Below are 143,523 nucleotides of genomic sequence, written 5' to 3'. Positions count from 1 at the left end.
TTTAATATGCATTCAATTTTTCTATTTATTTTAATTTTTACTATTTGTTTTGATGTATTAAATGCCAAAGTAATTAGCAATCATAATGTAAGTGATACTTGCAATTTGGATAATAAATTAATTGAAGAAATAGCATCGTATAAAAATGTGACTGAATTTATTATGAATGAGATTATATCTAAAGGTTTAGGACAAGAAATGTACAAAGAGTAAGTGTTTTTTCTTATTATTTTGTTCGTTCGCTTAATAATTCAGTTAATTTTAATTTTATAGTATAAAAGTAACTATTAAAATTGTGAACCACTTGAATATGACTTATATTTCAACTAGCTTTTACCCGCGGCTTCGCTCTCAAGATTTTCCAAGGAGTACAATTTATTTTTTCTGGATGAAAGGTATATATGTCCTTCTCCGTACTTCAAACTATATGTTTACTAAATTTCAAATAGTTTGGTGAAGTAAATAAAGCGTGAAGAGGTAACAAAGTAATGTACTTTCACATTTAATTAGTTAGGATAACAGGAAGTCTTAATTATTATCAACTTGGTGTTAGCATTTGTAACCGGTGTGACTAGAACAAAATTTAAGTGATAAAATAATATTTTTTATTCCTAACTTTTTTCAGGTACACGGATTTTATTGACAAGTTTGGAGCGCGGGTGTCAGGATCTGAGAACTTGGAGAAGTCTATAGACTACATGATCAACCTCACCATCTCACACGGCCTGACAGATGTAACCACTGAAGAAGTAGACGTAAGCGTTCTAGTAAAGCTCTAGACTTTATGTTCACATTGTCACATCTTACATACGAAGTATTATTTTAAATCGACTTCAAAGGAGAAAGTGCTTAATTCTTTGCTATATTCCTACTTTACTTGATTATTGAGTATTGCGTTGTAATATTAAGTCAAAAATTAACTAGGCTGTGCGTGCGTCCCTTATTCGCCTCGTATGACATCCACGAGAGGACATGGAGTGGTCCTTTTTTAGGACGGAACCACACGCCACGCATTAATATGCGTGACCTTGTTATTCATAAAAAGTTAAAACATACTTTTAGTTTACTAAAATATGTTTGGTCTCTTTCTGTTAATTTCAAATATTATAAAGTGTAAGTGACACTTTATAATATTTGAAATTGACAGTACAAACATATTTTAATTTAGAGTATGTTTAAACTTTTTTAAATTTTTTATAGGTATCTAGTATGCTTAATATACAAAATATTGACATAAACTCCATATAAATACAATATATATTAAACTATAATAAATAATAATAATTTTCAGGTTCCACACTATGTTCGTGGCCATGAATCTCTTCAAATGATAAGTCCCCGTAAAAAGAATATGGCACTGATTGGCCTTGGCGCCAGTGTCGCAACTCCACCTGAAGGTATAACAGCAGACGTCATTGTTATCAAGAGCTTTCAAGATCTAGACCAAACTCAAGAAGCGAAAATAAAAGGAAAAATTGTACTCTTCGATGCTCATTACGTAACTTATGGAAAGACTGTAATTTATAGAACACAAGGAGCATCACGAGCAGCAAAGAAAGGAGCCGTTGCGTCATTGGTTAGAAGTGTGACGCCATTTTCAATATACTCTACGCATACTGGAGCTCAATTTTATGATGATAACGTCACCAAAATCCCCACTGCTGCCATAACCTTAGAAGATGCTGATTTAATGCGTAGAATGCAAGAGCGAGGGGAAAAAATTACTGTTACCTTGAAAATGTCAAGCACTTTTGATATGAAGAAATCGAGAAATACTATAATTGACATAAAAGGAAAAGAAAATCCCAATAAAGTAGTGATAGTGTCCGGTCATATCGATAGCTGGGATGTGGGACAGGGTGCAATGGACGATGGTGGTGGGATGATAATAAGCTGGTTTGCACCAGTATTTTTAAATATATATAATTTAAAGCCAAGACGTACTCTCCGAGCAATTTTATGGACTGCTGAAGAACCTGGCTTAATAGGAGCAGCTGCATATTTACGACGTCATTTATCTCAATTGTCAGATATTAATTTTGTAATGGAATCAGACGAGGGAACTTTCAAGCCACGGGGTCTCGATGTAGCTGGATCCAAAACCACTCGCTGCATCATAGCAGAAATATTGAAATTATTTACTCCGGTAGATGAAATGACAAATAGCGGAGGTCCCGGGTCGGACATCACTATGATTATAAATAAGGGTGTTCCTGGTGCGTCGTTATTGAATAAGAATGAGCGATATTTTTGGTATCATCACAGTGAAGGGGACACACTGAATGTGCAAAATAAAAATGAGGTTATAAATTGTGCTGCGTTTTGGACAGCAGTGTCTTACGTTATTGCCGATATTTCGAAAGATCTACCGCGTTCATAGTTTTTTTTAGTTTTTATAAACGTATATCTAGTCTTTTATGTAACGAACAAGTTCCGAACGGCCTAAATGAATAATTTTAAAAATAATGTACATATTATAAAATAAAAATACAGTCGTTGAAGCTTTTAAAGAAAATATAAGTTAACCCATTGAGTTGTTTTATTGCATTGAGCATGCCTACAATTTTTCATATTTTAATTGAGAGTCTAGTGATTTTAGGCTTTATTATATATTTCTTTTTGTTAATAAGTTACATATATGTTTTGCTCCTCAACAAAACTTTTTTAAATCACGTAGAAATACGAGTAAATATCTCGTATTTTATACCCAATAATAAATTCATGTTGAAACTCTGTAGGTTTCACGTAAACGGTAACATATCTTTGTCGTGTGATAGATTTAAACATGCAGCCTGCGGCTCTAAGCTCTTTGTGTTTCTTTAGAAATAAATTGAAGTTCTACGTCCCCTCGAGTACGGCCGAATGGTGAATAGAAGTGAGAAATTGCTGCATGTAACTCTAACAATTTATAACACGAGTCAATTCAACTGAATTGCGTCATGTAAATTCAAGAATATAACTTGTACTAGCTTTTGCCCGCGGCTACGCACGCGTGATTTTCTTTTTTTAAAATTAAGTAAAATTACAGTTATTATTTTATCGCGTATTCTAAGACTGTTAAAATTTATTTATACTATGATTAAAATTCGTATTTTATGTCGTCTTTAGTTCAATTCCCCGTTTCCTGCTACGATTTCCGCTACGTGTCTCGTTCCGTAACTTGTCCTGTCCCGTTTCTTGCAAATTGTCCCATATCGTTTCCCTCAACATCACATTTCCCGCTACGTGTCCCACTTTCCGTAACGCGTATCGAACATTTCATAGACCTTTCTTCAAAAATAATAAAGTTTCGCTTAAAGTTCCACCCCTACACCATTCCCCTAGAGATGTCATTTTCAAAATCTAGTTATTGCATTATTATATTTTACTAAGTATATTTTATATAGATTAGTAAGTAGTAGTTTACAAATTTCAATCAAAAATTTCATGTGTCTCACTTAAAAAATTACGAAGTTTCATACAAACTGGCAACCCCTATTTCACCCCCTTAGGGATGGAATTTCGAAATATCCTTTCTTAGCGGACGCCTCCTAGTCACAAACTATCTTCCTGCCAAATTTCATCTTCATGAGCTCAGTAGTTTTCGAGATTTCGTGATACGTGAGCGAGTAATACATATAATTACTACTATTCGCCCTATTCGCCTCTACTTTGCACGATATTTGAGCAAGCCTTACAAACAAGTACCATAGATGAAATAGTAATGTATGAACGTTTTAGTGATGTGAGACTTTCGTATTTGACTATAGATGTAAGTACTTAACTACAAACATTTGACTTGCTATTTACATTCAGCCAACATCTGTCATTAGCACAGACATTCTCTTCCTAAGATGCCTTATGTACAAAGGAATTCGAACAGTTTTACAGGAACAATAATATATTTGAATCGTGGAACTATACAAAATTTGTTATACTTTTCCCAATAATTCGTTTATTGAAAAGTTGATCCATAATCCTTTCCATATTTATTATTTCGCCGAGATCCCTATAAATGTAATAAGGTTGTTCTACTATGTCAAAATATATTTCTCTTTTCAGGGTATAACTCAGTTTTCAAAGGGGATTGTGGTTATTTGATAAAATAGTAGTATACATTTGTGATTTAATACTGGATGAAAGGTGATTAACACAACCCATCATAACTAAGACGGCAAAGTAATTCGTATTGAAGATAAGTACTTTAAAAGGTAACTAAATATAAACCTTGTCCTAATTATAATAGTGTTCGGTACACGCGTAGAATATAACCTGGAATAACCCCTGATGTTGCGGGCGTCCTTACTCTGTGGACTTCATCACCACTTCCCATCACAGTAGTATAAAAAAAACTCCTTATTCGATTTCCTTGATATCAGTTTGACAAAGGAATTGAAGTCAGCAGAAGTGATTTTATTCGTCTCTGTTTGCAGATACGATCTGAATTGTAAATGCAGTGACTTGGCCGCTTGCTCGACAAACAAGCTTTGTCCGGGTACCGGCGCGCGCCTTGGCCGCCGGCTGCACCTCATGCATAATCATTTTAGCTCAACGTCCATCCTTCCAAATATAAAGGTTGTAGAAAGAAAACAACTAAAGAAAAAACGCACACGAAGTTTTCCGTACCATCCTACTAATATTATAAATGCGGAAGTTTGTGACGATGTAAGTATATATGTATACCGATATGTGTGCCGAAAAATTACGTTTACCTTTTTTAGTATCTGTGTCAAAATATTATGCAAGGTATTCTGCGACGGAGTAGTGTGGATGATTTATTAGATAACCTTTTCATAAACTCTAAAAAGTCTTATTATTTAGTTCCGATTTTATAATAATGGGCAACTTATATACACTCTTACAGACATAGGTAGCCCTGAGCTTGTACCGTACCGAAGTCTACTCTTGATTTGCAAAACCGTGTCTCTATCGCAAATGTTGCTACAAAGTCAAATAATAATTTATTTTTAATAATTTCTTAGTTTAGTTTACGTTAATTATACTTTAGTCTGTACTCTCAATAATTTATGATCCGGACATACAAATTTATTGTGGATTTATCGTGAAACGGAAATGCAATGAATCTCATTTTCTTTCCAATTAACCTGTTACTTACGATAAATTAAATTTAAGTCGGTATATCTCAAGCAATACACGTACCTAGTTGTAGTAAAAATGTTACATGTAAAAAGATAATATTCAAATTAATTTAACAAATCTATATCTGTCGATATCAGATATTTACTTGTATTATCAACTATTAACTAGAGACTAGCTAGAACAACGAAAAGCCTGCAACAAATAAAGGGATCTCAAAGAAAGGATTATGTAAAATAAATCCCCAAAAGGGTAAGACTTTCAGGCCGACGATATAATGAAAAAGAATAGTCTCTCATTCGTCTTTAAGTAATTTCGAATGAAAGCGAGGTAGTTTGCTAGCCTATAATTTGATATAATACTTGCAAATTCATCACAAAGTATTTGTACATAGTAATTTTGTATAAATCATCAAGTAAAACTCTGTAACTGCCTCCAAATTCTTTCCCAGCTCACCGGTCACCAGTTCACCATTAATTGGCCATGAGCCATCCCACACTTCGCTCACCCAAGCGCGGTCTCCACTTGAAACACTCCAGAACTCCTATGATGTCAAAGGGGCGGCAAATTAACATTCCACCCCGAGTGGCAATGACCCATGCTACGCCCCTGTTTGTACCGAAATATATTTCGCATATTAATGTCTAAAATAAATGCGATCGTCGTCCCCGCGGCTCCGAGCAATTCCAATGAAGTAAAGAAGCAGTACATAACGGTTGCTATATCGATTTGAAAGGTTTCGAATAAGGGTCGTGATTCTGTTATTGCCCAGTGGAACGCAGGCCATTTCTCTCTGCCAATCACTCTTCCACAACGAGTGAAAATATCGCCAAGTGTAGCCGATCCATTTTTCATTTAGCACGAAACACAGTTTACGTAGTGAATATAAACTCGTAACCAAATGCTTTGGAAAAATGCCGCGACTGATTTTCGTTTGTTAAAAAGTATATTAAATATACTTTATTAAATTACGTCAAGAATTTGTAGATCCAAATGATTCGCAGTAACATTTGCATAGTCTTTATAGACTTTATAACAAAGTGACAATGCAGAAGTTTACATTTTATTGCATTATTGTCACTTGGTTATACTACAAGGTTTACGAGCTCATGTTCAAAAAAAATATTAGAATAGATAAATAATTAATAATTTATTTTATTTGTCACACAAAATTTTCGTCCGGCTAGTACGGTTATTATATTCCCTGTTAATCCATTCTAGTCATACTCGTATGTTTCCAACGTATATTGGTGCTCTGCGGCTAACTTAGTTATAAAATACTAGCGAAGTTTATCCTGAACTCGGGAGAAGGGTATTGGTTGCCAATTTCGAAATTGCTTTTTAAACTTGTAAGCATCTGTTTCTAACGTACGCTTTTAAAATGTCAGACCTCAATGTAAACGTCAATTGATGCATATAATTAGCGAAGCAGGTTACTTCACATTACTAATTTTAAAAACAAACCCTTATTAACCCGTCGAACCCACCATATAATTCAATTGACAACAATACTTGTTTATGTATATTCATTATATTCAATTAAAAAATAATGTTTTAAGGAAAGAGTTGTTATGTTTTAATATTACAAAATCCACCACACCTTACAAGTTTTTAGTTCAATTAACAAATGTTAATAAAACAGGTGTATTCTCGTACATCTGGTAAAATGCAAAATGAAAGTACAAATCTTTTAGTTTTTAATTTAATTAAGTTAAAAGCCTATTTAGTAGACTGCGTGGTCTCAGAGTCGAGGTCCATAAATCCGGCCCTGGTCCCTCGTGGCCGGAAGATTAAACATCTTGTGGGATCTGGATCCCAGTCCAATACCGGAGAAAAATCATCCTACTTTAATTTAAGAAACATAACTACATTGCTTTTATCTCCTCAGATTTACTAAGAATTTTCGAAGAAGCTTTTACCTGGGGTTCTCTGCTTTATGAGAATTTGAGAAAAATAAACTATTTCCATTGCTAATATTAATAATGAACAAAACTCATATCCACTTTCATTCGTTTTCACTCTCATTTGTTTGTTTGTAACAACTTTATTGCCCGAAAATGTACAAGGGCGGCGGACTTATCTCATGTACCGCCCCTCATTTATTCAGGTAATTATAGTCCATCAGTTACAGTTTAAATTATTAACCACGTTTTATAGTTTACTGTGTTCAATAACTTGTTTGGTGGTACCACGATTATGGTATAAGTAGGTATCACCTCTTTGGCTCAAGTTTATTATAGTTGTGAAACCTTCAAGCATATCTATAAAACATTAATTTTAATTACAAAAACCAATGAGAAACGAAATATGCAAAATTTGTGGGAGCGGCACTCAAATAGTAATTAAAACATTTATTCCTTGAGTTGAATTAACAAGGTACATTGAAACGGGGATGAAAAAATGCCTTTTTGTGTAGTGTTAATAACGGTAAAAGCCTGTAGTGTAGGCTATAATGGTAAAGGTTGCTCCCCATTTCGCAGAGTGGCGCTCCAGCGACGGTCCATTGGAATTTGCGCGATCTATGCTCTCTGAAATAGTGCTGAGTTTTTCGCTGGCTTAAAAAATATATACTGGAGCTCATATTAGCTTAATGATGGTCGTGCAACGATATCGATAGACAGCTATTTATCGTATGATTTACATTCGATAATGGCTACACTCGATTTTTATTTCTTTTTTTTTTCTATCAGCACGCGATCACAATCATTACAGGTTTTCTTTCTTTTAAATTTTTTTTTGTACACTTTTTGACCTTGTATTCTATGTACTTTGTTATACTATAAAGAAAAAAAAAAACAAAAATGTATTACGATTTTGTGATTATGACGTTCTTATAAATGAGAAACATAATTAAATACTTCATATATAAATAAAACTCGTTCACTCTCTCATCTCTGCATGTTCTCGGGTTCGTTCGGGATTGCGACGATGCGAATCAGCGTGAAAAAATAACCTTAACCATAACATTTTGAAGAGTCAACTCTAATTTTATAACCGTTTATACAATTATAGCATGAAGTAGAAATTGGAAATAAATAGCAACTACCTACATATTTTCCTCTAAAATTATATCTACTGTAACAATAAAATGCCGAAGTGTCTAAAATAAAACAAAATCAGCTAGTTTCGTAACGTTACTGACAATCTAACCCGGGCATGTTATCAAGCAAAAAATAGTGACTCTGGGTAATTTCGGGACAAACTTCCAATATCAGTAATGGGCGCTAGCGTGCGTTCGGCACTTACCCTTGACATCGCCTGTCAATGTCAACCAGCAGGAGAGGGGAGTCAATTCCATTTGATTTGCCTCGCTAAGGTCTAATCCTTTGTTGCGTATGAGCCAACACTCTACGGCTATCTCTGTTTTCCTCTCATTCTCGCATCGCCGGTAGCATTCTTTGTTGAGCCCAGAGTCCAAGAAAACGAGCAAACAAGGGATTCACGAAAGAGAATAGGTACCAGTAATAAATTCCAATAGGAAGTTCATATTAAAAAAAAAATGGTTGCCTCCTATTTCCAGTTGTGAAAAGTAACTGCAATTAAAATTACATCAGTCATGATACAATCATACAAATCGGATATCACATAAGTACTAAGTAGGCGAGATATATGCGACGTGAAGCGTAGCGAAGTAATACAGCCAAGCATGTGATGTGATGATGAAATGCACTCGTGTGTCATAGTGTGCTAAACACATGAATGCGACACCGCTGATACCTGCCGACAAATAGATAAATGTCGAAAAACATTTTACAAGCAGTAACGGAATTGCTACCTATCCAATATTTGATTTGCCTTATTACCGTAATGGTCGATCGAATGGCCACCGCCGAAGCTTCAAATGGCGAGGTTGCGTTCTCTCTTATTTATGGGATGTTATTAGGTGCGAAATCTAATTAATTGGAGACATCTTAAGTGAATGGCTCAATTAGCTTCGTGGCTTTCAATTTCCACTATATACTTCCTAAGTGTAGGCTCATTCTAAAACATGTATGTGGAACGATTGAATTAAATACGGGATGATAAATCTGAATGTTAATGATAACATCCAACAATAGTTATGATAAAGATAGTATTAGAATAGGATAATATACAATGGTATGTAATATTTACTAATATATTGCTTGAGTCTATTCGAGATTAATAAAGAAACCGTTCTTTTCTTTAACTATAAATTGACATAAATATGAATTTATTTCACATATGACATAAATATGAAATAAATAATCTATATTAGTAAATATTACATACCATTGTATATTATCCTATTCTAATACTATCTTTATCATAACTATTGTTACAATAGCGAAAGTGAGTTGGTTACCTCTACATGCTTTATTTCTCAACCTACTAAATCTTCATTGATTATGGAGAAGGACATAGGGTACGCCGTCGATCCTAGAAAATGTACTGTTCACCTAGGAAATTCACAAGAATTGAGACGCGATTAATCAATATTTGTTTTTCCACAAATCCAAAGAATAAACGGTAATTAAAATCGGAAATATCTGTTATAAATGCGAACATAAAATTCCCTTTCCCGAATTCCGCTCCAAGCTATTTATAGGTGTTCTGTCTCACTACAGCATCCAATTTTATACGTGAATAAATTTCCCGAAGCCAACTAAAATCGAATTACACTAAGTAACACCGAATTTATAGACATTTTGACAGGGTAATAACGCTCATGCCATAAATAAATATGGCTTTATATTCTGAGAGCCACTTAATGTGGTGACGTCAAACTGCGCAGCACATCGAATATGGCCCGCTGAGATGGTTTGACACTAACCAAGATTAACTTTTAGTCCTTACTATAAAGCTCTATATGATGCCGTAAACATTATCACAAAATGCCGGGATTTATCCTACAAAATTAGCATGTATCATGTATCAGAATTACCAGAATTTTAATTTTAGTTACTGCAATGAATAGAACTAAAAATGTACTTACCTAACGCTGCTAAAGCGCCGGTGACAAATATTACCATAGTATTTCCATTTCTTTATTTGTGTCCAATCAATGTGTCAATCATATTATGATAAATCATTGATTCTTTCCAGTATCGCTACCAAGAAACGGTATATCAGAACAATAAATAAAATATCAATACAAAAGGGAAATCTCTGATTGTTCTTCGTTTTATGAATAGTGTTTGTTCCTTTCTTTTCTTAATTTAACTTCATTGAACCCTTACAAGTTCATTGGTTCGCGAAGCAATGTTTGTACTATACTTTGCAGTAAATCTATACACAGTGTACTGCAAGTCACGTTATCCAACATGGACATGTGTAAATTTGTTATAGAGTACATTTTACAATTTCAATCAAGTTGATGTGGTGTTATTTGTATCCTAGTTCGTTGCTAAAATGAAATCTATGAGACGAGAATTTTATACCCCAATATGCTTTAATTAAGCTCCGAACAAATGCAATATGGCTTCCAAAACAACAGCTAAACAAATTGATTTTATCAATTTTCTGACACAAAACATTTTAGCGAGCACTCAAGAAGGTATAGGTGATTTATTTTATTACGTAGTAAAATTGTATAGCATTTTCTTTGTATATTATACTTTGAATTGTCTTGTTATATTCACATATTATGCTTAAATAAGGCAAATTTTAGTAAATTCTGATATGTTTAAATTAGTAGAAGGCAACCTAAACCTACACGCGCATCTCGACAACGTAACAACATCTCTCGAAATTGCTATCACGAAGCTTCAGAATCTTTCTATTAAACAAAACAAAATGTGGGTTTACGTAACAGGATAAAGCACATCTACTTAGATCAAACACGGAATAAAAACTGAGCATCGTATGCGAGGAGTGGAGCCAGAAAATTGAATAACGCCAGATTGAGAGCACGTCGCGCTCAGGATTGTCTTTATATACTGGTTGGTCTGACGTATCATCATATCCAGGTTTGTTTACATGGAAAATGCGAACAACTCTATATACTGGTGAATTGTCGGCACAAGATATAATCATGCTATGTACGTCTTCTGGGTACACTTTCGCGGGACAACGATCTGCAGGACATTTTATCTATGTCAGTTAGTTTTAGTTATAATAAGGTAATTATAGTGAACAATGTGTAGCTTTTATTCAATAAAGTACATAAAGAACTTACCCAAGTTATTCATTGAATTGAATGATAATTGAAAGTACTTCGTCTCGTCCATTGATTGTTTACGTACTTGAACCTAAAAATATCTATATGCAAGCCAACCAGCTCCAATTCAAACTTCACTAAGAAAAAGTAAAATTAAAATATCTTAGTTATTATCTTACTTTTACATAAATAACGTTTATCGAAAAAAATTTTTTGTAAATGTTAAATTTTGTTGCATATCTGCCAACAAAACTTCATCCAGTTAACAGTAGTAAGTTATGCAAAACGTAATCGAATATGTTTCGTATGGAGCTCGTTAGTTCGTATATTAGTTTTCGTGGTCTTTATCATCAGTATCAACGGTTTCATCCGACTTTCTTCTTGGAACCGATTTAATTACACGACTACTGATTTACTTATACTGAACTATTATTTATAAAGTTACGTATAGGTAGGTACATGAAAAACACGTTGAAAAAAAGATTTCTATCATGACTGAAATAATTTTATTAAATACATGTTTTGATTTAAGAACACTGTCAGTACACTTAAAATTAGTTTGAATGTAGGGCAAATCTTATAAACCGCTGGCATATTGTATTATAAATCAATAGAAAATCTTTAAAAACATAAGTAAGCGTCGGCTATATATTTTTATCAACAATAGGAACTTATTAATAAGAATAACAATTCCATGCGATTTTATGATCGAAAATCCTTATCAGCGCCATAAAATCCGCAGTATTTTATAGCTGATGTTATACTGAATTGCTATTTAGTTACATCATCCTTGATCGGCACTTCGAAAAAGCGAAGCTTAAACTTGGCTACTAAAGCTTGATATAAGGCGGAAGTTAATACTGGCTTTTAAGCCAATTACCGCCTCGGAGAGAATATACTGGGGCTCCGGAGAAATATTGTTTCCACGAGAATTACATTGTTGGTGTTTCATGTGTGGTGTCTCCGCCGTGTCTATACTTGACTCGCTTACATAATGTATGTGTGCGTTTACCATTAACACAGGATCGAATATGAATAAGTAGTCTTCTTTATATTCAATAATAATGAAAAGACCGGATCATGGAGGGGAGACAACAAAATTTTAGTTACGCTCTGTACTGTAAGTGAAAGTAATATTTTGATCACATCTTTAGTAAAATAGATTTGATTGAATCGCGAATCTTCAGTGTTGAATCTAGAGTATGCTCGTCCTCAGTTAACAACGGAACCGTTTACAGTCCAGTTGAGAATCGAAAAGTTATCCAATTGAGATCTTGCAGTCTGTCAGTTTCAAATTGAATAGACTGTGGTCTTGACAAGGGTGAGACCCGCAATGAATATTAGCTGCTATGATTACTAAGTTTCGGACGACTCAACCTGAACTGTAGTTGGGTTGATGAATGAGATAAGCCATTCGGTGTTATCATCGCTATAGATTTATCACAGCTTATCAGAGTCGCAACTACAGTGCAAGTCAAAAATATATTATTATATTATAAAAATATATTATATAAGTTATTTTAATTAAAATTTTCATTTTTGACATAACCGTTATTATCGTTAGAGAGATCTTATTACCTACAACACGAGACATTTTTGTCATTTTCCAACCTGACGTCAAACCAACGCTATTGTTGCCTTTTGCTTTTTACACATAGTCGCCCCGTACCGTCACGATATTTTTTGTTTTTGCATTTACAAAAAATCTACGTCACAAAATTTCGAGCGAACGCATCGATCGATCGTACGTTTTTCGTTTGTAAATTTGCTTAACCATCGGGAAAATTGATGAAGTGAACTTCGATTGCATGAGAATCGGACCTCTGGTAGATAAACTCATAACTTGCACCAACAACTACCGATTAATAAATCATCGGCTAAGCCCGGCTTTATGATTGTATTCAATAAACTCTATGTATTATTCAGACTGGGGCAGACTGAATAATAAATATGTATCTTAGTTAACGATAGATCTGATAAGACGGGATTAGATGGGAGCAAGCCCATAAAATAGTATTCTCATACATTTTTTGTCTTAAAATTATTAAAATACCTATTGTGTTTCAGTTTCTTTAAGTTAATATATCAACTCGCGTTGATAATATATCAATGATAATATATCAACTAGTTGATCATATGAGAGGAGAAATGGAGAAGGTAATGGCAAACTACTCAAATACATCTCCTGTGTTACTCACTTCATATCCACCATGTTTGTTTGCCATATATTTTTTTTGTATTGTCGGAATTATTTGATTCTGTCTGACAACTAAAATGAGCTGGCAGAATAAGGCTAGCCCGTGCGAAAATACTTGAAAATATAAGTAGAAAAGCAGATCTAGGGCTCCGAGGCTTGTCAACTCAAGAAAAAAGCGGGAAAATGCTCAGATGTGAGATATTTTTTATTATTCAATGCTTTTGTGTATTGTGTGTTGTGTACCAGTTTTTACATAAACTTTAATATTTTCGTGAAATGTACTTGTGTTTTACCGCTTAATTTTTAGTGTTCTTCTTCTATTTTAACACTCTAGCAGATATTCGCCACTTCTTTATTACCTTCCACGGCAGACTTTAAAAAAAACAAAGCTTTTATAAAAACTCGTTTCCTACTATGTGAACCTTTGTTTATGCAATAAACTAGAATGGTGTATGTTGTGCTTGACTAGCTTAGTCCGAGCTTTACGGAGAAGCTCCCTAAGCTTTTCATTAAATTGTATCGTTACCCGCCGCTAAGTGGCGGCCGAGGGCCTTTATTATGTTATAACACCATGAATATTCAAGCTCAAAGTACGGTAATATGGGCGATTGCAGTCGAGATGATAGGTTGTGACGGGAATTACCCACCAAATATAGAGGAATTACCGCAATTTACAGTAAGTTTAAACAACAAACTATCACATACATGCTATAAAAACATTTTGTCCCACTTACCAGTAGATTAAAATGAGATTATTTATTAATCAAAATTTCCGAAAATCTATTTAGAATAAAAAGGATTAGGGAATCTTTAAAATGATGGCCTTTTAAAAAATTCTTAGTCCTTTATTATCCTAAAAGAAAACTTTATTCCAATAATCTTATCTACTCAGTAAATAAGTATTATAAGTAAACGATCAGTATTTACTTAGCGTATTCTTATTTTTTTACCGATTAATACGAAATGTCCTATTAACCATTACTTGTGAATTTTGCGACAAAAAATATCTCATGAAATCGAAGAACTTCTTGAACTTCTTCATAATCAAGCTGTACATGGAATTCATTAGGTGAGAGAATGATTCCTGTCATAATGATATAAATACCGCGACACTAGCATTAACTGTGGGGTTCAATTATCGCGTGCACGGGAGAAGAGATTAGAGCTACACGAATATAGCCTGTCAATGAAAACATAGCGGTAGAACTCTCACTATAAAACTGGTAATTTAATGTGTGACAATTGTACTACGTACAAATATCCTGAAACATGTCAAATACCCTAATTACCTCTTTAATTCTTTGGCTACTGTCGCAGACAATGAAGTTACCTTAAACAATGACTACACTATGTACCATATATGGCTTTTATTTTTTTATTTTCTTAAAAAACATCAATTTTCCAAGCAACAAACACTAACATTTTCTTAATAAAGTCTGGCTTGGTTGTTATTGGATAAACTTTTTCTAAGTAAAAGTGGTTAAGAAAATATTAGGCTGTGTTCAAGTCTTGTTCGCAACTTTAGGCATTTAGCAACTTGAACAATAAGTAATACTCATGAATTTTTCTAGGAGTACTTTTTCTGACTTTCTGTGCGCTTGGGTGGAAAATTTCTCTTGTTAGTTTACGTTCTGATCATGTCGGTTAACCAATCGATAATGTAGACAAACGCAGGTAGCGTTTGTCTACATTATCGATTGGTTAGATTTTCTCTCATTTGAATGTGTTTCCGGTTTCTGTCTCAGGCATTGAGCGTTGGAGCCCAGAGTCCGCATTGCCACTTTTTTGCCTTCACTTCGCACAGTCAGGACGACGGTTATCAGACCATTGACATCGATCAAATGGCTCGTTGATACAATGTAGAAAAAAACCTTGCCTATACTATCTATCTGTTAATGCAATTACAAATATGAACTCACATGCATAAATTTACAAATTGAAGTGCTTTTCTAAGCACTGGTATAAAAATCTAACATCGTTCTTGCTGGTGTAATCGCACAAATTCTTCGGTAAATCTACCATTTGTCTGGTAATGTGACCGCTTTTTACATTGCATTATTCTAGACGTGAGTAACTTCAGATATTCACAGCGCTGAGCTGAATTTTCATTTTATTATCGTACATAAATGTTATTACATATGTAGGTATAAAAAATTTTCATATCATCACAAGTTTTTTTCACTTGAATTAGTAACTTTAAAATTATTTTATGTAAAGTTTATCTTTTCACAGCAAAAACTTCTCCAGTGAGGTGATATGAAGAACACAATTGTTCATTACGTGAGCATTCATTGAGGATAAATTTCCCGAAAGTTTGCAAAACTCTCTCTGCAGGATCGTCGAACAAAGCGAATAGCGTAAAAGGTATCAATTTTACTAAGCGGTTCTCGTAGCTCGTAGCACTTTCGTAGCAGCTCTACGAATCGGGATGAAATTTAAGAAAATGACAAAAACACAACCGACAATATTTGACAGCACAATAGATGTTGATCTTGTTTTATAGTTTTACATGTTTTTTTCTATTTTATCTGCTTTAATTGCTATCTGCTTGCTTAAATTGGTATTAATAACCCTATAGAAAGTGAAGGTAGATGGCTGATTATATTATCTGATTGTAGAACATATTCAAATAGGTAATTAATTAGAACGTAGTATTTTTTTTCAACAAAACAATTTAATGTGCTCAGACAATTTTGTAATTTTGTGAGAAAATACTGAATGAAATCTAGTGAGGACAACCCTATGTGTGCCTCTCTATGGGTTTATCAGCTTTAGCCGGTGTTAAGCCGAATATGGGATGGAGCCATCAGCCGGCGCTCTCCTGAAGATTTGCTCTATACCCATTACCGGAGAGAAAATAGGATCCCATCGAATACGATTTAAGTCAAAAGAGGGTAAGTCCCTTGTCATCGAATGTGAATATCGTCCAGGGATTAAAGCCAGCTTTTCAACACTTTTATTAGCTTTAATTCGTTTTCATTTTTAATTAAACGCTGTTGTTTACTCTGTAAATTGGGGTTATTGGCATTTGTGATCAATATTTTAATCTAATTATATTTTTAATGATAGGATTTCAAATACTACCGGACGGATTTTTGTACGGTTTTCACCAATAGATATTATGATTCCTTAGGAAGTTTTAGGTTTTACCCGAGCAAAGCCGGACGGGCCGCTAGTGTATATTAAGACTCACTCTACCAGATACATACTTATATTTAAAAATATATATTTTTTTTTTTTGAGACAAAATAATGTGTCGCACCAAACTTACTCAAATATTCAACACGATTTTGTGGAACTTGTCGGGAGCTCAGCCGCGCGTCCAAATTCCATCGCAGACAGGATTTCATGGCATGATTAATGTGGGCTCCGTGTACAGCCGCGATTTGTATGTATATGTTAAGTGATTGTACTCGTAAACCCATACGCTCATCTACATAACAAAGATCCAAATTTGAATATTATTGTATTCTAGCGAAAAAGAGTGAAATAAGTGGATTTTGTGATTTTAGCTATGTATGTGTTTTTGTCAGAAGATTACATTGTTGATTTTTCACGCTATTTAGATTGTAGTTTCGTAATTTCAGATGAGACAACTGCTGATTGTAGTTTCTCAAATCAATGTTAGGTTATGTACAGGTTATGTGACTACAAAAAATTACTAAAGTATAAGTATGAAGAGACTCTTCATGCTATTGGTTTGCGAAACACAAAATATGTATACTTAGTGTGGTCGTAAATATTTGTCTGCGGTTCTGGGTAGGTACTTTGTGCCTGTTTCTGTGTTTATATCTATCGGGCCCGCGATACAAGCTTAGTGCTAATTGTGTACCTATTTTATTTCATTTTGTTCAAGAATTTAAACTTCGAATTTTGATTCGACCGACAGTCTTCCGATTTTTGACAGATATGATTTTAAAAATTCTATGATGTTCCAGCGTCCCTAATATAATGTTGGGCCGACATCAATCTCCGCCAGGACTTTGATAATAACACGATAAAAAGCAAAGAGAATTCACAATTCTGTCCTGACAACGAAAACATCATAAATCTTCATGTGGCCATATGATTCGCGATTCGTTTTAATATCAAATACTTTAGCTCTAACTTTGATATTAAACATTGGGAAATTGTAAGAAATGGGTGCCTTAAGTAAAGTAAGATAGTCCTTATCATTGAATCCTAACTTTTAGAGCTCAATTGTCTATCTTAAGTAATTTGCATGCATAATATTTTCTCGTTAATAAAAAACCATTAAATCTAAACATCACCCAAAGCAGTATAAGTGAAAACATCTGATTATCATACATGTTATTTTTTTGAACGTTTTCAATACTTAATTATTACTTATTTAGGTACTGACGTCGGTAAAGCCAAAGATTTATTATAAACTGTGGATGTTCATCAGAGTTACATAGATCGTCTCCATAGACAATCAATATAAAAATACAAAAACGATAAAGTTATATTAAAAAGGAAAAATTTTCTCACCTAACTGAGAGATACAAAATAATTGCTTAATTTCAATATTCGTACCAAGAAAATCTGTATACTGAAAAAACCAGCAGAGAGCAAGCGAACGACGCCAATCTAATTTTCCCGGTCGAGGAGCATTGTTTACGAAGTTAATTTACGAAATGATTTAAAAAAATAACCCCGAGACGACGGTGTGAAGCCCTCTCAACAGCTGCTAAGTATCAGTAACGCCATCTTGCGCGATAAATGAGCTGCCGTTGGAAGATATTGCTAGCATTTGTACTGCACTAATGGTTTAAGCCAATGTCTTCTATAATATTAAATATACTTATGGAATTAATTAAAGAGAAGTACTTACTAGGTATTTTTCTAGAGTTGAAAATATTCGCGGAAGAAAGTCGAAGTAGTCTACTTTTAACCAATTCAATATATATTCAATTTCCACTGTTCACAGAAACTTGCGTAGTCGCCATTAACATCAGTTAAATTACTTAAAATCATATCTATGTTCGCTATCGACCATTTCTAAATTAAGATCTATTATTAATTTTACCTGAATATGATCGCTTGGTAGCCCTGGTCGTTGCTGCTGGGAGAGAGACAAATTATCGCTTGGTGTGACGTGTGGTCCCGTCCTAAAATAAGACCACTCCACACCTACACAACACTGTATGCACAATAATTATTGTCCAGTTTTGTGTCTTGCACTTCTGGAATTCAAAATATCCTGCAAGATATTTTGAATTTTAATAAAACTCCATTGTGACAAAATACGTCAATATTTCCTCAAAACAAACCATTTCAGTTGATATATTAAAAGATATGTATATTTGCGAAACTTTTTTTTTCTATTTTAGCTCCCAATACGTCGACTAGACTACTAGACATTATGTATCTTTATTGGAAACCCGGTTTCTAAAAAATATAAATATATCTAGTTAGGAAACCAGTTTCCAAACGATATTTTCCAATGTGGCCGAAGGGGACTTACACACATAGGTATGTATACTAAATTTCAACTTTTGATATACAAAATTTATCATTCAAAATTCTTTATTCAATAACATAATTATGAATACAAAATACATAAATACTGACAGCAAGTTGAAATTTTCGTGAAAGGCGTAATACTATTTAGCCGTTCAAGCCGAAATAGCCCGGTTCAGCGGAGCAGCGGCATTATGCAAATGCGTTTAATAAATTAAAGAAAAGTTCCCAAGTAATTTAAACTTTGATTCCATCTCCCAGGTGCCGTGCTCAAATGGAGCTGGCATTAAAATAAATACCCTTCATAATAGGAATCTCCGGATATTTCTAGTTCAGAGGACACTTGGCGAATTTACTCACGATTCAGCTTAGATATCCGGAATCCGGGATATCCGGGACCTCTAGGGAGATTCTCTGACAAGAACTTATTTCACGTACTTATTTTTGAATGTACTGTATTGTACGTACAATGAAGCCATCGAAGTAGCTTGGTTCTGACAAAAATGTATTTAGTATCCGATAAAGCGTTTGTAGATTTGCTATCGACACGATAAGAAGGTTCATCTTAAATAATCTTTCTATTTTCGAAAAGTATCAGAATAACCCGCAGCAATATTAACAACACACTGTTAGGAGAGCCCGTATCTCGATATTTGAAGTATTTATGATCGAGATCACAATATGGCCGCCAATATTACATTTTAATACGATATTTTTTCTTCTATTTGGGGGCAATAAAGGTTGTTATTATTTGCGAGCATTCTTATAGCTTGATATTAACGTTTTCGTGAGTTATTACAGTTATTATCTAGGGATTTCATCTTCAGATGTCTGACACATAAATCAGAACTTTTATTTAAGACTTCGATTTACCGTGCATATGAAATTTAAACACTTTTGGACATTCTAGTAGATGTAAACACTTTCCACTATTCACAGAAACTTGCGTAGTCGCCATTAACATCAGTTAAATTACTTAAAATAATATTTATGTTCGCTATCGACCATTTCTAAATTAAGATCTATTATTAATTTTACCTAAATATGATTGCTTGGTAGCCCTGGTTGTTGCTGCTGGGAGAGAGACAAATTATCGCTTGGTGTGGCGTGTGGTCCCGCCCTAAAATACCACCACTATCCACCAACATGCGTTGAAGAGAAAAAGTTAACTCGTGGTAACCAGGAATAATTTCTAGACTTTTAAAAATACGAGAATTATATTTGCATAATGCATGAAACTTAATACTTATTCATGATAAATGCATACGAATGTGCAGCGAATACATGTAGATCCTGACTCGCCTGATTAAATGCAAATATGAGCCGAGATACCAAAGCTAGGATAACCATTATTCGTACACTGTTGGGAAAATATTATTCAATTTCGTAAATACACTGATTTGTTACTTTTCTGCTTACATAAAATATTTAAAGCTGTATAATAAATGAATTACATAGTACTAATAATAATTCTACGTGCGTGCAAATGATATGACAACTAGGGAAGCCGAATACCGTACGGAGAGGAGTGGGAAAGCAGAATTATTTTGTAAAAATTAAATTGCTAAAACGACAATGTAGGTGGTATGTAGTGGTAAGTAATTTAATCAATAGGCGTAAGAAACGAAAATCAACTATGTAAGTATCCTTGGATCAGGAAACGTTTGAATATATTTTTATAAATATATGTTCCCTATTTCCGAAAATTTATCAATTTGTGGTTACCTTCCTGTATTATTACGATGAGAATGCATACAAGAGTATGCTTCTGGAGTCATTTCATTTTTATATTGAACGCCATTTTACTCGTCACCTTTTTTTCTTGACCTTACACCGTGACGTTATATTAAATACCATGTCGTTATCATATAACTGTATTTGATAACCCTGTCAGATGGATATGGCATTATAAATTAATTAATAAAGCGCCTATGTACCATGACACACACAAAAATTCTTACATCTTAATATTATTTATTAAAGTGGTGGTCCAATAGTTAACATTGAGTTGGGTTTTAACTAGGTAGGGCTTACTCTAAATCCGCCCATATTTAAAACAAAAATTTAGGACGTAAACGATTTTAATTGCTTTTTGAATATTTATTCGAAAAATCAAGTAACATTGCAATGCGAATGATGATGTGACATGAATAAAATACGTTAGCAATTACACAGTTGGTAAGAAGAAATAATTTATTGTTAGGAGAAAATAATAGATGTTATTGATAATTTAATTAATCTTACACAAACTGAAAAACAGATTCGAGCCCAATACATCCAGAAAGAGAAAACTATGAAAAAAGTACAAATATTTTTCCGCGCAGAGATTCGAACTCAGGATCAGCGATCGATCCGTCGCCACCACTTTGGTGGTGGTGATATTAATAATTGATATAATGTATATCTACTTCTTCTTCACAGTCGTATTCCTCATGGGTGAGGGTCGTGATCATTACGTGGAATAAAACACAACAACTTTCTTGTCATTATTAATGGAGTAGTCAATAATTAACCAGTGTGCACGATGTTTTCCTTCACCGGAAGCAAATGGTGGTCTATGAAAACTACTATACATGAATCGGATCGGTATACAAACTCATGTAGCACGAGTAGGATTCGAACCTGGGACCCTTCGATCCACAGGCGAGCGTCTTAACCATTACACCACCACAACCTCCACAGTATCTACTTACATTTAACTAATTTTTACATGGAAACTAAGTTTTGCGTGCGTGAACCCGCACGCAAAAGCTAGTTTCGCTTAGATACGCCGCGTTTATTTTCCACAGGAGCAGTTAGGTGTTTACCGTCATGAAAGTATATGGAAATTTCAAGATGATTGGTTGAGTAGATAAAGCGTGAAAAGGTAACAAAAAAGTTACTGTCACATTTAGAAGTAAGTAATATTAATGCGATTGTTTATAATCATATTATCAGATTTTTTGTCCTCAACGTCCCTAGCTGATTCCGGGACGAGCTGACTCCGCTAACCGGTGAATATTCAACGACTTTGGCACCCGACGAATTAATTGGGAACTATTTCATTAAGCACTGGAATCGCTAAATGAAATATTACTCAAGGCTCTGTAGTGATTAGGGTGATTAATAGGGTCAACAAGATAGCACTTTAAACCTCGTGGCGTCACTTCATAAAATGTCATCAAAATGTTTAAATATTTTTTTTAATCAATGTATTTATCAATAATTAAAAACACAATATTAACCTAAATAAATTATTATTTTAAAATATTAACTCTTACCTACACCGTTTTCTTTTTAATAAATTATGGCAACTGCTTCCGATAGAAACTAACACTTTTTAATAAACAAATGAAAACGACGAGAAAGTTGTGAGTTTATCTAAACAGCTGTTGTTTATCTAAAGACCTGTTATCAGGCTATTTTAATAATTCATTGCCAGCAATTTAGATCTAAACGTAAATATTATTGGACCGTAATCCGAATTAGTGAAATTAAACCGGGCTTCTAATCCAGATTCCCCATAGCAAGATTATCTTTTCTCTCTTTCTCTCCATTTAAATTAAAGTAGACACTGAATACAAAAGAAAACGTTGTAAAATAATTTTTGGGTTGTCCGTCTTCCGAGACGCTCCAATTTCGTGGGAAAAATTTTCACGTATTTTAATGTTATCGAAATTCATCCAGTAGTTTTGTGTGTTAAAGTAATAAACATCCATTCAAAAACACGTTAATAATTTTTTAGTACGTATTGTAATATTTATTTTAATGCTGTTTCATTTTCGTTCTTCCGATTCCAAATACTATTGATGTGATTTTCGATAGATGACAAATTGTTATTGGCGCATAAAACACGGTACAGTGTAATAAATTAGTGACGGTTCATCGAACTTCATCCAACCCTTATTAATATCTATCTGTTCTCCCGAGAATCACCTCTACCCATTCCATGAAGTTATATTGAACTTATTTAAAAATCATTACACGTTTACATCCAAATCCCAAACCAATCGATCAGTATTTTATGGCCTAAAAGGGTAACCACGAACCACATATAAGTTTTCTAGTAATCATTTGTGAAACCATTATCATTATTAAATATTTTTATGTCATACACTAAAATAGAAAAATAATTTAAGAAAATTATAATATACGATCACAGACAGCCGCGTTCACGGTTGAGTTCGGGACTCTTTACTATTTTAGTATAGAAGTATAATTTGGAAACCTTGCGGCGCACACGTTGTCGGAGGTAAATCACATATTCCTTGCATATATGTATACGTATGGGTTACGTGTCCCAGTCCAATTCTATTGAAATTAGTTGTCAAGTTTACGAGCGAGTCACGAACCAATCAAAGTTTGAGCCAGCTGTCTACCTCCGATGACATCAGTTAACTTCCTAATAGCTACATTTACTGGACCCCTATATTCTATGGATTTGAATATGCCTACAAGAACGTTAAACTTAAGATTGACTACTCGACACTTTAGGGACAGCTAACTACCACCCATAGTTCAGTATGTATTAAATTAATTCGTCAACTACTTTTTGCTTTGTCTCTCAATATCGTTTATTGAAAGTATTTTTAGGAAGTGAACTCAAAACTTATAACTACAATTATAATAACCATAAAAAATAAACTAAAATAATAAACTTAGAAAACGAAAAAGTCGTCGTTAAGGCCCATAAAGAGCGTTTTGCTCCGCCACAAGCAATATTTGAACTAACTCGTCGTGAAGCACCGTCGTAGGCGCAGCGATATCATAGCAAGGCTACGACACTATCCAGCTAAACATATAGCCTACGACTACCGACTTTGTGGGATCCGAACACGGATGAGAAAATTTCCCCAGAAAATGTCATTAGAACAATTAAACAACATTAAATTAATCCTTTCATATGGCCAAAGTATAAGTGAATTACATGAAATCTCAAATGAAATTCACAGCTTTTTAGGTTAAATCCGAAGTTAAGCAGTGGCTGTCTCGAATACTGAAAATAAATTTGTTAATTCAATAACAACAAGTTATCAGTCTGCAAAAAAGGAGACGTTGTGTTGTATGTTGTAACTTGGAAGCCATCTCAGAAATATGTTGCACTAATCTGGATAATAGTAATGAAAAGTTTATTTTGTTCTTATTAATTGTTCCAAATATTAAACTAAACTAAATTATATATTGGTACACACGATAGCTAGGAACTAATGCAAAAAAAAATACGTAACATACTGTCTACCCATATAATTTATATTTCCTGCTGTTAAGTATGAATATTGTTAGATGAGTATTTGAAATAATGAAGGCCTATTATATCTACTAGACAGATTTCAATTAAATTTTATACATGGATAGATATATGATAGATTGGATTGCACACAATAAAATGTTAACCCGAAATTCGAACGGGAGCAAAGCCCTGGAACGTGATTAAATAAAACCTTCATTCAATTTAATACCTTTAATTTATTTATTAACGACTTCAATCACAACCCCGACAGAAACGAATCAACAAACATTCGCACTATTAATTCTGCTCCCAGTGGCACTGAATCTTGTCTGTACGTTACTCTCGCTCGTAAACCTTAACGTGACACATAAACTGGATAATGGAACGGGCCTTTATTAAGACAACCATCCGACATGACTTTCACTTAACGAAGCCACATGCTGAATACCTGACGTTCTGAGGTGCGGGTAAATTTGCTTCTCTGACTTATTGCTGGTTTAAATTCTTTAATAGCGTTTGTTTACATTGCACCATATACCTTCAGTCACATCAAGCTACGAAAATTCTTTGCAAATTAGTCGTTATAGCCACCGTATAAAGCAACTTGACGTGCGGTTGACTATACATTTAACGTTTTGAAAAAACAATGCAATAACCTATTATAAACAAGTCATGGCCCACTACGCACACCTTTACGGGTTTTAATGACTGCAAATACAACCGGGATCAACTGGGAAGTACGGAGGAGCGGCATGAGCCCATATTCCTTACCCATGATGACGTTAAAATGGCTGATGATGATGACGATGGAATCAGGATCATGCCAATAGTAAATTCTAAAACGTTTTGGACTAACTTTAAAAAAATTCCATAAACAAGTATAAGATGCGTCTAGACCACATATAATTAACACAGTTTGGAGCTGTAAAACTATGTCCAGTCAACTTCAGCTTTAAAGTCACTACTTTATGATTAGTGCAAGGGACCAAAATTTTCACAATAAAGCCTGTCCCAAAAGTTTGAGCTGTTATGAAATTCGAGGAAATATTTTAATGTTAACCCTGGCTAAAAGGAGTTTTATTAAGGTCAGAAGTTAGTTACGGATTCACACAGTTGCTGTTAAATTTTAATATTTTGAGCTCCACCACATTTGCGGGATTATTAGGATGGTGGGTTTCTGAATGCAGTGCGAGTGGTTAGGAATTATATCATGGTTGACTAGTAATAACATTATTAGCATATTATGAATGTGAAATCTCACGTAAGAAATCTATTTATTTATGATTTTCCATGTACTGTATATATTGTATAGATACATTGATGTAACTAACTGGACATGTTTATTCCAAGTAGCTACAGAGTTTAGAAATTCTCATATAATGTAACTTTTTTAAAGATACTATTTTCTCCTTTCTTCCATTTAGTTGCATTGTAATTACATTGATGTAACTTGTTGGACATTTTTATTCCAAGTAGTTAGCACTTTTTAGAAATTCTAATTAAATGTTTAGTTACAATAGTTTACCGTATCAAACCTTTATTTACAACAAACTCTCAAACTAAATTAGGGGTGGATGGAGATTTGATAAGTCATGAAAGTTAGCCAATATGGTTTCATGAAAAACTAACATAATGGTTTCGTGCACAGAAATTGGATGATTTTAAATATTTTGAGAATTGACTTGTCATCTTTTAAATAACTTAACTAAATAACATTGCGTCTAGGGTAGGTAACTATTTCACCAGCACATAAACTGTTGAGACTGTAAAAGAAAACAGTGCAGACGGACACGCAATACGACACAAATGAGTAAAACAGAACTTAAGTTGCTTTATATTCGCTCTGAAGGCTTCTGAACAATGTTGCGTCTGTTGTGTGCTTGTGTTTCACAATGGATGCAAATGTTTAAGATCTATTTACCATTGGTATTCTAATGCTGTTTTTTATTTAGAATTTGGATTAATTACCTACCAGTAAATCTTAGAATAAGAATATAAAATATTTCAAATGTATTTTAGTGTCAGTAGAGATCGTTAGATAACAAAGTAAAATTATTCTTTACTAATTTATTTTTACAACAACAACAATTACCCATTAATAGAAGAATCTTAAATAAGAATTAGACTTAGGTAAAAACTTGCGATTACAATTAAATTAGACTTTTCCTACGTTTTTCTACTTTACTAATCAAAGGCAAAAATGTGACATTTATTACTGTTCTGCTTTAATCATTTTTATGAAACATCGTACTAGGTAATGTAAAAATACTTCAAAAATAGTATTTTAAAAATTAATGTCAACTAAAATTGTAAATTTGAAAGTATTTATTTCTTTATTATCTATCTAGCTTTATAATTTGCAATTTCTCTTAAGTAGGTATATAGTTTATTTAGGAGAAGGATACCTTTGATTCCGGAGAGAATACCTACTTTTCCAGTAAAAAAATCGCGCTAGTGAAGACACGAGCAAAAGCTACGTACACGTAGCTTAGCTGGCTTCCCTGGGTGGCGACAAGCCTTCGCTACACGCTCCAATGAAGTGTAAAAAATTAAATAAAGTGAACGACGAAATTCATGGCCATTCATCCTGTTTGTTTTTTTTTTCTCTTTTCTTTTGAACCCAATGGACTGTGAATCTTTATAATGATATATTGTTACTGTTTAAGTAGGTACTGGTATGTTTTAACGAATAATTGTATGTTAAGTACCATTAGGAACCGAAATCCATTGTATTAAATGTCTAACTCAAGTGACTATTTGTAGTGAAACTTATAATTTGGCATTTTTATACTAGTCACCATTGGGGTATACGCAAACTTACCACAAAATTGGGTAAGTATAGTTTTCATGTCACTACAACTTTTATACTAAACTCAGTGAGCTATTTTTTTTTCAGTGTTTTCTTGTTAATTTTGTCAACTGTCAACCCTAGACTTGAGTTTCGAGTTTAAAAGTGCAGCAATTTGCATCTGGTGATAAATCACTGTCTCGCTGCAGTACCGGGGAGCACCGGTATCCGCTCTCGGTGTCCCGGCTTATCCGGAAATGAAAATATATGTTCTTTTGTGTTTTCTTTTTATATTTCTCTCTCTAGTTTGACTTGAGTATTCTGTTCTGTGGAATAACTACAAACATCGTTAATTTTTTAAGTTAAATAATTCAAAAAATATTTCTTTTCATCGAAATAAAAAAGATAACTATTTGATTAAATCAAAATAATAGTATTTCGTATTTTCTGTTGTTATATGAATAGGAAGATTATATGCATTATAATCTTCCTGTGCGCTTTAAAATAAAACACGAAAAATCTCAAATCCTCAGGGATAGGTTCAACTAATTTGCCACAACACTTTTTAGTTATCAAAACAAACTGTTTAACAGGTTTTATTTGTTCATAATACTAGAACTAACCTAAACATTATGATGCTTTTAAAACCAACAACAATGTTTCAGATATGAGTGTAAATTACGAACAGGAACTATGTAAATTGTGCAAGTAATTTTAACTTCATAATGCATTGAGGCTGCAATATGAAGTTAAAATGACTTGCACATACTAACTTTCGTTTCGGTAAATTTATGCAGCTTCCAAATAAGCTACCCATTATACATACGTGAATATTGGTTTCGGTCTTTCGGAACACAACAAATAGACCACAGATAAAAAAAGTTACTTTACTCAGATAGGGTTGGCTCGTATTCGTATACTACTGAGTTACTCAAAATCTTTTAACAGGCCATGCGTGAAAGGAAACTGCTAGTATGAAGATGAACATATTTTACTCGAGGAACGAAATCTTCATAATACCGTACAGTTTATCGCGGCAGAATCCTGTCACGAATTTTGGAAAGAGAAAACAATATTAGTATTAATTATACTTCTACTAAGTATTATTAATACTAATTTTTCTGTTGTTGGTATGTGTACGGGATCGCTTACGATCTTAATGTTTAGGTATTTAATGTATCGCGCAGAAATTACCTAAAATGTATGAAATTACCTTTATATTATAGTTATAAGACAAATTATTAATATTAATACATAAATAGTTACTTATATGTACCTGCTATGGTTCGACATAAATATCTGTGTGATCATTATGAAGCTCCTAAAACGTCTTGAGTATGTCAACCACACAACCACATACAATAACTTTCGCGCAAAATGTTTCTCAGAAAGCCTAAGTCAGACCTCGTTAAATCTCTTCATACTAAAACACTAGCATAGTTAGATAGTCTAAGGACACAGAGTAATTTTTTTGCGATTTCAATACGAAATGTTGTTCAGTATCATAGACTAAATCAGTATCATAGATTATTCACTCTGAATATCAGTATTTTCTAACAAAAAATAAATTACACGAGAAAAACATATTTCGTAGAAATGGATATTTTCCAAACCTTTAGTATTAAAAAAATATTCCTTTCATTTCTTTTTTTTATCGACTGTCATATCGGATTCTCTAGTAAAATACAAGTCTATTTAATGTAAATATCTATGAGGGTTCAGTTAGATGTTTTCTCTTCCTCCTGAATAAGTTTAATAAAAGAGCCCTTCATCCCATCCCAGGTAGCAACAAAACACAATGCTTATTGTTTCAAACAAATTCGCGCGACTACGGTCACTGGGATAACAAATTAATTTGGCAGAGCTCATGGCTTAGGATTGTGGAACAAAATTATTGTCTGTAAATTCGTGTGCTGACTCGAACCGAATTACTTTATTTCTTTTTATTTATAATATAAAACAAAATACACGACATTACGTTGTCCACAATATTTATTTTTTTTATTTAAGTAGTCACAGCGCAGGTTTTAACTCAAGTAATATTAATGGCACACGAGCCAAGCCCTGTGGTGAGGACTAGCCAGCTCGTAAACAATATAGATAAAGCTATACCTAATGACATAACGATGTCATAGAGATTTCGTAATCAAAACTAACTCGTTAGTAAAATTGTAAAGCTAAGGTCACTCCACTCCACTCTACACGTGTTAAGCTATGTCCATCAATTAACCCCCGATTCAGCGTCAGATTTAGTTTATCAGGCTTTAAATACGGTGTTTAGTGAAACTTTAATTAATCCCGCTGGACCCTAATAACTTTCAACTGGCTGGTTCCATTCTCAGCCATTTCGCTGGAGGACCAAGCCTTGTTTCGCTACAACGTCAGTTAATTTGTTTCCATTTTGTTTTGATTGGGGGTCCTTGTCTAACTCACCTCAGGAAATCATTTAATTAGGAATAATATTCAAAGCTGGAACATTGTCGAAAATTTACCAAATCATAGACATTATAACTTAGATTTTGTTTGATTTTTAGGCACCTTTGAAATACGTAACAATAATCTTCCGAAAGCTATTGGATAAGTACCTACCTACTACTGACATAAAAGGAAGAAAAGTGGGAAAGTCTGGAAACAATGAATTTGCCGCTTGAAGTACAGTTATACGTCCCTATATATAAGCCTGATTCACAAGGAACATGGTTTGCTATAAACTTTATTTAATAAAAACAACCCAACAGAGAAGCTGCCATCCAAAGGAATATGCTATCAATAGAATACACCTAGAACACTAAATATTTTTCAAAATAAAATCAAAGCGCAACACAATGTTGGTTAAAAATCTAATTTTCATAACTAATGAGAGAGCTGTTGAGGTAACATGGCGATGGCAGTTGTTATTAGAGTATTCTTTGTGAGCTCAGCTTGTTTAAAATTTTATCGAGAGTGCTGTCGGTTTTATGAGGCTTGTTAAATATATGCAGTAATGTGGACGGACACAGCTGCATCTGTTGTTCACTCTGATGCTATCTGCAAGTTTGTTCACGACTTATATGCGTTTTATTACATATTATAAAAAAAATAATTTTAAAAAGAACTTACCTATTTGAAATAGTTATCTACTGTCCCTGATGGAAACAGAAACATGGGTGATGATGAAGCAGCAGTCACAACTTTTAGATTTGTACTGCGGCTACATCGTTGTTCATCAATAACAAAATATAACGAAAATAATTTCAGAATCCTAAGTAGTAGGTAGTACATTTTGTAGAAGTTTTGGGCGTGAACCGTGGCATGAACAGTTTCATGCCACAGTTCACGCCCAAAACTTCTATGGCCGCAGCCCAATTGCTCCGTCGTCTTCCTTTGTTTTACATAGGTACCTACGTCGGCGAACAACGCAGAAATTGTATTATTATAATTGGATTGCGATTGAAGGACTTCAACGGACGTCAATGTCAAAACCAACGGGGAACAACGGAGAGGCAACACACTACATTGACGCTACGAAGCAATGGAACCAGGCCCTAAGTCGTCTCGTTACTCTGTCATTATTAAAACAGTAAAAGCTTTTGAAGTCGGCACCATAAGCCACTTCAAATATGGGCCACTAACGACTAGCTCTGACTGGATTTAGCTTTCATCCTCGTGTATGAGTCGTGGTTACAAAGCATTCGTCTAAAAGCAAAATGAAAATGCAAGTCCTGAGCAAAGCTCTGTTACATTTGTCGAAACAATTTTGCATAAGACTAGGCATGAGATTATTTTCTATGTTACTTTTACGGCACATTATGAATGTGAACATTAGGTTCTTGTAAGTCATATGTACAAATTTGTATTGTAAAAAATAAGTACTTACCACAGAAACTCGTCGCGGACGTAGATTTCATGCGATTCCTACCGTTCGATATATAGATAAAAGAATAATGGTTCGATACCTACTCGTTAGTTGCTTAGGTACTTACTTACTTCTAAGTACCTACTTGCTACTAAGTACCTATATACCTAAGAGTCACTACAGTAGGTACAGTAGAATACAATACCTACTAAATTCAAGGAACTCCCTCTTCACATACTTACGCGCAAAAAAAAAAAGAAAATGGAGGACGTCTTTCTTAAATTGCTTTTTAATATACGGTCGTCTCGCTAAACGCCTAAGTGCAAATGATTTTAGTTATAAAACAACAAATAATGTCTCTAGTTGGTAACAATACACAAAGTTCACTTAAAGCAATTTGCAAATCCGCTGTAGTTGTTTACTTAGCTAATGACACGGATTTGTGCAAGCTGCGAGACTGCGAACTAATCCGCTTCCAGCGCGAGCTATCACGAACGCTGCTTAAAAAGACAAAACTACTAAGGCAATATATCTGTTTGTTCCAATGTTCCAATCGTGTTGCGACGCAAGACGAAACGGCTGTAAATTCATTAAACTGCTTCGTTTACGTGATCCTTGTCTTAAATATTTAGGTACCTTATTTAGGTTTGGGTAGTAAAAGTAATAGTAGTGAAAGGTAAGGGATGGAATAAAGAGTGTGTATACTTAAATGTATATAGTGTGTGTGTACTAAACCTACCTACTAATGTACTTATCCCTAATTTTTTGTAGGTAAAATTTAAATTGATCGAAAAAATGTGTAATTTCCAGAAAGATTTTCGTACCCCTAGTTACTATACCTACTATTACTTTATAATAAGTACAATCTCTTAGGTCTGCTGGAAGATATTTCTTTAAAAATAAGCTGCGTCCATGTACTAATACGTCATACAAATATTATTATCATTTTATTATTGTTCCATAAAAAAAAATAGTGTAGGTAGATAAAGTATGTACCTAAATAAGTATTATGGTAAAGAACATCATCGCAGCCATAATACCGGCATATGATCAGTCGTAAGGTGCGTGTTTAATTTATGCGGATAATCATCACTGAATCCACTAAGAAACAGGCTGATGAGATAAATTCCCGCGCCAGTCTAATACAAAGGGACTCCCTCCTGCCGAAAGCACTTCATTAAACGTTACGACATATTGTGGTTGGCACCTTTGCAGTCCATGATTACACAGGTTATAAATATGTTTTACTAAGGTTTTACCATACTAAAATATTCTCGGCTTGTTGTTAGCTTCCATATACTTACCTACATATAGTTAAGTACCCACCTTAACTACATTTGCTTAATTATTTTATTAAAATTAAAGTTTAACCTTGAGCTAAGTATATATACTTGGTACTTACCTACTTATCTGTGAGTTTAATTAGGGAAAACGAAGCAACCATTATAAAAGCGTAGTGAGGATATCATATCAGATTAATATCAGATTAACCACATATATATATGAACATTACATTGTAATGTTCATCTCTTATTCTTCTCTCTTTACTGCAATAAATAATCAGCAGTGTATACCGAATTATGCAAAGTTTGGCAGGATATCTGTGCCTGTATTCATTCATCTGTCAGTGTCGAGTTGTCAACTAAGCAATGTCAGTTTATGTCAGTGTCAATCAATTTGTTTATCGTTTCCTACCTAACCTCATTCTTTTGTTGTTACCGAAGAGTGTTGTTACCTATTAATTTATGTGCGAGAGTACATATCTAGTTCATTATTTTATTTTAATATACTTATATGCATTCAACTAATTTGCTTTTTAGACTACATATATAAGTTGTCATCTGAACACTTTATACCTAAAACCTATAAAATAACCTGTTATAGCAAAAAAATAGCTATAATGAAAATATCAGAAGTAAGTGCAGAGAATTTGAACGACTTGTACATTAATTTACCCAATTTAATATTTATTCTACTCAGTAGTACATTACTCTGTACGCAGAAATTAATCGCGATCATTTTCGGTGACTCTGTAATTTCAAACGTGCTATAGATATTGCCTTAGTCTTTACTTGTCGTAATTTAAAGTTTAGCACGTGTACTAACTTGGAATTCCTATAATTTATTCATAACCGCTTACATCTACAGTATATACATACATAGGTGTTTGCAATATTTTATGTTCATAAAACCTTGTCAGGTATTGCTAAAACAAAGTTGTCCAGATAATTATCAACTAAATACAAATTTATTTTCAACAATAATATTTTTAAATTAATCTTCAATTGTCAAAATGTAATAAATAAATGTAATTGAGTTAGGTCTTTTAATGCCATACTAACATTAACTGGTACTTGAACTGCTATATGTAGCTAGTTATGAAAAAATATTTTACTTTTCAGCTACCAGGTGATGAGGACTCTGGTTTAACATGCCGCACATATGTTTTTCAGAATGAAAGTCACACTTTAGGCAATGCTTTGAAATGTATTATTTCTAGATAGTAAGTACAATTTTATTTCTTATGTAATTCATATTTTATAAATTATGGTTTTTAATTTGTATGGTTATATGGTTTTATTTTTAATTTTTTTCATTTTTGGTTTTGTGCTAGGTGGCTCATAAATGAACGGACCAAGATCAAGAAAGTATTCATGTCAATGGCAATAGAGAAATAAGTTTTGCATTAGCCACCTGCATGTATTTTACTTCTTAAATATACGCCTGAAAAAAAATTATTTTCTATGCTCATAATTTTTTTGAATTTATTGTACAAAAATAATATTCATTTTTAATCGAATACAAAAATATATTCAATTTTGACGACCTCGGTGGCGCAATGGTAAGGTTCTTGCCATTGAACCGAGAGGTCCCAGGTTTGATTTTTTTTTTCGTTTTTCTGGTTGGCCCGGGCCTTGGATGTTTATCTATATATGTATTTGTTATAAAAATATAGTATCGTTGAGTTATAGTATCCCATAACACAAGTCTCAAACTTACTTTGGGGCTAGCTCAATCTGTGTGATTTGTCCTAATATATTTATTTATTTAATCTGGATCTTTATTTTCAGTGAAGATGTCCAATTCTGTGGATACACAGTCCCTCACCCTGCAGAAGCCAAGATGCATTTCAGGATACAATCAAAGAACACACCAGCACTAGAGATATTAAAACGAGGGCTCAAAGATCTTGAGAAAGTATGCTCACATACTATAGATTTATTTGAAAATCAAGTAAAAGAATTCCATAAAACTTAAATGGTCTTTTTAATTGTAAGCTATTATGCATGAAGATCATAATAAACCCTATGTTCTGAAAACTTAGCAATTATTGAACACTAACCATTTTAAAATAATATTATATGGACGGAAAATATATTATTCAGTTTGCTCAACAAGTTACTAATGATTTTGATAGATGTTTTATCATCAGTACAATCGCAATTCTTCTTCAACAAAATCTGCTTCGCATGAAGTAGGTGCAGAGGCCTAATTAACAACCAAGAACATTGTATTAATATTTAATGGTACCTATACCTAGTAGTACTACTACTCTAACCTTAAAATTTAAGATTGGGACAAAATCACAAGGATTTATATAGATATGTGAAGTGACCCACATCATTTATAATTATTTGAATATAACAATGAACACACTTGAAGAAATCAAACAGCAGCTTTTCTAAACATAAAAATATACATACCTATTCAACAAACATCAAATATATCTTAGCTATTATGCTCTCTTTACTCTATAAGAGTTCGTATTTTTAATTATTTAATGTGTTCATATTTTTAAATTATTTAATAGCCACCAAAGTGGACTATGAAAGGATAAAAAAATAAAATGTATATGAAGATGTGTTAAATATGTTTTATTTCAGTTTACACTGAACCACATTTAGACTTTAAATTCAGAATAGGGAGACTTGGTCAAAGGAATGTCACGCCACAAGTCTGGGGTAAGGTATGCATAAGTTTTTGCAATAGCGGCATAAGTGGCCTTCGCAAAGTTGCCTAGTGTTCCAGTGGAACCTCGGGCTGATGTGTAGCAGTCCTGTACTCCAGCCATCTGCAGCAGCTTCTTGGGAACTGGAGCAGACACTATACCGGTACCACGAGGAGCAGGAATCAACCTCACAGTGACAGAACCACACTTGCCAGTAACCTGAAACAAATTGAAACATTATTGAATGTATATCCAGTACATACTATAAAAATTAAGAGACTAAGAAGAATCAGACGCATTAAAAGCTTCACTGGATTTACCTCAAGAGGATACCACGAATGAAATGATTATCAGTTTCATCATTCAATTAGTAGACATTTAGTATAATAACATGAAGTCCAGCTCACCTTGCAAGGTACAGTATGGGGCTTGCCAATCTTGTTACCCCAGTAACCTCTGCGGACAGGAAGGACGGACAGTTTAGCAAGGATGATGGCTCCACGAATAGCAGTAGCGACTTCCTTGCTGCACTTAACGCCCAGACCAATGTGGCCATTGTTGTCTCCAATAGCGACGAACGCCTTGAAACGCGTACGCTGACCGGCACGGGTCTGTTTCTGCACAGGCATGATCTTCAGGACTTCATCATTCAAAGATGGCCCAAGGAAGAAATCGATGATTTCAAACTCTTTGATGGGCAAGGAGAACAAGTAAATGCTCTCAAGCTTGTCGATTTTTCCTTCACGAACTAGACGGCCTAGTTTGGTAACTGGTACCCATTCTTTCTGATCTTCTTTGCCGCGACCACGACCGCGTCCACGGCCACGTCCACGACCGCGTGGGCCACCACGGCCTCTATCGCCACCACGGGATCCAAATCCACCACGAAAACCACCACGTCCACCGGCTGGAGCAGCGTCCGCCATTCTGGAAACAATGTTACAAAATGTTAACTTCAGCTACATGAGGTAAACCATATGTATAATTTAGTTATAAATCAGACGCGTTATGGCCATCACCGTGTAAACACTATGGTAGATACCACGAATGAAATGAATTATAAGTCTCATCATAGGAAATAGAACCACGTGGAGATACTAGGTTAAAAAACATAGGTACCTATTCGATGTAAAATACCGAATGAATTAAATATAAAACAATTTAAAAATAACAATAGTATAAAGAAAGTTACAATATCTACATATGGACTATTGATAGTTACAGTTATAAAATTGAATAAAATACTTACGTTGAACAGTGGAAACGATGAGAGTCAAACACAAAATGGACGAGTTTTTAGTTCATCCATGTAGTGTCGATGAATGGTTTGCATATTTCATTCATTCAATAAATTTATTCATGTTGGTAGTAATGTCGTAGTAGGGATGCATATCGTGAATTCGATTTATGAATTATATGTATCGATGCTTAAACTATCGCATTTTTATAAGAACAATGCAATATATCTGTTGATTATAGTATATGCATACTACTCGGTGTTTGCCGACTGGATTTAAATAAATGACGATGAACTTTTCTGAGAAAGGGATTACAGAAAAGAAAGGCCCTCCTGCTTATATGTATTTCTTTAGCATTCCTGGATCCCTTTCTATCTTTTGCCAAATCCGTAAAAGAAATCAATAACATCTGGTTTTGAAAATAAAACAGAATTTTATTAAATATTTCAAACATTATAATAGTAGTGAATATACGTTTTACAAACAATCAACTATATTCACTCTGTACATATCTTGTGTTCCATCTTGAACCACAAAAGGAAATTTTGGTATCCCATTACACGCAGCACCATATTTTCCATTCTTTGAAATAGCAATAACAGCTCCCATGAAGGCTGGGTAGTGATCAACTATTCTTTTCACCGCTGTTAGAGCAGCCTCCTGAGGCGTTGAACCACGACGCATTTCTTCGACCGCCAGAAAACTGAAACATAAACAACGCACTCTCAAGTGTAAACTGCATATTTGAAGTGTAAAGAACACCCTTTGAAGCACAAATTTTTTCTTAACACATGCACAATATTATCTAAATTACCATATTAGTTATTTGTAAGAAAGAGGATAAGGCCTACATGTAGACAGAGAAAGCTAGGCCCGACTGACGTCAAGCAGTCGCCAGCCAACCTATTCAAAATACAGTGAACCGCACGTTCCTGTATTGATCTCTAAATGCTGGTTATTATTGTGTAAAATCCTTTATCTAGTGGAGCATAATCTCCTGTGTTATTTTTTTAGCTTTGTTGCTATTGATAAAAATGTGTGTGATGGCGTTAATGAGTGTCTTAATTCGAAGGATATTGAAGGAACCCTCCTTTCAAATGTGTCTGAAATATTACTGTCAACTGTCAGAAATATTACCTGGGTAAGAATCGCAACATCACGTCGCCATCACCAGTCGCTGCAGCGCCCCCTACATTATTATCGGCATAGGCACCGGCACCAGGTATAGGAGAATCACCGATTCTTCTGAAATCAATAGAACATATACTATAATAGGTAACAGCGTATCATTTCAAATCTATATCAAAGCATTTTAAAATCTATGATAAAGAATACAAAATGGGTTATTGAGGGACAATATTTTTTTACCATTGCAATACCATATCTGATGTTTTTAATTAGTTGTAAAACATCCAGGGTTGACAAGTAAATACAGCATTCTCATTTATTTTCACCTTTTTATAGACATTCCATTATTCTTAAAAAAGGTAAAGCATACTTTAAAATATTTTTTGTCTCTATCACACTATATTTGCCATTGATAGAAAAAGACAAAACAGACTTAGCTTAAAGTATGTTTTAACTTTTTTATGAAGAGAACCTGTTTCTGGAGTGCTACCATTGAATTTTGCCTCAGTTTGAAATACCAATTTGTAGCTGCCTATTTAATGATAGTCATGGAACCTTAACTTAGAAAATTAATACTTAATACTTTATAAACAACCCTCATTATAATTATCTAATTACATTTTAAATGCTAACCCAGGCATTTTAAACTTGGCCCCATTGGTTGAAGTTCCAGCTGCAATATTGCCTGCATGGTCAATGGCCACCATGCCAATTGTGTCATGATTATGTTCGTCTATTATTCTATGATCAATTATTCTTCTAGATAGATGATTTTTATGTTTAAGAGTTTCTAACTTCTCGTATGGACCACAGTACTTTGTTGGATCTGGTTGGACTTTCTACAAAAAATAAAACATACTAATACAGCTTGTTATGATGTTGGAATAGAAAAAATGAAACCAATTATCCAGCTAAAGAAAAAAGCTGGTAATTAAAAAAGTATTGAATACCATCCAGAAGTTAGGCTGACAGTTATCTTCATTTCGCCATTTCATCCACATTTTTTTTGACTCTGGTGTAGTCAAACTTTCTTCTGTAAAACCCATTTGCAAGGCAAATTCCGTTGCCAATTCTCCAACTAGAAAAGAATGCTTGGAATGTTCTAGAACATGACGAGCCACTGATATAACATTTTTAATTCTTCGTAATGCTCCTACTGCCCCGACATTCATGGTTTTTCTGGAAAAACAATAACATAAGCAATCATTTAAACCTTCAACCTATTAGCATGGTAGTGGTAAAAACTGGCGGGCTTTGTGTAGTCATGTATTTACATGTATATCCATAAGCTTGTTATTAGTACCAAGGTACTTTTTATACAATGCAGAAAAAAATCTAAATTATGCATAATGAATAGATCTATGAATACAGTACCAGTATTAAATAAACAAAAGAGATCAATGCGGCTACACACACAATGGTTATAGTCTCAGACATCGGGCAAGAGTGGACCCACCTAGTCCATCCTCCTCAGTGTTCTAGCAATGGAATTTGTCTCAAGATTAATATAAGTAAGTTATTCATACATTCTGATTCAGAATAATGGAATGGATTTTTCCATAAACAGAAATACAATACCCATCCATAATCATTGCATCAAGTGTGGTTTCACCATTTTCATCTGGGCTACCTCCATAACCAACTGTTAGATCACATTGCAATTCTTCACACACTGAGGCACCTTTTTCTACCGCATCAAGAGATGTTCCTCCTTGGCTTAGAATATCCCATGCTACAAACAATTATTTGTAAATATTTATACTTCATTAATATTTTAGTCTTCATATTTATTTGGCTTTATTTAATTAATCTAAACTATATTTAATATTAGCATGAATAGCATGAGTATGGAACTATGGTTACTAATAGTTATCCTTTTAAAAGAAAATTTTATGTTTTTGAAATATAAGTCAAAATACACTTACCTCTTGCAGTAGCATTTGTGAATCTCCATGTCGTTATTACTATAGGAATGCCCCTGCACGGATTTAGTAAAGAATTTGAATAGACAACAAGAAATATCAATAATTTTAATTTTAACATTATTAAACGGCAGTAAACAAAATTATTAAATGTGTTACGATTTATTGCAAGGTTCAAATACTACTGATAAGCAAAGCATTTTCGTATCTTACACTTCACTTGTTATCGCTGTTCTGTATGTACTGGTTCTTTATTTTGTTTATTATTAATGCATTTATTTATATGTACTTCTACTCGCAACTTTGTAGGTCGCAATCGAAACGCAAGTGTGTGTAAAAACTAAAAAAACCTAAAAACTTCAAATTCATTAAAAATTGACAAATAGCGATGCGGCTTGCAGCGTTCGTTGCTGATTGATAGGCACTGCGAATGACTGTCGATAATTTGGCAATAGTGGAATGATTTTTATCTTAGATTTTATCCATTCGTTTCGAGTATTATCGTTTTTTATCGAAAAATAAACAATCTAGAAATCTATACACGAATAAATTTGTAAGTGGGCTAAGATAATATGTACTAATAGATGGCAAAATATATTTTTTTTAACTTATGTTGTCTATTTGTTCGCTCATTATGTAAAAATAAAAACAGATGAAATCAAAGATCAACTATCGATAGTCAAACTATCGATTTTTCAACACCGCTACATAAACAACTAGTCAAGGAGTCAGTCATCTCAGCCTGACAATGACAACAAAACATCAAAACTTGAAAGTCTTAAAACTGTCAACAGTCAATGTCAACTGAACGACGTAGACTTTAATCCCTAGCGTTAACTTTTTATTAAGCTTTCATTCATTTATTATCTTTATCCCATTTATTATCTGTGATTATTTATTTCACTTAAAAAAAACACACTATAGTCTGTCACGTTATTTTGATTTTCACAATCATAATCATGCAAAATGCATGAAAACATTTCATTCGTATTGAGTGCTAAAAGAGTACATATCTGTGATTGAATATAAACATGGATCTTTTTCAGTTTTGCCGTGAACTTCCCAAAGTTGTAAGTATCTCACAGATATATAAAAACATTACCTACTTCGAAAGTATCTCTGGAGGTACCTACTTATCTCTTTCCAAAGGTTCCAAATTTAAATCTACTTTAGAAGAAATTAGCAGATAAATCACCAGACAGTTGGAGACACTGGTTGCAGATCAAACAGATGTGTACAATAGCGATGTTGCTGAAGGGTACCTATCTTATTCCAAAATCCTGGTAATATTTATGCGAAAATTGGTGAGGATATATGTATGTGTGTGTTTGTATGTTTGTTACTCTTTCACGCGAAATCTACTGGACGGATTGTTATGAAATTTGGTACACGCGAAGAATATAATAAAAAATAACACATAGGATACTTTTTATCCAGAAATATTAATGCGAAAGTCTGTCTGTCTGTTTCACTTTCACAGCTAAACTGCTAGACCTATATGTAAATGCGAAAGTCTGTCTGTTTCGCTTTCACAGCTAAACTGCTAGACCGATTTTGATAAAATTTGGTATGCATATAGTTATAGAACCCCATGCAAACATAAGCTAATGTTTCCAAAATTAACCCCTATATGACAATACACGCGGGTGAAGGCTATTATTTACTCAACCAATTTTCTTGAAATTTTGCATACATGTCGTTTGAAGTACTGAAAAGGCCATAGGCCATACTTTTCATCCCAGCTAAATAACTGTTCTCCACGCGGGCGGAGACACTGGCAAAAGCTAGTTGAAAATAAAAATGATGTATAATTATTTATGTACGTAAACATGTACCTACATAAAAATCATACATACATTTTTAAGGAGGTATGACTGATCTAATGTACATGCTTTGATTTTATAAACTTTACAGGAACTTCATGCCCATTTAAATGGTTCTTTGAGCAAATCTACTATGCTTCTGCTGAAAAGGCTTAATGCCGATTCTGGCATTAAAGATGAGACTAACACATTTATGGATGAATTTGTTATGGGAGCAGGTGACACAAGAAGTTTATCAGAGTAATTGATTTTTCTTTTATTTAAAAAATAGAAGAGTAAAACAATAGCAATCTCTTATTTAAATATACTTATAATAGTTAGGTACTAGCATGTAGTACTATCATTTAAAGTTTATTTTCAGTTGCTTTCAAATATTCAGTATTGCACATGCACTAACCACTACACCTCAAGCTTTGCAAATGGCTACCAGTCTGACTCTCCGAGAATTCCAGGATGACGGATGTTGTTATATAGAATTAAGAAGCACGCCTCGGGATACTCCACATATGAATAAAAATCAGTATGTTGATGCAATCGTCAAAGGAATAAAGTATGATATTTAATATAAAAATTTGATGCTCTTTTCATATGGAATTCATACTTATGCTTACTATTTATGTGTTGTTTTTATGATGTTAATTTCAGAAATCCTGAAAACTTGATTATCTCGAGATTAATTATTTCGATCAATAGAACTATGGTAACAGCTGAGTGTGATGCCATTACAGATCTAGCAATTGAATATCATAAGAAATATCCTGACATAGTAGTTGGCATTGAACTTAGTGGAAATCCAATTGTTGGGGAATTCCAAAATTTCTTGCCTGCCTTAACTAGGGCAAGAGATGCTGGTTTGAAGGTACTTATAGATAAATTGATTTCATTAAATCATTAAGATACCTATAGAACATGAGGAAGTTCTTAATTCGTCTTGTTCCAAAAAATTGACTACTTATAATATTGGGACTAAACTCGATTGCCATGTATTAACCTTAACAATCCTGGATCTTTTAGTCTGGTTTAAAGCAGTTCTAAATCAAACTTTTGTGATAAGTCTAATCCAATTTTCCAGGTATCACTTCATTGTGGTGAGGTGCGGAATCCTAAAGAAGTGCTTGACATGATCAATTTTAAACCAGAGAGACTTGGCCATGGAGTATGTATCCATCCAAAATTCGGTGGCACACAAGAGACTTGGCAGGCTTTGTGCAATTCTTTAATACCTGTTGGTAGGTGTTCAGGCATCTTCAGCAATATACCGCTCTGGCCATTTTTACGAGTAACACCCAAGGCCGAGGTTCGTTTTCACCTGGGAGCCCGTTGCGCTGCTACTGTTTCGGCTGTATTGTGAATGTCGCGATATTTCCTCCGGTTAACACTTTCGCGGACGCACGATTGCTATAGAAGTTTTAGTGTGTAAAGGTCGACGTAGCTAGTAAGTAGGCTTCGATAACACAATTTCGTTGAACAACAAATATACGTAAATAACTTATTTAATCTTCAACTTATAAAATATTGTAATTTGTTTCAGAACTTTGTCTAACTAGTAATGTTAACACTAAAAGTGTATCAGGATATGAATCACATCATTTCAAAGAGCTTTATGAAGCTGGTATTCCTGTGATTATCAATGTAAGTATTTTTCACCCTGCTACTAATTTATACGTAAAATATATCAGTTTCTCTAGTACCTACCTATGTCTATTTTCGTAAAAACAAAGTGGCTTAATTTTTCTCTTTAGTTTAGATGATTTTAAATCTTTATTTTATATTTCAGACTGACGATAAAGGCGTTTTTGCAACATCTCTTTCTCAAGAATACATGTTGTGTGCTGAGACTTTCCACTTGGAAAAGGAGCAAATTGCTCGTCTCGCCCTTAGTGCATGTCAGTACATATTTGATACAGAATGTAGAGATACTGTCAAAACCAAAGTTTTGGAATTTATGAATAAACACTATATATGTTCATACTGATTTGTTTTACTTATTAATCATATTATCTCTCTAATATTCATCCAAACAGTTACATATTAGACAAACTTATTACGGTTCATACCCGGCTCGAAGGACCGATGTAGCAAGCGGATTGTGAATCTATCTATAAGTAGATTACAGCCGTCTTCTCGTTAAGCTTTAACAGCGACGTTTGTTATCTTGGTCACAATCACAAATAGATATTTTGTTCCTAATACATTATCTGTAGTAGAACAGTTTGGTTAACAAATTAAATTTATGTTAATAAATATATATTAATAATGACTTGTAATACACTATTTAATTGCACAATAATATGGCATTATTACTTTCAAAAATCCTAACCGCACTGCGATATTTCACCGGTTTATTTCGCGCAATGTTTGACACATTGAATCTTAGCTACCTACTAGAGTATTCGCACAGGCAGTAATAAAATTCGCGAGGAAGTATTTGTACGAGTACGGAATATAATTCGCGTGGTGAAATATCGACTACTTTCGAAAAGATATAAGAACCAAAAAAGAGCATATTTTTGCATTATTATAGCTGTCTGCGGCTTTCGGTTCGAATGATCCACATTTATAATATGATTACATTCAATGTAATGTTCTTATATCTGTGAAATTATTAATTATGCAGGATGCTGTGGCAGGACTGGTATGTTTTGCTAACAAGAAAAATAAATGCGTATTAGAAAATTCACAACAAAAAACTGTACAGAGCGTACATAATGTTTTTTGTCCCTCATTAGTGCTCGGTTTTACAACGCCCAATCTACTAATTTGTATGAATTGGGTCGGGAAGTTGTTTGTATGATTTTGTTTATAGGTAAGTACTCCGTACTACTAATTCCATGGAGCCCCCATAGAAATATATCATCATAACAGTATTTATTTCACTTCACTCCGTCCGTACCTCAAGTCCATGGAATAAGTAGGTACCTACTTCGGAGTATCTACCACTGTGACCTACCATGAATGAAGGGCCCGCCACTAAAGACTAAATACTACCATAGTGCCCGCGACATGGGCCCGCGACTCGCCAGAGTGTGGAGCGCAGAGAGCGCAGTCTGTGAATGAATGTTGTATGAGTAATATAATCTGTCAGTTGCTATATCTGCTCTGCAGTCAAGTCAACCATTCATTCATTCAATTCATACTTATGTGATGTGATTATAACCTACAATCAAAATTTTCCTAAATTGGTAGGTAATTTTAATAAAATATCACGTAAAAATGAGTGACCTTTCTGATTTCTCAAGCCCAAAAGCTTCGGATTCTGAACTGCAAGACTTCCTGATGGCAGAAAAGCAAAAGGCTCAATTTCATGCACAAGTAATAATATTTTTACATCATCTTATTTATTTTAATAATCTCTTCGATTTTCACATTTGTTTGGATTATTTATCAAGTTTATACGTAATATGATGTATGATGCTAATCCTTTGTAGCTGTATTTAAAAATATTGTGTGGATCTCGAACATAACCTGCCTTTATTTTATTTCAGATTCATGAATTCAATGACTTTTGCTGGGATAAATGTGTAGATAAACCAGGAGCTAAATTGGATTCTCGCACGGAGACTTGCATTACTAATTGCGTAGAGAGATTCATTGATGTATCCCTTCTTATAACCAACAGATTTGCTCAAATGCTTGAAAAAGGTGGCGGCATGCACTGATTTAGATTTTTGAAGTAACTATTTCTAAGATTAGAAGGGATTTTAATTTCATATGATTCACTGCCACCTATTACAAATATTAAGATACAAAACAGTTTATTATGAATGCGTTCTATGCCAGAAACGGACTGTGTGGCAGCAGTAGATTTAAGATGAGCATTTCCTTTAGTTATATATGAAACATACTTAACAAACTTTAGTTTTAGAATTATGGATGGATGTATTTGGAAGCTGGAAAACTGATGTTGTTATTTCATTAAATGTTACATACAAAAATTAATGGGTGTTATTTAAATGTTTAGCATTCATATGTTTTGAAAGCTGAATATCCCAACGAATATTATAAATGCGAAAGAAAGTATTGAGGGAAATTGTTCATAATAAAAAAAATAAGTTTTTCTTAATTCCGGTTTGTTAAATTAAAAAATTATCATTTACTTATATTAAATATCCCCTATTACAGTAATATCATTATTTTTGTGTTGAAAAAGTTCAAACAGCAGTAATTGCAATAGAGGATTGCTAGTATTTATTTAACAATGGAGGTTGCACCTATCCAATAAGTACAAAATGTACATTATTTCAGAACAATTATGGCTTTGTAAGGACATACTAAATATTTCCAATTTCGGTTGCATGGTTTAGTATCCTAAATCAGGGAACCAAAATTATAACATGAAAATACAACCCCCATTTTTAGCATAACTATTATGGATTATCTGCCAACTCTTCCGAGTTTTGTGTCTGTGCGTGGATCAGCTGTGACTGTTTGCACAGAAACTAAAGCTTCATTGATTTTAGTCTGCAACTCTCGTAGATCTTGAACAAATAGCAATTTCAACACATCAGCTGGTTGTTGAACAATATTGGCATCAGTTTTTGATACATCTGGATGTGGAGATGTTTTTAATATTTTTGCAATTGCTGATAATCTAAACTTCGGGTCTGGATGTGGTCCAACACCAGTTAGGGCAGAGACTCTTTCTACTCCTTCCTTAAAAGTTGGGCTTGAAACTGGAAAAGCAAATGTATTATAGCATTAAATACTGATTCAATGAGTCTTACGAGATCTTTTCAATATTCCATCAGGAAATAGATTATGAGTTGTTTGGGCTGTAAGAAACATACTAATTTAATGTTCTAAACAAATATTTAGTAGAAGAAGAACTTACAATCAAGATTGTCCAATGGATTTGATGACACAACATTTGGTGTTGCCTGTTTTGTTTCTTCAACTTTTGCATCCTTATATTTATCAACTGAAAAAACAACTAGTGAATTAGTTAAAGCTTTTATCAAAATGCTAGTCTACTTCATTAACAATAGCATAATTTTAGTCGTAAGTAAGTACAGATGAACACAACATTAGGATCATGTTGACTGATATTCTTGCTATATAAGATATACCTAATATTGGAAAATAATACATTAAAATAAAACATTCAGTAACTTGCCATTGTCTGCATATTCTAATCTCACAGCATAAGAGAGCAACCAGTTGAGCTGTTCATTTGGCTGGCCATCAACAGTAGGGCTAACCAAATCCCTTTGGTATACATGATATGCTTCATTCCATTTGTCAGAATCAATATTTCGGAGTCCCTCGCGTTCTTCGATCTTGTAATGCCTTATTTTTTGATCCTCTAACCATAGAACAACGCTTCTGTACTCCTTTTCATCTAAGTAAAATACAAAATACTTGATTTTCGTAAAAGAGTGAAGTATTAGTTAGATACCTACCAAAGAAAACTAACTAGTGCACATACACAAAGTTGCAGAATTTAATTACCTTCGCAGTTAAAACTATCGGGATTGGGATGTCCAAGGGCCGACAGTTTTAGTTTAAACATGTTATTCATATTTTGTTCCTTTATAAAGTCAAAATCAACCAAATAGCCAAGAATCAAAAATTAGAAAATCAGCAGTCGACCGGTAACCAGCCAGCCAGAGAGATTTATTTTTAGTTCAGTTTATCCATATGTACCTTATGAAAAGGCAAAGGAATCAAGCAATAACAGACGATCGAACTTGGTCCGACGGACCACGAACATGGTGCGGTGTCGTACCATGTTCGATGGTGTGGCGCATTTTGATACTATCGATAAGTATTGCTCAATGTTCTTTATCAATAGTATCGTGCCGAAACTGGCTGTCGATGGAATCGAAGTACGCAAAACTATTAGGAATCGATATCGATACTATTGCTTTTTCTCAAACTATCGATAGTCTATTGAAACGCTATCAATTCAATACCTAGTTGACATTAAGCGACAGGCGACAGGACAAGACAAGACAACAATACTTCCATTCCACTTCCCTTCTCGCACAATATATATAAATTGGTTCATAATTTACCAATATTACCTACATAGATAGATAGATACCAATTTAATTTTTTATTAGTGACATTTATTATTTAACATTTTTTTCCAATTAGTGAATTAATTCCAGTTGATTAATTAAAGGAAAATGTCTTCTTGGGTGAAGGAGAATTGTGTATCTTTCTTTCAACTTTTCTGCATCAAAGTAGTTAATACAGGACGAATACCTCAGCATATTGCATTTATAATGGATGGTAATCGTCGTTATGCAAAGAAACATAGCGTCGATAGTTCTGAGGGGCATTACAAAGGGTTTGACAAACTTTCAGAAACTTTGAAGGTTAGTAACGTTATATAGTAGGTATTAATTTTTAGAATGTTCATTTTATGTATTCTGAAACTAATTGTCTTTTGAATTGGTTCCAGTGGTGTTTAGATATTGGCGTCCCTGAAGTTACAGTGTATGCATTCAGTATAGAAAACTTTAAAAGGTCAGAAAAAGAAGTTTCTGCTCTTATGGATTTAGCCCGAGACAAGTTCAAAAGATTGTTGGAAGAAATGTATGTATTATTTTATTCGAAACCCATTAACCTACCAATTCCCACACAGCACTATCTGAGTGTGATCCTATTGTTGTTCAATTGTTTTTATTATCTCCAGGATCAAAGGGTTAAAATAAATTGCCTTTTTTAATGTATAAAAGAATATGGACATGTATTTCCTGTTATTCATAAATTTAAATAAAAATTACTCATAAAATATAATAAAAAAATATTCATAAAACAGGTAAAGAATTCTTTAGTATATTATTGTAGCTGTATTTTTTTTATGAATAACAGATTATTTATGACATAATTTTTATGCAAAATCATAAAAATATGTGAAAATATGATGCCTCTAATAATGTTTTTTTTATTGTATTAACATAATTTGTTTTTACAGCGAGCAGTTAAATGATTGGGGTATGAGGGTTCACATAGCTGGTAGACTTTCACTCTTGCCTGATGATCTGAGAAGTCTTATCTCAGAAGCAATGTTGGCCACAAAAGACAACAATAAGCTTCGATTAAATATAGCTTATGCATATACTGGTAATTTTAAATTTTTGTTTTACTTTATGAATACAATTTCTTTAATATTCCAAAAAAAATATTATTTCAGTTATTAAAATATGTAGGTGCTTACATACTATTTTGTTACAACAGTACAGCAAGACAGATTACACTTTTTTTTTGCTAATTAAAATTTATAGTGTTTCATGTTTTTGTTTATGACTAAATAGGTCGCGACGAAATCAGTCGAGCAGCATCACACATAGCGGATGGTGTTAAGAATAATGAGTTATCCTCTGAGGACATTGATGAACATCTAGTTTCCCAAACAATGGAACTCAGTGAGCCCGATCTTCTAATCAGGACTTCAGGAGAAGTGAGACTGTCTGACTTTATGATATGGCAGGTCAGGTTACATCCTACTAATATATAAATGTGAAAGTTTGGATGTTGTGAGTGAGGTTGTGATTTGTAGATTTTTCAGGAATACTGTCCCACTAATATTATAAAGGCGAAAGTTTTTGAGTTATGTTTGTTACTTCTTTACGCGCAAACGGCTGTGCTGTGTTTTAAGAAATTTGGAGTAACATAACACATGATTCCCATTGAATTCGATCAGAAATTCTGATAGTCAATGGCACACTACTGTGCATAAAATAAAAACATGTTTAAATAATTAAAACAAATGAAAAACCACAGATAACACTATGGGGTGCAGATTGACTTTTAAATCGGTCCGATTCCCAACTAGTGTCACATTCAGCATGATAAGATTTTTTCACATATAAAAATCTAAGATCTGAAACTGTCGCGGGCATAAGTTAGTAAATTGAGTTATACAAATATTGGTGACGGTATAGACATGTAAATAAATTTTGATTTATGAACAAGAATCTTAATTAGAACAAGAATACTGATGAAGTCTACTAACATAAGATTTGCCTTTCAGGTGTCCAACACAGTGCTCTATTTCACCGATGTTTTGTGGCCAGATTTTACAATATGGAATTTGTTAGCTGCTATTATACATTTCCAAAGACATGCGCCGTTGCCGAAGGTAGAAGAAAGTATTAGTGTACGAAAACTTTATTTTTTACAGCAATTAGAAAACAGGAGATTACAGGAGTTGCAAAAATATGTAAACTGTTGACATTAAGCAAATTAATTTATAAGTATGTTATTTATTATTGTTGAAAGTAGATAAGTTTTAAAAATTGTTGCCAATGTAGGAATAATTAATAAGTGTGTCATAAACATCTACATTCCAAACTTTGAAATGTATTAAGTACAAAAAAAGATTTCTTTCCTGTTTCCATAATTATTAATTTTATAGAGGGTACCTAAATTAGATTGCAATAACACAAAGTGTTTCTTACTTAATAAATTATTTATTTACTATATAATTATTGCCTATTATTTTTTAACCATATAAGGTGAAGATTGCTTTATAAAAGTAATCATAATTGTTTAGTATGTATTGTCTCTATTTACCTTTAATGGTATACTTAGAATATGTTTTGGTTGGATCATAGGGCTCCCATCTGGAGGCAGGGAAGATATGTTTATTTCGTTCGTACCAGGATCTGGGAACATACAAAATATAATTTTTTTAATGCTGGCTAGGTCAACCTCTGTAGTTTAATGGTAATCATGTTACTGCTACATCAGCTAAGGCTACAAATCATAGTTCCTCTTGTTATACCATAAGTCTAGGCCTGATCTCCAGTCCAGTCAAGAGGGAAATTATCATTATCAGATTACCCTGGTTCTTGGATGTTTATAATATTATATGTTGTTATAAAATGTATTAATGTAGAATCCTATAACTTACAACACATGTTTCAAATTTTCTTTGGGGCTAACTCATCTGTGTGATTTGTTCTTATATATGTGATTGTGCTTTTTTGACAAGGTCGACTGGTATACTCTGATTTCTATTGAGATTTCTCTCTATAAGAACTGGACAATTCATAATTTTAATCAATCAATACAAAATAAAAAACTACAGATTATACCTCAGTAACACTTTGCCAGCATGCGAATCCTGTTTTTCCTGCGTGGCGTCATTCACCAGTCTCACATCATCAGCGGCGTCGAATTGGAACAGAGGTCCACTTTTACCACGGGCCTGCAAAATGTAATATGTGCAAAAAAGTTTTAACGTAAAATGGCCATGCATTAGCCCGAATTATCAGTTCAATTTATCCCCACATATATACCTCATAAAAAACATTATATTTCTCTCATTCTCACATGTTGATTGTAACTAATGGTAACCAAATCATCATAGCACATAGATACCAGAAATTTGATACGGGTTACCTATGCATTGCCAACTTTTGAATACCTGACTTTGGTAGGCAAAAGCCTGTCTGACGTCAGTCCTCTTTGGTAATGTTATTGTGGTTTATCAGATGCCAAGATCCATGTTCCTTAGTCCTCACATAAGTTAGTTCTATAATATTAGGGTGGAATCACACATCGTATATCTTTACCATAAGTGACATAATGATAGTGAATACCTTTGTTACAATGAAGTCGTAGAATGTATAGTGATGAGGCAATATGAGATCTTCTTTGACATACATCAGCTGGTCTGCCGATACTGTCTTCAGCTCACTAAACTCTGGCCTCAATGTGTCCAAGCAGCGTTGAAGAAATTGATAAATGGAATTGCCTGATACAATAAAAGAACTAATTATCCTTTAGTTCCTACTTATATATTATAAATGCTAAAGTTTGTATGTGTGTGAGAATGTTTTTTCATTAATTACCAATGATTTACCAGTGAATCTCTAAAACTTACCTTTTTTCAGTGTAACATTTCTCCTATGTCCTGAACCGTCCCAGTAGCTGAATGTTACGGTTATAGGTTCATCCTTCAGAGTAGCCTGGGTCATCACCCATTCTAATCGGAGTTGTTCCCTGAGTTTCAGATCAGCTTCTTCTCTTTCACGATCAGGCAGAAATGATGTGTCCACATCAGGATTCTTTCGTACCTTTTTTAATGTCTGGAAATTATTATTGATTAAGATGATTCTAAAAATATTTTTATTGTAGATACAACTTAAAATTTGACACAGACAACAAAGTGATACTATTGTATTGTATAGTGTTGACATGTTGTCCTCTTATTCATTACAAATGTATCTATTTCAAAGCTACTTACTGGTTCTTCTTTATCCCTCCAAGCCTTTGCCTCTGGCTTTTCTTTTTCGTTTTCAGAATCTTCATCTTCCTCCTCTGCACCATCAAAATCAAATGATAAAGCTTGAATCTAAAACAAAAATATATTATTATTTTATAAATATATTATAATATTTCATATTTTAACTTATTAACTCACAAAGCTTTACTTTTTTACTCATATACATGTTACAAATATTAATATATTATTAATTTGTTCTAGTTATTGTAGTTCCACTGCTGGGCAAAATCCTTTAGAAGACATACTGAATATTATGAAGTACATAATATTAATTTATTGTGATGTAGACATGTTATACCTGGCGTTTCTGTTTGTTCTTCTGTGCTTGTTTGGCTTCTATTTCTTTTTGACGTTCTTTCTCTTTCTCTGCTTTCTTTTGTGCTAACTTTTTCTCTCTTTCCCTTACTATATGCTCCTGCTTAGCTTTCATTTCATCGAGGGTCACCAGCCCTATGGTTGAGCTTTTCAGTTGTTGTTCTACAGCATCATAATGTGTTGCAAACTTATTCTCTATGTTGTCTATCTTTAAATCTTCTTCTATTTTCTTCTTGCGCAGTTCTATTTCTTGCTGGGCTTTCTCTCTCTTCTTCATAAGGTGCATTGCTCTGCCTGCCTCTGAGGCAGCTCCCTTATAGTGAGCCATTTTATATTATATTTAGTAATCGAGACGAGATAAATTATTAGGAAATCGTTTTAATTTGTGTAAAAATACACCGGAAACCTAAATTTCTCGAATTTAAGATGCTTATTTTCTAAATTCGTTTCCAGAAACCAAAAGAAACAACAGTAACCAATCTGACGTCAAAACTTAAACTGACAGTGACATAACCTGACAATTACGTTACCTGTACTGTAGTGTAGTGCGAGTGCAATGGGTTCTGCAAAAAAAAATCAAGAGATGGGAGTAGGTAGGCGTTTAAGGAAAGTAGAATTTAAGAAAAGACATCACTATTGACATTGCTGCCAACAAAAAGTAAATAACTTTTTATTGAAAACCGGAAACTTACAAAATGAAAAATGAGTGAATGAAATTAGAGAGCCGCTTGTCAGAGGCCGCTTGTGTTTGTCAAAATTAAAAAAATTGCAAAAGTAACCGGCCGGTCGGTGTTTGCAGAAATATTATCAAGGGAAGAAACTAGAATAACCATGGAGGAAACGATTTTATTCCCTTCGCCAAACTGGTTTCAAGCATCGTGTTTAGCAGTGAGTCGGGATGGATGGCTTATATACGGCGGACCAAGTAAAAGTCTTTGTGCTTTGGAGCCCCTACCCGCTGATCACGACGGTTTTTTACTTGGAAAACACAATTTCAAAGCACATGTATTGAATAGAGCCCATCCTGATAAGTAAGTACATATATACTTCACAGCTTCTGAATGGTTGCTTCAGTTTATTCCACTTTGTACACCTGAGTGATATCACCAAGTACACAAAGTGGAGTTTGTGTCCGGTGTTGTCAGGTGAAAGACTTTGTCTACCTTAGAACCAATTCATTCAAGTGATCATTTGCCATTTTTAACTAATAATTCCAGTGGACCATGTGGTTTGTTGTGGTTACTCAATGGTACTAATTCAGTCAACAATATCAGTTTTCAAATGCAAAATATATTTGTCATAGGTATATGCTTATTATATTATTTACCTAGCTATATTTATTGCGGACATAGAACAGCAGCAAAAGCCAGATATAGCCTATAATTATTAATTGTAGGCCCCTATTTCTAGAAGCCTGCAATATGAACATATTTTCAAGTTCATTTTTACACAAAGTGTGTGTTCAAATTGTGTTGAAACAACAAATAATAAATGTTCCTTAGCCACATTTTCTATATAATATATCACATATTAAAGTTTATGAATGCCATGCATCATTTATCTTTATCATTTATGAAATTGATGTGATGTTACAGGATTGTTTGTGTAGCCATATCTCCTGACTGGCCTGAAAAGAGAGATGTTTTGGCAGGCAGTGCTGATGGCTTAGTAAAACAATGGACTCTAGAGCAAGTTGATAATAAGTGGAAATTGAAGGGAACACAGAGTCATGACAAACACCAACATGACAAGGAGGTAGTGATTCTTTATTACTGACATAAAATACAGGCAAAATAAAAATAAAAACAAATGTAATCTCACTAGATTACCTGTTCAAAGGAAAAAAAGTTCTTTACTGTAACATTTGAAATGCATGCAGTTTCACTTTTAAGTCACTAACATTTATAAACATTTATTTTTTGTCTCATGTAGGAGGTAGTTGGTGTGGCATATTCTCATGATTCCTATGCAGTCACAGTGGGAACTTATGGCAATCTCGTGAAATGGGACATCAAATCCAATGTAGTGAAGATGTTCAGAAACCTTAAAGGTTTCAGACCTAGTTGCCTTTCATGCTCTCCACATATCCCTTTAAATATTGCTGTTGGCACAAAACAAGGAGTAGTCTTTGTAATAGATTTAACTGGTGAGTTACTCAATGTTTTTTTTTACAAATATTTATAAATTTTCTTTACAATACAAAATAGTAAGTTATGTTTCAAGTTTGGTGACTTAAATAAAATCTGACACCAGTGTTAACAATTAACACACTCGAATCGAAAGAAAGAAGTTTGGTGTGTCAATTAACTCCAGTTTTATTAATGTTTTGAACAGGTTCTGGAAAAACACTATATAAAGTACGAGGACAAGATGAAGAGATAACTAATGTCAGTTGGTGTCCACAATATGAGGTTTTAGTGAAGAAAGCATTGGGTGAGAATGAAAACCAAGAGAACATGGTTGCACCAAAGAGAATGATGAAGATCAGACAGGTGACTGATGAAGAAAAACTACAATTTTCAGAGGGAGAAAAAGAACAAGAGCCTATAGATGCAAATGAAGGAAATAAAGAGACAGAGGTTAAAAATGAAAATGCTGAGGTATTAAATCAAAAGACTGAAGACAATGCTAATGTTCTAGAAGACTCTGGTATTGTGAAAAATCTTCCTGAGGACAGTTTCGATGAGACTGTTGTCCCTGATGATGACATGTTTGATATTTATAAAGACCATGAAGCAGATGAGTTTGGCCATAAAAAATATCAACCAGAGGACATTGTAATTAAAGTGAAAGAAGAGGCTAAACCTGATGATTATTTAGCTGAATGCTTGAAATTAAAGGAAGAAATATTGAAAAGAAAAAATCAGCAGGAGCAAACTATGGAGGCTCTTGTTAATGCTTTTGATGAAGCTCATTTAGATAAGACAAATGTGCCTTCCACTAGTGACACACAAATTTCCAATAAACAATTGAAGCCTGAGGAAGATAGTACAGTGGTTATTGTCAAAGAGGCACGAGGCAATTATAGTGTTCATGTGCACAAACATTTGCTAGCTACTGTAAGCAAATTTGGGTAAGTTATAGTCTTATTAACTAATTTCTTATCATTGTTATTGCCTGAATTAATAAAATCTACATCTATTGCCATCACTTTGAAACCACAGAAATTTGTTTTTCTGCTTGTTGGCGATTGGCACATATCCTTCAATTTCCTGTCATGCTTGCAATTCAAATTTATAGCAATTTAGAGATAATATTAATGATTGGACAACATCATGAACATACATATTATATTACAGGAGTGTAAGAATCTGGTCAAAGTCGGGCAAGCTGGTGGCGTCCTGTGCTGTCCCACAGCAACAACACAACAAGAATGTGAGGATGAAGTCCCCCTCCTGGGCGACCATCCTGTGGTTCAAGTCTGATGTGCTGCTCATTGCCGATGGGAAGAATCAGTTGCTAGAGTGCAGTCCGCTTAATATTGATAAGTATGGAGTTATTTTAGAGTCTGTATTAATTACGTCAGTGTTGGAGAGCAAGGCAAGAAAGCTTGATAACAGCATGTCTCTTCATAAACACTATTGTATGAGATTAAGGGTCTGTTAGTAGATTGTACAAAATCCGAAAAATATTTATCAGATTCATACAATCAACTAGCATCACCAATCTGCTAATATTACCTAAAATAATTCTTTTTATTTTCTGGTGAAGTTAAATCACGTTTAATCCACCATCTCCAATCTCCAAGTCTTCACACTAGTTTATAAATTTTGAAATGATTAATAATAAAAATGTATGCCGTATTGCAGTAGAAACAGATTGAGCTGGAATGTTGTCCACACATTCCACAAGCGAGGATTATTCAGCATCGCGACGGACGCGCCGCGCGTGCAGTCGGCCGACCAGTCGTTTGACGAGTTTACTGTGTGGACGACAGGACAGGACCGAAACATTGTCTGCTACTCCCTGGCTAAGAAAGAGAAGTTAGCAATGTTTGCTACCTGCGGAGGATTCATTTATAATATACAGGCTTGCCCATATGGAGCTGGAAAGTGAGTTTTACACCATCTAGTTTTAATTTCAAAACCTTTATATGACATTAGAAATAACGAACATAAAAAAAACCCACATTTGCTAAATGATGTTTTAGAAAAAAGTTTATTTCACCAATTCTTCTTCATCTGCGCTTTTGAAGTTGACAGTAAACTTAAATTTAAGTAAATTTTTGACGTCAATAAGTGATGTATATCATCCTAAGTTGAAGATAGGATTTTGAATTTGTGTATGTTTATTTACCCCAAAAGACACTTAGACCGCAAGTGACTTTTGAGGTAGTACTAGTGAATACTGATCATGCGTATATTAGCTAAAGTTAATGGATTGAAGTAAACACGCAGCCAACTTTTCAGGATAGCAGCAAGTGTGGGCGACGGCGCTGTCCGTGTGTGGGAGACGGACATATCCGCCGACGGCAAGCTGTCGCGGGGCAGGGTCGCCATGCACTGGCAGCATGTGCAGGGCAAGGTGCTGTGTGTGGCCTGGCATCCTCATGCTGAGAATCTGGTCGCGTTCTCAACTGCTGAGTCACGGGTACTATAATACGATAGTTATAATACCATTTGCTTATAGATCTACCTAAACCCTTACACATAAAATTAAGTCCAAGTATGAACAAAAATTGTATTTGGGTTATTTCTCGTAGGTGGGTCTAATCGACACAAGCGCCAAAGTTGAGAATCGTACCCGCAACTTAATATCGGGTCTTACTGGACCCGTGTACTCTCTGTGTTGGGGGGACGACAACGACTTGTACGCGTGTGGCGGGGGCGTCCTTGTCAAGTATAATACTAAGAACGTGGACGAGGGTAAGTTTTATTTATGTAATAAAGCTTAGGGATTTTTGTGTTTTGAACTCTTATTTAATGTTGTAAGGGTCTTTTTTTCGACATCTACCGCGTGTCAAATACAACTCAATGATTTCTCACTATAGTTTTATTTTCAGTTATCTTAGATTTGAAAATCTTTGGTTTTATCGATTTTGTATCGCTTCGTGCTCGCGTTTTAAAGGCTTTGGCTTTGGTGCATATTTGTTGTTTTAATTTTCAATTTCAATTTTTGTTTGTTCAAATTGTGCCAAATAAATTTGACATTCCACGAGAAAAGGTACCTTATGGAGTACACTCGATTTATAATAAAAAATGAGCAAATGACTTCACAAATGATTATTCCGATGATAATGGTCCAGCTCCGACGCCGATCGCGGTGACGTGGGAGGGCAAGCAGTGGGAGCTGAGCGCGGTGTCGGGTGGGGCGGGTGTGGGGTCGGGGTCGGGGGCGGGGGCGAGGGCGCTGCTGGCGGGCGGGTGCGCGGGCGCCGTGGCCGTGCTGGCCCGCGACCCGCCGCACGCGCCGCGCGCCGCTACGCACGTCTTCAGGTAACTTCAGCCCTCCATCGTCGTCATTCATCGTCACAGCCACGAGCCACGGAGAATTGAGTGCAATGCTCCCAGAAAAAAAACATACATTAATTTATATGTAAAAAATGTTAAGCCCTTCTGATATGATAGAGACCAACACTGTTTGATGAGTTTCTTTCGGTATTTCTTCTCAGCAGTGATCGTTCGGAAATGCTAGTAGTTTGTAGCCTTGGTAAATATCATTTAATTTAGAATATGACGTGAACAGGCACTTTTTCACGTCATATTCTAAATTAATCATTAACTCAGAATTTAGGGCTGTGAAGGCCTAATTTCTAAATAAATTATTTGATTAAGGACCAACCAGAAAATAATAATAATAAATCCAAGCCCCAAGAAGTCCTCTACTAGACTTAGGCTTCTCATAAAAACTTCTAGACTACCTTTGTAGCGTAATGGTCATCATGCCGAACTGGGTTCAATCCTCGGTCAAATCAAGATGAGGAATTAAATTTTTCAAATTGATCTTGGTCTTGGATATTATGATCCCGTCAGATCATGTGGTTAACAGATCAAATCCATTACAGTCTCTATTTGTAATTAATTTCAGCAAGATGATCCACACTATGGACTGGCACCCGCAGCAGACCTCAAGCTCGTCCGAGGACTCTCCTCTCAAGAATCTCATCGCTGTCTGCTCTCTGGACAAGCTGAACACTGTTGTCATATTAGAATATGTCGAGAAAGACGGTAAATATTCTCGAATATTGCTCCATTTTCATAACTATAAAAAATATGTGGATTGTTTAATATATAGTTTTATTCTTGAGGAAGGTTTAGATGTATAATTTATAATGTCTTTACCCGAGCGAAGCCGGAGGGGGCCGCTAGTTGATATTATAAATTATGTCCAAAAAAGAAAATAATAACTGAATTATTTTTAAGTTCTCAATCCATATTTCAGTATTGGCATCACATTGAACTACGTTTTGTTGTCTTTAGCAATACGGTAATTGAAAAAAATCGATACATTGACTAAAATAATTATTACCTATTCAGATGGCAGCGCACAGTTGACAACTTGGAAGACATTGAGCGGTCACAAGGGTGTGGTGCATCAGGTGGCGTGGAGTCCGCACAGCGACGGACTGCTGTTGTCCACCTCTCAGGACACCACTGTCCGGGTAATTATCACATAACTGAATGTTCTTTATGATTTTTTTTTTGTAAAGAAAAACTTGTTTACAAAGGAAAAACGACGCGTGAATTGTTTTTTTTTATGTAAGGCAAAGGGATTTCATTTTGTAATACATGCTATCATGTATAAGTAGGGCCACTCCATTTCTTTTATATTGTAAAAGGCTTGAGAGCTGATAGGTAACAACAGCATTCCCAAAAAGCAGCTGGGCAAAATCACGGTAGAATCTTTGTACTTTTTTATTATTTGACCCTATGAGCCAAGAGATAATAAAGACAATTGAACATCAACTGTCTTATTGGGTCGCGCAGGTACTGAGTAGTTGAGGAACTTATATCCATATGTGTTTATGTTCATGTTGAGGTTTTTATATAGCATTAGAATGAATTAATGTTTCAATATTTAGTTATTACAGTTGTTTTAGTAAATGCCGAAGAGTTTCTAAAGTCTGTCAGGAAAGAAAAGTGATTTTTGATGAACAAAAATTTTTCTGCCACAGTAATAAAACGTACAAATGTCAAATAGAACGGTCGAGATCGGTCGATGAACACCAACACTGTATCTCAATGAAATGTGAACTGTGTTGCGAGGTGTGGGACGCGGTGTCGGGCACCAACACGCACACGTTCCCCGGACACGCGGGCGGCGCAGCGCTGGCGGCGCTGTGGAGCTCGTATCCGCAGCTGCGGCGCGCCGTGCTGTCCGGCGGCGGCGACTGCTGTCTGCGCTTGTGGCGGCTCGACGGCTACCCCAACACCGGACACATCGGTGAGGATGATCATCTGTCAGCGCACACTTATCAGTAGATACGCTATGAAGTTCTTAATAATAGTGTGCATAGAATCGATTCGCGCACAGTGCGCCTTTGTGACGCAACGACAACCCCACCGCATAAATAATAAAATAAATAAATATATTAGGATAAATCACACAGATTGTGCTAGCAACCCCAAAGTAAGTTCGAGACTTGTGTTATGGAATACCAACTCAACGATTCTATATTTTATAACAAATACATATATAGATAAACATCCAAAACCCGGGCCAATCAAAAAAGATCATTTTCTATCATGACCTGACCAGGACCTCTCGGTTCAGAGGCAAGCACTTTACCACTGCGCCACCGAGGTCGTCAAATGCCATTGCATTCGAAGTGAGACGCAACGACCCAATCACATTTGATTGGGTCGTTGCGTCTCACTTCGAATCAATTCGTAAGAAGTAATATCTCTGTTTGGTCGTATAGTTGACTAATAGAAAATGCCATATAGCGTATAAGTTTCCTTTTACATAAAATACTTTGTAATTTTGTAAGAAAATAAGTAAACTTAATAATGGGCTACATGCGCGAACACTTGCCCCCACCGTCATATTTTATCAATTTATTTTATTTCTTAGCATATGCCGCCACACTATAAAGGATTTGTGTATAGCGCGGCGATATATAAATGAAATGTGATTTTACACAGTTAACTAAATAAACCAACTATGGCTACCTAAATCCGTGTAGTAATTGTGGACTAAGCCGATTGTCACAGCCGAATTTTCAAAATGTTATCATTAATGTTTTAAGCATGATAATTGTAATAATATCTTTGAATTTGTACACTATAATATGTATCTTATCAAGTAATTATGATCACCAAATTCTTTCACATTTTAGACCTTACTCAAGAGCCCGCAAAGAAGAAGAAGCACAAGAGAACAGGTCATAAAACCGAGGAAGCAGTCGAACAAGAAGAGGAGGTCAATGTCGCTACGCAAGAATCTAAATTAAAGGCGTCCAAAAGATTCCTACTCCCTGTGTTGACTAGGCAAATGGCTCCGTGCAGCATACAGGGTGTCAGGAAGATGTTGCAGAAGTATCTAGAAAAGAAAAATGGCGACAATCCCACCGCCCCGGCGGAGGATATGGAACAGAGCTACAATGTTAATTATATCAAGATTTTCGGCAGTATTAAGGAGGTCAACGAATTACTAGATGAGGAATGTAAGTGTATTTTTTTTAACTACTGAGCCAGCAAACAGGCATTCGGCCCACCTGATGGTAAGTGGTTACCGCAGCCTGGACGCCTGCTTCACCAGAGGTGTTACACGCGCGTTGCCGGCCCTAAATTAATCTTTTTACGTCCTTTTTGAAGAACTCCATGTCGTAGACTCTAGGGGAAAACACGGGACCTAATTCCACAACCTACGGAATACAAAGGCAACGGAACGGAGTAATGGGGTCGCCTGTTTTTTTTCCACATAAAACATAAAAACGTGTTTTTATTTATTTGTAATATCTTTATTATACATAGAACACACGTTACATATATGTATAACACAATAATGACTATTTTGACCCGAAATAGTAAACATTGTCGTACCGTTCCAGTGGAGCGGCACGTGGACACGGGCAACTTCGAGGCGTGGGCGATGCTGTCGCTGTTCCGCGGCCGCGTGGACGACGTCATGCGCAGCGCCGCCGCCCGCGACCTGCTGTGCCCCTTCCTGTTGTCGCTGGCGCCCTGTGTCTCGCTCAAGTAACCACTGCTTTATCTGTATAAACGTCTATCTATATATATTATTATAAAAAGGTAAGCGTTGTGAGTTTGTATGTTTGAGGCGGGTAATCTCCGAAACTATTAACAGAACCGATTTCAAAAATTCTTTCACCATTTGAAAGGTACATTATCCAAGATTGGTATTGGCTATATTTTGTCTCAAATTTCCTACGGGAGCGAAGCCTCGGGCAACATCTGTATGTTATATACGTCTACAGAGACGTCATATAGCTACATACGTCATTACATCATCATCATCGTCAGGTTCAAATCGCCTGAAGGCATCTGCCATGACTTTTATGATTCCTTACCGATATCTAGTGGCAGGTAGTCGCATACACACTATAGTGAACCGACCAGTGTGCAAGTTTCCTCACGATGTTTTCCTTCACTGGAAGCATGTGGAGGTCTGTGAAATTGGTGTATACCAATCAGACTCATTGGTGTATACCAATCATCATGTATGTTTATTTATATGAGCAGTATTCGAGCCTGAGACCTTTCAATCACAGGCAGACTGTTTAACCACTGGACCACCACAGCTTCCATTATATTCCATAAAAAATCATTAGGTACCTACTTACCAGAAAATATTTCATAAAGCCCTTTTTTTAGATATTGGAAGGACGTATGTCAGTTGTACCTGGAACAAATTGATAGATTAGTCGCCAAAGGAGAAGAACACAAGCTTGCTGGTGAGTTGATTTAATTTATTTTTGTTTTCACCTTTAGATCAATTAAAATAAGTTTGTATCTATTTTCATGAAGGTAGCATTTTTACAAAAATTAAAATAATATATTTTTCAATGCGTGACAAAAAAAGTGTCCGTGCAGTAGACCGTTGAGGAGTTTCCTCGTCGGGAGCCGTTCATTGATGTACCATCTGGTTATACTTATCATAAAAAAAATTGTACACAGTTTAGATTATAATTGAAATTGTGTATAAAATTAAAATTTTTGATCAATTAATTGGTTTAAAATTGTTATATCAATTGATCTAAAAGCTTGTAGTAACAAATTTGTGTTCGAGCGGGAACACTGCCGTTTTCGCTCCGTGACCGTGAAAGAGATGGCGGGACGATATACTTAGATGCATCGGTGGCAACAGGCTGCCTTCGACAGAGATTTGTGGAAAAAGGGAGGCCTCCCTTTGCCCAGTAGTGGGGTACATCAATAGGTTAATTGCCAGCTCCACACTTTCGTTGAACTCGGACACATGCCGACGCGAATGCGCGAACATTGCATAGTTAGTACGAGTGCTTTTATTTATCGCAATGATGAACCAGCAATATAAATAGAATCCGTTATAAAAGAAGAAGCATATGATATATCGTAACGTGGACGCAGTGGGGCGCGCGTACGGCGGCGCGCGCGTGCGCGCGGCGAGCGTGCGCCTGAGCGCGCACGACGTGCGCGGCGCCGTGCGCGTGCTCGCCGACGCCAAGCTCTACAAGGAGGCCTACGTGCTCTGCCGCACCAGGTGACACAGAACTTTGTTTTTCTATTTTCTCACTTTCACTGTTTCTGCGTTTACAAACTTTTTCATTTGTAATATAATTTGAATATTAAAACCATCGAAAAAAATATACAATGAATGAATATGTCTCTTTTTTTGAAATCTGTTAAAACTTGGAAGAAAATTAATAAAGTGAACTTCGATTGCATGAGAATCGGGGTTCAGGGGGCTTACCATCATCTTTCAACGCGATCCACTTTACGACCTAAACTGACCTGCATCGCAAATTCGTACCATTAAGATGATATAACGATCCATTATTGGTAGTGACCAAAACAATACGCCAATTCGATTTCATTCACTCATTTTGCATACAATTCCGTACCATGATGTGCATTGAGAACGTAAACTGGATCGCTTAGCTGTCAAAATTGGCGATTCAAAAAAGTTACTATTTCAGATAGGTTTGCACGATAGAAGTCCCACAGACGTGGCGCTACTAAGTATGTATGGCGCTATTAAGTAACAAAAAAGTGCGTATTGTTTGCCCAAAATGGTAAAAATTTGATATCGGAACGCAATTCTTGAAACGAGATAAAATATATCGACATCGTATAGCGTTATCTCTTTCTTACATTAGGCTACTGTCACTGGGGTTTACGATTCAGAGACAATTTTTATTTTTTTTATTGATTTCATTCACTCCTTACGATTCAAATGCGACTTTGTTAAGATTAGTTGGTGGTACCAAATAACGCGATTCATTTTAGGTTCCTAAACTGAACTGCCCTACAATTGAATCGTTTTGTAATAGTTGATGGTAGGCCCCCAGGTATCATAACTGGACAGAACACGTGACATCATTTGTCCCTGGCCATCACGTGCCTGGCCCATTCTGCCTCTTCGTATGATATTGACTGAATTAAATCATTCATACATATAATTTAATCACACTTCACTTCACTGAATACATGGACCTTACTTTACACCAGCGCCACTAAAAACCAAATCAACCCAATGTCTAGTTTAGTAAACAAACACTGGTATTGTTCCTTGTGTTAGTGGACTGTATTTGTGGTACTTAGGTTCGTCGAGGACAATTAAATAATTAAATTGCAGGCTTTAGACGATCCTTTTATTTTGGCACACACAGGAAGAGAGAGAAAATGATACATACAATGTTGCCAGTATTAAAATCAAATTTAATGTTGCTAGTCGCAACAGGTATCAATTATTGGTAAGCTAAGCTAAGTCATATCTAATATGACTTATACCACCTCCTAGTGGCAGCAGGTGTGTGTGACTACACACACGTTAGTAATTTAGTTTACGTGCATTGATTTGAATAAAGAATATGCCAAAAATAATAAAAAATAATTTATTTCCAGATACATGGACAGTATTGCCGAAGACGTACTGAAACAATGGGCCGAAGATTGCTTCAATGTGGGATCATTCAATACTGCTGCTGTGTGGTAAGATTATATTAATGTAAAACTGAACACGTATTACATATTGAAATCTATGTAATTGCGGTCACCATTATTTATCTATGTCTTTATCTAAACTACTTTCTTCATCTTTACAGCCACGTCGCTCTAGGCAATTTGTCAGAAGCGGCTAATATTTTAAGCAGATCCAAAGATGAGAACTGGTTGAGTTTGGCCACGGAGATGGCAAAAATTGTTGGTCAGAACACTTTCGCTGATCACATAGCGGAGAAACGAGAGCAAATAAAGAACAATGCGCCTTCAGATATAGTTGAAGAAATCGAAAGTTTACCCTCAAGAATAGAGCTACTGATGAAAGATAGCGCCGTAAAAGACACGAAAGAGGAAGGACAGGGTGATGTAAATGATGATAGAACCAATGATGGAAGCATCGAACATAATATTAGTAAAGAGGGACAAGGCGACATCGAATGTCGTGCTGAGAGCAATCCCATAAAAGATTATAATCTTCCGAAAGAAGAAAAAGGTGAAATCCTGGTAGGTACTTTGGCAGATGCAAAAGAAAGTGACGGTGAAAGAGTAGCGGTGCTAAATAGTAATCGGGGCGACGCTGTGAAATAAAACGAATTTAATCTGTGATTAATTAATATTTAACAGTATTTAATAAGTATCATTGTGTCAGTGTAATGAATGTGCGATCACAAAGAAAACATTTTGAATGTGTATCATTTGTTACTTTTCGCTCCACTGTTGGGCAAGTGTTTTTATTACCAGTTTTTAAATCTTAAGACTGTTTCAGTATCAGTTTTTAATAATTTGTTTTGTAGTTCCGTACGTCCTCATTGTTCTTGTTTGCCAATCAAGCCTCAAATAAAAGAAGGCAAAATATTTTCAAATTGTTGTTTCGATTTTTCTTACTTTTTATTTTCAAAAATCTGTTTCAATTAGGAAGTTCTTGTTTTCATTTTTTAATAAAGTTGATTTTTCGAACTGTGTTTCTTTATAATAGGTGGTCGGCAAACTATTGTTATGAACTAGAATTTTTAATTAAGAATAACACGCCTAATAATTCTTTGGACCTTTAATATGTATAACCACACTAATCACTTTCACCTTCAAAAACCTTGAGATATTTTTTAGACAGTAAATGTTCAAAAAAATATTTGTAATTTAGCAAAGTGTAAAATATCCGCAATTAAAGTTACGAAAAAGTTTAGTCTAAAACCATCTAACATGGTTTCAGGGGAAGAGGGAGACAAAAAAAGATGGATGGATATTAACAGGTTGACTGGAAACGGAAGATTTTTGAATACATAAGCAACATAAATTATTGGATAGCCACTGGGATTCAATTCAGTGAAAAAAAAATATCACAAAATCTAAGCCCTTTTCACTGACTTTCCAAAATGATAACGTTTTCGTAACATTATTATAGAATCGGCATATAAGTTTGGAGCCGGCTACTATATGTATATGATCATGAGATGCTGGAGGTCAATAAAACGAAAAAAAAAAAAGAAAATCATTTATTGAGTATGTACTCTATTATGATCATTTTCATAATAGGCACTTTTAGCATAAGAAATCTGATTTTGTTTTAAAATTTGTGAATTTGAACTCAAAAACAAATTAAATTAGGGGCATTATAAACTAGTGTTTATAACATGATAACTCTCGTATTGTAGTCAATACGAGAGTTATCACGTTATATTTACATAGAAATTAAATAATGTGTTGTATTACCAGTTAATAAATATAAAATAGCTTTAGGCACCACAATGTTTTAAGTACTATAAGTTAAAATTCTAATAATACTAAACAACAACCATACAAAAAAGTATAAATGGCTAAATAACTATGGCACCAACTTCTTAAAATTTCTTCCGTGTCAGTAACCACTAATTCGTCTAATCATCCTCGTAAATGCTGTAGGAATGTTTTTTATAGCATTGAGTCTCGATTTTGATATAACCATGAAGTGAACTATAGATCATTCTGAAGCCTGCACTGCAAGAATGAGAGATCGAACCACGGATAGCAATATATAAAAATATATATATATAAAAGAGATAGCAATATACGTATCAAAAAGTTATTAGTAGCAGTGGTCCAGTATTATCCAGAGCCTCATGGATATCATGGATGGATCATAACCAACACATTTTACCTTTAAAATTTTCTGGATTTATTACAATTAATTAATTTAAAGTCCAGCTTATTTCCATGCACAATAATTACATACAATTAATTTTATCATGCGTCTGATGATGTATTTCACCCCCGTTGTTCAGTGTCCTCATTCTCTCTGTTATCTTTGCCTCTCTTCTTACAAATAGTGACCAATTTTGCATTGATCTTCTTTAGTTTCTGGTTCTCCTTCATGACGTCAGTCAACTGTTGGTTCTGAAAAAGAAAATTGCATTTAAAGTTTTGTCATTGCATATTATTATAGTGGAATATGATAATGTCAAATTTTAGTTTGAAATGTTTCGTATATAAAAAGATACACAATATACAAACAAAAACTAAACATAAATAACGGCTGGTTATCCGACCAAATAAGTGGCGATTTCATACATATCGATGATACTTTATTAAAAGTCTTAAACCCAGCCATCGGGCGTACAATCGCGTTCAAAGCTTGTGTGTGTACTGGTACCTGCACGATGGCGCTGCCGGTGGCCACGAACACAGGGTGCGCGGCCGCCAGCAGCTGCTGCTCCAGCGACATCTTCTGCTGCGACAGCTTCTCTACCAGCTGCGGGGCAAACGAGAACGTTACTCATTCACTGATTTTTTTTTAAGAGAACCAAAAGCTGTATTTATAAAATGGTCACTTAAATAAATTAAATATAAATCGGAAAGGCAATTATAAGTTCCCACATTAATTCTTTTTTTTTTTGAGCTATTTAAGCACTAACTAGCAATACCTATGTTAGAGCCATAATTCGCAGATGGCGGTTGCATCATTAATTTTAATTACATTGTATAAGATTACAATGAGAAAAAAAAAATTAGATAATCGACGTCTTATGACAAGTGATGATGCTTGAGCCTTTTTGTGGCTTTAACAAAATCTGTTAGCAATCACCTATTCGATGGAGAATCAAGCGAAATATTAATTTTAATACTAGTTGATACAACGTTAACTTACGCGACTGATACAGAAATAAACAATTTTCAGGTTTAAATAGAATAAGACATTAACAATTCTGATTGCAAGGTTTCAGAAAATAGTGAAAGAGCCTATTGAATATCAGCATATATATCGTCCAGATAATAGGGTTCTAAATATGAAACAACGAACCATTTTCAGTTTCATTTCTCGTTGCGTCTGCTCCAATTGCCTGCCATCATCGCGCTCCACTTGATAACTCAATAAATCTGAAATGTAACGCGTTCATTGCAGCCAGCTGATTTACACCCAGAAATGTTGAAGATTTTAATACGGTAAGATATTAATTTATTCAGATAACATCATGACGAAACCGGCACACTAAATGACTATTTAAATTACTTTTGTGGTTATTGACCGGCTATACTTGACGACCTCGGCGGCGCAGTGGTAAGGTTCTTGCCACTGAACCGAGAGGTCCCGGGTTCGATCCCCGGTCGGGTCATGATGGAAAATGGTCTTTTTCTGATTGGCCCGGGTCTTGGATGTTTATCTATATATGTATTTGTTATAAAATATAGTATCGTTGAGTTAGTATCCCATAACCACAAGTCTCGAACTTACTTTGGGGCTAGCTCAATCTGTGTGATTTGTCCTAATATATTTATTATTATTATTTATTATACATTATTGGCAAACATTTTTCCCAAGTTTTGGGGAAATAAGCAAACATTAAGGATTTTTAAACTGCGGTAAATAAAAAGCTTTCATACAAACTACGCAATGTTCATTCATACGTGTTGGCACTGTCAAAGTTCTGAAGTCAGCATTAATTTAGAAGTTAACTACTAAGTATTTATTAATTCTCAACAGAACTCATCAATAGTACTGTGAAGACTGTGTACATTACCGTCGCTGGTGTCGGTGGCCTCGTGCTGCGTGCGGTTGTGGTCGTGCGCCGACTGCCGCTTCCTGCGCGACGCAGACGTGCTCTCCGCCTGGTATTGCTCCAGCTTGGCCTACCCAATAATAGTTACACATGAGATACTACCTACTTTTTATTATGAAGATCATTTTCCAACTTGTATTATATTGGGGACAACGTAGCAGTCACATAATGACCGAGTCATGTGAAAAATATAATGGAACTGGCGGCCCGTCTCGGCTTCGCTTTTTTACGAAATATATAATAAACATGCATTTATATATGTTTTCTTACATGGTGGATAATAGCCAGAGAAACGATTTTTTTTGCCAAAAAATAGTTTTCTCTTTGCATTATATAGATTCCTGCCATTCAGGTAAGAAGTGCTGAATGTCACAAAGGATCGAGTATTAAGGAAGCCCATCAGTGGGCTCATAATATTAAAAAAAAAAAGCAATAATAGTGACCTCGAGCGCAGCCTTGGCCTCCTTAAGGTTGCGGCACTGCGCCTCGCGCTGACGCAGATACTGTGAGCACGTGTCGCACTCCTCGTCCAGCGCCCGGAGTCTCTCGCGCAGCTCCGACAGCTCCCGCTTGCTCGTCTCCAGCTCCGCTCTCGTCGCTTCCAACTCCCTGCGATTCAAATATTCCATGTATTCAATATTATATATATATGTATGCAATATATATATAATATATATATGCAATGCAATTTATTTCGCAATTGCTAGGTAGAAATTTTGCACAAATTAAAATGTATCGTAAGTAGCTTTTAACCGCGGCTTCGCCCGCGTGTTTTCCCGATTGTCGAAAAATGTCAAAAAACCTAATTCAAAATCATGTTGATATCTGCACTCATTAGTGATTCTTAAAAAATGTTTGTAATTCTTTAAAAATCTTTTTTTTTATCTGTTTGTACTCTCTCAACTTATTCTTTATTTAAACTGTGGTTAACGGTGCTGGTTTTACGTTTAATTTACTTATTTGTCTTACATTTTATATGTCAAAATAATGTAAAATTGTTGACCCCAATAAAGAAAAAAAAAATTTAAACAAAAAAGTAAATTAACCGCATAAATTCTCGATAAAATTATCCTACGCGCCATTTCACATTATATTCTAACTGTATTCATCGAAATCCTTTAGATGATTCAAGTATTTATTCCAAACACATTCAAATTTCCGTTGATACAATATTCGTAAAATTGCAGTTTAGGTATATAGGTATATATATAAAATAACTCGCCTATTATCCTTCCCAGAATTCTTCTCCAAAAGTTTCTGCATCTTGGCGACCGTGTTCTTCAGTTCTTGCTTCTTCATTCTCAGCTCCTCTATCAGTTTCGCTAATCTCTTATTCTTCTCCACCTCTGCGTCGTACGACATGCGGTCTACCACCACCGAATGAAGGTTGGCCCAGTCTATAAAACGTGTTATTTCATTTATACAACAACTGTATTCTTCAACATTATTGATAACAAAGAGACTCTGGCCTAGCAATGGGACATGTTACACTAACTTAAAAAATACTAGTTCTTGTCCGCAGCTCCGCCTGCAGTAGCCTATGATTGACCTCGAGTTGCTGTATCTATTCCAAATTTCATTAAAATTCGCCCAGCGGTGAAGTCGTACCAGCGTGCCAGATAGGCTTTCGCAACTATAATGTTAGAATGGATTACACAAGTTTTCAATATGTATAAATAATTACCTTCATCCGTGTTGACGAAAGCATCAACAAATGTCTTCTTGGAATCCAGACTGCTTTGATTTGGATTCATACTCTTGTCTCTCAATTCAGCAATTACTTTCTGAAAAAGAAAAACTCTTATAACGCTTTCTCCTTCGATGTGGGATCTAAGAGGTGAAAAATATCCGACATAATCTTTATACTTGTTATAGACAAAATTATTGACTCATGTGACTAAAGTAAAGATATTATTGTTCCGTCCCGTTTCTTCTCGCGTATTTCTATTAGGCGTTACTCATATGAGCTAATTTGAAAATATGACAATGTGATAATTTTCTCCATCTACAAACAATGACCAACCACAACCCTAGCATCACCCAGCTAGGTCCCACAGCACTGACCTCAAGAACAGCCTTCTCCCTCTTCAAGGCGGCGCACTGCGCGTCTCTCTCGCGCAGGTACTGAGCGCACGTCTCGCATTCGTCGTCCAGTTCCTTGTACCGTTCCTTCAGCTCCTCCAGTTCTTCCTGACAGGCTGCCAGCCGCGTGCGGAGGGAAGACAATTCGCTGAAAAGGTTGTTTATTTTTATTTAGCAGTCAATTAATAATGTATTTGTCGAACATAGGTATAGTGGGAGCATACAAATACATGACACCTGTTTAGAAATTATCATATTTCAAGTTTGAACTTGACGCTTTCGTGGACGCTCGATTAGACACAAGAAGTTTCATTGTTGTGCGTCCGCGGATACTTCCGCAGTGAAAGCACGTGATTTAAGTCTCTTTGAAGAAAGTATTAGATCATGTGATACAGCCGTCGATTGGAATTGCTCAATTATAGTTTTGTCGTTACATCAAAACTCAATGAATGAGTATTATTTTAGTAAGGTTTGAACAAAATACTAGTTGTGTAATTTTTTATAGTATAGGTTCCATAAAGATGAACACCTTATTTTAAATTTCTTAGACATCATTTGAATTAAAAGTAATGAAAGTATTTGTCTGCGGTTCTGAGTGTGTTGTGCCCGTTTCTGTGTTTTTATCTAGCGGACCCGCTATACAAGCTTAGTGCTTACTGTGGGCCGTTGAGTATTGTCCGTTTGTTATTATACCTTTGCTCGAGTTCCGGCAATAAAGAAGTCCTCGGCGAGGGTGTGTGCCTGACACTGCGGTGGAGATCGTGAGTACTCTGTCGACGACGACGCGTCTCTTGCACGCTACTCGGCCGAGACTCGTCTTCTTTCTCTTTCTCGTTCTGAAATAAATTAACCATTCTAAACAACTTGGCAAAAAATGAGGATGTAAAATAATATTTTATTAAAAAATCGTTCATTATAAATAATTTACCTGATCGATGCGGGAAAGTAGGCTATCTCGTCTGAAATAGAATTGATGATGTTTAAATATTTGTACAAAACGGATCGGAGTTGCACCTTTTTGATTGAAATTTCAATGGTCACACAAGAAAAAAAAAATGTCTGTACGCCTTTATCTCTTACGGAGTTGACAGAGTTAAAAGTTACGAAACTTAATGGCACATTATCAGAAGAGTGTAATTGCAATTCAAGTGATAGGTTGGTAAATATAGCCTATGAAAATGATTTCTTTATTTGTTATTACTAACACTGGTGTCAAATTTTATTCAAATCGCCTAAGATATTTTACGACTAAGTACCGACATCTATTGGCAAGTGATCACACTAGTTAGCTAAACTGTCAATCAATGTATTATCATACCCTTTACTAAGCCTGAGCGGAGTGCTCCTGTTGGAGCTATCTTCATCGACATCCATAAACAGGTCGTCGGGCTTCGTGCGGGACTCGAACACAGCTTCAATCTTCGTGTGGTCTGCGAAATAAGCATTTTATATCCACTATGTTTCACTAAATATACCACGGAATGCTGAAAATACTATAATAGTAATTTGTAGTTATAATATATTGCGTAGCACAGTCGTTATAGATTTGACTGTTGTGGCCTACATCACTGCGTTGATCCGCTGACGGAACGCAGCGCGACGGAGCAGTAAGACCGCGTTCTTAGTGATTGTGAGTCTAGTTTTGAACATGAACATGAACATATGCACCACACCCAGCCAGCTCGAAGCTGAAACGGACGAACCGAATACAGGCCATTGGCCGTACCTATGCGACGCTGCTTCCATCCATCAAAGTCACGTTCGCTGGAATATACGTCCTTCGTCTACATGCTTCACCTTGCCAACAAAACAGCGTCGAGCTCGCTTACTTTTGCTGTCAATACGAGGTATCAGAGTATAAGGGTGTGACGTAGTCAGGTAAATGAAACGAGTGAATGCTCGAATAATACTACTATATTTGAAGGAATAACACAATTATATAGGTGGTACAAAGATTAACATAATAGAAGATTAAATAGGTACTTAGTCTAACCTCACATCACCGCACTTATTGAAAAAAAAAAATGAATTTATATAATATATTTTTTTTTTACAGTCAAATTGATAAAATATAATCTATTTTTTACGTTTTATAATAAGGTTTTGTACGGTTTTTATGTACAATGTCTATTTTACCATACTTATTTATTATCTCTACGTTTGGTGGTATGTCCTTAATAACTTTATAAGGGCCTAAATATATATTATCTAATTTATTACTAGGTGTATTATTTTTTACTAAAATTAAATCATTTTCCTTATAGCTTACAGGATTAATATTTTTGTCATACACATACTTTCTATTTATCTTACTTCTTAACAAATTATTTCTAGCCTCTTTTTGAGAAAGTTGCAAACGGTATTTCAATTCATGTGGATAGCTCTCATAATTATAAAGAGGTTCTACATCATTTGTCAGATTACTAGGGAGAGAACATTTCTTACCAAACACCAACTCGTACGGGGTGAAATCTGTTTCAGTATGAACTCCTGTATTGTAAGAGAAACACCAAAAAGGAATCCACTTACTCCACATCTCCGGGTGATTCTCTGTTTGAATACGTAGAAACGCATTCAAATGTTTGTGAGTGACTTCCAGAGCTCCTATGGACTCGTGATGGTGGGCTGTTGAGTTGAGTTGTTTAATATTTAATAATTTACATACCTCTTGAAAAATTTCTGATAAAAACTCCTTCCCTCTATCTGTAGCTATACATTTTGGCACACCATACCTGAGAATAAAATTATTAACAAACGATCTTGCTACTTCATCAGCTTTTTTGGAAATTAAGGGATAACCTTCTACATATTTTGTCAGTTCGCATTGACACGTTAGTATATAAGAATAATTATCATTATCTCTTTCCAAAGGACCAACAAGATCTAAGAATACTTTTTCAAATGCAGTATGCGCTGTACTAGTAATTTCCATTGGTTCTTTCTTTGGTATTGAATGTTTTTGACGTTGACAACTGTCGCAACGTTTTACAAATTCTCTAACATCTTTATCAATACCAGGCCAGAAATAATATTTCTTTATGTTGTTTGACATTCTTCTCATACCAGCATGGCCACTGCTAGGCAAGAGATGAAAATCATTTAAAATTATTTTTCTATCATGTTTATTCTCAATTCTTTTTACATTACTTAAAATACATATACGCGGTCCGGACCTATTCTTATCGTTTTTTATTTTATCTAATAATTTTTCTATAAAAATTTCATTATCTTTACTCTTTAATATGTATATTTCTTCTAACTTTAATAAATTACAAAAATTATCTAAATCTCTCACAAATTCGCCTCGCGTCATTTGTGATTGAGAATCTAGAAATTTCACATAAATTGTTCTTTTACTTTCAATATAGCATAATATTTTATTTTCTTTTGTGATAATTCCCTCTTTTTTAAATTGTTTTAGTCCCTTAATATCAATAAGTTTTAATTCTACTGATTCTTTCGGTCTTATATGGGTACTTACGACCTTTGGTTGATCAGGCCTCAAGTCTAAAGCATCCATATCTACCGATGAATCTAGTTTATTTAATTTTCTTGCGCCCGCTCTTGTCATAACATTAATAACACTTTCGTGCATTTCTTTTAAATCATTTAATGTGATTCTAGACAATGCATCTGCAGCTGCATTTTCAGAACCTTTAACATATTCTACTTCAAAATTATATTCCTCTAATATGATTCTAAATTTCATGAGCCTACTCGAAGGATCTCTCATATTGAACAAGTATACTAGTGGTTTATGGTCTGTCAGTATTTTAAATGGGCGTCCATATAAATATGGACGAAAATACTTCACAGCCCATACTATTGCTAGCAATTCTTTTTCTATCACTGGATAATTCTTTTCACCTTTATTTAAGCTCCTACTAGCATAAGCTATTGGTCGTCCATTTTTGTTTGATAAAATTGCTCCTATAGCATTATTTGAAGCATCAGTTTGTACTATAAATTTATTTTGTTCCGAAAAATCGGGATACTGTAACACAGGTGGGCTTATTAGTAGTTCTTTTAGTTTTTCAAAAGAGTTTTGACTTTCGGTATTCCATTCAAATGGTACGCCTTTTCTAGTTAATTTATTTAAAGGATATGCGATTTCTGCAAATTTTGGTATGAATTTTCTATAGTAATTCGTGAAAGCTACAAATCTTTTTACTTCGTCTGAATTTGTAGGAACTGGATAATTTTGTACTGCAGATATTTTTGCAGGATCCGGCATTATACCTTCATTAGAAATCATATGACCTAAATACAAAATTTCTTTTTTAAGAAAATCGCATTTTACTGGGTTCAATTTTAAATTGACCTGACGTAATCTTTCAAAAACATCTTGTAAATTTTTATTATGAATTGTTAAATTACGGCCAAAAACAATTAAGTCATCTAAATAAATTAGACATTTTTCATAATTTAGACCAGCCATTGCCAATGTAATCATTCTGGAAAATGAACTTGGGCTAGTTTTAAGTCCCATTGGCATACGTGTCATCTGATACTGTCCTGAATGGAAAGCTGTAAATTTTCTACTGTTTTCATCTAAATTAACATTATAGTATCCTTGATGCAAGTCTAAATGTGTGAAATAAATGCTACCTGACAACGAGTCCAGAATTTCAGTAATATCTGGTAGTGGGAATTTATCGTCTTCAATCTGATTATTCAATTTCCTATAATCTACGACAAGCCTCCATTTTTTGTCTCCTGTTGAATCTGATTTTTTAGGTACTAACAGTATTGGACTAGACCAATCGCTCTTGCTAGGTTCAATTATCCCTTCCTCTAACATTTTATCAATTTGGCGTTTAATTTCGTCCTTTTGAGAGTATGGCAAACGATATTGTTTTGAAAAGATTGGATTTGTATTAGGTTTGACAGAAATAGTATGTGTGTATACATCAGTAGTACTTAATTTATCACCAGGGAGGTAAAATATATCTGAATATTTAGCGCAAATGTTCTCAATAGTTTTTTGTTCCTCAATATTTAAATGTTGCAATTTCATTAATGAGAAAAGTTTTTTCACTCTATTTGAATCGGTCGTTGACTTTTCAAATTCACAAATATTATAGTTACTAACTTTATCAATTTTTGGATTTATTTCTGTGAGTTGAACATCATTTTCAGTAACATTAAGTATTCTAACAGGAATCAATCCATCTTTTGGTGAACATATGGAACTTGCTAAAAATATACCATGTTTTATTTCTTGAGATAATATGACACAATCTTCATTAATGTCCGTATGTATAAAATGTATTGACTCGCTTCTAGCTGGGATCTCAAAAATAACATTACATGTATTTATTAAAGGTAAAGTAATTTTCGAATTAATAAATAATGTCAAAGTATTTTTACTGAAGTCTAATTGAGCTTTGCATCTATTTAAAAAATCACGGCCTAAAATTCCACTTCCTTTAATTGGTAAATTTTGAAAAACAAAAAACTTATGATTGAATGTTTCATTATTAAAAGTTAATGGTAAAAATAAGTATCCTATTGCTTGTACACTTCCACCTAAACCGTTGACTGTTACATTCTCCTTATGGATTGGAATGTTACATTCTATAGCATGTTTATACGTACATGCCGATATTGATGCTCCAGAATCTACTAAAAAATATTTTTTGTTATAATTATTACATGATGATGAAAGTAAAGAAATATAACAATTACTATCACTGGCTAAAATAAATTTTTCACTATTCCTCACGAAAAAACTGATTCAAAGAAAGTTCTGACTCTTCAAATTTTTCGAAATTATTATTATCATTATCATGCATTAATTGAATATTACGATTATTACGCATCCCTTGATTTCCTCTAGTTGAATTAAAAAATTTACCTCTCTGCTGTGGACCTCCGCTACTTCCTCGCGTGTACTGACCTCGTGACCCTTGTCCTCGAGAAGCTAGATGAGCTGCTTGCTGTCCTCGAGCTCTTCCTCTATGTACAGGATAGCGGCAACGTCCTCCACGCCAGCTTCTATAATAATTTGAACCATTGTTGAAATATTTATTATGGTATGGTTTCTTGTACATACCCATGATTTCTCCAGATGTTGAAGGAATTGATACTTCTTCATCTTGGGCTGCCTGTACAGCATCTTTAAGTGAACTATAATTCCTGGCAGAAATAATCGTACTAAGTCGACGATTACGCAAGCCGTCAGCAAATTGCTTAACAGCCATTTTTTCATTAATAGGTTTTAATATTTTATAGCATTGATCATTCCCGTCAGCTTGCGTTATCGTTAAATCAACAAATAGTTCCGTTATTTCTTTACCATAGTCAGCAATTGACAAGTCATTTTGTCTAATTTTTTGTAATTTATTTTGTATTGCCGTTGCAGCTTTCTTACACAATAATACATTTCTCATATCAATAATTAACTCATTAACTGATTCATATTTTGATTTTAATTTTAACTTAGCTTCAGGAGAAAGCCTACTTTTTAATACGAAATTAATTAAATTTTGTTTACATGTATCTTCTTTCAATAAAGTATTATAATATTCAATGTTATCAATCAACTGTTTTGTATTCGACTCCTCATTTGTCATAATAGGTAAAAGATTTAACGCCGTTTTTAAATCAAAAGAATTCATGTTGAACGATGACTTCGGCTTATCACTATTACACAACACTAAAATATTTTCATGTAACTCTAAAAATCGACTACAATAATTTTTGATTAATATAATATCATCCGAACTATAATATTTTCTCTTAAGTTTTTCTTCAAAACCTATCAGCCACGTCTCATATTTCTCATAGATTGCATTAATCTCATTTAATTTGTTTACTAACACTTTTTCCGTTCTTCGACTGGCTCCTAATTTAATTAAATACACTCTAATTTTCTTTAATTCCTCATACAATGATATAATAGTTTCCATTAGTCACTTACCACCATAACGTAGAGTAAAATATTCTTGTACCTGTGCACATAAAGAACATAACACATTAAAAAATAAATAAAAATAGACTTTAAAATATAATCGCGATTACAATTAACACTATCAAGTCCAAAGTTCAGTCACAGTGCATCATCCGTCCGTCCGTATATGGAAAGTCGCTGCATTCCTTACCGGTGACCTATATCTCGTACATAAAATTATTATTAGGATATTTGATTATATATTTAAGATACTTTTTTTTTTTTTTTTAAGTAGATTATTGTATTTTATTATTTTCACTTTTTTTTTTTTTTTTTAATATTTATTTTTATATAATAAATTTTCACTTTTGAAATATATTTATGCACTTTTATTTTTATTTATTTTTTACACCATTTCTTTTGAATAGATTTTTTGGGGTGGGTTAAGGTCTTCCAACTGTCGCCGGAAAAGTGATCTTCTTATAGTCGCCCGATTTATCTCCTTAACAATCCATTTTCTATGGCATTTTCTATATAGTCGATATATGAAGAACAGCACGCCACACAGTATAATTAACAGGATAACACACAGGATAATATTTGTGGTGCTCATATGAAAGCGAATTTGTTCTGTAGTTGCTTTATTATCGCCAGCCGCAGCATTCTGGATGACCAGGGTTTCTTCTTTAGACTGTGGGGAGCCCATTATTTTTGTGAAATTTTTTATTCACGTGTACACTAGCGTTTAGTCCGAAACAAAGATAGAACTGGTACTTTTCCATTGTCCTTATTAACGATTACACGAGTAACGTCTCAAATTCGCGGCGCGGTGGAAGATTCCATAGGCAGGGTCGCCATATAAGGGTGTGACGTAGTCAGGTAAATGAAACGAGTGAATGCTCGAATAATACTACTATATTTGAAGGAATAACACAATTATATAGGTGGTACAAAGATTAACATAATAGAAGATTAAATAGGTACTTAGTCTAACCTCACAAGAGGACGTTCCCAGCGACCACTACCTTGCTGGGTGGAAGCGGTGGCGTCGCACAAGCCCAGACCCACGACCCCACACCAGGGGGCACGGTTTTATAAGGAGTGACACGCTCTGGGATGGGAGAGGACGGTCGACTAGCCGCAACCGGTCGACCACAATCAACCGACTATGCAGCCTGTAGCCAATATTGGAATTTAGGAGGACGGGTTATTCGATGGAGGAGAGCGTTGGTGTGTTTCGTTTTCCTCGCTGACTTCGTTGTGTGTGTTGGTGACGGTTTCGTCGTTTTCTATTTCGCTGTCCGTTTCGTCCATTTTGTATATTTCTCTAGCCGCTGAAATGAGTTCTTTCTTGTCTGTTGCGAGCTCTATCCACTCTGAAGGGCTTTTCTTATAGTATTCCATGTCCTGTTGTAGGGAATTTTTCCAGGTATAAATAGGTCGACCTATTTTACGATTTTTTGCTTCATGTTTGTATGCAGCGTGTAGTAGATGTGGGTCTCTGCGTCGTAGTATGTGTCCATAGTAACACATTCGAAGGCATTTGATTCTTTTTGTAATAGTTTTTCCATCCAGAATGTCGTGTATCTTGCTGTACAAACGTGCGGGGCCTGCATTGTCTAGCATATCGCGTAAAATCATTCTTTCGTATTTTCTAAGTTTTGAGCGATTCGCTTTTGTTAGTGCTGCGCATTTGAGGCCGTAGGTCATAGTTGGTTCTATCACCATTTTGTAAAGAAGTTTTATTGTTTTCCCTTGCATGCGGGAACTCTTAAATAAATTTTTGTAGAGTCTTCGAATTTTTGATCGCTTGTTTGCAGCGGGCATTTACTGTACCATTCCTGTTCAGTACAGGTGAGATGTAGGTCCCTAGATACCTAATTTCTTTAACGGGAGATAAAGTAGTTTCTCCCAGTACAAAAAAGTTCCTGTTATTTATGTTTAGTGGGTCGCGAACTAGTAATTTCGTTTTTGTATCGTTTACTGTAAGACCTACTGACTTTAATAGACTTGTGGCCTTTACAAAAATTTCGTTTAATTGTTGAATATCGTTTGATATTATGATTACGTCGTCCGCGAAGGCTAGAATAATTGGTAGTTGAATTTTGTCATCTTGATTAATTTTTATATAAGGTAGTTCTTCCGCTAGTGTTTTGAAGACGTCGTCCATAACTATTGTTCAGAGTCTTGGTGATATGGGACAGCCTTGTTTGACACCCTTACCTTTTTTTATCCATTTGGTTTGTTGTCCGAACCATTTAATGCATGTAGATTCATTCAAAGTGGCTTTTATGATTCGATTTGTCATGGATTTATTTGTTCTAGACGCGATTATATCTCTGAAGCTGAGTGATCCACGGTGTCAAATGCTGCTTCTATGTCGATCAAAAGAACAAAAGTTTTTTCACCCGCTTTCCATTCTTCATCCAATATTCGACGTAAGGTGAACATGTGGTCATCCGTGGAGCGATTACTTAGAAAGGCGGCTTGGTAGTTGTCTATTGTTTCAATTGTTTCGTCCAGTCGTTTTAGTAAAAAGTTTGCATAAATTCTGTATCCCTTACTACATATTGATATACGTCTGTAGTCATTTACCTGTTTCGGGTTAGTTTTTTTAGAGAGTGGCACTTGAATCGACTGAGTCCATGAGGATGGCAGTATGATTTTTTTTTTCATGCAGTTCGAATGTGGTTTAGAATTTCTAAATTTAGCTCTTCTGGGTTGGCTTTGTATCATTCTGTTACGACTTGGTCTATTCCCGGGGCTGTTTTATTGCGCATTTTTTTTTATTATTCCTTCGATTTCTTATAGTGTAGGTTCCGCGCCTAGTTCTTTTTTTTGCGTTTTCGCCTGTCAATTCTTCTATGATTTGTCCTTCTGTTTTTGCCAGTACTTGTTCCCATTTAGACATAGGAATAAAAGTCTGCTTTAGTCGGCGTCTTTCTGTTTGCTTATGATTTCTATAGAATTCGCATGTGAATTTCATTCTTACTGAGGGGTGTCTAGTTAATAGGTCACTGAAGAATGCACGATATTTTTCTTGTTCCTCGGCGACCTCTATTGCTTGTAGGTGATATCTGCACTTTTTCAGGATTTTTTGGTGGATTGGGTCAGAAGGCCGCTAGTTTTTCAAGCATTTTGCTTTTTGTAGTTTTGTTAGAGCTAACCTGTATATCTCTGGAATATTTCCGATAAAATTTCAGGATGTTCGTGGCTGCTGTTTTCATAGTTCCTGTTATTTCTTCCCAGGAAAGATTGGCTTTGATTTTGTTCTACTGTATTTTATTTAAAAGTTCAATTACTTCCGTTTGGTATCTTTCTTTTGTGCCTTTACTTTGAAGTAGTTCATAATCTAGCGATTTATATTTAAATGTGTTTAGCTCCTTGTTTTTGGGTGTTGTTGTTTGAGTATTAAATTGGTGGGTCTTGTTGGTATTTCTATTTAAAGGTCTTAGATTGCCCCAGATGATTTTAAGGTCCGAAAGTGGCGTATTAATATTCGTAGTAAGTATTCGCCTTTTATATAGTTAAATGATGGTGGAGTTTTAGCTTGGGTCATAATGTGGTCGATTTGTGAAATATTGCGGCCGGATCTGTATGTCGTTTTACAACTATTGCGGCCGAAAGATGTGTCCAGTCGGAGGTTTCCCATTCTTAATAGATCTGTCATGATTTCACCGTTGTTGTTTGTAGTTTTGTGATGCAGGTTTTTACCTATTTGTTTTGGATTATGCCGTGTCTTTGGGTTTTGGTAGCCGACGTGTGCATTGAAGTCGCCCAGTATTATAATGTATGAATTTAGCTAAATCATTTGTTGCCGCTGACGTTGAGTTTGAGACACGTATATTAACTATAAATAGTGTAGTTTGGTTATCTAGGTAGATTAGCGCTGCCATGTTGTTTGTGTTTGATTTTGTCCATTTTATTGTGAGACCGCAATTTTTTCTGATTAGGATGGCTAATCCTTGTTTTCGGTTTTCACATAGAGACCAGAGGTAGTGTTTAGATTTGTAAGAACCTGTTTTTAAGTGGGTTTCCTGTAGGCATGCAATGTGAATCAATTTATCTTCTAGTATCGAGTCAATGTCTGCTTTTTTGTTTAAGGTCGCTGCGCCTCTTACGTTCCATGTAGCGATATTGATGTTGTCTATTTGTTTTATAGTTGTGTAATGAGGCTTCGGTCTTATTAGTCTGTAGCCGGTTTCGTCAGTTATTTCTTCCGGGGTGCATTCGTCTGAGCTTTCTGTCTTTTGTGTGGGGTTTAGTGAAGAAGCGCCCAAATGATTCTTGAAGCAGTCGTAATGATTTCCATTAAATATTAGGCCTATGCAACCTGCTGCGTCATTATTTTTCGGGCTGAATTGTATTGTTTCTTTTAGCGGATAGCCTTGGAAGATTTTGACGTTGATGCTGTAGTATTCAGCTGCTGCTATCAATATATCAGTCCCACCCCAGGTACCTTCTTTATATTGAGCTTGTAGGTATTTGTTGATTTGAGTCTGTAGATCTGTTAGTGTGTCATTTAGGTTACTCCTAATAGCTTGGTGTATGTTATCGTTGTGTTGATTATCCTCAACGTACTTAGCTAAGTCGCGTCGGATTGCTAGATGGTCGAATGTAATACCAAACAGATCGTTGATTTGGTATGCGATTGCTCTATATAGACAGTTACCATCACCTGGGATTTTTGTTATGGTGTCTGCGTATATCTCCATATTTCTATGCTGTAAAAAGAGCTTAATTTCTAAAACAGCTGTGGAGAAAAATGTATTAGTTTTAGTTGAATATGTTATGAAGTTTGGTTTGTGGTACCTAATGCCAATATTAAATTATAACGTCGAATGTAAATCTCTGGGTTGTGCCAACTTGGTGAGTTTGTTAGGTAGGTAATAAAGGTTTATAATGCTCGGGGTTCCTTTGTCTATAGAGTCGTTTGCGTAATAGGGTATATTTTTTGCTAGCTTTCTATTTTGTAATAAATTGTAACCTTCATGCCTTTTTTTGTTGTAGGGATCAATTGCTTTGTTTTAATTTATAGTTTGCGTCAAGTCAGACGATGTTATTCATTTATGGCTTGCAGCTGTGGATTTGTTTTTGTTCTACGTGTTAGCTATTGTGTTTGTTGTGTTTCCTGGTTTCAATGGCGTCTTTCTAATTTCTTATCTTTTATTTTTATATTGGGCCTCTTTTTTTTTTTATTGTTGCAAGGGCGAGTTGCGCCTAGGAATGTTGTTTGGAATTATCGGTATGTTCTATGTTGGGTTATAGAATAAGTATGTAATATTAGGTTATTTAAGACAAATGTTGGCGGAATATCTGAGGTGCCATATGAGTTATAAGCGTGACGAGACTCTTTTATCTTCGTTTTATATTCGTTATCGAAGTATATTATGTGTTGTGATTTAAATATTTTTAATTGTCTTAAATTTTATCTGGGATGCCTTTATTTGCTACCGGAATTCTTTCATTTTGTTTATCTTATAGCTTTGAGGTTTTCTTTGAAAAAAACAGGTTATATTTTATTTTACTTAGTCTAGGAAACATGTAAAACAGTACAATACATAATATATATATATATACATAAATAAAGACTAATGTGTATTTTTGATTTGATTTTGGCACTGCCTTGTAGTATTCAAGCAGTGGGACAAGATTATTTCTTTGAAGTATAGTTGCTTTTTTGTTGGCTACTTGGAGAACTTGTTACGCTAAGGGTTTGTTTACGTTATGGGTTAAGTATATAGCTCTAGGTAAAGATATATTTATGAAGGGGGATATTTTATAACATGGAACGCTCTCACCCGTGTTTTTCAGCTTGTGTAGTGTTGGCAGGCTGCACGTTCACTTACGAAGTCTTCAGCATTGGAGCTGTTTTGTTTAGATACTTATAAATGATATGTTTAGGTAACACTAAAATCTCAAACTAATTCACTACGCTCTAAAATCGCCAAATGCACTTTTGTGTTAAATATTTATTAATTTAAGTGAACCCGAACGCGCTTGGACTAATCTTAGTGATTGTGAGTCTAGTTTTTGAAAAAAAACAAGATTTTGTATTTGAGCTCTTTATTATGTGATTAGACTGCATTAAACAACGTCAAATCACATTAGAATTTGAGTAAAATCAGCTAAATTGATGAGTTTGAATGATATCGCGATGTTTTCACTTGGAAGCAATCAGAATTGTTTAGTTTAGCCTGTCAGGTCCATTTCTCCAGCTGCGTACGGCGAAGATGACCAGATCAAATATACTCCGTGGGTGTTAAAAGGGCGTAGGCGTAAAAGGAAACCGCGAAATAGATAGCGAAAGATATTATTGGATTTCTGCGGGAGTGGAAAAATGCTGTCCTCTACAGAGATTTGTGGAAAAAGTAAGGGAAGGCTTTTTGGAACACATCAATATGCTAAAAAATCTTACCTCCGGCGTCAAACTTGTTTTCTGCAAACGCCCGCTGCGAGTCGTACAGACTCTGTCTTCGTCTCCGAGATGCTTCCATTATGTTCTCATTTGGCGTGTGGCGTTTTAGACCTTCCAGTTCATTTTCTAATTCCGAGATTCGAGTCTGGAATTAATTTTAGGGAATATTACGATACGTTAAAGTACAATACAATATTATTATAATCATATAGAAATAAAATACAATTCAAGCACTTAGGTACGCACCTCCAACAATTTTTTGCCACTCTTCAATAGATCTATTTCTTCACTTTCCTTCTGAAGTGCGGTACATTTTGCAGTTAATTCTTCTATCACAGCGTGTTTCTCTTTAATATTATTGTCACATTCTTCTTTTTGCTTCTGGAGTCTAAAATAAATAATTATTTAGTGAGAAAACAATGTAATAAATTATACAAATTATATTAAAGATAACACAGAAATGTACCTTATTATCATTTTGCTTTGAATCTCGGCCGTTTTTTCATGAGTCTTAATATTTGTCTCGAGTCGTAACAGTTCTCTGCACTTCTCTTCAAATTGTTGCTTCAGCTGCATGTTCTGGTCCAGTAAAGATTTTGTCTCTACTTTCAAACTATCTATCACAGTTATATTGTCCTTCACAGACTCTCTTAACACCAAAATGTCTGACGTCATCTTCTCTAACTCAGACTTGTTAATTTTAATAATACCTTCACATTTCGATAACTCCGCAGCAGTAGCTTCTTTTTCTTTCTTTATAATTTCGTTAACAGTTTTTAGATCAAACATATCTTTTTCTAACATAGTTATTTTATTCATTAAATCTTCAATTTTTCCATCCTCTTTGACATTATTTTGCATGTGTCTAATCAATTCAGTTGTCATATTGTCGATGGTATCTTGTTTTATCTGAATTTCCCCTTTCAAAACTTCCAGATCATTAGACATTTTTGCGACTAAACTCACATTATGTTCATTCTCCTGTTCTTTACTCTCGTAACGTTTGCTCAAATCGTCATATAAGATTTTATGTTTTTCCATAAAAATCGCTCTGTCTTCTAAATCTATCTTTAATTTTTTAGTTATATCATGCAGTTGCTCATTTTGAACTTTAAGGGATTCTAATTCTTTCTCTTTGGTTTGTAATAGTGTTGTCGATTTATTTATTTCTGATATAAGGTTTTCCGAATCACTACTCTTTAGCCTGTATTGGTTTACGAAACGATCAAAAAGTACATTTATGTTATTATTCAATGGCATTGACCAATCGATGTCTTCCACGCTTATGATGTCGCTTTCAACCAGTTTTTGACATCCTTTACGTATAGTTTCACTCAATTCGCGCTCTTTTTTGACTATGTCGAGTGTAACTGCGTTACTTATTTCGTGTACCCTCTCTTTTTGTGCTTTCAACAAATTATATTCATTTTCTTTATCAGTAAGTTGAGATTTCATTTGCATCAGACTGTTGTTTACTATATCTAATTCAGAAGTCACTATTTCCATGTGTTCTTGCAATTTCACATAGCGATTCATAATGTCACTCAAATCGTTCTCATGTTTCCTTACTATGCTATCTATAAGCTTCTCGAAAACATTAGCAGACGAGAGGCCTAAACCTGAATCAATAACTTTTAAGAGATTTTCTTTAAAAGTCACAACAGCAACAGTATTATTGCCACCATCAGTAAATTTAATGATTTCTTCTCTTACAATACTCATACTATCTTTTATCTGTGTTAAAATATTTGCAACTGCTTGAAAATTCTTGTCCTTTTCGTTAAATTGATCAGTTATTCTAGAATATTCCGTCTTTAGATTATCAACATGAAATTCTAGCTCTTTTCTGGACTCTTCATAGCACTTTAATTTATTTATTAGATTTTCAACCTCATTGTTGTGTTTTGTAACAAAATTGCTATAAAACAATTTCATAACGTCAATAATTTTTAAATCGCCACTAAGATTCTCCTTGTCTGTACCTGTTACTTCCAAGTAATAATTAATACAGTCTTTCCTGTCAATCATATACATATCATTCACATGTTCTTCAGGAATGTTAGGCATATTTAAAGACATTGCTCCATGAAAATCTCTTGAAAAAGTGTAAACATTAGATTCTCCCATGCTATCATCTAAATCTATATTTTGCCCTATAGATATGTTACCACGATCTAAATGGTTTTTAATAGTAGTGACGTCTTCAGACAACTCTTTGCAATCTTGTTTACTGGCATACAACTGATTTTGTAAAGTACAGATTTTATTAAATCTCGATGATGTATCTGATTCACTGAGGCTTCTGTTATACTTTGAATGAAGTTCACTAGTGTCATCGATAACGACAGAGCCCCCCAAATCATTTTTCTTACAATACCGGCATGGGTGATTACTAACGAGTTTAGATTCTTCGATAATCTTCTCTAATTCTGAACACTTTTTCATAAGCTCTGTCTTGGAGTTAGTTAAAATTTGCAGCTGTTTATTTAAATCGTCAGCTTCATCGATATTTTCCATCACTTGCGTAGAAAGAGTATCATTTTCCTCCTGCAATCGTTTTATTTCTTCACTTTTAAAGTTTATAGTTTGCATTAATTTTCCGATTTCTGTATTTTTTTCTTTTTCAAGAATATTTAATTTACGAACTAATGCATCAGTCGATGGAATATCTAATAGGAGATTCTGATACTTATTTTCAATCATATCTTTTTCCATTTTTAGATCAGCTAATTCTTGATCCAGAGTTATTAATTTTTCATTTAAACTCTTGTGATTATTATGAAATTCTTTTTCTTCATGCGCATATTTCTCACATCTTTGACAATTAAAATTTGTATTATTTAGTTGCACATCCAGTTTTACTTCTTTTAGTTTTGTGTATTTGTCTACTTGTTCCCTTAATTTTATATTTTCTTCTTTTAAGCTTTCAAGTTTTTGGTTCATTTTTATATTATCACCAGATAAAATCTCAATTTGAGAATCAATTGCAAATAATTCTGATCTGTCAGTAACGTCATTAGTTTGACAAGCTACTTCATTATATACGAAAGCTTGAGATATATCTAAGCATGTCTGGTCATGGCCCATTAGAGTGTTATCTGCCGAGGTCGCTAAGGTGACATTTGTATCTAACATCAAAAGATCGCCATCTAAAGTTATTTCATCGTTCTTAAAACTGGAAATCGTTGTATTGTTTTCCAATGTATCTGGTAAAGAAAATCTTTTGAAACTTATATTCCCTTTGTCCATGAACGACGATTCTTTTTTCAAGATAGTCATTAGTTCGGATAGCTGCTTTTTCACGGCAGGTATATCTCTTTGACATAACATATGAAAACGAGTATGATGATGTTGTAATGCTGTTACTTGTGACTTCAGAGACTTGTTTTCCGCGTAAGTAGTAGCTGTTAAAGTAGATAGATTTGTTCTATGATTAACTATTCTCTTTTGTAGCTCATTTGCCGGTTCTAAGAGAAGTTGAATTTCTTTACGGACTTCTTCTCGCTCATTCAGTAGCTGTAAGATTTTATCTTTAAGCTCTTCATTATATTGATTAGTTGTTGTCAAGTCTGAAAGTAACCTTTCACAATGACAAATAATTGTTTGTGTAGCTTTATCGATAGAGATTACGCTTGTCTCAGAGTTAGAAGAGGTTAATGATCTATCAGTTGGCTGTATGCACTCTTCTAGTCTCTTGCAACAAATAGTTACGAGGCTAGGTGGTTTACATTCATTTGATTCTGTTACATTACAAAGAGATTTCCTTTTTGAGTTACATTCTTCATCTTCGTAATCAGAATTGTCAATGTTACTTTGTCTAAATGATATTGTTTCTAATGACTGACATTTTGATTTGAGTCGTTCATTTTCTATTTGTAATGCTTCGATTTTTTGTTTTGTAGACATGTCAAGGAATCCAACCTTTTCTTTCAACTCTAAAACTTTTGATTTATTATCTTCAATTTCTATTAATTTATTTTTAAGTTCACTTTGAAGAGATTCAATTAATTCGTTACCCTGCTTCAAATCACGTTGTAAATTATTATAATTTGTTCGCATCTCTTCTAACTCTGCTATCAGGGTTTGATTTTTTATTTGCAACAAGGAAACATTTTCCTTTATTGTAACATTTTGTTGCGACAGCGATACAATCTCTTGCTTGGCTTCTGCCAGATATTTATTAAGGTTATCATGTTCTGAAATTGAGTCAGTTTTTATGGCAGATAAATATAACGAAAGACTATCTAAAGCGGAAGTTATTTGATTGTACTTATTATCATTATCCGTACTTAAGTGTAATAAATTAGTTTGCAAATTGCAAGTATTCGTTAATTTGTTGGTCTTTTCTAAAACCTCTTGCAATAATCGATCGGTTTTTATACGAGAATCGTTAAATTCTCTAGTCATTTGAACGAATTCAGCACTTTTTTCTTCAAGACTTATTTCAACTCCTTTTAATTTAATCTCCAAATCTTCTATTAGTGAATTTTTGCAAAGAATAACATTATCAATCTGTTGTTTTTGTTGCTGAAGATTACAAATATCTTCATTGAAACTACTTAACTTTTCTTGCAGTGAAATTATAATGTCATCTTTGGCACTGATTTGTTTACTGTGTTCATGTGATTTGTTATGTAAATCATTATACTGTTCATTAGCAATTGAGAGTTGATTACGAGATGTATCTAGTTCCTGTGAAACTTGAGTTAGTAGTTTTTGCAAGTTATCGTTTTGTTGTGCATAATCGCTACTCTGCGAATTGAGTGAGTCAATATGAGATAGTAAATCTTTGGTGTTTTGTTCATATTTGTCTTTTAGAAGTGCAAGTTCATCACGAAGTTGTTTGCTAATTTCGGTCTCCGCCTTTTTCTCATCTATTACGCCAACAATTGTAGATTCAAGTTTACTGATGTTACTGTCGAGAATATCAATGACAACAACAAAGTTGTCAATCACTTCTGGCACTTCTTGGATATTTCCAGTCAAGTCGGCCAAGATTTTTTGCAACTTTAATATCGCTTCTTTGGCTTTATTCATGGTCTCTTGTAACTCAGAATCATCTTTCTTTAGAGATTCAATGAGAACATTTTTTTCTTCGATGTCTCTTTCTAAATCGTAAATCCTTTTTTGTAATTCTTCTTTATGTGCATTCAAGTTTACTAGTGCGTGTTTTTTTTCGTTTTGATCACAGACTGTCTGAGCCAATTCATCATTAGTAGCTTGTAATCGCACTAAAAGATTTGAATTTTCATTATTCTTTTGTTCCATTATATGCTGCATTTCCTCCAATGCATGCAACTTTTCGGTAAGCTGGTGCTCAGATTCTAACAATATTTTCTTCTCAGATTTGAGGCTGTTAATCACAGCAATATTTTCCGTGATTTGATCTTGTAATTGTTGTACTTCGTCACATAAAGAATTTATTTGTTTTTCCTTTTTATTAATTTCTTGACTAAATATGGTTTCAGATTTTTCTGATTGGTTCAATTTAAGTGTGTCAATTTCTTTATTACGAGAATCTAGAACAATTTTGAATGAGTTGATTATATTTTTTATATTTTCATTATTAGCGATAACCTTCTCTTCGTTTTGAATCATATTCTCTAAAATACTATCATCAATATTAACGTCAATCATGCTTTCTTTTTGCCGTAATTTGATTTGTAATTCCTGAATTAAACTATTATAAGAATCAATGTCAGCATGTGTCGCTTCCAAGATTGATTTTTGATTATTTATAGTAGAATTTAATGTATCGATTGTTGCTTTTAATAAATGATTTTCATCTTCGGATTGACCAAGTTTTTCTTGAAACCTATTTAGCATTTCTTGGAGTTCTTTGCAGGCCAATTCTAACGATTCGATTTTTTGGTTATTTTCAAAGAGATTGGATTCTAAATCTATTATTCTGCGTGTTTTCATAGTGAGTTGCGTCTGCATTTCCGAGACCATGTCTTGTATTTGTGAATTACATTCATCGTCGTTTGTGTTCGCGATGCTGCTTTCATTGTCACTGTTCACAAGGGATATATCTCTAGACATGTCCATGAAATGGGAGAGTTCTTTATCTATTGTTCGTGAAAGTGTCTTGCCTAAAATATTATATATTAATTAATATTATACACTAATGATAATTATTCTCATTATGCATGCTTTAAATTGTACATAATTTCATCTCGACAATAATAATTGTAATAAAAAACCATACATGCGATAAGTCCCATGTTGTACATGTATCATTATTTTTACAAACAACCACATCATTGTACTCACCACCGATGTCATCAGTCCTATTATGAACCTTCTGATGTTCATCTAAAAGTGATAGAAGCTCTTGCTCTCTTCTCTGCGTCTTTTGTTTTAATGTTTCGTAACTTACTTCCCAATCGGTAAGTTTTGTGGTATAATCTTTACATAATGTTTCCATATCCTCCTATAGGAAAAAAAAAACATATTTTGATATACATTTGTTGTACTAAAAATTTATCAATTACATATTGTTGCAATAAATACAGTAATTGATAGATTGTTCATGTGTATGTGACGTCATAAATAAAAAAAAAATTAAATTGGATCAGAAATAATAGGGTGCACGGCAGTGCCCCCGCCAAGTGGAGCAAAAAAGCGGAACGACGGTACCATCCTTTTCTCGAAGCAATTCAGGCCATTTTCGATTATATTTACTGATGAAATGAACTAAAAATGAAATTGATGACATATGCCAATCTTACTTTGGCTGAAGTCACAGCTTTCATCTCCTCCTCGGACTTGATTATTTTCAATTTTAATTTGTCAATTTCTAGATCCTTTTCCTTGCTACTTTCACTTAGTGATATAACATCTTCTTCTAATTTAGATATCACAGATGTGTTATGTTCTAATTTTTTCATTAGTTCCTCCTGAAAATAATTTGATATTATAGTCGTAAAAATGTTCATGCGATCCAGTGCTAACAAAATATTTCATAGAAATATAATACAAATCTATAGATATTTACCACTGCAGGCATATATATTTTTTCTCTATTTGTCAATTCTACAATGTCTTTAAGATCCTTTTCTGCAATTTTCGCTTTTCTTCGCAAAACACATGGAGGAGTTTTTGATAAAGCTAAAACAAAAATGTGTACTCTAAAATATTTTTCTACTATGATAAGATAATCAGAATACAGAAATACAGCGATACAGGTAACGTCATGAAATCCATTTTAGATTACATTTAAATATCTGATTAACATTATCTTTTGGTCTGAGAATGAAATGGTGATGAGAAAGTCAAGTTCAGTTGCAAATCATTTACTTATATACTACTTGGAGGTGAAAAATACAATCTCAGAGACTGATGTCAGTTAAGGAAATGTTTTTCAATATAAAAGCCAGTTTTTAATGTTTCAATATTAGTAGCAAAGCAAGTAAATGATAAATGACAAAGGAAATGTTATAGGATTACCATGGCATTTGTGATATGGCGAGCAACTGACGTCCATAGAGTCATCGTCATCGCTGTCTGCAAGAAAGAGATGCACGATGAAGGTTGACCATAACCAACCCAAACCAGATTTTATACACAGACAAGTAGTCAGCAGATTTGTATGATGCAGTAATAGTGGTTTTGAAATGGATCTGGGTAGGTTAATGTGCTGTTATCCATACCAGAGGCCGCAGTGAGACTTTGCAATTCGATATCCACCGTCGAAAGTTTTGAAGTAAGGCGGTGTGTTGTTGTCGCGTCATATTACATTGGGATTGATTCCCTGCGTCTCGTTTCGAAAACTCTCGACGAACGATATTCGATTCGAGTTCGATCGTATTTACGTTTCGCAAATCAATCATGTGGTGGAGTTTTTTCTTATTTTAAGTACCTACTATACCTATAGTTACGATTATGAACTCTATTGGACCAAAGGAGTCATAAATATAAGTCACAAGTACAAGTTAGATTAGTGTACATACAAGTTAATATTTTTTGTTAAAGTCAGAATCTATCACTTGTAATATTCACCGTTACTTTTGAAGCATGAGTCGTATACCGCAACAGCAGTATTCTCAAAGGTGCTTGACACACTCAATTTAATTCGTTTGTCGCGAATTAAATTGCACGTGAGAATGACAGGACAGAAGATACAGACAGACATTTAAACATGAGGCGCCTTTTTGTAGTATCATTATTACAGAACATTTTTCCCAAATAAACAAAATAATTTAACATTTTGCCAGCTTACCGAGGTCAATGACTTCGTCTTTGAAATTCACCCTCCTTTCATTAGGTGGGGGGGTTATCAGTCGAGGTTCTTCCGGCACGCTGGATAATTTACTTTCGTCTTGGATTGGGACGAAGTCGCGTGCGCCCGGCATTAACATAGAACTGCAACGAATACACACAAGATATTGTGAATGATTTTGAAGTATAAGATGTCTTAATTTCAGTAATTTTTGTTCAGAACACACGCAACAAACAAACACACTTTGGTTTTTGGTTTTTTTGGTTTTATTGGTTAGGGATTAGAATTAATTCAATTATTTATTCGCAAAAATGTCATTGCATTAGTTGTTGGTGGAATTTGCCATGCACAAGATATTGATGCAAATTGTATATTTCTAAAGCATATATTTTCTAAAGTATAGGGATGATAGCATGCTGTCCATTTAAATTTGCATACCCGTGGACGGTGAAACAAGTAGAATTAAGTTTTTCTTTTAACACCACATTGTAAAAAATGTAAACTCATGTTTTTAATAAGTCATACTTCATAGTTCAAATAAATAATCTTTGACTTTGTCATATATTTTCTTAAATATCTAATGTGACCAAGATCCTCTATGGGTCCCTAAGTCGAAGTAATAGTAGTATAAATAGTAAACAAATGTGGGATAGATCAAAACAAACTTACTTATACTTCAAGCTGGGCGTACAAAACTTGGGCACGTCGGGCACGGGGTCCTCCTCTATGGAATGCAGCGTCGATATTGTGACTCTGCGCAGCTGAGCGTTCTTGCGGCGGCTGCCGACTATCTCGGCACTGCTCCTTTGGCCGAAACCGTTTAATATTAGCTTCTGAAGTGCTGCTATCTGGTTCTTTAGGTTCACCTGTTGAAAAGAAAAGTGCATTTTTTAAAGGGAAGTTTTTGTTTTAAGAGGAAGATTTCATAGTTTGAAAGCGCTAAGATGGATTATGACATTGTACTGGTTATATTGAAGAGAGAAATTGCCTAACCCATTTTGATCGAAACATGATCGATGGTATCTTGAGTATGGTTGTTGTTCCTCTATCACAATATAGAGAAGAGAAAAACTCAGACAAGCAAACCTCGACATTCATCTTGCTCTCGAGCATGACTTCAAGGTTGCGCTTGGTCTCGAGCTGCGACTGCAGCTGGGACAGCTGCTTCGTGAGGCCCTGGATCATGGTCGCGTCCGTGGCTACAGCGTTCACTTCTGGCTTGTTCTTTATGGCTTTGGCTCGGTTCGCAAATCTGACAAATAATTCAATATTAAGAATGACATAACAAAAAGATAAGTGTTAAGTTAAACAGACGCTTGTAAAATTTTTTGTTCTCGTCGATCATTAGGTCATACACAAACATGATTGAAAATTCGAAGCGGTGCAGAGTGGTTCGCAAGCACAATGTACCAAAAATTAAATAGAAAAACAACTTGGTTTTTTATTGTCAAGTTAAACTCACACTAAGGTCTCGAGAAAAAGTATCTGTACTATCTCCGCGCCTCGACTTCCTCTAAATACTGCAGTTTGCCTGTGTCTGTTACATTTTCATAGTAAATATATTGTATTTATTGAAATTGTCAATCATTATAATTTAAAAAATAATATTAATCAGAATCACTCACTGCAGAGTGGAGATGGTCTCTTCGACGGCAGCAGGCGTGACTGCACATATTATACTAGTCTTCGCGTTACCGCCCAGCGAGTTCTGCAGGATACGCGTCAGTTTGCTGTCACGGTAGTTGGCGAATCTGTTGACAAAATAATGATTAATCATTATATTCTCAAAAACTGTAGTCTAATAATAATTTTATCTACTCGAACTTATTGTAAAATATATCTCCAATACGTACATATTGAAGATTTAAGCATATTGATCCACAGCGCGTCTGTCTATTGCTCTATGCAAAGATCAAAAATAAGGTAACATTCAACAAAATCGTCTACACAATTATATTTTATCTAACAACAATCTTGTTCCGTGCCTGGTGTAAAACATATATGGGTAAAGTCGTATTATCTAGGACTTCGTGAGAGAAGCCCAGTGTCCATAGTGCAAGTCTCCCATTTTCTATGTCCGCTAAGTCTTCTTTAACAATATGAACAGACAGTTAAGGTTTATTTGGAACTAAGACTCACTTGTTGGGGTCTTCAGAGAGCTGCTTGATGACGAGCGCTAGAGCGGACAGAGATTTGTTGATGTGCGTGCCCTCCTTGAAGCGGAGGCCGGTAGCGTGGCCCGCGCGCTCCGACCCGGCCAGATCCACCAGGTTCAGCTGCGACACGTTCACGCACCCTGCCGCTTCTTCTTCGCCTTCGATGTGCTCGCGAGATTCTATAGTCTGAAAAGAATATTATAGATCTATATAGATCTCAACAGTTCCCCATTGCCTTCACTATATTTTTATATATAAACTTATAAGTGGCGTTACCTATTATCCCTCCCATCTTTGCATGTTCCTGGTTCCGTTCGGGGCTATGACGCCGCGAACCCCAGCAGCGCAAACAATATGTACTGTATGTAGCTATAGTATCTACTATATGTTCAGTTGCGGTTCAGTTCACTTTAGAATATTGAAGATTTGAATCGGCTGTGATACTATCAATTGTAGTTAGTACGACATCCAAGAAAACTATCTCCTGTTTCCCATGGGGGTAGGCTTAGACCAGAGATTTCCACTTGCCACAATCCTGACAAATTCCACTTGTTTCAACTATTCTCATCTTTTTCAATATACTAAAAAAATATAACTCATACTTACTATTTGGAATATTGAGTGTGATCTGCTACTTATCTCATTCATATTTGTGGAACCGGTCTGTCTATTGGCTTCACCCTGTAAAATTATGTAATATAGTACTAACTATATAATCGATTAAAACTTTTAAAAACCTTTATTTAATCTTATAAAACTTATAAAAATGGACGAACACTTCGAAAAATAGTATCTTTTTTATACATACTTCTTTTAAATATCTGAGCATTTCTTCTGGAGATGTAGTGACATGTTCTTTGGCATCCACCTTCACTTCGCCTTCCAATGTCTCAAAAACTTTCACATTTTTCTTTTCCTCATCTAGAAGATCTTTCAATGTTTCATTGTAAATTTCAATGTATGATACCCTGTGTGATAATATATATAAAAATGTAGTAAAGGAACTAAATACACATCAATAATTAAAAGACTATTTTAGATATTTTAGGAATATTGCTAAGAACCATCCCAACAAAACTAACAATCATATTAAAAAGTACCTATCTGCATCAAAATAATTCCAGTATCAATATCAAATCAAAATTCGAACACTGCATTTTGTGTTGGTATAATAAATAACAATATTTAGATAAAATTAATACAAATAATAATATTGTACGGTTTTCACCAATAGATAGTGTGAATTCTGAGGAAGGTTTAGCGAAGCTAGGACAGGCCTCTAGTTGAATATAAACTAAGGCCTGTTAATATTCAATAGAGGGAACATATTGTGGGTTGTTCAGTTATGTGAGTTTCACATTTTTTGTAACCAACAAAAAGCATATATATTGCATGATCCAACACCCACACATTGTACACTGGTTGAGCAACTCAATTTAGATTGCCATATTTGTCTACTAGTTTCAATGTCACATGAAGTGGTTATTTAAATATTTTATAAGATTACTTAAACATACATTAAAAAAAATACAAACAAGAAAGTACTGATAAGTTTTACAACTTACATACCATGCAACAAAAAGGTTTTTGCAGTGTGTTCCAATATTATCTATACATACTACACATGCATTCATAAATAATTCACTATTTATTAACACAAATGCATCCATTCCTCAATCTCTTCAGTCTTATTTGTAATAAATCTTTTCTACCGAAATACCCTTCAATTTCTATAACTAATATGTAACTTACAATATTAGTTATAGAAATTTTGTGATGACTCTGCGTCATAGTGATTTTAATAATAACTCAACTCACCTGTTTTACCAACTATTTTTGTAACAATAGCCACTTGTCTCTAGGCAAGCAATAAACAGAAAATTATTATTTTTCTTTAAAGGGCATCATCATTCTTCTCCCTAAATAATATAACAATATAAACAAAGTTTTAAAGAAAACAAAAAAAATACCTTACTAAAAAATCTCTGTCAGGAATGTTTTTGATAATCTCATACAGATTTTGCACAGCAAGAGGTATGATACCAGGGGAATCTTCTGTGCCTGACATGGTGTAAGTCTTCCCAGAGGAAGTTTGCCCGTAAGCAAATATAGTTCCATTGAAGCCAGCAGTAGCGGCTTCAACAATTGGTTTGGCTACATCTTTGAACACATCAGAAGTCTTCGTTTCCACACCATAAACTTTATCTGAAAAACCAAAACATGGTTGTAGGTATGTATTGTGACCTCCAAATTGTTATGACGCTACTAATTAGAATATTCAATAAGATCGATGTCTTAGGTGTACAGCGATCGATGGTAACCTAAAAATAAGTTTCACTTACCAAATGAATAACAAGGACCAACGTCTTTCCCATTTTCATCTACCTGGTATAGAGAATTGTTCTTTACACGCCATTGATTGACCGCTTTCCTATCTATTTCGCGAGAAATCAATGGTCTAACTTTGACAACTACTTTAATATTGTCACTCATTTTTCTTCATAACATAGTTTACTTTCAAATAACAAAATATGAAACACACGAGGCCTCTTCATTAATTCTCCATGTCAGCATTTATTTGAGGCAGTAATAAATTTAACAAAATAGAACGTAAACAAAACACAACACACAAAAATAACCGACAAGACGATTTTAAAACGGGGGAGGGAGGAAAAAGAATACTTTGGTATTGCCATTTGATAGTTTTTTTAGGGAGTGTCCTTCGCCGTCGCCGCGCGCCTCGCCGGTAATCATAAATATCGTGGATTATTGAAGTGTGTTAATCGTGCACATCACTGAAATCGTAACTACAACAGTATCTACTTACTAAATCCATGCTAAATACAGTTAAGTAAGGCTGGCTACTCACTAGGAAATGCACGTATTTTAATAGAAAAAGTAGGTGGTCCTACATTAAATACCCGCATTCGTTTTTGTAGTCCCTTAAATCGAAGCGTGTGTTGCCGGTCTAAAAGGGTTATGTCAAAAAGCTCTCATCGAATTTAGTGAAATAACACTCTGCCATTCGTACCGAAGTATATCCATGGTATTATACATGGTAGGTAGGTACCTACTTAGCAACTTACTTACTTACTAAATCCATGGTACCTATGGACTCTTATAATATTGACAGATAAAAATGTTGACATTAATGACATGACATGACAATGACAAACAACTGACAGAAGATTCTTTCGTTTCCGTTTGCACGTGTGAATTTGGTTCGGTGATAATTTTATTTATTTTATTGTACAAATTAAATTATTGCCTATTTGTGGATTGATTATATATAAATAATAGTCATGCAGCACGACGACGTAAGTGTAATATTTATATTTGAATAATAATAAAGAGTTTGTTTTCCACATACTACTTATTTGTTTTTTCATAGGTCGTTTGGGCTATTATCAACAAGAGGCATTGCTCACACAAAGTAACGTAAGTATTTGCATAGACATCTACATAATTTTCTATAGAAATAAAGTAATATTCACATAACAATAATATATGTTTTCCAGCACGAAGACACAGCAATTCTGTCGTAATGAATATAACCTCACAGGATTGTGTAGTAGGGCATCATGCCCTCTCGCAAATAGTAAATATGCGACTATAAGAGAAGAAAATGGTATTATTTACTTATATATGAGGACTGCAGAAAGGTAATTATAATTGCTATATTGAAAGCTAATTGAAATTAACCATTACTGTAGTTTTTTTTAATGTAAGAATAGTTAGAAATGAAATAGTTTGAGCATTAAAAACATATTCTTTCACCCATTCAAAAATATGTAAAATCTCTTTTGTTGTAGCAGACAAATTTACCATTTATAACTATAATCTTTATGTATTTTCAAGTCTTGCAGTATCAGAAATCTCATTTTAGTGCATGAGACTGGAACTAAATTTCTTTATTATTCGCATAGTGTATTCAAACTTTAAATGTTCTATTTCAGGGTGATGTTCCCGGCAAAACAATGGGAGAAAGTTAAGTTATCTCGGAATTTTGAGAAGGCAATATATCAAATCAATGAGAATCTTTTATATTGGCCAGCTTTTATTAAAGCAAAATGCAAGCAGAGATTTGTCAAAATAACACAATATCTTATACGTATGAGAAAACTGAAATTAAGAAGAGTGTGAGTATAATACTTATCTATTTTATAATTATAAATGATAGAATTTTGAGCAATTAAAACATAAATGAATACCTACTTGACAGAAATAATAAAATATCTTCCATCATTAGCTTTGTTTAACTTTAAACAGTTCATATATTAGGTTATCATGTAGTTTTTTTACCTATCTCAATCTGATATAACAGTACAGCCACCTTCAATAAGCCATTTTAATTCCCCAATGGTGCGGCATTGGCCTTTTTTATGGATGGAGTATGAAGTATGTCCATAGATGGGTTTACACTCAGTATTTGCCCAGCATACCCCATCTATTCCCATTTCATATATTATCTCACACTCATATATCATTTATATGTATACATTTTTACATATTACTGTATTTAAAATAGTTGGTTAAATTGTGTTATCAAATGTTACAGGAAAGAGTTGGTACCAATACAAAGGAAGATTGAAAGGAGAGAGAGAAGGAGAGAAGAGAAGGCATTAGTCGCAGCTAGGATAGACAATGCAATTGAGAAACAACTATTGGAGAGGTTGAAGAAAGGCACAGTAAGTATATTTTGTTTTAGTAAAGTCTACAATGAACTCTAAAAATTTACAATTTGAGCAGAAATTGAATCCATGGCCCTGCCTAATTCATCCATATTGGCATACTCTCAATAGTTCAGTAGTTAAGTAAGAGTACTGTCCTGGTTAGCTTAACAGGGCTTAGCAGGGGTTAACCCCTGCCTAACTTCGAGTTCTGAAATTTTCCATCTCTGTTTAAATTTAGTTTCAAGCATGTGTGACATGTATATGCCAGTATAAAACTTTTACATAAATTTATGCAAAATAATTATTAATGTTTAATAAATTACACAATCATTTCAAAAAGATATATCTGTAATACATTTTTTTATTTATTACAAGTAACACATTTAATTTAATTTTTCAGTACAATGACATATATAACTTCCCACAAATGGCTTTTGATGCTGCACTAAAAGCAGAAGAGATATCCGGAGAAAGTGAGAGTGAAAGGGAAGATGAAGAGGAGAGGGAGATGGAAATAGAGCCAGAGTTAGAACAGGAATTGGAGAAAACCATGGAGGAGACAGACGAGTTTGTGGAAGCTGATAGCGAAATGGATAGTGATGAGGTAATTTTCTTTATCATTTATTTTTTCACCCACTTAAAAAATATTTGGTTTACATTTTGTACGTATTCAATATTTTTAATGTTTTTTTGTTTTGATTCCAGGAAAGTGATTCGGGAAGGAGAGAAGACACTGAAGTTGGAAGTGATTTTGAGTCAGAAACATCAGATATTGAGGTCAGACTTAGTGTTCGATTCATTGAAACTGCTTTCATTCCTGCATATAGGGTTATTTTTTAAACACCAACAAGACTCAAATGGTACGAATATAAGGACAGGGCAGTAATAATTTGATTTGTATTGAGTTATATCAAAACTCGTAGAATACATTGTTCATAATATCAGCTTCCTATTGCTGCAAAGTAGCTGGTGTTTTAAAGATAACCCTGTATGCGTAACTCGTCTAATCTAGCTGTCGCCAACCTTATGGCTGTCTAGGACTGCAATGTTGTAAAGTAAAGCAAGTCACACTGGTCATTTGACAAAATCCTTTCTCTGTTTCCTGCAACATCTATGGTGATATAAATATATAAAATAGACAACACTCAAAAGATAATTCAAATTCATTTAATTTGTGAACATAGGTAGTACAGTAGATGGTATACAAGAGTGGTTTTCTTTATGTTCCGCCATAAGGCATACAAAAGTTATCAAATAGGTTTGTGTCATTACATTTATTATATTATAAAATAATATCATGCAGAAACTATAGATAATATATTATGTCAATTATGGAAATAAAATATTCAATTAGTAAATTAATTAATAATTGGGGTAGTGTTTTTAAATATTCGCGCTAAGAACACTTGCCTAATAATATAAAATACTCCAGGCTGGCTGCGACCACGGCGACAGCAAGATTGAAACGTTATTGAAACATTCTGTCCCTTTTAACGGAACTATATATGTAGTTAGATATTAGGGTGCTATGACGTCAGTGTCACGGGCCTTCTGTAAAGTGCCCCTAGGTCTTTCAATTTGGAGGGTGTCTGCGAAGGATAATGAATTTATTTTTGGTTATTTGGTCCTGTTTGGAGGAAGGGCATAAAAAAATATTTTGTTTGCAGGATATTGCGGAGAAGGTTAGCAGGAAGAAACCGCGCGTGGAAATAGAATACGAGACGGAACCAGTGGTTAATGTTTCTAGAAAGAAAATAAAACATTGATTTTATCACCGACGATATTGTGTTATTATTTATTTATGCGTTTATTATTTACAGAATAGATCTTTACAAAAAAAATTACTCGTGCCACAAAAATAAATTTTGAAATTATTGGTTGATAATCGAAAAGTCTTTGTAAAACAGTTGCAAAGTAATATAATTTGTACTTTTTTGAAGGAATTAGGGTGAAAAGAGAGCCACAAAAATCTGTCAATTAGTAGATTCTACTAGAAGATTCGGCTGTGATTTTACAACCGGCCCCCTACCTGACGTCAACTTTGGAAATGCTATTGTTACCTATCAGCCTGGGCTGTGTGTCCCTTAGTCGCCTCGTACGACATCGACGGGAGAATATGGAGTGGTTCTATTCTAAGGCGGAACCACAAACTGTTTTTTTATTTAACTCTGAACAAGATTAGAAGAAGCCAACATTTCCTACGCGACAAACACGCTGTTATTAGGCCATAACTCTGTTACGGTTACGGCGCCATTTGGTTCCTTCACTTACAGTATTGTTTACTATTGGATGCGTACCGTAAAAATATTACTGCCCCGCCCTGATAATACGTAACCTTTTATTTGAATAAATATTTAATAGTGACGATTTTTCATACACGTCGCTGTAGATAAGGCGCTTACGTATAAATTTAGTGTATATATATATATATAGTGTGTATACATATATATATAGTGTGTATATATATATATATATATATATATATATATATATATATATACTATAATAAATAAATTTATATATATAGATACAAATATGAATCCTGAAAACAACACTCATCCTTTGGGCAGTCGTGTAAGTTACGAATTTGTTCAAATTACGATCACCAGTTTTGCGTAATGTTATTGTAAGATGATACGTACCCAGACCATACAGACCCTATACATTTGCATTTTTATAATCAACGGTATTAATACTTGGAATAGCATTGTTCTGTATTACACAAGTGCCTACCAAGTTGTAAGTTACTTATTGTACATAGGTACATCATCTGCGCTACAAGGACTACAAAATACCCTAGACTAGAAATTCAAGTATGTGAAGCGGTAGTCGTGTATCACCTGTGAATCTGAAAGGTCCCATTCGAATTCTACTAAGTAGTAGTCAAACTCACGTGTCATAAGTAGAGTTCGAACCTGGTACTAGGTATACTTAGTATCAGGTATAGTATACTATACCTGATACTAATCTGACTCATGTATAGTAGTTTTCATAGACCACCACCTACTTCCGGTGAAGAAAAACACCGTGAGGAAAAATACACTCCATTCCTAATGTATCATGTACTTAGTGTGTGAAATGGAGACGAAGGCAATGGCAAACCACTTTATTAATATTGCCAAGAAAGTCGTTATGTGTGCTTCATTCCACTTAATGACCACGAGCCTCAGCCATGAGAAATACGACTGAAGGAGGAGAAGTGCCAAAGAAGCAGGTTTTTGTTAATGGCCATCTTAGTGGCACAGGAATGGATATAATTAATAAAAAAAGTAACATGAAATTTTGATTATGAGCTTGAATAAAAGATTAATTTATTTTCGAATGGAGTTTGTATAAAATTCAAATGAAGATATGTTAATAAGTACTTAGGTACGCATTGATTACATTCTCACTGCGTTTCTAATGTATGTGCGAGATCGTATTTTATTATTATGGCTTTGCTAAGACGTGCACGCGTACGCGTTTCGTAGTTGGTGTGCACCAACCGTCATAAGCTTGGTTCCATCTTTTGAAGTTTACATATTTCTAAAAATGACGTAACAATTCAAAACAAAGACAATTGTCAAGATTCGGCTACCTACGCAAAAACTTATTTTGAAGCTCGTCGTCTTAATTGCGGATGGAATTACAATCAGTAGGAAAGTTTTCGAACTTGAAAATTATTCGTAACGTTGTTAAGCACCGTTAGTTACCAATGTTATTCCGAGCACAGATAATGCTGAATGTCCAATTTACGTTTTCCGTTCCATTAGCTAAATATTGCCATGATACTGGCACAATATAAATTAGTGGACAATGCGATGATTAAAGCGAAAATTCGTCAACGTTCATTAAAGTGTAATTTGATCATCAACGGCGAACACTGAAAATTAGCATTTTGCAGCTCTTGTTTGATTTTGCTTTAGAATTAGGACATAGTGCTAAGGACAATTATGTACCTAAGTATTTATTATGTATATTAAATTAATTCATTCTACTTATACTTGCTTATGTTATTGTGCATTACTACTTTCCAACGTATAAATAACATATACTTATCTTCCAACGTTGAAGTGACACGTAACACATATCAACCCTCTTCATCTTCGAGATCAAATTAAAATGGAGGATCCCACGTCACTTTGGACGCGTGCACTGTTTGATAAACACGTAAAACGGAATCTTGCAATTTAATTTGGAAGTAGATATCTTTAACCGATTCAGCTGAAATTTAGTATACTCACGTTTAGTTTGGTTATCAATGCATTGCACATAAGTCAACACATCCAGCTTGTTTTTTTTATAGAGATCTATGCCGTAGATTTAGGTAACTACTAGAGGTAGGTACACAGATCTTAAAAACAAACCGTACCACGCTGAAAGCTTCACAAATCGTACCACAAAGCTATAAGTCAGTCATAATTTGAAGTTCGTAGGTTGAACTCGTTCATTGAGAGGATAGCCAATTATTGAAAAAAATGAAGTGTATTGTATTATTTGCACTGGCCTTCGCGTTTGTGGGCGCTAGTATTTTGCCCAATAACAGAAGATTTGAATACACCAGGATAGTAATAGATAACGTGGAAGATAATGGTATGTTGTATTTTACCATTAATTTTATTTTAATGAAAGGCCCGTTTTATTTTTGTAGTTATTTATTTATTGTAATGGGGAAAACCAAAAAATGTTGCTGAAATGCCGAAAGCTATTTCTAAGCCAGCCAGCATATACTTAAACCTTAAAATATATAAGATTCGGTTGTGATTTTACATTTTTAAAATAACAGCTGTATCTTCAAAATGTTAAGACCAACCTGACGTCAACCCTCCTGACGCCTGCCTGACGTCAACCCTCCTTGGGAATGAAACGACTAAAATCTGAAGCAGATGAAATTGAGCACAAAATTTCCAATAGCTTTCAACTGAATTGACAATATAAAAAAATGTAAAGTGTTTAATGTCGATAGAAATCTATAATCACTACATAAGTAGTATAAAACAAAATCGCCCCCCGCTCCTGTCTGTTTCTAAGCTTTCTTCTTTTGAACCGCACAGCAAATTTTGATTTCGTTATCAGTTTTCTTTCACTGATCGTTGTGTGTTCGTTCGACAATTTATCTCTAAAGGTCTATAGGTACAAACATTAATGACCCTGGGACACCTGGTTAGTTAAATAATAATATGACTAAAACAAAAATTAAATAAAAAAAAAATCAAGAATTACTTCTTAAGTATTAATAATCGATTTTTTTTTGTTACGAAATACACACCTGCGCTGTATTTTTTGGAAAATGGTCCTTCAACCCGCTACTCTTATAATTTTCTATGACTATGTCAAACAAATGTGTAATTAAAAACGTTCTTGTTTCAGCCAATTCTGTGGACAGCCACGTCACAAGCGTTGGGACTCTGAAGCTTTTGAACTGTGTGAATGGCTTCTGCGACATAACCTGCAAGATGCTGGGGTGGAACCACGGCCAGTGCGTCTCTGCCGATACCTGTCGATGCTATAACTAACTATACTGCGCCAATGGACGTGAAATGATTACGATAAAAAATAACAACAGTTTTTATGAATTTCAATAAAATCTTTGTAATATTGAAGTGATTTTATTTTGGAGTGCTAGTTTGGTACCTGATAAATCGTATCCTTCTTAGATATTATTATATTTTGATAGATTTTATAGGTACTTATTTTGGTAAAATATCAATCTCCAACAGAACTAAAAAGCTTAGATACCTACTTTTTATTCCGATATTTCATCTTCGGTGCGCATAAGTGCTCTGGTGGCATTTTTCGAAACTAATGGCTCTGGGTGAGTTTCAACGTCAAATTTGACGCTGACTTTAACCGGCGTGCCGCTGACGTTTCGACAAACGGCGTTAAGTTAACGGTGCAACCTGCCCTAAGTAGATGGAAAAGGTTCTACTTTTACATTTGCAGAGGTTCTAAAAGTTCTACTTAATATACCTATTTGTTTTTATAAGTAAATTATATATTTCGAGGTAGTAACTATACAGATGCAGTAAATTATTCTGCACATAAATAAAAGCGACTGTCTGGATTTTCAATGAGATTTCGCAGTATTTTTAATATTTTAAACCCTAAGATGAGTTTAAAATATTCAAAATACTATTACTGTAAATAAGTCCTAGTAGCTATTTGGAGTATATACACATAACTCGTATAATAATAATATAATAATTTTCATATACATCGTGCGTGCACAAATCATAAAACCATATTACACCTTCATTGAGATTATAGGGAATTAGACCTCTCTCGGGGGACTTGACAAATGATAATACGTAATAGAGGTAGAAAAAGTGTTGGTAATCTTTCTTACTTTGGCCAAGGCTACAGAAGTACCTGCGGGCGACATCCACCATTAATCTGCACTGTCAAGGTGAGCACCGCGTCCCCGATACTGCTCGTCTCACCACTGAAATCCGCCATTTGTTTTCTAAATTTTTTTCGCAAGACCTTTCAAATCAAATAAAGTTTTAAGTGCTAAGGAAAAAGAAAATACTACAACTACAACATTCACTACATAGTATAAAACAAAGTCGCTTCCCGCTGTCTGTCTGTCCCTATGTATGCTTAGATCAACGGATTTTGATGCAGTTTTTTAATAGATAGAGTACGGAGGACATTGGGTCCTTTCACCCCGGAAATATTTTTTCCCATGGGCCCGTGGGAAATTCACGCGGACAGAGCCGCACGCAAAAGCTATAACTACCTATAACTACAATGACAATGTGGAATATCAGTACACATAGCATTATTATACTGTGTTCGCTGAATAATAATGAATTTGCATTTTTGTCACAGCCTAAATTATATGAACTTGGATCGGCAAAAGATTTATTGACTTGACCGTAACTTTGAGATATTTATCGGTGACTAAGTTGAAATGGGTTCCATAAACTGTATCCAATGTTAAGTACTCAATGATTGCTCATTATAGTGAAGGATTTATGATCATGTTGTGCTGTGACCGATGGGGCACCTATATGGTGTTGAAAGACCGCAATAAACTGGGACCGCGGTCTTAGCCGTCTAAGCACTGTATTTGAATGGGTTTATTGAGACCACAGTTGTAGGTCAGGTCCGAATTTACCAATGTATTTTTGAAATGGGAAGAGAATCTGGAACACTTAATGTAGACCCATGATGGTACAGCTGAACTAATAGGACATATAGAAATGACGCCCTAACAAAAGTTGTTCAGTCTGATGAGCATTTTCTGTTGAGGTAATAAAATTGAAGATCTAGAACACCTGATGCAGACCCAATGACGGTCCAGCTAAACTATAGGGTATAGTTTTTTAGTCTGATGAGCTTCTTCTGTATGTATGGGTATCGTTACATTTGTCTGTACAATTAAATTTCTCTAACAATTTTGACTCCCCACCAATAATAGTTCGGCCACGCGAACGAAGTCGCGGGCATCAGCTAGTAATCTAGTAATAATTAAACTAGATGATTTTTATCTTTAAAAATGCGATCATGCAATTCTGATCAATGTCCTTGGTATTCTGAAACCGTGGCGGTCCCAGTCACCAGGCAAAGACCCGATTTGCACTTGATGGCACAGATAATGTTGGCCGAGTCCACAACTGACACGTGGTGTGACATGTTGACCTAATTTTAGCACAATATGTTGATAATTATATGGTAAATAATTATTTGTAAGAAGATTATGTAAATACACAAGAAAATATTACTAGAACTATAAGAAACATACCTATAATACATATACTGGTCTAGATATTTTATAATATGCTGAACATGAAGCTAGGGTTGTACAAATTAATGCTCGCTACAAGCTCGGCTCAGGTGGCGTTATTTACAGGAGACTCGGAGCCCTACTCATAAGGACCTCGTAAAAACGTGCGCGGTTGACTAATGAGCAACGGGAGAACGAGTAGGCGAAATTATTATTGTTTTCACACAAGTTGGGGAGAGATAGTAGAATACATGGTTTGAGTATTGCTCGTGTCAACACAATGGCGGTGCAAGATCATAATTTTATGTAGGCAAGATACACTTTGCGAGGTCCTCTGCTTGCGCTGCGGGAATTCCTCGCGAGCAAAGAGCGCAACCATATTTTTCGGTGTGTTTCGGTGGGTTTTCAAGTAATACGATCTCCGTGGCGCGAAGCTCCTCGGGCTTCGAGGCTATGGGCTGTGGCTCACATCGCATTCTCCACCGGCCGTCTCTGTGTCCACAATACACATTATGCAAGAGACACAGAGAACGGGTATTAGAGAAATTCCATTGCTCAATCGTGCTCCGTTGTTTTGACATCGACGGACAACGCAGATATTATATGGAGATTAGACGTCACTCTAGAACCACTCAGTGGTTCTTGAACTACCGTGATAAAAATGTAGGTACCTATTACCTATATATACCAGTAGGTAGTTCCTTCGAGGGATTTGTGACTAAACGTAAGCTTATACAGGTAAGCTTTCCTCTCTAATCATTGTATCTATTAAAAAACCCGCATCAAAATCAGTTTTAAAGATATAAGCATACATAGAGGTACAGACAGATGATTTCGTTTTATACAACGAACGTTGTGTGAGTGTGTAGTGAACGGTGATTTCGTTTTATACAACGAAGTTAAGTAGTGAAGTGACAAGTTTCGATCGACGAAATTACAATGTAAATTAAATCATAATGAATTCTTTTGTCACTCTAATAATTTGTAATTTTCGCTAACTGCTCAAAACCAGGCAACTACTTATATTCCATTTCCACGAAATACAGGTATCGAGACAAAGGCAACAGCTTTTAGATATCTTATAGAAGTCTGCTTAAACATCATTTACCTGTGCTGTGCAATATAGGTAGGCAGTAATTAAGGGGGATATTAATACAGAACTATTGAAAGATGCCTTCGCGTCGGCATTCCAGTATTGCCCCTATAGGGCGCTCTACTGATACGGAATATTCCGGATACCTCGCCAGTCGTTGCTCTTACGTGAGCCATTTCTTTTATTCCCTTAACCCCCGAGATAGAAATAGGTAGTGTCATAAGTATGTTTCTTACATTTTCTTTTATCTAAGCTTTTTCCGGTCCTCAGCCGTTAACCGCGCAGGGAACAACGCTTTTTTAAAACATTTCCGAAAAATACTTTATGTGTGGTCAGTGACCGGTTATCATTTTGAGAGATAGAAGCCTAAAATCTCACTTTACCTCATATAGTTCTCAACAAAGCATCAAAATTGTCAGCTAGGAATTAGCTGTTTTATTAGTTACTTGTCTAGGAAATACTACAGCTGACCTGTTCGTCACTCTGTGGCTCAATGTTAATGTTTGAATTTTATTTTTAGCCCCCGATGACAGAAGAAAGGGGCGGTATATTAACATGTCTGTATCCATATGTCTGTCCGTGGCAATATATTTATTATAAATCAACAACAATATATACCTACCTCAGGAATTACACTATCTATTGGTGAAAACATGGAAATCCACGCAGTGGTTTTTGAATTTGTCGCGCCTACAGCCTTTATTTTATAATGTTTAAGGATTTGTACTTCTATTGTTAGGAATTGTGTAAAGTTGTAACGAAAAAGTCTCTATTTAATTAACCTAAGCTCAGCAAAAATAAAGCTCTTATTTCCGAAATACCTATCGTGTCCGGAATAGCAAGATGATATATCTGTTCTCCATCAAATTGCAATTAAGGGGGTAAATAATTAATTTGAAGGGGCGCGGGGTGGAGGCCGAGCTAGACTTCGATTAGGTCTTAATGGGCGTCTAATTACTAAGCATCTGCCTCCCGAGTCGAGGTGAAAATAAATCTGCAAACAGATTGCTATAAACCAGACTGACTTAGCACTTAATTCACACTGAAGGATTATGCTATTATGGCCCACGGATAGCGCTGTTTTTGGAATCTAAATAACGTGGCACAATATAATCGGCAATTCAATCAATTTTATTGTATCCATAATAAATACAGGTGACACAAATTATAAAGCACAACTAGCCTGGTAGTACATATTATTAAAAATAAATAAATTAGAAGTTAACAATTAAAATTTTGCTTCAAATTTTTCTTCTAAAGCTTGATTTGCACCAGTTTACTTTCATGTTGACTTTAATCTACGTGCCGCCAACGTGCGACCTTAAGAGCTTTGTTAGGTGCCCCTATTTAAAAAATACTGTACGAATTTCTGTGAAATTTAGCAAACTACAATAAAAACTAGAATAAAATCTGTTTTGATTCGGTGTTTGCCATGGGACTGAAGTTCCGGAGAAGCTAGTAAGATTATAAATATTATATCGCTCTAACACCAGATAGTGGCATTTTTATCTGAGCTGTGCCGTGCTTCAAATGGCACGTTCACACATTGCCTTAAAGATCGTTCAGGTTACTATGAATAGTCTGGGGGGGGGGGCTATCATGAAAAATAAAACATATAGCACGTTGTTACGTCCACACGTTGTCTCTTTTTTTATACTATACGTACAAGATATGGGAATAAGGTGGACGTTAGTAACGAGCTCGTATTTGTATTGTGGTAGGTATTATCGCTCTTAAATCATTTGCGATGTGTAATTGCTTCCAAGTGAATATGGAGAATTTCATCAGTCATTGTACTTTAACAATTGCACAATCATTATTTAATTTAGCCCTCAATCTGCAACAGTACTCATTTAATTGCATATATCTCTGGATTTTTAATTAGAAAGCGCAATGATGTAGATTACTTCAATGCAACATATAAACGTGGACCGCTTAACCAGGAGGAGACGGGTACCCCAATAAATAAGATGAGAAAAATTGCTGGCTAGCGGTACGCCTGTTCCGAGGGAGTGCATCGGAAAATACGTATTTAAATACATACATTCGTACATCCATGATAACGTCCTTTCCACTCCCACGGACTCTGGGAGACTGCCCCTTCAAGGCTTAAGTACTAATGACCTTTTGTATTATTAATTTCCACGTAGGTGCTACTTAAATGAGCTTCCATTGATGTTAATATATATATATATATATATATATATATATATATATATATATATATATATATATATATATATATATATATATATATATCTGTGATTCCCTGTGTAGGTATTAAACTGATTTAAAATATTTTCAAAGATAGTATTTTAAACACGTTTTACATTTTATACTGATGTTTGAAGGAATACCTAAGTTTATTAGAACTTACACATTGACGAGTATGTCTAAACAAACCGGTCCAAATCTCATCGTAGTAATTACATTTGATCGAGTAGAGTTATGGACATGTTGTTGATAGGTAATTTAAAATCACATTCAACTTGTAACCATCCAAACGATTGTACGGAAATCAATTTGTCCCAAATTAAGACTGATTTAGAGTTTCATTTGGGATTAGTTTCGACGCAATTGCACGTCTGTGCAATTCACAGTACATTTTCTAAATTGCATCCAGTGCAGTTAAGTGCGGGGCCTAGTCGACAGTCGAAAAGCAGAAATTAAGCCTGCTCTTACCTACTATTAAGTCCAGTATATTAGGTGTGACATTTACATTGTGTTAACGATGGTTCAATTAGTTTGTACATAAGGTAAGTCACGATTGTCATATTGCGGGTGAAATTGGCTTTTGGACACCAGGCGGCCGCAGATGATTCCCTGTTGATGGGAAAAAAAATAAATAAAAAACACGATATCAAGGAATTCTTACCAGAATTCCTTGGTATCGTCTCACCGTGAAAACTGCAGGTTGGAGAAAAACAAATAGGCGAGTATTTACCTACCTTTTATGAATCTATTATTATACCTGAGAGAGCCGTCATTACGAATACAAACAAGTGTCAAACTGTCAAACTTCAGTTTGCGCAGAAAGATTGAAATAACTTGTTGAAATTAATTAAAATGAGTTTTCGGATTCTGGATAGCTGTTACATCTATCCTCGAGCTTGTTTATTTGCGGAGAAGTTGATGTCCTCTTAAATGTTCTTTTCCTGTGAGAAATTCAAGCAGGGTTGGCCGCAGGCAAAGTATTAAATGTTTCTATAGATAGAATGGCCAATCGTGTAGTAAATATTAGCGCAAAAGTACTCTAAAACTTATGAGTGCCTAAAATTAAGACGTGGTTTATTTTTCTTCAATCTTTACAGGTGCATAAAGCTTAAAGGTATGCTTGCATACTGTGCATAATTTATGGTACTAAAACTGCATTCCATTTGCAATTATGTAATTTGGGTAGATTAACGTGCTGTCGTGGGCCGGGTCGTGAGGTTCCCTCTATTATGGTTGAGCTACGTGATGGCTGTCCCATGCGTCAACTCGTGAACGGGTGCTGCTAGAGGGAACTGGTCATCTCGTTTCTCATATATTTTCATGTAAGTTAATTGTGTTTCACATCGATATATATATTATAATCAGCATCATCGATATATGTTATATATTATATTATATTATATATATATATATATATATATATATATATATATATATATATATATATATACCTATATATATATATATATATATATATATATATATATATATATATACCATAACCTGTTTTGATATACCATATACCTTTTGACTATGTACATTATGTACTTTTATATATTATTAGAAAAAAAAACATTGTAAGAAACAATAATGGTAAGCCGATCTGGCATGTTCACCAACACTGTTCAAATGAGTTTCTTTCGGCATTTCTTCTCAGCAGTGGTTGTTCCGAAATACCAGTATACGAATACTTAGTTTTAACAGTCTTCTACCTCGAATCTGAATTTGCAGCTTTTTCTACCATTAAAAGAATTAAAAACAATTATCTCTAACAAACCTCCTGGTACTACAATATTGCGGGGTTCGTAACTAGGAGGTGGTCAATTTGAGGCAATCTCAATTGAACAAAGTCTGGAAGCGGTCCAACCACAGTGCCGCTTACCCGATGTTTTTTCGAGGAATATTTATGTTATCTATCTTCTCTCTGGTAAACGTTTTGTTTCCTATGTTCATTTATATTTATGTGTCGTGTTGTCATTGTGACTTGACGGGCTCTGACGAGGGATAGTCTTCTTCTTTGTGTGTCGACGGCTTTTGATAACGAGAACTGCTCATATCATTTAAGAATATAGTATGGCGACGACTTGGCGATAGATTTCATGACACTGCATCAGCTAAATGTGAATATAGCCAGCTATACTTTTGCATATAAGTTATATATTAATTAAGTTAACGTTTTGACGCGTCTCGTCACAACACGTCTGGCAAATACAAAATAGCTTTTGTTGCAGTCTGTGTTTATTAGATGTAGATTATATTATTATATGCTTCTTTAATTTAGGTAACACCATTAACTAACAGACATTGTATAGTTAGACCTAGGTGAAGGCAGTTTTCATAATTACGCCTAGTTGTATCGCACTTGTCTTTAAGTGAAAATTTGGCTGGTCTCGCTATGTCGTGTGTACAGAAGGCATGAGTAATAACTCCCAGCTACTTTGGGTATAAATTAAAGTGCATATATAAAAGTATCCGAGGCACCCGGCTGCTCCCACGTTTGAGTCGGGAGAACGGGAATGTAGGTCAACGAGCGTCTTGGAATCCGACCATTATCGACTGAATTATTAATAGCTATTGATTTGTACGAGCTTCTTTAAAAAGAAAAAGTTTTGCTTGACGAAGGGAAAAAAGATCCTTAGGAAAGTCATGATTTTTTAACAAAGCTGCAGGACTGTTTATGGATTTTGATTTTATTTTTTACTCTTTTGTGTTTTGGGTGAGCGAAAAATATTCCTCTAATCTATGAAAAGATGTTTCTAATGTCTGATCTATGCTATAAACTAGATTCATACTATTAGTGAGACAAAGAAACATCAGCCGGTATTCTCATGACTAGTTAAGGCCAAACAATTATTAAAATATTTTTAATGAATAATCAATTGTCCTTTACTGAAGTTAAGTAGATACTTTAAAAGAAAAACCATTTAAGACAAAAAGAAGAGGAACTTCGGGAAATTTCACACTGAAATGAACAACAGTTTTTTAATTAAGTTTCTTGTAAAAGCGGAGTTCGTTTCAAGGGACCGACATAGGTAGGTACCAAACCTAATATAATTTAGCAGTCATTTTCTTCGCAGATAAGTGCGCACCTGGTGTTAAATTATCGAGACCACGGAATTATATTATGTAAAAATATATTTAAACGGTTACAAATCAGCATACGACATGATGCTCCAGATACCGTCAATGTGGTCATGCGAATGGTCTGAGGATGCCAAATAAGAAAAAGTAAGAAACAGGACCCTGGGCTCCATCGTGTAACGGCTGAGAAAGTAACCGGTAAAATACTCAGATGCGAGAGAGCATTATGCCGACATACTTGGTGCATTTGGACTTGGGTGGGTGGATTGATAACATTTGTCAGGGTACGTAATTTGGTGTACCAAACTTTGTTTGTAACAGTGACATCTATAATAAAAAAATCGTTTGACTGTACTATTGTATGGCAAATTGAAAGCCTTAGCAATGAAAATGCGTCGTTGTGTATTTTTTGCGCTTGATACCTTACTTTAGCATGTCGATTCAAGGTACTGTAAACGGTATGCCAGTAGAATCCTATCTACGTTTCCTTCAATTTGTACCCCGTAGTGCGGGTTTGTTTCTCGTATTGTCTGTAAACACAGTCCTACGGCAAACTTAATTAACTTAGTTGCAAGCACTTGGGACCTTTAATTAAAACTTAAATTAATATACGTCACGTGCGGTTGTTTGCTTTGCGTTTTTGGACGCCACGAAGAAACTCATTATTAGTTCTCCAAATTTATGCGAGTGTGTTAGTATATTGGAAAGTAAATAAATTACGGTCGTAACTAATGTTTTATTGCGGTTTACAGCGTTGAAAGTTTTCTAAAGACAAAGAGCATAAAAAAGTATTCATACGGGTCTAATTTCTAAAACATTTACTTGTTCGTTATGTCAATCGATTTTAAAAATAATAACTTTTATATATTTTATAATTTGAAACCGCCGAACGTACATGTATGTATACAAACAAAAAAAAATAGAATGAAATGAAAAAAATCAGAACTCGAGCGGTAAACTAACAAATGCCCGTATATTTTAATTTAGTTTAAAAAGTTTGTGGCTCCATGTACATGCCAATATAAAAAGTATGTGAATACAAGAAATTTAATTTAAAAAAGCGCGTACTGAGAAATATTTTAATTCCACCTCGTAATGGATGAAAATCTACATTCGCAAGAACAAGCCTGTGACCAAGAACTCCTGGATTTCTTCAAATATTTTCACACCGTCATCACAATATAAATCATTCGGTTATTTACACAAATACAGGAGATTACACGGGGGACGGCGTGAAAACGTTTTTCCGATAATAAGTACCCAGAAATGAAAGCTTTTATGGATCATAAATAGAGTGTTATGGTCACCAATGGGCCCAGGTCATTTTCACCGGACATTTACCCTTAGTATCCGGTGTAACACAGAAATGGTAATAATTAGACAGTAGAAAAGGCGAAGGACCAGAATTGAATGTAGCCAAGTTTAGCGACATAATGTATGTGTATACATTATGTCACTAAACTTGGCTGCATTCAATTCTGGTCCTTCGAATTTTGAATTTAAATTTCCAGTGACGTATTTTTCGGTACCTACATCATTCTCCTACACTTATTTTTACTAAGCTTTAGAGAAACCTTCATTATGATTATGATGCCTTTTCTAGTTGAATTTTAATTCTAAATTCTGTATCTGGAGGGGTTGTAGCAAGAGTTGACTTGTCGAATATCAATGGAAGGGATAAGCGTGCGCCCAAATTGAAAGCCCTGTATTGGTAATTTCATTTGAGTATTATTATCATCGATATGGACAATAATTTGGAGCAATTTTTTGTTCATTTCAAAGATGCTTCGAAAGATGAAGCACTTCTCGGAAACTAATATGAAAGTATATTTTTTGAAATAGCTACAGCATTGTCTCCTTTGAAGGAAAACATCGTGAGGAAACCTGCATATCTGGTTGATTGAACTTGTTGATTTCTAAAAACTAGCCTAGGATGGACTTAGCGATTACGAATAGAGATGGAAGGAAAATGAAATTACCTATATCATTAAATGTATTTTTTTTGTTATTAAGAGTGTTAATTAACATTGCATGTGGAAATATTGTAATTATAAATATTATTATTACAATATTTCACATATTTCACCAAGGTCTTAATCAAATTAGAAATTACTTTCCTAACAACTTGATGCTTTTCGTATATTTCATGAGCCATAAAGATGTATGTGTAGAACATACACCTGTGTCAAACAGAGATTTGTTTCTTTGATCTCTGTTTGACATAGTCCGGTCAGTATCCTCAGTGTAATAAGTTTTGCATGAGGCAAGAAAAATGTAAATACCAAGCTAACTAGACTTCATAATTTATTTAATTTATGCCGAATATATCGATCTTGATTGCGGCGAATGAAAGTCCATTGCTAAATTTCAATGGCAGATTTTTATTCAATTCAAGGAAAAAACAGCAATGTGATTCGATTCGCTGACAAACTGGAGCATCTAAGTTACTTACCTCAAGCCACAATATATTATTAGTATCTATACTAATGTAAATGTGTTTGTTTAGAAGTGCTATTTTCTAGAACTACATTTTAAAACTTTCCTAACTTACTTCACTAGGTACATTTACGTGACTGTGATTATGTGTGATAACGTCAGGAAAATTTTGGGACACAGTTCGTATGTAAAGAGAGATACCTTAAAATTTAGAGACATGGCTGTGGTTATACGACCGCCCACTTGCCTGATGTAAAACCTCTTTGGGACGATCAAAATAATTCTATTCAGCGCAAAGAATATGCCACAGGCGTCGAGTGATTACAGAGCGTCCTTTGTGTCTCAATTAACTTTGGGGTCTGAGCTCAATTGTTGTGGAGTTTCGTGATCAAAGATCCTGAAAACAGAGCTATTACGTAGCTATTTGTGTGATAGCTTGTCTCTATTAAATCGAGTGTAAAAGTACTAGAGCATTTTTTTAGATATCCAGTCGATAAAACATAGGTAGGTTAAGAATATATATTTTTTGAAACTGGAACTCATTATATTGCCTCATTGATTTAATTATGTAAAAAAAATGTAAAAATCATACAATCCCATTTATGAAAATAATTCTTTGTTTTTAGAAATCAAATCAAAAATTCCAGAAAGCTTCTTTATTAATTTACAAACTTCCGATAAACGTTTGCTGTTTCTAAGAAACCCTTACCAAACTGGTTTTAGCCCCTAGCAATAATACGGTAGGTTATATCTTGATACTTATACAAAATTGGTCTTCCTAGACTAGAGTATTCGTCTCAATTTTCTTTATCTGAAAGAAAAAAAAAATATATAGAAAGAGTACCTACCACGTGTCATGTGCACAGCATTGTAAGGATATTGGTTAAATTTTGTTGCATAGAATAGTCGACATCTTTCATGTTTGCATGTTCCTGGTTTCACCCGAGTCTGTACACCGCGAAGCGACGGCGTAAAAATAAACGTTACAAGACAACTTTAAGGGTAAGGGTTAGTCACCTCGTAGGACATCCGCGGGAGGATATGGAGTGGTCCTATTCTAGGGCGGGACCACACGATAAAAAAATAATATGATCTTATCTTACGTTTCCTGTGAAGCTTTATACCGCACCGGCACTTGATTCCTTCGCAGTTGCTGCCGTTAAAGCCTGCTGAGAGGCAGAAGTTTCTGCACTGTCGTCGGTGGCAGCTGTTGTCGTCCAAAGGGACTGGTACTGATGAACCTGTCGCCACCAGTTATCATCATAATTACTTATATATGTGTTGAAATACATGTGTTTCAAGATAAAAGTTAAATGTATATTTATTACATTGTATTATGTATTTTACGATAGCGCATAATGAGAAATGTAAACCTCAATTTTGAATAATATCAGCTTAAAGCGCTGTTACATGTGAATCATATGAAATCACACAGATAACATCGGACAAATCCCTCTAAAATACGCAATAATCTATAATAGTACATTCCACAATAATATTTACGTCGGTTTAATATAATTTTCACTCTGTAACAAATGCCTATCAGAATAGTGCGGCAAATCTCGCTAATGTGCCATAAATGTGATAAACTGGAGTATATTACGTGAGATTTAGAATTAAATTTAAACTTTGTGAGAATATGATTAAAATTGACAAGTGGCAGTTATAATAATGACATGGACACATATTTTTTACCGGGAAAATATACCAATAAATCATATAATCATCACATGGTGCCAGCCACAACAAAACCTAGGATTTGCCCTACTCCGTAGATTTTTGTGTAGCAGTAGTCATGTGGTTGGCTGGGTGACCACTTCTCATCAGGTGGATTGCATGCATGTTTACCTACTTAGTAGTGTAAAAATCTATTATTATTAACGACCTCTGTAGCCTAATATAGTTATTTTTATTTATTTATATTTATATAATATAGTTATTAGGCTACAGAGGTCGTTAATAATAATAGATTTTACACTACTAAGTAGGTAAACGTTCTTTTTCCATCCTGTCATCAGTCCGGCTTGATGTAGTCATCAAGTCGGACTGATGACTACATCAAGTTACGTTTTCAGATTGACCTGAGTGTTGGATTTTTATCCTTACATATTACAAAACAACGTCCTCTGCCGTGTCCTGTCTGTCTGTCTGTTCGCGATAAACTCAAAAAATATTGCACGGATTTGCACGCGGATAGTGATACACGGACACCAATAGATAGTGTGGTTTCTGAGGAAGGTTTAGGTTTATAATTTATTATGTTTTTACCCGAACGAAGCCGGGCCTTCTTTATAAATATGGTATAAAATATAGTATCTGTGTTGTATTACTTCATTATTTTATTTATTTGTATCATTATACGCGATACAAGCATACAGTAGAATAAATTCTGCAAAACCATATTTTGGTTTGACTGCATATTCAGGTTTAGTTTTACAAAAGGAGTAAAAAAAAATATGATTTGTCACTATATTATGATTTGAATATTTAAGTTTTAGGTGGGTACCTTCTATAGGGAACAAGGCATGGCACTCGCAGTTGCCGCCGATGCATGAGCCGTCGTCGTAGTGCATGCGACGACATGCACTCGAGCACTGGCTATCGATGCAATCCATGCTACGGGTTTTCGAGCTCTGCTGACCAGAGAACTTGAGGAGGCCTGCAAGATTCATGAAAGTCAATTAAATTATTTAAAATGTTTCAAATGATCACCTGGAACTGATGCCAAGGTGAACAGAGAGGACTAAAGTCGAATTAATTCACATGGGTCATGAGTCCCACGTGAAACGAGCACACAATTGCACACAAAGTGGAATAACTCACAGAGTCAGGCATCATCATCAATATCAATATAAATATAATAAAATTGAAGAAAGGTCAAATTTGTACATTGGATATATTTTTTTAATTCTTCATGGAATATACTTAGTTACTGATATAGATGACGAAAATATAGTTTTGGAAATTTTTGTCTGTTTGTCTGAACGCGCATCACTCGAAATCTACTGGACCGATTTGCTTGAAATTTGGTATGTACTCGTAGGTGCTTTATATACCGGGTTAACATCTTAGATACATTTCATCCCGGTAAATGGTCAGGTTCCCGTAGGATAATTGAAAAACTAATTATGAATCAAAAATGCCTCAGAATCCCGGGTTAACATTTTATAGACATTTCGTTCCAGAAAATGAGGAGGGTCCTGTAGGAAAATTAGATACATTTCATCCCGGTAAATGGTCAGGTTCCCGTAGAATAATTAAAAAACGAATTATGAATCAAAAATGCCTCAGAATCCCGGGTTAACATCTTATACATATTTCATCCCGGAAAATGATAAGGGTCCTGTAGGAAAATTAAAATAACAATCCACGGAGCCGATTTACTTTAAAACTTTGTAGAAAGGTGTAAACAGAATATTAACAAATTGTTTTTATCGATTAAAGTCTGATATAGATATTCTTACAGATAGTCTTACAGAGTACGCGATAAAATTACTGAGATTTTGCTATGAAATTCAGGCGGGCGAACCCGCAGGCAAAAGCTAGTTATTGTAATAAAACTAGTTAACACCACAGATATAAGAGCCTTATAATGTTCTATGTTACCACTTTCTCCTTGTGTCAGATTTTTCTGGAACTATTTTGAAAAGAACAAATCGTCATTCGGTAATCGCATTACATTAGGGAATTTAACAGTCAGCCAGCTAGCATGTTTTCTTATAAATTAACTCGATTACAATTATCAGTGGATACTTACTTTGCAATTGACTGAAGATGTCACATTTGCAGTGTCCGTTGACGCACACGCCTCCTTGGCGTTTTATACGCCGGCAAAGTTGTTCACACACCAGTGGTTGGCAATCACTCAGGCTTTGTGTACTAGTATCAACTGTGGCTGAAAAATTTAATATATCTATAAGCGATGAACAATTCAATTTTCGTCACAGTCTATGCTGGCATTTGAATGTTCAAGTATGGATTAGGGACATATTCATATTTCAGATATGGTATGAGAGAAGATCTTACCCTGGATTTCCAGAATTATATCGCATTTGCACTTGTCCCCAAAGCAAGAACCTCCCGGGAAGACAGAGTTGTTCACACAGATTGATGTTGCATAGCTCCAATGTATCTTCGGTTTCTAGGTAGATACAATCAATTACATGTAGTGAAATGTGTGCTCAGGGAACCGATTCTCACGCAATGGCAATACAATTCCTTTTGTTCTCTCTTTTTTACTCTGAAGAACACAGTTTCTGCAGACACATAAAATGGCCTGCGAAATCATCGAACTTTTGAGTTATTTTTTAACCTTCGAAAAATTCGAGATAATAAATAAGGTAAAGTACTCCAGTACAAGTAAAATAGCTGCCTGGTGTATTTTTAACAATTGGCGATTGTGCCAAAACATTATCTGTTTGTATAACTTTTTATCTGATTTAGATAGATATATATCTTCATCGTCAGAATATTTTAAGCTATATAAATAACCAGCAAGTCGGGGATTTTCTAAATTTGTAAAAAAAAAAATGTTCCATTGTCCAGTTGTAATAAACAAATACGTTTTAATTTATCATACCTTCAATTTGCGTGCATTCACACGTGTCTCCACTGCATATGCCTCTTTTGAATCCCAACAGCTGGCAGATTTGGTTGCATTTTATTTGGTCACAGCTGTTCAGGATTAGGGATGCTTGGACTATAGCTGAAACATCAATTTTATTTCAGATTAAATGCGCCCCGCGGCTTCGCTCCCGTGGGAATTTCGGGATAAAAAGTATCTTATGTGTTATTTCAGGTTATTTTCTATGTGTGTACCAAAATTCATAACAATCGGTCCAGTAGATAATTCGAGAAGAGGTAACAAACAATCAAACTTACTTTCGCATTTATAATATTAGTTGGGATTGGGAGCCTGTGGTGGCAATGTTTTCGGTTTTTTACATCATACTTGGTAATGTTATTGTAGCCAATCAGGCCACATAGCTATACCTTGAAGGATATTATGCGTGTCAATGGTCTGACAACTTGGAATGCCGAACGCCAAGGTACACGAAGTGGAGACGAAAGAGTACTCCGTACTCCGACGCTCAACGATGGGAGGAAGAAACCGGAAAAAGGCTCATATCAGTGAAAGAGCTACCGAGGCTGTGTCTCGTAAGTGGTAAGGTAGCACCAAACACCAAGAACATGGCTAGTAGATTGATAAATACGTACTATAATTTCCATTTTCTTCTCTCGGCATGGTGCAAATGCAACTGTCGCCTATACAGTGACCTGTGATGTAGCCGATACTTCTGCAAAACGCATTGCAATTCACGTACGTACACTTGGCCATGACAGTTGACGAGCTCGACCAGTCTTTAGCTGCAACAATTTTTGCAAAATAAGGAACGTGAAAAAAAAAAAACAAAAATGTTTTGAATTTGCCAATATACGAGTATGTCCTTCGAAATTATCTCTTTTTTTAGACAGATGACTTTTAAAATCAATGTTGTTCCTTTTTCGAATTCAACATTTCAAATGGCGAAATATTATTTTCTTCAAAACATTTTATAATATTGTAAATAAATACGTTTGATTTATCAGCGGGATTATTTAATATTTGTCTAGGGACTGAAATTCCCAGCGCCATTTCTTATGATTTGCTCAAATTGTTCTGAATTGAATGGTTATGTGGTTGATTGGATTTTCTATTTTAGATTGGTGCATTAACTATAAATATACATGTTTGTTTGTAATAACTTTATTGCACGAAAATAAGTAATTAAACTAAAATTAATGCATTAAATATACATGTACTACGTCTGACTTATCTCAAGAAGGGATCATTCTCTTACAGTCAACTGGCGATAGATTTATTTATTGTTTTTGAAATTAATTTTAATTTAGGAACCTACACATACTAATACATAACTACGTACGTAAGTACTTAAAACTTCTTGGGTATTCTTAACGTGTTGCCTCGTTTCTACTGAAATATTACGTAATTTACGGTCAATTGGATGAGTACTATATACAACATGAAATAGTTTGAATCGTATGTAGAATGTCTATTTTAATAAGTTGTGGTTACTTTACTTACTACTGAGACATTTACATATTACATATGGCATAAAATATATGAGTTTGATGCACATTAAGGTACAAAATGTTAGTTAGTGGCATGTGATCCTGTACATCCATCCATCCATCCACTTGTAAAATCACATCTGTATCTACAAAATGTTAAGTTTTAACTTTTACGCAGACCCTGGGCGTCACAAACTTTGAATACAACCGGGAACACGGTAGGATAAGAGGGAGCACAGTTAGGTGAAACTCACAATCTTGGAATCCATCGATGCTGTTAGTTTCAACATCAGCAGCGCTGACCACTCCCAGGATCAGCACAACACTCGCCACAGCAGTCCACATGGTCAGGTCACCCCGATACTAACCAGGGAGGCGCCACCGGCCTTCTATTTATACTTGTGTACCACCGGGAAGAACCGCGCGGCGGAAGTGACTCACAAGATAATGCCAGAATTGAGTAAAATTCAAAGTCAAAAACATTTACTGCAAAATCTGTTTATACATTTATGTACATACATACAAGAATGGTAAATATAAGTAGGAGTTTCAATAGATTGCCCTTTCAGGCATGCAATATTTTTCAATAACAAAATTATCAATATAAGTATTATCTTAATTTTAATGAAATTACATTTACATATATAATATTAAATCTTAGAGTATTTTATTGTTTTTAGTATCATAATCAAAATACTCATTTATATCATAGAAAATAAATTGACTGACTTTGAGTGAATGTTGTTAAATAAATTTATTATAATATGTACGTTCCCTAATTATAGTCGATTACTCATGGCTGAGGTTCGTGGCCATTAATACACACAAGGAATCGGCAATATTAATGGAGTGGTTTGGCATTGTCTTTTATTTCGGTTGACAGTTTTCATAATTTAAATTTTAATGATTTTTACCCTTTCTCGGAATAAATATTTTATTTGTATAAATGTCATCGCAGTTTATGTAAGTTAATACTTACATAATATGATGACATTTAAATTTATTTTATTTTATCAATAGCTTAAGTCTATCTATAGGTATAGTGTTAATACACTATATAGATAGATTTAAGCTATTGATAAAATAAAATAAATTTGTGGCGATCACCGCAGTCATTAAAACGCAACGGTACCTACCTACCCAGTTTAGTTACATTCTTGCGTCAAAAAGAATGGTCGACTAACATAGTATATTTCATGTCACTCTGCCGTAGACTCTGCATTTGGTTTATTTTATATGATGTTAACAGTATTTATAATATATGATTTTCGACTATACACATAATTTGATACCATAGTTGGAAAGGAATGTATTGAAAAAATCAGGTTGGTACAAATGAAACACAAGCAAAAGCTTAGATAAAATCACAAATAAACAAAAAATACAACCATTTTTTTAGTTACAATTTACATATTACTATTTTGTTATTATTTAATAGCTTGCATGCTTCTTTTTTTATTGATTTTTGCATATCCATAGTCGGTAAAACATATAGGCTTAACTTTTTCTTTTTACACAATTCACAAGCGACAAGACTGCATAGCTATCAAAACGTGCAGCTGTAATAGACTTTATCAAAACTAATCATAAATATAAACATTGACCCAATAATACTAAGAACTGGGAGGTGGTGCAAATAGCGCTTCAATTACATACTTCGTTATCAGTACTTCGGTTTTGCTATACAAATGATATGCCACTCGACTAATTTGATTAATGCCGCTTTGACGAAAAGGTTTTTCTTATCGGGAATGGTCTATGATCGTAATCTTGCACTGAACAAACCAACGATCGAGGACATACATATACTTTACGTTGCTACTGCTTACATGGGGTACTTCAACATAGGCTTGAAAATATTAATTCTATGATATGATTTCATTATTAAATAAATTGTTAATAGAATCTAGCAGACAACAAAATTCTTCCACGTTTTTCTTTTCATTAAAAACAGCCAAATGTAAAGCAACCAAAGTCTTTAGTCCACTCACATATTTGCTGGTGTTTGTCTATCTTGTAGTGTGTACGATTGCTGCCAGATGGCGATAGCCCTAAAGTCATGTAGATGCCTCTAGACGACATGAAAAATCGGACACCTGTGTTAATTAACACGATGGAAGATTAAAGTATCAGGTTTTTATGGAAAAGTTAAATGAACACAACAATACTGCCGTCAGATGGCACGTATCCTCACACATGTATCAATTATGTTGTCAGTGTGACTAATCGAACTGGAAAACACACTGGCACAATACTTAAACTCTGATAGCACGCTCATACACACAGTCAACAATATTAACTTATGCAAAGAACAGTAAACGAAAGTGTAGCTTGATCTTAGTGAAAGAAAACAAAACACTATCATGAAGTTTGTTCAATGTTTCTTCTTCGCGCTCCTAATTATAGTGATGGCCTTTGGAACAGGTTTGTGAAATTAATTATTACAAAATATATATTTTTTAAATGCCTTTTTTGTGATCTTTGAAAGAGGAAAAAGCAGGCCTTTGCCCGTGAGTCTGGTGAACATCAAACATTACATTCAAAATGTTTGAAAAATGCAATAAACTCACTTTTATTAAGGCAGTTTATGATTTGTGTGAAAACAACAGAATTGAATTTGAAACCTTGAATTTATTCAAGGTTAGATATGTACGGCCACGTGCTCAATTGCATATGTATATAACTGCATTCAATTTTAGATTTTGTCACATTGGCATAAGAACTGATATACAAATCGAGGCTTATCACTATATTTATTTAAATAAAAAATGTAAACAATTCAAATAAAAACATGATAACTCAAGACATAACAAAACAACAGATAAATAGAATGGGACTCAGCAGGTATCTATTTTATCGATTGTTACGTTAACAAGAGCATAGCAAGAATTATTTGCTTCTCGATTAGTTTAAATGAAGTTGTCAAAATAAAAACAGCTCAAATATAATCTGATTTTCACAATTATTGTTAAAGAACATAGAGTATGTATAAACATGTGTAAGTATATGTAATTAGTAAGAGTATAAAAAGAAAAAACTATACTCTTTATAATATTAAGAGTATCGATTTTTTTCTTTTTTGTTGTCGCCAACGCGGAATGGAATGAATTGTCGAAATAGATAGCGATATAACATCGCAATTGTTAATTGTTAATGTTGATTCTTATAATTCGTTAAAATATAACCACAAGGTTACTGGTGTCTAACTCATAACCCAAAGGTGCATAAGGTACATAGAGATTATTATAGATATATAGATTCTCTATACGACATAAGACATAAGACGTTAGCGTCTTTTGTTCTACGACTTTTGTCTAAACGTAATAAATACAAAATTTTTCCTTTTTCATTAGTTTTAATGTCGTTTCTATAAAATGTTTACCTTTATGTTCGATTCCGCCGTCTCGTGTTGCAGATTGTATTTTTTATATGAAAAAAAAAAAACTACGAATCACTAAAAGTAGAATAAAAGTTGTTTGTTTTGATGTACCCAGGTAGTCTTTAGGAGGTTTTGCGTTTGATACCAGTAACCCTGTATATCTTGTTCTTATGATGTCTATGAAGTATGTAAACAAACAGTTGAATATTGTTACTCTAATGTGAATGACCTCTACTATGCAACGACACAGGGAAATCCCTCTTACCAGCAGATGGGCGACTTGGTGAGGCAGGCCCGACACGTCATCCAATTTTTAATTGAACTTTATAAATGTGTTTTTTTCTATTACTTCTATAACATATGAACGAGGAAAGATGAATATCTTATCTATAATAATAAATTGAAAATATTTCCTCAACCATAGCTTACCTAGATTTTTATGATACCATTAGCCAAATTAGTTCGGTTTGGATGACGACATTAGAGTAGGTATTTAACGAAATGTATGGCAAAATATGACATAATGTTTTTATACTCTCATACAAATTGATCAAGTAACCTGATCTAACTTTGTATGGAAAGTCAAAAATGTATAATAATTACTTTCCTTTTTTATAGGAAGTTATTGTAATTCATATGGCGAGCATTCTGTAAAAAAATATTGTTATTAAAAATACACTCTATATATATTCTTATTCGTCTTATTAAGATCTTGCAGATAAAGTAGACAACTTTCATTTTGTTATTTCGAAAGAACTTACGCTTTCATGAATTTAGATGTTTACTTTTACATATAAATATATGTGTGCCAATTTAAAACCTAGACTACGAGTACAATGTAAACAAACATTCATAATCCTATAGTTAGCAGTAAGGCACATGTGCGGCTAATGAATGTTAATATGTTTCGTCTCTGGGCATAGGCATAATTAATTTCATGCTATTCAAAACGTATACAGAAAAGTATCCGCCACAAGCTTCGTCAAAATATACAACAGTAAAATCTACAAGAAGCTTCGTCAAAATGTTTACATGAAGAAATCTGCAACATGCTTCGTCAAAAAATTAATTAATCTATGAGACCACTCCGAGCCGAACCCGGCCCGAAGGTCCCCATAATGCTAGCTGCATTACCGCGTTGAATTGCTAAGGAGAGCCTTGGAGCCTTGACATAATAAATATAACAAATCATAAAATATTAACATATTTTTATAAATTTTCAGGCGTGGAAGCAATCAATAAGAAGATGAACCGCTGTGACGAAGCTTGCATTGATAAATGTCAAATGAAAGGACGACCATCTGGAAAATGCTTGAGACGCAACATTTGCAAGTGCATCAACGACGTAGACTCATAAAGATTCGGTTGTGATTTCACGACCGGCCACCTGCCTGACATCGAGTTATTTCGTGAATGCTGATGATGTTAAGCTGTCAAGGTTGTCCCTTAGTCGGCACGTACGACATCCACGGGATGTTATGGAGTGGAGACAACAGACCCGTTACGTGAATTTAGGAACGGCACTAAAATCGATCAGAAAGACATCACAAATGAGAATAAAAAAATATCGTTTGCAATTGATTGCATACTTGCATACTACATACATAGCTGATGAGTATACATATACCTAAGTGAGATGAGAATTATACTCATTACGCCTGCGTACTTTACCTAAGGGGCCATTTCTAGATATTTTTAATTTATATGTTATTTTGTAAGGCAATTTAATGTAATCTACATACTATTATTATAAAGAGGTAAGCGTTTGTGAGTTTGTATGTTTGAGGCGGGTAATCTCCGAAACTACCGAACCTCTTACCATTCTTCAAATCTTTTACCATTAGAAAGATTAGAAAGCTACATTATCCAAGTTTGCTATAGGCTATATTTTATTTCAAAATTACCACGGGAACGAAGCCCCGGGCAACATCTAGTGTAATATAATTTGTATTCTTTATTTGTTAATATGTTATTATAATTAATAAAAGTTTAATAATATTAATATTACTATAAATCAGTTTTTAATATCTCAGGTTTTACTGCTTTTATTGTTTATTGTTAAGGTATTTTTATTTGGTATAAATATATCGAATATATCTATATAATACAGCTCATAGGTAATTTGTCCTACGTTCTCTTAAATATTTGTTATTTATTTGTAGAATGTATATACACAAAAGTGAGGAACATAAATATGTTCCGCGTAGCGGAGATCCCTAAACTTCTCTACTAATTGTGTGGAATAAGTGCTAACAACTTTCTTCGCTTTGGGCGAAATTGATCCTGCATTAGATACTTACTGGTGTCCTAACTGGACTACAAAGCAAAAAGGCAGAGCGACGCGGCGCGATGTTATAACATCAATTAGTTCGCGACACGAAAGCTACGCTACTGTTTTGGACAGAAACACAATGTCATTTACATCATTGTTTTTGTAAATACCTATATCATAATATAGAATAAATAAATTGGAACTTGTTATTGATAGTTATTTTCTGTGCTCTAGCGTGTTATCGTCGTAATCTTTCATAAACGCAGAATGTTACACCGCGTCGTGCAAGGTTCCGTCGCGCAGCAAGGACGCCGGGATAGGTTAACTATTTACTTTAACCGCAATTACCTGTTAGTTTGTATTCAGGAGTGGAAGGAAACTCGCAGAATACAATACGATGTTTTCAGCGCCATAATCAAACTTCGCCGTTTGTAGGTACTTTTACTTTTTGTATAATCAAGCATAGGCTTCTATAGAGCGGAGCTGGGGGCAACAACTAATTATACTAATAAATAGTTTTTTATTAACCCCTCACTACAGAAGGGTGGGAGTTATAAGTTTAACGTGTCTGTCTGTTCGTGACATAATAGCAGCCAAACGGCTGAACCGATTTTGATCTAGTTTTTTTTTTCAAAGAGAATTTAATCAAGAGTGTCTTTTACGGACGGACGTTTGGAAACTGTCAACTCTGTTCTAGCAGATGAAAGGATGCCAGAAACTTGGGAGTCGACTCTTAAATTTTAAATTTAATTTTTCCGAATTGTGTAAAATAATAACATCAAAAAAACTGTTATAAAAGTCCAAATGCCCACATATTTCAATTTTTATAGTGCTAAGTACACCTACCACTTACTTATTTACTAAAAAAAACACTAAAGTTAAATTTATACCATTTATTACCACAATACCCAAGATTACCAGGGGAGTACACTCAGCCAAGAAAATGTTATGAGTGACCTCCACTAAATTCTTAAATCCAATCCAAGCCTTCTCAAAAATATTTAGTCAAATCATGACTAGATTTTATGTTGATGTACTTATAATAAAATCTATTCTGTGCATGATTAACAAAGATTAGGTCTTCATATAGGATGCAAGCAAACGGAGCGGACGTGCGAGGGAGTTAATCGTAGCATAGCAAATTTTCAAAGAATAACAATTTTTCAGCCAGAGTGTACAAGATTAGTATTAGTAACATCGCAACGAATTTATAACCTCATTTATTGAGTCGGTTAAATATCAGCAAAGACAAAGAAATCTAAAGACAACTAACTATCATATGATGCAAGATAAAGTAAAATCTGGCACACGATGAGAAACAAAAGATTTCGTATCCTTGTATGAGTGAAACGAAAGAATGTCGTCGTCTATAGCTTTCTCTGTCCACAAATATTAGTGATTATGTTATACACTGGCAGCCGAGGAGCGTACAGTATCCTCCCTTCCAGAAGCCCTTGTTGCGGCAGTTGGAGGTACACCTCCAGAACACGCAGCTGGGATAAGGGGGGGCGATGATCGTCGCCCGTGGTTTTATCACATGCTGGTTTTCTGATCCTGAAAATAGAATTTATTATGTCATCTGGGCGTTAAGGGCTGTGTCGCCACAATGCTTAGACACCGGCGTTTGATTCGGCTTTGATTTTACAACCGGCTGCCTGCTTGATGTCAACCTTCCTTGGGAATGCTATTCTTTTCTATCAGCTGCCTAGACTATGTGTTCCTTAGGAAAATTGCATTCTAGTTGATATATATCAGCTACTGTGTAAATGCTATATTGTGAATGGATATTATTAAGCATTGTCATCTGAGAGGTACGCGGGTCATCGTAAAAATCACAGCTAATTTAAAAAAAAAATGAATAGCTTATTTTTTAAGCAATCATTGGTCTTAGGGGCGTTACAGTCGTGACTGAAACTGGAAACACGTGAGAATGAGAGAGACATAACGGTCTAGAAACGCAATACTTAAACAACGCTCTTTGAGAATGCTGCTATTGTCTCGTTTTTCTGTAGCAGTTAAGATATTTTATCTTTTAGTAGCCCCCGTACGACATCCAGTGGATTACAAAATCCAATATGGAGTGGTCCTATTCTAGATGAGAACACTAGACATTAAAAATAAATTATAACAATTAAATAGATTATAAAGTATATGAACACTGACCATTAGGATTCTCCTCCAAACTGGCTCCGAAAGCCACCACCGCGAACAAAACCAGGACAGCGAGGCAAGCTTTCATGTTTGCAAACAGCGAGGATGTGTTTAATGACAACTACTTGCTTATTTATATAAAGCATGCATCCCCATATGCAATGCGACCAAGCTTCTACCACGATAATATTTATATATAATACCCACATGTCTTTACATACATCGCTGCATTTGTTAACATTTGGATGAATAACGACTGTGTAAGCCAGAAATGGTCTCAATATCCACAAGTCAATATTAACAGCCGCAGTATTATGCATCTCGGGCGAATAAATATTAGATAGAGGGAATACCCTGAGCGAATTTCTCTGGCGAAGAGTTGCAAGCGATAAATACATTTATTCTATGTGTATTGAAATGTTGTAGGGATTGAAATCGTGTGTGTTTTGTTTTGAGGCTTTGTATTCACTTGATAAGATATCTCTTCATTCAGGTAGTTTACACAATGTTACAGTTTCAAGAAAAGATATGTCTATTAGCAATCATCCTTCCTTCCATATCATAAAACAAACTCCTCTGCCGCGTCTATCTTTCTGTTGGCGATAAACTCAACTACTGCGTGGATTTTCATGCGGTTTTCGCCAACAGATAGAATTCCTGAAGAAAGTTTAGGTGTATAATTTATATTTTTAATCGAGCGAAGCCGCCCGGCTTGTAGATTCTGATTTCTATATCTCTTACGATTATTTATTATACTTTTACAGGCATTTTCCTCATCGTCTCATATGTGTTCAATTATGCTTGACTAATTGATTCATTTGTACGGGAAAATGTTTGATATTTTGTGAGCATGGCCATGAAATATAGCTATATATGCAAGTATAAGTAAATGCGTGACTTCCGTGGAAGAAATTATTTCTTTTATCTATCCGTGTCTGTGTGGAGGGTAATAATACTTTCAGTAATGGCTTCATTTGGGTAATTGTCGTCGGGAATTTGCTAATGTTTTGTCAAAAATATTCTATCCATGGCTAACGTGATTACGAAAAATAAAAATGTATCAGTAACACGATGTATCATTTTGTGAGTATGATGGTACCAACTTAAAAAGTTATTGCGTTATATTACACGTAAATAAAAGTCGATCAATCGTAATAAAAAATATATTATCAATTTTGCATATTTTTTTGATGAAGAAGATTCAATTTTGGAGAAAGTATGGTCCTGCGAGTACAGCGCTACACCATCCCCGACAATCTAATAAGAATTTTGGGTATATTTTAAGTCAATGGGTTTTTTGCATAAAGAATAGAAATATAGTGGAAATATTGCTGTAATAAGTATCGACATGATCGTAGTTTATGACGTGATCCTAGGGTTATCGATTTGAATATAAATTGCTTTATTAAAAGACCATTTGTTTCTGTCGCCTGCCGATGGACGCTCATTAGGGTTGTGTATCAAATTAGTAGTAATAAAAATTACTTTGATTTGTAAAGCGTTCATTAATATATATATAGGCAAGAATAGTCACCGGCGACGACTGTGATGTTGGTAAAGGAACTGCTGGGAAAGGGATTTTATGTCTGGATCTATTGATGATCCACATTCTGATCATACAGTCCGGGAGGGGAATTATAGTCATTTTTAGGACGTAAAAGTCTTCCATAATCTGATCAATATACTTAACCTACTAGCGGCCCATTCCGGCTTTATTCGGGTAAAACCATAATAAATTATATATACCTATAAACCTTTCTCAGAAATCACATTAACGATTGGTGTAAACCGCGTATAAAAATCCGCCCGGTAATATGTAAGGATTACAACCTAATTTTAATTATTTACCAGTATATAACATATAACTGTACCGAATTCCATCTCATTCCATTCTTTAAGTGTGGTTGTATGAACTATTTTATAATCAACTTCGTATGTGAGTAAAAATCCGTTTCCCGTGGGAATTTTAGTAAATCCCTTATTAGTGCTTCCCTACACTGTTCTAGGAGCCTACACACCAAATTTCAGCTTTCTACGCCCAGTAGTTTCGGCTGTGCCTTGTCTGTCAGTCAGTCACTCAGTAACGCAAGAGTTTTATACGAGTATATATTGATTGATACCTGAGAGCTCTGGTTGCTTGAGCCTGTTTTGCACTTGAACAGCTGTAATTTAATTTATATTGTATTCATCAATCATTATATTACGAGTATGCCGGATATTTGACCGTGCAACCATACATCATCCATGAACTCAGCCCTTATTTACTGGTTACCTAGGTCGGGTTTGTCACAATTTGATTTATCATCGAACGTGTATGAGGTTGCCTGATCTTGATGGTAAGCAAACACTGCAGTCCATGGACACCAGCGGTTTTATAAGAGATTTTAAACTTTATAAGAAAGCAGCTACGGTATGATTTATATTGTATAAAATGTTATAATCCCTATTTTTGGGGTGAAATTTAAATATATATTTTAAGTTAAATTTTAATATACTTATGTCTATATTATTAAGATATGAGAAGTTGACAAATATTATTTTTCATGAAAAAACACGTTTTAAATCGTTATAATTTGTAAATGCGAAAGTTTGTAAACGTAGACTGAAGTTTGGCACTTTTCCACGTAAAGTAATGGGTATTTAGGTTCGGTTGCATCCGTCAATTTTGACGTTAACTTTAACCTGCACAGAAAAAGACAAAAGTACGCCATTTTATCTAAACGAGGACGGGCGGCGCGCTGGTTAAAGTTTACTTAGTATGTGACTCGAGCAACTCACTCTTATATTCGGAATTCGGACGAGTTAATGTACCTACATTAATTTTAATTTTCTCGAATGAAATGATAATAATTTTTAACAAAATACCATGGTACTTAACCTTGACACAACTAATTTCCTTCAAGTGCAGATCACTTATACAAAGATGTAAAACGAAACGTCAGTTTACTCACCACAAAAATGGCGGGTGTCACACTCACTTAACCCGAGTGGACCCGATAAATTGCCGTCAATATTGACCCAAAAATATGCTGATTTTCGCCTCACGAAAATGTGTGGGATTCCGCGGCGAATATTTAATGTCAACCTCATTTCAATATTACGTATATTGTACAGTCAACCACATATAAATTTACCTTATAAAGAATTCAAAACGACGGTAATAGAAGCGAATTTAGAATGTAGGTTGGGATGCTGTGATGTCGACTGTACTACGGCCGCCTCATTTTTATTGAGCGCCGCCCGTGCAAATGAAGAATTGCGATTTTTGGACAATTTCAGAACAAAAGTAATATGAGTGTTTTCAGTTTTAGGTTTTATGTCAATTTTGGACTTATGGAATTGGTGATTGATGTGATTTAGAAGAATTACTTTTTTGAGACCCAACTCTATGCGATCCAAATCTACATACCATTTTCAAGCTTTTCTAGATTAAAAAAAAAACTGTATAAAAACTATACGAACGACGAAAGTAGGCAAGTACTATTGGAAATTAGAAAAACAAAATGCTATTATTTAAATGAATCCGGTTATGTAATTCACAAAAATAGGCACTATTTCTTCAACAAAGTAAATCAACCTAAGAAGTAAAGATGGCCTGCGGCTTTTAGACCACATTCATAGCAGCTCGAGTGTGAACATAAAATTACATTGTTATATCAATCGAAATAATATGAAACCTTTTTTTACTAAAGCTTCAGAAACAAAGCAGTGAATGATCAAAGCCGACATCGTAATATCTTTACTAGAGATACTTTGTGGCTTCGTTTAGCTGGATGCAGGGAAAGCATCAAGTACAAACAATATAAAATGTTCATTTCATTTTCTGTAATTTTTCTAAGGGGCTTTGCAAGAAAAACAATAACCGTCTGTATAACATAGAAAAGGCAAGCTATAGTCTAGGAATTGAAATACAGGTACAGTGTCACGTCTTTATCTTTTACGGGGTAGACAAGAGTTGTCAAGATAATTTGTGGGTTTTTAAAATAGTGGCCGTATCGCTTATGTGAATAATCTCTAAATAATTTTGATTCGGTTATTCTACTATGATAACATTATATTTTGTAAGTCTTCCACTAATCGATTAATAAAAAAGAAATTCGGTAAATACGAATGTAGCTAAACCCCAGCTGAAAAAAAAGCGTGAAACTTTTAGTCGTTGCCGGTTAGTTTTCTATCATCATCAACATCATCGCCTTTTAGGCCGTAGGCATAACTACGGCCTATATCCCTTTATGAATGCCTTCTCAATTTGACTTCAACGCTGCTGGGGGTCTGTGGTTTTAATCATACAGTCTGGGCCCGCATGTCGTGGGAGTTTTCTATATTTCTAGTCTCTTTCTCATCTTCACGTGTTCCAAATTGCTACGACTCCACGAAGCCCAGGGTTAGCGTAAAAAATTAACCATAAATTTTGAACATTTGGCTATGCTTTTACAATCGGCTGCTTCTTTGGAGACAGTTTTCTATATTTCAAGTACCATTATATAATACAATCACTACACCCAATGGTTCGGAAAATCATTTCTTGTGGACAATGTAAATCCTGTCTCCTGGGCTGCATCACGACAACTTAATTTATCAACGGCCCGTAACTGCTCAGTGGCGGTCTTATCTCGGCGTACTTACTGCAGCCAGTGGGCAACGCCCAGGCATTTTCAAAGAATCTATTTGCCTCCCTTTGGCCGGTTTCCTGGTAAAAATGACGACCGAGAGACTGATCACTGTCTGACTGATAGTGTGGGCTGCCACGGACGCAATTTAAAAATGCGTTGCAATCTTAGATTGAAATAGAACATTTAAAGTATGCGATTATCCGTTCATACGGCGAAGCTATTTATATCGCGAATATTTTTTATAGTATTTTAAACGCTGTGCGTTGTCACTCATGTCGAAGATGGTAAATCTATTTATTTTTAAAGATATAGGAACATATTACAAACAAAAGCACGAGGTGAAATTAGGTTTACCGCAAGGAAAAACCAGTAATGTATGCCGAATCCGCCAAAGTATGCCGATAGTGTACGAGTATAGCCATTATAAAATCAGGCTAAAACTCACTGGTCATTTGGATATAGGCCATTTCGGCCAGACACTAGACAGTTTCGCTTTCTTGGCTGCAACTAATGCCTTTACAATAAAGGATAAAACTCCAGCCAGCTGAACCTGGATTCTGTGATGCGTTTTTGCTTATTGCTCCGATTTAGTGTAATGTTTATTTAATTAGTGCACAGAACATTAGTCCAGATGGATTGGAAAGAAAAGGGTGGACTTATTTTAATGGTAATAACTTTATTCGTTTAATTAGACATAGTCAATTTTGTTAGTGACAATGAGATCTTAATTCACTAAACACTCTATGCTTATAGTTAATTTTGAAAAGAGCAATTATTTATTTTTATTTAAATGGATTTCTTATACATGTCACACACGTTTTTAAACTTATTTTTAAAAATAATAATGAGATGAAAAAATTCTGGAATCGAGCGGGATATTTATTTTTAATTCGTTAATACAGCATATAATCAACAGTTTGTTATTTTGTATTTCGTTATTTAATTTCAAGAGCAAGAAGAAAAAAGCTCTAAGAAGCAAGACTTAAATATTTGTTATTGAAAAATAATCACAACGGAATGGAAACACACATTTCTTTGCTGAATCATGAAGAAATTGCTCATTTTGGAGTCTGTTGAGAATATTTAAATAAATTCCATTTGCATTATGCGAACCTGGTGATCTCTCGTGTATATAAATACAACGAAAAATCTGAATTTGGGGTAGAAATATTCAAATTTCATTCACCGTTTCGTGAAATATAAGAGTTCCTCACTGTTAAGTGTCTACCTGCCTTTGAGTGGCGTCTTTAATTTATTGGAATTATTAAATATGTAGATTTTTTTGGAAAAATAATATTTATTTAGAAATTAATATTATTATGATCATATTATTGTTTTATTTATAATCAAAATCGTTGGGCTCCGCCTAGTCAATTTCCCAGAGAAAATTAAGCTTCTTTGGATAAAGAACCTCTAATTTTTTGTGGCCACTAAAGAATAATATTTAAATACATTTTGTTCAAAATTTTAATAATGACAGTGGTAAATAATTGGTCAGTCATGAAATGAATATTTGTGACAAAAATATATAATTATTTTCAAACGTTATAAAATATACATTACAATAAAGTGTATTGCCCCTTAAATCTGCGTATGTTGAGTTTCATTTGTAGGTGCGTAGGTTCATTCAAGAGTGGATGGCACATCGCTTTTGAATTTGAAATTGTACATTGATAAGGAAGTGGGATATAGTAATAATTTTCCTTTATTATCTCTGTAGGCACTTGAAAAGGCGTAGTGTTATTTTGATTTTTACCTGCCATTTTATAGCTCCAACTATAGTAAGTAAGCTTAGTATAGAGAAGGACATAGGACACCTTTCATATCCCGGAAAAATTTATGCGTGCGAAGCCGCGGGAAAAATCTAGTAACATACAATTTGTGTATGTAGTCCCGCCGTAGAAGTCGACTTCGGGGCATCTAAAAATGTGAAAAGTATGTATTGTATACTTATTTCACATTTTTCTGCGACGAAACCTTTGAAATTAGCTGACGATTTTTGAGTAAGCACTTTATTTTTTCGTTTCTCATCTCGATCACAAACAGCCGGAACACAATTTAAGTTCGTCAACAGTTGGAGGGCGTTGTTTGTCCTGGCTCGCCGACTCCGGTGCCGAATTTGATGAATTTCTTTTGCATGGATGCATTCCGAGGAAAATTGTGAAAGTAATGTCCATGACATGATTATGCTTTGGGACAACCTGTGAAAAAACTCGTTTCGTTATTCGATTTAAGGTGTTCTCCTTTAGGGATTTCGTTTTTTTTATTGTTACGATAAATAATATTTTTAGCTATGTTATTTTGCACTGATGCTTAGATAAAACGTTTGACTATAATGATTTTTTTTTATTTCTTTTTATTTAATTTTTCAAACATGTTTTTCTCTCGCTTCCAGATATATAGAAGACGTTTAATATACATACAACGTCTTTTCTAAACTTCGGTGGAGTGGAAGCAAGTAAGTGCAATCGGCGGCTGTCATTCTCAGCGCTGCTGGAGGAGGATTGATTGTGTTGATGCAAATACAAGTTTCCCATTGCGAGCTCGTTGCTATTTACTTACCTTTTTCACAAGTGTTCCTTTTCCATTTGTATAGGTGTAATAAGTTAGTTCATCTGTCTATATTTTTGTATATCAATTTCCGACACGGAAGTGATTAGAAAACTCAGTTGTTTCTCAGTTGTTAACTCAAGTCACTTCTTAGATTTAAATTGAAAAACCTTACGTTACGTTAAAAAACCAACAATTTATATTATTTTATGTAAATCGATTTTAAATTTGATCTATATATACTTGAAATATAATTTTTGATTCCGCATTATTGCGAGTCAAAAGTTTTTAAGCTGAAGAAATCGGGAAACGTAATTAAATTGAACGTTACCGATTTAACAAACGACGCTCATTACGCGGCAGGAGTTGTGAACAAGTTGTGACGAGCTCATCAGTTTGCTGCGAATGACTGAAGAGGTCTGTGCGAAATGTTCTTTAGCTTCTTCGGAAACTAGGAAGTTACGCTTTTTTGCCTGAAGGAAATTGGGTTCGGACGTGCCTAATTTTTTTTGGCAGCCTTCGCTCTGAAGGAGGGATTAGTGTTGATTAGGCTTGCGGAACTTCGTATCTCTTAAGTCGTTAAGTACTAGTGGTCCACTATTTATCCATCTCACTTTACTATGTCTGGTACATCCACATAAAACTGGATTATCATGTTATTAGTAGGTCACTAGACGCCGATTATCAAATAAGTCCCATCAGAGACTGTTAGGTGATTTGGAAAAGTTATATTGGGGTTCATGGCCCGCCACTTATTTGATAAGACCACTTTTGTAACAATAGACTATAAAACAAATATCAAACAAAGGCCGATCACGACTCGAAAAGCCAATGAAACGCTACATTCGATAAAAATTCAAATTTTTTGACACGTCAACTGTCACCTTTCGCCGCGGCGCAATTTGTCACAAGTAATTCCGGTGTCGAAAGGCAGAGGGCGCGGTGACAACCAAAGAAATGTTTCCCGTAATATCGGGCTGTGGCGGTGCGACAAAAAGGCAATCGATCACCTCGCTTCCACCTGGGTAGAGACGGCAATCCGAATGCGTGATACGCGTTAACTACCGGCGAATCGATCATCGAAACAAATGACAGTCGACCTTAAACGCCATTTATTAAGACACATTTTATTATTTATGTTTGTCGCGGGAGCAAAGGCCACATTTTACGTGAGTCGTTTTGTCTGCGCTCCTGTTTTCCGTCCCAAGTAATGGTTCCTGTGGCGTAATATTGGCGTAATATTTCTTTGAGATAGCGTTTGTTATCAACGCGTAAAATGATATCGTTTTTATCCAGTTCTTGTATTGCTGAAATATGGAAATGATCCGGAGGTAGCTTGACGTGTTGAAAGCAACAGAGATTCATTTATAATAAATTAGCCTATTGATAATTGAATGTTATACAATAACCGTCTAAAGGTTTTATTAATTTTAAGTCAAAGGTTGTCTTTAGTTTGAAAGAAGAAATATTTTCTCACAATTTAATTTTGTGGAAGTTATAAATTGTCTAAAATTGATTTCGGCGTAGATTTCGTTGGCGAGGAACATCAATCAAAGGAAAGAGTTTTGATTGCCTCACTGACTGGTACTGCTCTGTGAATAGAAACTCACTACAGACCGTCCCACGCGATGGAATTATTACAATTGCAGTACTTAAGTATTTCAGACTAAATTAGTGAAATTTATATTGAGATTTTTATTCGTCATATAGTCGTATTCCTAATGGCTAAGAGGCGTAGTCATTATGTGGAATGTAACACATAAGACTCACTTTTGTTAATTGACGTCCTTGGAGAAAAGCTGCGGTGAAGTTTGTTGCGCCTCTTCTTTACCTGCGCTTTGCAAGTCAGCAGATAAATAGTATTATTAATTAACCTAGGTGAACTGACCCAGGTGAATTAAGTCTGCTACATGGTAAACTTGGTTTTAACTAAATGAAAAAAACTGAAAAAAGCGACATTGTGATCAAGTGCTAAATATTAATCGTAGCAGAGTGATTTTGCGTTACAATCAACCGCATATAGGTAATTACAATTTGCGCAGTTTATGTAATTGAGATTTTGTGGAGTCAATTATAAATTCGCAATGGCTAACTCACTTTGTATGTTCCTTCTATTAGTTTTTATTTTTCTTCCACCGTTTACACTATGAGAGGTGAATTTATCGTATTGTTTTCTATGACGATTATCTTGCTTTGTTTCATGTGCTCATCGGCAGAAGATGTCTTAGTCATATACAAGCAATTATCTACCAAAGGTATAATACACTACACATTTATATTATATTTCGTTTTGCGAATAGAACTATATTTTTGATCATTTCTCAATTTTCGTAGTGATTATTTATTATTATTATTATGAATAGATATTGAAATTTGAAGATTTATCAAAATAAATTATCGAAAAAGTCTATACGAATACGAAAGCAATAATATGAAAAGATTCTACACAATTTAAATTTATTTAAACACTAGGCTATTTTCACACCTCAGGTCTCTATGAAAACATCCCGATCCTTGCATACGTAGTATGGTATCGTGTGGCCGCGACGCGTCGTGTGTGAGTGGCCTTAAGTTCTCCTTCCGTATTTTTCAGGTAAAATATGATTTCAGATGTGATAAGACCCTCGAGATGCTACAAGCGTATCGCGCGCGACGCGCGGTGCCGTCCGAAGGACTGCAACAGACATTGCAGGAGCGCCGGCTACAAGAAGGGCACCTGCAGCGAGTTTCTGTGTAGATGCAACCATTGCAGGGGCAAGCCTGAAACCTGTGACAAGCCCGTCGGACTCTATTTTCAAACTGAAGGTGTACAATATAAACACAATTAGGGCGAGTTTCACCAGTCAACTTTGACCTTTACTTTAACTGGCGTGCCGCTGACCTTTAGACAAAATATCGTTCGTACTTTGCGTTTTTCCTGTGCAGGTTAAAGTTAACGTCAAAAATAACTGGTGCAACTTTCAGTGATTAATTTCCCCAATATTCCTATTATTATCTGAAAGTTTCGACGCGAAGGAAGGATATTTGTTACTAAATTACTGCCTGGGGCGTTAGTAATGAAATAAAGTGCATAATAACTTAAAATTAGTATTATTCTAAGATTCACACGGGTGCTATGTTTTAAGTGGAATACGTTTTAAGAACTAAATTATCCTTGAGTTTTATTCGTCATGAAAGAAATAAGCAAATCAACATTTATTGTTTTCAATAAATGTCATATACATATGAACTTGCCCTTCGAGAAATGTACATGTGAAACAATTTCAAGACAAACAAGACAACAATAAAAGCAATTTAACTCCAATAGAAAGCAGTGGATAACTGTTGACAATTTTAGTTTAAAACAACATTTTTATTGAGTTATGAACATGTAGAGAGGAGCATTATGTGTTGTTTTATCTGTGTGCAACTTTATTGCCCTTTGAGACTTGGATTTCCTTGAAAAGTGATTTATTACTTGACTCTATATTACAAAACAAAAAGGAGACATCTTTGCCATCCTCTAACGAAAATTAAATGATGATACGCGGGGCTGAGGTCGACGAATGGGGAAGACGGTTCCGAATAAAAAATAAGTCCTCTATTTCATTCCCTTTCATTGTAAAAGTTGATACTCCAGATCCTGCTTTTTATTGGGTCAGTACTCTGGACTCTTTGACGTGACTTTTATATAGGTATATTATTGTAATATTATTATTATCTATAAGAGTCAGGCTGTTAGTAGAAAATTTAGGGACTGCCCCTAAATTTGCGGTTAGGCGATTGTCCCGAAATTTTCTTCCTAAAGAACTGTTAGGACAAATTACTAAGTACATAGTACAAATAACACGCTAAAACACTAGACATGTTGCTAATAGGCTAGTATTTCAGTAGCTAGGTCTATTAGCAGTAGTTGTCCGGCCATTGACCTGATTAACGCTGGCTAATCCCGCCCCTGCGATCAATGAGCACTGTTGTCTATTAATATGCTACCTTATCTACATAATAAAACTCACTTTATTAGCGTAGCGTCGATAGACAAATGAGTTTTTTTTACAAAAATGACATTTTTGACACAAGCTTTTATTGTTGTCAGAGAGATCTTATTGCATTCAATGCGTCCGTGCAGTAAACCGTTGAGGAGTTACCACGTCTGGAGCCATTCCTGGATGCAACATTCATGCACACACACATACCAAGTGGAATAAAAGCTTGTAAATAGCAGCTCACGTCACTCTCTACCCTTAACTCATTAAAATTTTTGAGGTCTATTTATGCTACTAATAGTTAATATTAACATTTTTGCCCTACAGAAATATACTTAAAGCTTTAAAATAATGGTCAAAAATGGTCAAAAAGTGGTTCAAAAATGGATTACTCGCTAACGTCCTTTCGCCTGATGGTTCGCGGTACTTTCCTGAATTAGTTACCTCAGTTTAATTTTGAAGATTTTGAGTATTCTTATGTAATAAGTATATACAGTTCGATAAAAATTCCAGAAAATTCCAGGTTTCACTGAAATCGAAGTGAGTTCGGTTCGAACGCATGCAAAATTAAACGGAGTGCAGTTTCGTGTCGCACTCAGCGCTTCGGAAGATGCCGATTACTTTTTAACAGCATTAAAACAAAGTTGATTTGTATGTTCGGTATACATTTAATTTATGAAAATAGACACTAGAAATATAGAGACTCTTTTCTCGGAGCGATCCCAAATAGGTTCGATAGTGGAGCCTTCAAGGATAAACTTTTCATTTTAGCACCTATTGCCTGCTATGTCCATAGATTGTGATAATTACGTGCCATCAAGCAACGCATAATCATTAATTAACGTGAAAAAGTGCCCGTGTAATGTAAGTTTGATTCTTAAAAACGCTTTGATATGATGCCACCATCATCATAAAAAAACTCTTGAAACTTACAAAGAATATTCGTGAAAGTATCGATTTATATCAAAAGTAGTGTTAACATTAGTTCCAAAGGTTTCCCAAGCGTCCAGTTTACACGTTCCGGCTTTTAGCTGGTACAGGAAAGCGGGACTCGGCATTGCACGAAAGTCTGGTAATAGCTTCGGTGGGTATATTTACCTGGAGCTCTTCAAGCGTATTGTATGAAAACTGTGGCTTACATTTATTTTTATGATTAATAAAAGTAAAGTGCTCATTATATATTTTGTGTCCTATCTCCCAATGCAATACTGCTATGATGTAGAATATTTACATGCGTTTAAACGATTGTGCAGTGGCCTTAGTGTGCGGGTGTGCTAGTCACTATTCATTGATTGGTTCATTGCGTCTCACTGAGAATAGATTCGATAGTGAAAAGTGGATTGCAAACTCGCACTAAGGGCTCAAGTAGGTTCTATTTTTATTTTTTTTATGTGTATAGACTTATGCTCGTAATTTTTTCTAAAGGCGAATTACTAACTCTTAAATTTAAATATATATTACTTTTTACTGCCAATTCTGGGCTGGAGTAATGAACGCGAAAGTACGGGTGTGAGCATTGTGATGAACGTACTTAATAGCATTATTGTCTGACAAATAAAGGATGCTCAAGATTGTGAAAGAGGAAAACAAAAAATAGGAAATCGAAGCTTGGGCTTCGACGATCTATAGTTGAGGAAAATCCGGGAAATCACTCAGAGAGCACATAGATACACACTTTTAAATTCCCACAATGAGAGCCAGGGATAGTAGAAGACTGTACGACGCCACAGATAATGCCGCATCAGTGGTCCTTACAAATTTAGTCGAGTCGACACGCTAAGAAAAAAAAGTAAAAAATAAATCTGATTATTTTATAGAATTGGCCACTAGCTCAGAATACAGAAAAATAGTCGTAAATTTCTAGATATTCTGTCGGAAACAACTGGGACCGAGATATCTATAATATAGGCAAGGCTAGTAACCGAGCTACAGCGCTTTAGAGTTGAAAATTGGGCTACGTGCGGAACGTCTCTGAGGCCAATTACACAACCTCTGCGACCTATGTACGCCAGAAATGGCTGCTCGGTGCGACATTTTTGAAAAAGATTTGCTAATATTTTTGTTACTCTAAAAATATTCTCAATTTCAGGTTTGTTTCTCAGCTGTTAAGTGCCGAAGTGCAAGGTCCGCTATTTGCCAGGTTGCTTGACATCTTTAACATACTTATTTAACAAAAAGTGAGCACTGAGTAAGACATTTAGATCCAAATTACAATCGAAAATTGTATGGGCGGGCCATACGAGAAAACTTGCTTCCACAGAAATAATAAGTACTTGTACAATGGTGCCGCCATGATAATTACCACATAATTATATATTAGTGATAATTAGGTACCATATTGTGACAATTCGTTAAATGTGTATGAAAGCGAACCCTGAGCTCCGACGCTCAGAACCTAAATAAGTAATCGGGAAAACACTTAGATGAAAGAAAACACACGGACGCATAATTTTCGAGCTGACTCCACATCACAATCTGCGTTAGATAACGCACATTCCCTCTCCGGGCGGCGTTAATTCAATACGTATCTTTACTTACATAGACGCGCGTTAATTGACGCAAGCGTTACGGCTTTTGTGTGGGTATAAAGGGAATTCACACTTACCAAGCTTTTTATTGTCTTCACGTTACAATATGGTTAAGTTCGCAACCAAGACGTTAAATACGATAATTTCCATGGAGAGAGGTTTCCGTCCTAGAGCAGTGCATTTTCTGCCGTGGATGTCGTGCGAAACCCTAAGAGATACATTTTTTGATAGTAACTAATGACACAATAATTCCCAATGGTCAACAACGTTAAACAGGAGTTAGTCAGGGTTAGGTAGTAAAATCTCTGCCGAATTTTCAAATAAAAAAATAACTTTATGTTGTACTCGATCTCCGGGGTTTGGTCATAGCCAAGAATGAACCCAAGAACACGCGAAGATGCTCTCAACTTCGGGTGTTCGTGGTTTCATTTCAGAGATCCTAACTCTAAAATGTGTAGAAGAACAGGTTGATCGGTGTTCTTATAGTAACGATTCCTGTATTCCAGTATCTGTTTCAATTACTGTCCTATTTTTTAGGTATTTTTTTTCACTTATCTAAATGAAAAGCTGTACTGTACGTAATTTTCGTACGATACATTCTTTCCTTTAATCTTTTCCATCTAAGTGGGACAACTTTTATGTGTAGGGTCGGTTCGCAATCACTGAAACATAAAAAGGGAAAATAAATATATTGTTCTGAAAACGTTATATATGTGGCACGTTATGCCGGCTCCACACTATCAGTGAACAGTTTGCCTAACTATGGCGGTTTCAACATACACATACATTGCTGGTTTTTCCTCGCGGTAAAAGAAGCGCATATGCAAACTACGCAATTTGCGTTCATTCGCGGCATCTCAGTTCGCCGATAGTGTGTGGGAGCCTTTAGATCGCGCGGGCGGACGCAGGGATAGCTACGTGATCAATTGGCACTGACACCTCGCCTTTTGTCAAGGAAACAATAAGCGAATGTCTTCAAATAGATCCGCTGATAATTCACCCGTGTGCTGATGAAAGGAACGCGTTTGATTCGCTTTCGTTTTGTTTCACTTACTTGGCACAGGCATACGGGACGCGTAGTGAAATGATTGATGAGCTCGCGTTGATGTGAGTAAGAAATGTTGATCTTCATATTTGTGTATCTCAATAAAGTGTTATTCCTTTCGATTCTGCTATCTAATTAATATCTAAACGAAGGGGTTTCATTTAATGATTTTGTTTTCTTCATATTGAATGTCTCATTTAACTAATGAAAGAATGACTTCTTTTCTAATTTACATTATACATTTTAAATGCATCAGACATCTGACAGGACTTTTACGGCCACCAATCGGTGGTAACCATCTTACACGTTGTACATATGTATACCTACTTATGTACCATATTATTATCATCTAAAATCAATGAACGATTAAAGTTATTGACGTTTTAGGTATATATTTAATAAGTAGAAACGTATGTAGATCAAGGAATAAATTGAAAATTAAATGGGACATTCCAAGGGACTATTATATTTGAACGTTAATAAATCCTCGTGGCCTTTCGGGAAATCGTAGACTGTTCATCAACCGGAATAATGTTATTTA

At 34.7% G+C, this 143,523-nt stretch overlaps 15 protein-coding genes and 1 long non-coding RNA gene across 22 annotated transcripts in view; 8 read left to right on the top strand and 8 right to left on the bottom strand.

Annotated features, from left to right (window-relative positions):
* LOC128669491 (carboxypeptidase Q-like) overlaps positions 1–2,530 on the top strand; it is a 2,579-nt gene extending 49 nt beyond the window's left edge. Inside the window, exons 1-3 of the mRNA XM_053744363.2 lie at positions 1–209; positions 626–755; positions 1,292–2,530. The exon at positions 1–209 is cut by the window's left edge and continues 49 nt beyond it. Of these exons, the coding sequence (XP_053600338.1) occupies positions 7–209; positions 626–755; positions 1,292–2,380 (1,422 nt within the window). The 5' untranslated portion in view covers positions 1–6 and the 3' untranslated portion in view covers positions 2,381–2,530. The remainder of the gene's footprint in view (positions 210–625; positions 756–1,291) is intronic.
* Positions 2,531–32,368: 29,838 nt separating this feature from the next.
* Polr1D (RNA polymerase I and III subunit D) lies at positions 32,369–33,945 on the top strand. Its single transcript, XM_053743718.2, has 3 exons — positions 32,369–32,601; positions 33,089–33,189; positions 33,758–33,945. Exons 1-3 carry the CDS (start codon positions 32,587–32,589, stop codon positions 33,942–33,944), a joined length of 303 nt encoding a protein of 100 aa, XP_053599693.1. The 5' UTR covers positions 32,369–32,586; the 3' UTR covers position 33,945.
* Positions 33,946–34,544: 599 nt separating this feature from the next.
* Positions 34,545–36,033, bottom strand: RpS2 (Ribosomal protein S2). Its single transcript, XM_053743716.1, has 3 exons — positions 35,885–36,033; positions 35,043–35,562; positions 34,545–34,854 (listed from the first exon to the last, which is right to left on the bottom strand). The coding sequence occupies exons 2-3, from the start codon at positions 35,559–35,561 to the stop codon at positions 34,588–34,590; spliced, it is 786 nt and encodes a 261-aa protein (XP_053599691.1). The 5' UTR covers position 35,562; positions 35,885–36,033; the 3' UTR covers positions 34,545–34,587.
* A 250-nt stretch (positions 36,034–36,283) lies between these two features.
* On the bottom strand, positions 36,284–39,353 carry LOC128669149 (uncharacterized protein). Of its 2 annotated transcripts, none has more exons than XM_053743705.2 (6): positions 38,927–39,353; positions 38,580–38,733; positions 37,952–38,180; positions 37,620–37,840; positions 37,011–37,118; positions 36,284–36,576 (listed from the first exon to the last, which is right to left on the bottom strand). In XM_053743705.2, exons 1-6 carry the CDS (start codon positions 39,042–39,044, stop codon positions 36,351–36,353), a joined length of 1,056 nt encoding a protein of 351 aa, XP_053599680.1. In that variant the 5' UTR covers positions 39,045–39,353; the 3' UTR covers positions 36,284–36,350. The 2 variants fall into 2 exon arrangements, with proteins under 2 accessions (XP_053599680.1, XP_053599681.1); XM_053743706.1 differs by having other exon boundaries at positions 37,635–37,840; positions 38,927–39,351.
* Positions 39,354–39,734: 381 nt separating this feature from the next.
* Ada (Adenosine deaminase) lies at positions 39,735–42,736 on the top strand. 5 transcript variants are annotated; one of them, XM_053743709.2, is made up of 8 exons: positions 39,764–39,993; positions 40,073–40,227; positions 40,838–40,986; positions 41,108–41,296; positions 41,392–41,605; positions 41,819–41,975; positions 42,278–42,378; positions 42,524–42,736. In XM_053743709.2, the coding sequence occupies exons 2-8, from the start codon at positions 40,216–40,218 to the stop codon at positions 42,719–42,721; spliced, it is 1,020 nt and encodes a 339-aa protein (XP_053599684.1). In that variant the 5' UTR covers positions 39,764–39,993; positions 40,073–40,215; the 3' UTR covers positions 42,722–42,736. The 5 variants fall into 5 exon arrangements, with proteins under 5 accessions (XP_053599683.1, XP_053599687.1, XP_053599684.1 ...); XM_053743711.2 differs by having other exon boundaries at positions 39,766–39,993; positions 40,073–40,181; XM_053743710.2 differs by having other exon boundaries at positions 39,766–39,993; positions 40,073–40,206.
* Positions 42,737–43,860: 1,124 nt separating this feature from the next.
* On the top strand, positions 43,861–44,685 carry Tim8. Its single transcript, XM_053743719.2, has 2 exons — positions 43,861–44,058; positions 44,232–44,685. The coding sequence occupies exons 1-2, from the start codon at positions 43,960–43,962 to the stop codon at positions 44,403–44,405; spliced, it is 273 nt and encodes a 90-aa protein (XP_053599694.1). The 5' UTR covers positions 43,861–43,959; the 3' UTR covers positions 44,406–44,685.
* Positions 44,686–44,795: 110 nt separating this feature from the next.
* Positions 44,796–46,450, bottom strand: LOC128669154 (uncharacterized protein). Its single transcript, XM_053743717.1, has 4 exons — positions 46,195–46,450; positions 45,860–46,084; positions 45,578–45,664; positions 44,796–45,419 (listed from the first exon to the last, which is right to left on the bottom strand). Exons 1-4 carry the CDS (start codon positions 46,262–46,264, stop codon positions 45,121–45,123), a joined length of 681 nt encoding a protein of 226 aa, XP_053599692.1. The 5' UTR covers positions 46,265–46,450; the 3' UTR covers positions 44,796–45,120.
* A 213-nt stretch (positions 46,451–46,663) lies between these two features.
* Positions 46,664–49,181, top strand: Dhdds (Dehydrodolichyl diphosphate synthase subunit). The gene is made up of 5 exons (XM_053743715.2): positions 46,664–47,066; positions 47,153–47,286; positions 47,669–47,817; positions 48,009–48,184; positions 48,728–49,181. The coding sequence occupies exons 1-5, from the start codon at positions 46,875–46,877 to the stop codon at positions 48,926–48,928; spliced, it is 852 nt and encodes a 283-aa protein (XP_053599690.1). The 5' UTR covers positions 46,664–46,874; the 3' UTR covers positions 48,929–49,181.
* On the bottom strand, positions 49,147–51,810 carry LOC128669151 (uncharacterized protein). Its single transcript, XM_053743714.2, has 6 exons — positions 51,285–51,810; positions 50,948–51,055; positions 50,585–50,789; positions 50,301–50,455; positions 49,794–49,906; positions 49,147–49,361 (listed from the first exon to the last, which is right to left on the bottom strand). The coding sequence occupies exons 1-6, from the start codon at positions 51,627–51,629 to the stop codon at positions 49,262–49,264; spliced, it is 1,026 nt and encodes a 341-aa protein (XP_053599689.1). The 5' UTR covers positions 51,630–51,810; the 3' UTR covers positions 49,147–49,261.
* A 209-nt stretch (positions 51,811–52,019) lies between these two features.
* LOC128669511 (gem-associated protein 5-like) lies at positions 52,020–64,360 on the top strand. Its single transcript, XM_053744409.2, has 18 exons — positions 52,020–52,332; positions 52,897–53,056; positions 53,234–53,447; positions 53,636–54,374; positions 54,601–54,789; positions 55,111–55,353; positions 55,711–55,891; positions 56,004–56,166; positions 56,547–56,736; positions 57,329–57,468; positions 57,778–57,902; positions 58,507–58,684; positions 59,580–59,906; positions 60,294–60,441; positions 61,078–61,157; positions 61,810–61,942; positions 63,307–63,393; positions 63,507–64,360. The coding sequence occupies exons 1-18, from the start codon at positions 52,133–52,135 to the stop codon at positions 63,988–63,990; spliced, it is 3,981 nt and encodes a 1,326-aa protein (XP_053600384.1). The 5' UTR covers positions 52,020–52,132; the 3' UTR covers positions 63,991–64,360.
* A 522-nt stretch (positions 64,361–64,882) lies between these two features.
* On the bottom strand, positions 64,883–95,995 carry LOC128669509 (centromere-associated protein E-like). Of its 2 annotated transcripts, XM_053744408.2 has the most exons (27): positions 95,545–95,941; positions 95,173–95,407; positions 94,011–94,170; positions 93,809–93,883; positions 93,186–93,388; positions 92,672–92,797; positions 92,133–92,298; positions 91,716–91,912; positions 91,047–91,189; positions 90,275–90,331; positions 89,823–89,935; positions 89,557–89,724; positions 89,099–89,258; positions 83,292–88,917; positions 83,072–83,213; positions 82,826–82,970; positions 70,834–70,945; positions 70,444–70,474; positions 70,209–70,351; positions 69,498–69,663; positions 69,118–69,217; positions 68,666–68,830; positions 67,877–68,046; positions 67,395–67,503; positions 66,677–66,753; positions 66,029–66,127; positions 64,883–65,772 (listed from the first exon to the last, which is right to left on the bottom strand). In XM_053744408.2, the coding sequence occupies exons 1-27, from the start codon at positions 95,693–95,695 to the stop codon at positions 65,644–65,646; spliced, it is 9,168 nt and encodes a 3,055-aa protein (XP_053600383.1). In that variant the 5' UTR covers positions 95,696–95,941; the 3' UTR covers positions 64,883–65,643. The 2 variants fall into 2 exon arrangements, with proteins under 2 accessions (XP_053600383.1, XP_053600382.1); XM_053744407.2 differs by lacking the exons at positions 64,883–65,772; positions 66,029–66,127; positions 66,677–66,753; ... (1 more) ...; positions 67,877–68,046; positions 90,275–90,331 and having other exon boundaries at positions 68,607–68,830; positions 95,545–95,995.
* Positions 71,412–79,673, bottom strand: LOC128669512 (uncharacterized). The gene has a single exon (XM_053744410.2). The coding sequence runs from the start codon at positions 76,424–76,426 to the stop codon at positions 75,230–75,232; it is 1,197 nt and encodes a 398-aa protein (XP_053600385.1). The 5' UTR covers positions 76,427–79,673; the 3' UTR covers positions 71,412–75,229.
* A 375-nt stretch (positions 95,996–96,370) lies between the features above and the next one.
* Positions 96,371–99,654, top strand: Rbm13 (RNA-binding motif protein 13). The gene is made up of 8 exons (XM_053744411.1): positions 96,371–96,519; positions 96,594–96,640; positions 96,721–96,864; positions 97,159–97,341; positions 97,761–97,890; positions 98,276–98,479; positions 98,581–98,652; positions 99,543–99,654. Exons 1-8 carry the CDS (start codon positions 96,505–96,507, stop codon positions 99,639–99,641), a joined length of 894 nt encoding a protein of 297 aa, XP_053600386.1. The 5' UTR covers positions 96,371–96,504; the 3' UTR covers positions 99,642–99,654.
* A 15,394-nt stretch (positions 99,655–115,048) lies between these two features.
* LOC128669546 (tenascin-like) lies at positions 115,049–120,894 on the bottom strand. The gene is made up of 10 exons (XM_053744450.1): positions 120,734–120,894; positions 119,625–119,774; positions 118,987–119,112; positions 118,434–118,548; positions 118,353–118,360; positions 118,165–118,302; positions 116,914–117,066; positions 115,500–115,648; positions 115,425–115,445; positions 115,049–115,218 (listed from the first exon to the last, which is right to left on the bottom strand). Exons 1-10 carry the CDS (start codon positions 120,822–120,824, stop codon positions 115,186–115,188), a joined length of 984 nt encoding a protein of 327 aa, XP_053600425.1. The 5' UTR covers positions 120,825–120,894; the 3' UTR covers positions 115,049–115,185.
* A 734-nt stretch (positions 120,895–121,628) lies between these two features.
* LOC128669440 (uncharacterized) lies at positions 121,629–125,624 on the top strand. Its single transcript, XR_008404641.1, has 2 exons — positions 121,629–122,903; positions 125,082–125,624. It is a non-coding gene; the product is annotated as an uncharacterized LOC128669440 (long non-coding RNA).
* A 1,384-nt stretch (positions 125,625–127,008) lies between these two features.
* LOC128669439 (gallerimycin-like) lies at positions 127,009–128,444 on the bottom strand. The gene is made up of 2 exons (XM_053744278.1): positions 128,294–128,444; positions 127,009–127,684 (listed from the first exon to the last, which is right to left on the bottom strand). The coding sequence occupies exons 1-2, from the start codon at positions 128,367–128,369 to the stop codon at positions 127,530–127,532; spliced, it is 231 nt and encodes a 76-aa protein (XP_053600253.1). The 5' UTR covers positions 128,370–128,444; the 3' UTR covers positions 127,009–127,529.
* Positions 128,445–143,523: the final 15,079 nt, after the last annotated feature.

Source organism: Plodia interpunctella, chromosome 4 (genome assembly GCF_027563975.2).
Source record: "Plodia interpunctella isolate USDA-ARS_2022_Savannah chromosome 4, ilPloInte3.2, whole genome shotgun sequence".
NCBI lineage: Eukaryota > Metazoa > Arthropoda > Insecta > Lepidoptera > Pyralidae > Plodia > Plodia interpunctella.
Note: the sequence above shows the minus strand (reverse complement) of the source record. Positions and strands in the feature narration are given on the sequence as shown.

Coding starts and splice junctions, on each gene's coding strand:
- Polr1D (XM_053743718.2), top strand. Junction 33,190..33,757: donor AAATGTATTATTTCTAGATA/GTAAGTACAATT, acceptor CTTTATTTTCAG/TGAAGATGTCCAATTCTGTG.
- LOC128669511 (XM_053744409.2), top strand. CDS start 52,133: ATGGAGGAAACGATTTTATTCCCTTCGCCAAACTGGTTTCAAGCATCG. Junction 53,448..53,635: donor CTTTGTAATAGATTTAACTG/GTGAGTTACTCA, acceptor TGTTTTGAACAG/GTTCTGGAAAAACACTATAT. Junction 56,737..57,328: donor GCCGCTACGCACGTCTTCAG/GTAACTTCAGCC, acceptor AATTAATTTCAG/CAAGATGATCCACACTATGG.
- Tim8 (XM_053743719.2), top strand. CDS start 43,960: ATGAGTGACCTTTCTGATTTCTCAAGCCCAAAAGCTTCGGATTCTGAA. Junction 44,059..44,231: donor AGGCTCAATTTCATGCACAA/GTAATAATATTT, acceptor ATTTTATTTCAG/ATTCATGAATTCAATGACTT.
- LOC128669154 (XM_053743717.1), bottom strand. CDS start 46,264: ATGAATAACATGTTTAAACTAAAACTGTCGGCCCTTGGACATCCCAAT. Junction 46,085..46,194: donor CGATAGTTTTAACTGCGAAG/GTAATTAAATTC, acceptor TATTTTACTTAG/ATGAAAAGGAGTACAGAAGC. Junction 45,420..45,577: donor TCCATTGGACAATCTTGATT/GTAAGTTCTTCT, acceptor TTGCTTTTCCAG/TTTCAAGCCCAACTTTTAAG.
- LOC128669439 (XM_053744278.1), bottom strand. CDS start 128,369: ATGAAAGCTTGCCTCGCTGTCCTGGTTTTGTTCGCGGTGGTGGCTTTC. Junction 127,685..128,293: donor TTTGGAGGAGAATCCTAATG/GTCAGTGTTCAT, acceptor TTCTATTTTCAG/GATCAGAAAACCAGCATGTG.
- Rbm13 (XM_053744411.1), top strand. Junction 97,342..97,760: donor AAACTGAAATTAAGAAGAGT/GTGAGTATAATA, acceptor CAAATGTTACAG/GAAAGAGTTGGTACCAATAC. Junction 98,480..98,580: donor GCGAAATGGATAGTGATGAG/GTAATTTTCTTT, acceptor TTTTGATTCCAG/GAAAGTGATTCGGGAAGGAG.
- LOC128669546 (XM_053744450.1), bottom strand. CDS start 120,824: ATGTGGACTGCTGTGGCGAGTGTTGTGCTGATCCTGGGAGTGGTCAGC. Junction 115,649..116,913: donor TGCCTTGTTCCCTATAGAAG/GTACCCACCTAA, acceptor TGGTGGCGACAG/GTTCATCAGTACCAGTCCCT. Junction 115,219..115,424: donor TCCCGCGGATGTCCTACGAG/GTGACTAACCCT, acceptor TTTTTCTTTCAG/ATAAAGAAAATTGAGACGAA.
- LOC128669509 (XM_053744408.2), bottom strand. CDS start 95,695: ATGAGTGACAATATTAAAGTAGTTGTCAAAGTTAGACCATTGATTTCT. Junction 92,299..92,671: donor GAGACCATCTCCACTCTGCA/GTGAGTGATTCT, acceptor ATTATTTGTCAG/ATTTGCGAACCGAGCCAAAG. Junction 70,352..70,443: donor TACTTTCCCGCATCGATCAG/GTAAATTATTTA, acceptor AATTTATTTCAG/AACGAGAAAGAGAAAGAAGA.
- LOC128669151 (XM_053743714.2), bottom strand. CDS start 51,629: ATGGCTCACTATAAGGGAGCTGCCTCAGAGGCAGGCAGAGCAATGCAC. Junction 51,056..51,284: donor AGAACAAACAGAAACGCCAG/GTATAACATGTC, acceptor TTTTTGTTTTAG/ATTCAAGCTTTATCATTTGA. Junction 50,456..50,584: donor AAATGTTACACTGAAAAAAG/GTAAGTTTTAGA, acceptor TTATTGTATCAG/GCAATTCCATTTATCAATTT.
- Ada (XM_053743708.1), top strand. CDS start 39,955: ATGGATCTTTTTCAGTTTTGCCGTGAACTTCCCAAAGTT. Junction 41,297..41,391: donor GCAATCGTCAAAGGAATAAA/GTATGATATTTA, acceptor TGTTAATTTCAG/AAATCCTGAAAACTTGATTA. Junction 41,606..41,818: donor CAAGAGATGCTGGTTTGAAG/GTACTTATAGAT, acceptor CCAATTTTCCAG/GTATCACTTCATTGTGGTGA.
- RpS2 (XM_053743716.1), bottom strand. CDS start 35,561: ATGGCGGACGCTGCTCCAGCCGGTGGACGTGGTGGTTTTCGTGGTGGA. Junction 34,855..35,042: donor CCCATACTGTACCTTGCAAG/GTGAGCTGGACT, acceptor AATTTGTTTCAG/GTTACTGGCAAGTGTGGTTC.
- LOC128669149 (XM_053743705.2), bottom strand. CDS start 39,044: ATGTTAAAATTAAAATTATTGATATTTCTTGTTGTCTATTCAAATTCT. Junction 38,734..38,926: donor CACAAATGCTACTGCAAGAG/GTAAGTGTATTT, acceptor AATTGTTTGTAG/CATGGGATATTCTAAGCCAA. Junction 38,181..38,579: donor GATGCAATGATTATGGATGG/GTATTGTATTTC, acceptor TTGTTTTTCCAG/AAAAACCATGAATGTCGGGG.
- Dhdds (XM_053743715.2), top strand. CDS start 46,875: ATGTCTTCTTGGGTGAAGGAGAATTGTGTATCTTTCTTTCAACTTTTC. Junction 47,067..47,152: donor AACTTTCAGAAACTTTGAAG/GTTAGTAACGTT, acceptor AATTGGTTCCAG/TGGTGTTTAGATATTGGCGT. Junction 47,287..47,668: donor AAAAGATTGTTGGAAGAAAT/GTATGTATTATT, acceptor TTGTTTTTACAG/CGAGCAGTTAAATGATTGGG.
- LOC128669512 (XM_053744410.2), bottom strand. CDS start 76,426: ATGGAAACTATTATATCATTGTATGAGGAATTAAAGAAAATTAGAGTG.